The sequence below is a fragment of the Pistacia vera genome, unplaced genomic scaffold, assembly GCF_008641045.1.
Source record: "Pistacia vera cultivar Batoury unplaced genomic scaffold, PisVer_v2 Contig153, whole genome shotgun sequence".
Taxonomy (NCBI): domain Eukaryota; kingdom Viridiplantae; phylum Streptophyta; class Magnoliopsida; order Sapindales; family Anacardiaceae; genus Pistacia; species Pistacia vera.
The window spans coordinates 114,097-258,275 of NW_022195608.1; the positions used below are offsets into that span (position 1 = coordinate 114,097).

Consider the following 144,179-nt stretch of genomic DNA (forward strand, 5'->3'; position numbering starts at 1 on the left):
TATAAACTGTGATGAATTGATTGTATTTAAGTGTTGTCTAGAGATTAGAGGATCTATGATTCACATTGGACACAAATAAATAAGTAATCAAAAGTTAAAAACTGCTAAATGCAGGTTTTCTTAATTTGTTAGGGGTGTATTTGTAAACTTTTAAGGTATTTTTGTTATTTTTTAAACTAACAGGGGGATAATTGATTTTTTATAAGTACCCAGGTAAGGAACTGGAACCTGCATTTCAGGTTTTGATTCCATGAATTTAAGAACCGGAATCGATAGGTTTCGGTTCCGATTCCAGTTCCTTTTGCTGGAAACTTGCACTGTGTGGTTCCGGTTTTCCCAAAAATTGTAGGGTACCCGAAACTACTCACCCCTAGAAATGAAAGATTGGGTGTGGCAGGAATGGCTTTGATTGAGATAGATTTAAGGTTTTTGAATTTTTAGTTCTTAAACTTTTATAAATTCCTTATTATACATTTTTTAATCTTTTATTTAATTTGTCAGCTTTTACCTCATTGACAACTTTAACGGATTGTTTATCGGTTTTGACCAAACCTTGAAGGTTTTAAAGTAATTATTTCAATGAAATGTTATTCTTCAAAAATAAAAACTAATTTTTCTGTTCATATGCTATCTATTGTAAGATTGATATTAGGAAATTGATGGTTAAATATATTCTTTATGGTAAACAAATAAATTATAGGTGTCTCCGTTGACATCTGATGGAAGCAGGCAAGCGTGTGAAGATTATTTGTATGGATACTTGGATAGTATATAGTAACGAATGATTTTTCTTTTTATCTATTTAAATTTTAAATATTATTATGTCTTGTGTGCTTGTTAATTGAATGCACATAATCAATGACTGATAATATCTGTGCTATAAAATATTATAATTTGTGTAATTATTTCAACATTAATTTTCAATTGATACATATTATTAGCAATGGTCAAATTTCAAATTGAACCTTTATTCTTTGGCAAGAGATGTGCATTTATGGTGTCCATATGATAAGGGAGTAACTGTTAAGATGTGTTTGGTTTAGAGAATGTTGGATTATTGAAAATATTATATTAATAGAAAATTAGATTAACTTAAAAGATTACTAAAAATCTTTAGAGAAATATGTTTGATTAATTGAAATAAATTGGTAGAAATGTTATATTAATATATTTGGTTGGAATGAATAAATGGGTGAGTATGTTATTTAAATTATTAAATTACACTCATTTTTAAATATTGATATAATATTATTTTTATTATTAATTTTTGAATATTTTTTTTAACCCCCACCATTTCAAATTTAGCCAAAACACCTCAACTTATATAAAACTTTAATTTATAACAAAATCACCCCCACCCACCCCAAGCCACTACTGACTGCGAGCCACCACCGCTAACCGTCGCCTCCCACCACCTAGAGTAGCTAGAAGTTGTTGGAAATTGTTGGGAGTCACCGGGAATTGCTGATATGGCCGTTTCTAACCATATTATGGCCGAAAACGACCATATCGATGACTCTCAATGACTGTCGACAACTTCCAATGGCGGCTGACAGTGGTTGGCCAACTGCCAACAATGATGGCTAGGTGGCAATGGTAGTCTATAATTTATTTTAAATATAAGGGCATTATTGTCTAAAAACTTAATTAAACAATGGTAAAATATTAATGATTGATTAATGTAAATTGATTTTCAAAAAAAGGACATTATCGTCCAGAAATTTTATTAATAAAATGTAAAATTGTAATAAAAATAAGATAACCAAGTAATCTTACAATACCTAAGAAAATGGAGATAATTAGATTACCTCCAATATTACCAACAGTAACTACTATAGGTTCGTTTGGATCGGGTTAATATTAGATAATTGGGATAATATTTTTTAAATTGAGCTGATAACGATGTTTGGTTGGTTTATAAAAAAATTATTTCCGGAATATTTTATAACAAACAGTAGCATTTGGGGGGTATATTTCCTATAATTTAATACTTTTGGGGTGGGGTAGCTGGGGTGCTGCTGTTAATAAAACTTACCTTGGTATTAGAATTTTTTTTCCCATATTGCCCTAAACATTTGAGCCTTTGGTCCAAATTAACCTTATATTTGTTAATATTTACAAAACACCCAATCACTCATGCAGACACTTTTGTTCTCACTTTTTAAATTATTCGAGCGATATTGCCCTTGTTATTGTCATTAGCCATCGTCGAATGTCGTTGGAGGCTGCCAAAAGTCCATCATAATGGAGTACGACCGGCCGTATATGGCTAGCCGCTAGCCGTGCATTGGTGAGGCTTTTTCCGAACATGGATCACAGATCCATGGCCAGAAAAATCCAGATCTAGCTGTTTCACGCATTGTTTTAAAACCCGGACCGGCGGGCAACCCCTCTGCTCTCCGGTTCACGGGTTAATCGGTTGGACCTCCGATTGGACTGGTGACATCATCATCACGTAAAAAACATTTTTATTTTTTTTATTTTTAGGATTTCCAATTTTTAAATAAGACAATAACAACTTCATTACTACCCAACATGATTCAAAGTTCAAATTCAATAACAATCCCAACATAATTTAAGTATTTAACAACAATCTAAAGTCCAAATCCAAAACATGATATTGTGTTCATCCATTGCATATTAAATGAAAAAATACATAATAATTAATAACAAAACATTTGGTGCAAGTGTTTTTTCATTGATCCGTCGCCATGTTGATTGAGCTTCACACACTAGCATCAAAATTCTTCATCATCATCACCATCATCTATGTAAATTTCAGTAAAAAATAGAAGGAACACTCTCTCTATGCGATCTTGCCGCACACTGCAGCCAAGAACTAGAATACACAAACCTCAACTACTTAATCTGGAAACCATAAATCATCAAAACAAACGATATGAAAATTATCAAGGCTCGAATGAACACAAAAACCAGATCTTGATCACAAAAATCACAGCTTTCTGACCAGACCAAGCACTGATCCAAAGCAACAACGTAAACCCAGATACATAAAGCAAGATCACAAGGTAAAAGAGTGAGAACCCATCAAGAAAAACACAAGAAAACTAAAAAAAAGGGTACTTGATTTCAAGGATCAAAACTGGAAGAGCCTTGCCTTTTCAATTTATTTGTTTTTCCAGTGAAAAAGAGAGCTCTTTGACAGCTGAATTGTATATAGGTTTCATAGAGAATAAAGAAGTTTTTCATTCAGTCAATACAAAATTGACAAAATTGCTCATCTGCAAATTATATAGCTGATTCACACCACTTTTCTGCTAATTTAAAACATAATCTTTCCTAAGATATAATAGGACACGTGAATTCAAAAAAATACATGCACATACACATTGCTCCAGATAAAGTTTGCAACGAAATCATTATTGAAGCTAGATCGAGGAATGGCGTGTTTATTACCTGGATCGAGGAATGGAGCTGTCATCAACAAATGGAGCTGTTGTCGTCGATTTCCAGTAAGGAATAGAGCTGTCGTCATCGATTTTCGAAGAGGGAGGAAGACATTGTCGATTTCCGATGAGGGAGGAAGACATCGTCGTCGATTTCAGAGAGTTTAGTTGCGATTTGGTGAATGGTTGCGATTTCAGATTTAGGGAGTGGAGTTGATTGCGATTTGAGTGGATTTCAAAGAGAAATTTTCGTAGAGAAGTTGAGAAATCTGAGAAATTTTAGTAGAGAAACTAAGAAAGAGAAGAAGCTGAGAAACAGAGAAAGGAAATCAGATGGAATGGGTTGCGATAGTGCGATTGCGTAGGGTTAGGGGTTTTTGAAATCAGATCAGTTTATCTGTGTTTTAACCGGGTTAAAGTGGTTTAATGTATAATAACGGGTTTAATGTTGACTCGAACTGGACACGTGACTGGTTCCCGATCCAATTGATTGGACCGGCCAGTCCAATCCAGTTTTTAAAACAATGGTTTCACAACCAAGGATGTCGTTGTGAAATGGCAACTGATCTGGCCGTGAAACGGCCAAATCTATGGCACTATTGACGTCATAACTAGATTTATGACATTGCCAACGGTGGTGGCTGGCTACTAGTGGTGGCTTAGGGTAGATAGGGTGTTTTTGTTAAGTTTAAAACATTTTGATTGCTAGGGTGTTTTTGCTAAATCTGAAAAGTAAGAGGTTAAAAAAAAATTATTAAAAAAAATAATAATAAAAAATACTGTTATATTAATATTTAAAAAGGAAGACAATTTAATAATCCACATAACATAACTACCCATTTATCCTCACAACCAAACATATTATTCACTAACTTATTCGAACCAACCAAACATATTTTTTAAACATTCTCAGTAATCTTCAAAGTGATCTTTTATTCTATTAATGTAATATCCCCCTATAATAAAACGTTATATGATCCAAACACCTCCTATTAATATTTGAAGATTACAAAAAACTTCTATTATTTGACAAGCAAACATGATAATTAAGTAATATAAGATGACATTATCTCAATAATCCTGTATAACCCCAAACTAAACACACCTTAATGTGATAAAGAAAATGCTGCTTTATGCTCCTCAAACCGTTAGTTCCCTATTTTTAAGGATAATAATAAAAACTAAAATAACAAAATCAGCTTTACATCCATCCTAATTCAGAAACGAAGCACTTAAATGAACAATAAAACGACTATATATTGTAAGACATTTATCTGTAATCTAAACAGAAATACAAAGAATATAATATTCTTAAACTATAAACCAGGAATCAAGAATTACCTCCAACCATTGAAACAAACTCACGCAGCTGTATTTTGGCTCTTCTAAGCTCTCAAGACACTCTAATATTGATGGTGTATAATTTAGTATAACCGAGTTCTTGAGCTTAGGGACCAAAATAATATACATAGCCAAGCTTCCATCAAGCTCTTAATGGCATGCTAAATGGTTGCCATAAATCCCAAGCGTTTGAAAACTGAAGCGTTTGAAAACTGAAGCATTTGAAAATTGAACAACTAATGTGGACCATCAAGGTTTAAAACTAATGAAAATCAAAAGGTTATTTACGTTACTCATGTAACGTAATGTAACATAAGTTTTACATTCTTCCACTTGGTCCACATTTTTAACCATTTATTTCATTAAGAAACAAATACACGAATCATGGCGATAAGTCATCAAAATAAAACGAGTATTATCTTCCATGCATTACAATGCATTTGATTTCTCAAGTTTACTTTATACACNTGGCTCTTCTAAGCTCTCAAGACACTCTAATATTGATGGTGTATAATTTAGTATAACCGAGTTCTTGAGCTTAGGGACCAAAATAATATACATAGTCAAGCTTCCATCAAGCTCTTAATGGTATGCATAATGGTTGCCATAAATCCCAAACGTTTGAAAACTGAAGCGTTTGAAAACTGAAGCATTTGAAAACTGAACAACTAATGTGGACCATCAAGGTTTAAAACTGATGAAAATCAAAAGGTTATTTACGTTACTCATGTAACGTAAGTTTTACATGTATATGCCACATAATAAATTTCAGGACTCTGGATCCTGCACAACTAGCGCCCAACTGAACTCTAAAGCATAAGTGTCTTCTGATGACACATTCCAGCTGCTACAAAAGATGAACCAACAATCAAAAAGCAGAAATGAACTTCTGGAATCTAGACTCTGCTCGCTCCTTCTCCTCTGCTCCATCTAAGTCCCCAATGTTGTCATGGTATTCCTGTTTCGTAAAAACAATAAGTATACCAGTTGGAGTGAGGTTACATATGAGTTTACATTTTCATGTTAAACATGAACTAACCACCTGCCAAACACCGTGCTAAATTTCAAATCATGAATTCTTTTCTTCATACAAACAACAATTCCGTTGTTTCATCTCAACTAGAAACCTTTTTTTTTTTTTTTCAAAGGAAAAAAAAGGGAAGACTAATATGAAGAAATATAGAAGATAAGAGAAACAAAATAATAAGAGGGGGGGAACACAACTTCTCTTTATTAACTCAATATATCATACCACATTTGGCTGCACATATTTTCCGATGCATATTGCCATTTTGATAACCATTTGGTCGAAATTTTATATACAGGCCAAAAGAATTTTTATGTCAAAATCTCTTATAAATATTTTTGTATTGGCTGGTTACAACTTAAGGACAAGTTGTATTCAGCATCTCACAAAAATACATCTTTTACAAAGAGGTCATAGGTTGTTTCTAGTTTTCAATTACAGGAAAAAAAATAAAAAAAAATAAAAAAATAAAAAAGGATGTGATATGAAGGAAATGCTTGAGCAAAATGTTTAAAATAAAATGAGGATATTCTTGACATTTTCAAAACTTTAAATAAGTTAAAAAATAGTTTGTAATACCTATAAGCAGGGGCGGACCCAGGCCATTTGAGAGTAGGCCTGGGCCTACCCTCAAATGAGTAAATAAAAATTTAAAAATTTTTACTTTTAATTTTATGGGATAACCAAATAATGAGTGTGAAGACTCCAAGAACAGAGGGCATTTTTATTTTTCACTACCATATTTTATGCGACAAAAACCACCGCAACTTTAATGATGCAAAAATGCCTCTGCAATACACCATCTTTTCCTCTTAACTGAGAAGCTTTTGCAGAAACAATTTAAGTGCTCATTCCTAGCAATGATGTCCTTTGAAATTTAGTAAAAACATTCAATTTTGACAAGAATTTTCATAAGTTTTACAGATTATCATAAAGTTGTCCTAAAATTCATCAAGAGAACTTTATAATATTAATCAAAACCCACTTCTACAATTGACCTTTACCAATTTTTTGAAATAAAAAAAAAAAAAAAGGCAAAAACTTATATAGATAATTGAAAGAATGGATCATTCTTTTAAAACCAATAATTGTCAATTTTGTGCAACTATACAAGACCTAACTTTTGAACACAAACTCACGNTAATGTCAATGTGTTTACTTCGACTTCGACTTTTATTGTTCTTAGCCATAAAGACAGCAGCTGAATTATCGCAGTATATTCTCAATGGTTTAGAAATGGAATCCATAATTTTAAGTCCAGCTATGAAACTCTTTAACCATACAAAATGTGAAGTAGCCTCAAAACAAGAAACGAACTCAGCTTCCATAGTGGAAGTAGCAGTCAAGGACTGCTTTACACTTCTCCAAGATACAGCTCCACCAGCCATTATGAAATCATATCCTGATGTTGATTTGCGTGAATCAACACAACCAACAAAGTCTGAATCTGAATAACCAATTACTTCTAGATTGTTCATCCATCTATACATAAGCATGTAATTTTTGGTTCCTTGAAGGTACCTCATCACTTTCTTTGCAGCTCTCCAGTGGTCTAAACCTGGATTACTTTGATATCGTCCCAACATTCCAATAGTAAATGCAATGTCAGGCCTTGTACAGATCTGAGCATACATCAGGCTTCCGACAACAGAAGCATATGGAATGTTCTTCATTTGTTCTTTTTCAAAATCGTTCTTTGGGCATTGGTTCAAATTGAATTTATCGCCCTTCACAATGGGAGCCACACTTGGTGAACAATCTTTTATGCGAAATCTCTCTAAAACTTTATTGATATAGGTTTCTTGAGATAGACCCAAAATACCTCGAAATCTATCTCTATGGATCTTAATGCCAATGACATAAGATGCGTCACCTATATCCTTCATATCAAAATTCTTAGAGAGGAATTGTTTCACCTCATTCAGCAAACCCTTATCGTTGGTTGCAAGCAAAATATCATTTACATATAAATAAGAAAGCATATCTTACTCCCACTAACCTTCTGGTATATACATTGATCCATGGGGTTTTTAANTGAATACTATGGTTTGTTTATTTTAATTTATTAAGGTGTTTTTAGTCGGTTAGATTGATGAGAAAATGAGGTAAACTTTTATGGTTTTTTTACCTCCTTTTCGTTTAGTAATATTGCTCTAAATTCTAATTTTTTTATTTAAGTATATTTTTTGTAGTATGTTTGGCTGATGAGTAAATGAGGCAAAGTTTTGCTAAATTTTTAATCTGGATGGTTGAGTTTTGATTTTAATAGTTGGATTTGGAGTTATAAGCTTAAAGTTTGACTACTTCTCTGGTGATTTTAATTTATTTCTTTATAAACATTTATGTATTTTACTTGTGTTAGAGTTGTGATTGGACTTTAAATTTGTATGGAATATTTTTGGTAGATTGTGATTGCTATGAACTCTTTTGATTATATTGGATTTAAGTGGATTGTTAGATTCTTGTGATTTTTTGCTTTCTTCGCATTTAAGAGATTTTTACACATCAAAATTTTCTTGTGTTTCCTTGTGAGTTGGATGTGATTTTACATATTTGCTTTCAAGGTTTTGCTTCTCGTAGATTTATTTAAGTAGGAAAGTAATGTGTTATTGCATCATTTTCTTTCAGCTTCTTGATATTGTATTATTTTCTTTGCTTAAGGTTTGATGGTTTTTTTTAAGTTTTCAATAGTTGGTTAACAAACAACGGCGGAGCTGTGGAGGCCCCCCTCAACAAAAATCCTGGATCCGCCACTGCCCACAAGCTATGTTGAATTACAACCAAACAGCACATAATATCTTCAAAAGAGCTTCTAACATTCAAAACCAAATAGACATTGAGGTCATATTTACTTTTATGGAATTGGAGGAATGGGAGTGGGAATTTCCTTTCCTTTCTCATTCCATAGTTTACTTCATGCATTTAATGGCATTTCTTTCATTGTTAACAAATGAACTATGCGTACAATAGAATGGAAAACAAAAAAGGATCTCTGTTAATTCCATAAGTAAACATGACCTAAGAAGAGTTTATGTTAATAAGTTATTTTACATCATTTGCAAGAAGCTAAGTTTAGACGTTTAAATTTTAACAAGCTCTTCTTGAGCTCTTTAAGGTTTTGAAATGTCAAAGATATCCCCATGTTAGTTTCAAATTTTCCGTTATATATTTGCACGAGGCATGATCTACAACCCCTCAACTTTACACATTATTATATTGACTTCCCAAAGCAGTATCAATGGTTTAGATGTGATAATACTTTTTATATAAAAGTCGTTTTAAGCTTGGACACGGTTTTAAATAAAAAAAAAAATTTATCTCTCTCACCCAACTTTTTCCTCTGATTTTGCAAGTGAGAAAAGATTTTACAGGTGGGAAACTTTCCCGTTGCATATTTAGATAATTTATATTTGTTTTATTCCATTTGTTTTATTCTGCTCCTTCGTCTCTTTCTTTTCTTTTATTCTGTTCCATTTCTTTTATTCTGTCGTCCCTCACTCATTTCCATTTCTGTTCCATTTCTATCTCTTTGATTCTGTGAAACGTGACTCTTTAAAGTCGAAGAATTGACCTCCAGTAAAGTCCGAGTCGGGGATCCTATCTTTAAACTTCGTTCCGAAAAAGAGAGAGAATGGAAGCAGAGACGTAGAGTAGAGAAAGAAGAAGTGGGCGATGGAAAATATGGAAGAGAGGAGAAGAGGGGAAGAGATAAGATAAGATAAAGAGAGACAGAGGAGATGTGGGCCATGACGAAATGTAGAGAAAAGGCAAGACAAGGAACGAATTTTAATTTGAAAAAATAAAACACTTTTAAAACGATTTTTATATAAAAACAGAGGAAGTATAATTTAGTGGATTCCAAATGATAACATGTGAATTGATAATATTAACCATATACATCATTATTTTTAAATTAATATTAATTAACATTTCTCTCATCAACATTTTATTACTGCTATTTGAAACTATTCTCTTGTAAACAATAAAACTACGTGATATATATATCCAAAGGGACAAGCCTTGAAAATGCAATCAAGTTTCTAGAAAAATGGAACATAAAAGGTCGTTCTAACATCTAAAACAAAGCACACTACGTAAAATAAATTAGCAAGGTCTACAGTTTACCACATGCGGCGCCCATCTGGTTTCTGATAAGATGCTTCGCTCCACTTTCCACTGGCCTCTCTTAAGAGTTTGCAAACCCTGCAGAATTTGAAATGTAGGATTGTTGATCCAGAATCAATCCACCAGGTGTACTATTGAATACATATTGGATTCATAACAGACAAATGAGGTTGGATGACTTTTGTCGCAAAGACATTTTGAAATGTGGCACATTCCTTATTCATGTGCTGCCTCTTCTTTTACAGAAGAAAACACTTGGAATCTTCGTGATCCACTCTTTGGGGAGGCCATTTTACCTTTCCCTGTTCTATTAGCTATGATATTTCCATTCCATGCGTTGGAGCATGCACTTTTCCATGTTCCATCACCAGTCTCCCTTCCTCTGAAACACACATGGTCATAGTTCATTAATTGACCATTTATCCTTATGTGTGTTGTATGAGATTTTGAAGGGTCCATATTGATGCAGGAAGGGTATTCAAGATATAGGCACAAGGAAGGAATCCGACATTTCAACCGCTCAGATTTCCAATTGAGCCACAATATTCCTCATTTGCATGATGGGCTAGCGCACACCCTCACCAGTGAGCTAGGTTGAGAGCTTCATGGATCATGGCGTGTTTTGCATAGTAGCCTTGTCTGAAATGACAAATTTTGATCATCAATGGACTTTAGCAAGGTCTTTGACCTTTCACGCTGATCAACAGAACGTCACGAATACTAGCAGAGTTCTTAGTCTTAATGAACATTATGCTGAGACGCATTAGATGCTCCCAGCATCATAAAGCATGAGTCCTGAGAGTATAGTATCAGTGATGTGCTGGTGGTTGTCTTCTCAATAGCATAGTCTCTTCCTCACCACTCAAATTAAGAAAAATCTCTCCTTTAGACCTTATAGTTATCTCCCTTAAGTGTCAGGATATCAAAATGACATATAACAGAGCAGAAATTTGCAGAGCGTTGTACGAGCTGCATAAAATATAGATTAACATGCTTATATTACAAAATGAGGCCTAAACAAATATATAATTGTACAAGTAATCATGCATTAAAAAAATTGAATCTAAGTGAATAAAAATTGCCTATGGGTAAATTTCGACTTCAAGCAGATTCTTTTCTTATGATTTAAGTAAACTTATGAGAAACATCAAAATTATTACTAATATCATAATCCTGTGAGGAAACTAATGAGATATAACTTGCATTTTATCCATATCAATAATATAAAATAGAATGAAAATTCTCTGGTGGGAAAGAAAAGTTTTATAGTAAGTATAATTAATTAACAATAATGTCTAATTTCTATTAGTGTGATCCGTAATTAATCATATATATTAATTTTATTTAATTAAAGAACTCAGTGGCTAGTCTTAATAAATTAAAATTATATGGGATCACTAGACCATTAAAATCACATAAAGACTGTTGACGTAATATGATGAGATGTACATAACAAATACTAAATGATTATTATGCTATGACAAAATATTATCATAAGCAAAAAACAATATGCATAATGAAAACTTAATAGTATGCCTTTATCAATATATACTCATCAAAAATGCATGTAGAAAGATTATAATCAATCATGAAGATAAATATGAGCATAATTAACTAGGATCTGCCAATTCTAAACTATACAAAAAAATGCATGTAATTAAACCAAAATATAATAGGCATAATTTAAATGAGCAGAATAGAAATAGTATAAAATTTATTTTAGCAATCCATGACAGAAAACGTTAAGGGCTTGTTGGGCACAAGTTGCACTCCTTTACATGAGATCATGGGTTCAAAGTCCTAGAGTGCAGGAGTAAACAAAAAAAAATTTTTTTTTTTCTAATTGACAAGAAAACGACAATGATTTCACATAAAAGAAGGACATTGTCATTCTAGTAGTCTTCAACTTTGAGTGATCTGTAATGGATACCCGACCCGCGGAAAACGGACCAATAGCAAAACGGGTGGAAATCCAATATTAAACTCACAAACATAATTGATTCAATAGCTCAGAAAGTGATAACATCCAATTCCTAATTCAATTATATGTTTATTTTTGTTAACAAAAAAAATGAGCTAAAAAAAATTGTCAAACGTGCCAGGAATGAATAGAAGAGCTTCAAAAAATAATCTTTTTCAAAACATCAAGACGAGAGGTATTATATGGCTCTATACCCAACTGTAAGACAATTTCATGTAATATAACAAGCAAATACAAAGAATATAGATATTCTTAAACTATAAACCAGGGTAATCAAGAATTACTCGCCAGCCATTGAAACACCTCACGCAAACTGTATTGATCTCAAGCCTCAAACACTCGATACTAGTGAGGTGTAATATTAGTAAACCGAGTTCTTGAGCTTTAGGGACCAAAATAATATACATAGTGCAAGCTGCCAGCAAGCTCTAATGGTATGCCTAATGGTTGCCATAAATCCCAAACGGTTGAAAACTGAAGCGTTGAAAAACTGAAGCATTTTGAAAAGCTTGGAACAACTAGGATGGGACCATCAGGTTTAAAACTGATGAAAATCCAAAAGGTTAGTATTACGATCTACTACATGTAACGTAAGTTTTACATGTAGATGACAACATATAAATTTGCGGATCTGTGATCCTGCACAACTAGCGCCCATGAAACTATAAAGCAGAAAAGGATGGGTCCCTTTCTGAGAACATTCCACTGCTACAAAAGATTGAACCAACAATCAAAAAGCAGAAATGAACTCTGGAATCTAGACGTGCTCCGCTCCTTCTCCTCTGCTCCATCTAAGTCCCACTGTTGTCATGGTTTCGTGTTTCGTAAAAACAATAAGTATACCAGTGGAGTGAGGTACATATGAGTTTACATTTCATGTTAAAATGAACAACCACCTGCCAAACACCGTGCAAATTTCAAATCATGAATTCTTTTCTTCATAAAAAACACAATTCCGTTGTTTCATCTCAACTAGAACCTTTTTTTTTTTTTTTCAAGGAAAAAAAAAGGAAGACTATATGAAGAAATATAGAAGTAGAGAACAAAATATAATGAGGGGGGGAAACACAACTTCTTTATTAACTCAATGATATACCAACATTTGGCGTCACATATTTCCGATGCATATTGCCATTTTGATAACCATTTGGTCGAAATTTTAATACAGGCCAAAAGAATTTTTATGTCAAAATCTCTATAAATATTTTTGTAGGGCTGGTTAACGTAAGACTATTGTATTCAGCCATCTCACAAAAATACATCTTTTACCAAAGAGGTCATAGGTTGTCTTCTAGTTTTCAATACAGGAAAAAAAAAAAAAAAAATAAAAAAATAAAAAGGATGGGGATATTAATGAAGGAAAATGCTTGAGCAAAATGTTTAAAATAAAAGAGGATATTCTTGACATTTTCAAAACTTTAATAAGTTAAAAATAGTTTGTAATACCTATAAGCAGGGGCGCACCCAGGCCATTGAGAGTAGCCTGGCTCACCCTCAAAGGAGTACAAATAAAATTAACAATATTTTACTTTTAATTTTATGGGATCAACCAAAAGTAGGTGGAGGACTGCCACGAGAAGCGGAGGGCATGTTTATTTATCAAACTACAATTTTACATGCGACAAAAACCACCGCAACTTAATGATGCAAAAATGCCTCTGCAATACACCATCTTTTCCTCTTAATGAGAAGCTTTGCGGAGAAGAAGAAACAATCTTAATGTCATTCCTAGCATGATGTCCTTTGAAATTTTAGTAAAAACAGTTAATTCTATGACAAGAGATTTTATAAAGTTAGAGATCTTCTAAAGTTCCAGCTACAGTAAAATTGACATCAGAGAAACTTTATAAATTATCCCCCAAACCCACTTCTAATTGACCTGTACCAATTTTTGTGAAATAAAAAAAAAAAAAAAGGCAAAAACAACTTATATAGATATTGAAAAGAAGGGTCATTCTTTTTAAACAATAATTGTCAATTTGTGTGACAAACTGATATAAAGACTAACTTTTGAACCAAACTCACGCCCCCGTCGTCTTCTCTTCAATTTCAACCCTTAAATTATAGGTATTCAGCGTTTGTTCAACTGGGTTTCGTGATGTTTGGTACCGAGAAAGGAGGTTGATTTTTCCACTTTTTCTTTTATGTTGTTTTATTTATTTTTTGTTGAATTCTTAGTTTTTTCGTTTTAACTGGTTTCCTTGATGGAAAAATGCGGAACAAAGTTTTGTTATATATTTTTTTTTTTTTTATTTTCTTATCTTAGTAATCTTTCTCTTAATTCTATAGTTTTATTTTATTTTATTAAGCTATTTTTAGTATGTTAGGTTGCTGAGAAGAAAAGATGCTAAGTTTTGTCATTTTTTTGCACAGTTTTGTTTTGTATTTTGTACTGAGTGAATCCCTTAGCAACGAGTCTTGCCTTGTATCTCTCAATGTTGCCCAATGAGTCCTTCTTTGTCTTAAAGACCCATTTACATCCAATGGCTTTTACACCATTAGGCAACTCAACAAGATCCTAGACTTCGTTACTCTTTATAGAATTCATCTCTTCCTTCATGGCACTGTACCATAATTCTGATTCTTTGCAACTCATGGCTTTTGAAAAGAACTTGGGATCATTTTCAACTCCAATGTTATAGTCAGATTCTTGCAGATACACAACATAATCATTAGGAATTGCTGATCTCCTTGGTCTAGTAGATTTTCTTAATGTTGTACCATCATATTCTGAAGAAGTATGTGGTTCAACTCATTATTCAAAAGTTCTTGGCAACTCTTGAACTACCTGATATACTGAAATGTTGTCAGCAGCTTATGGAACTTCAATGATTGATTGTTCAACACCAGTTTGTACTTGAGGGGTGCTGTAAACAATAACCAATTTATCACTTGAGGTGGCAGGTTGAGATTCTGAATGATCATTCTCAGAAACTATGTTCCTGGTTTGATCGCTCCCACTGATCAAGTCATTTTCAAGGAACTTTGCATTTCTTGATTCCACAATTCTAGTGCTGTGAGATGGACAATAAAATCTGTAACCTTTAGACCTTTCAGCATATCCAAAGAAATACCCAGTAATGGTCCTTGGGTCCAGCTTCTCTCTTGTGGATTATAAATTCTCACCTCAGACGGGCATCCCCAAACACGCATATGTCACAAACTCGGTTTCCAACCTTTCTATAATTCAAATGGCGTTTTAGGAACAGCCTTGGTTGGAACTTGGTTCAATATATACACTGCCATCTTAAGTGCTTCTGCCCACAAGGATTTAGGAAGATTGGAGCTGCTAAGCATACTCCGCACCATGTCCAACAATGTTCGGTTTCTTCTTTCTACTACACCATTCTGGTCCTGTGAACCAAGCATGGTGTATTGGGCAACAATCCCATGATCTTGAAGAAACTTTGCAAATGGTCCATGTGCTTGCCCATCCTCTGTGTATCTACCATAATATTCTCCACCTCTATCTGATCTTACGATCTTAATTTGCTTACCACATTGTTTCTCTACTTCAGCCTTAAAGATTTCAAAGGCATCTAATGCTTCGTACTTGTTATGAAGCATGTAGAGATACATATATCGTGAGTAATCATCTATAAAAGAGATGAAGTATTTCTGACCATGTGAGTCCATGTTTGGACTACATATATCAGTATGTATGATCTCTAATATGCCTGAACTCCTATTGGGACCTTTCTTTGACTTGTTGGTCTGCTTTCCCTTTATACAGTCCACACAAGTCTCAAAATCAGTAAAATCCAGAGTATTAAGTACTCCTTCATTTATTAATCTTTTAATTCTATCTATGGAGATATGTCCTAATCTCCGGTGCCATAATTTAGAGAAGTCCTAATTAATAACACATATTTTAGCACCAGTGTGAACATGCATTGAATCATAAGTGGCATTGTTTTGTAAATTAATGCAGTAAAGACCATCAGATAAAGTACCATTCCCAACACAATTAGATTTATAAAATAAGTTGAAAGATGAATCTGAAAAATTAAAGGAATANAATTTTAGCCCTAACTTCCTAATTTCTTTCTGGCCTGTCATTCATTAAACATTATTTCTTTAATAGTGAGGGGGACCCTTTTTTGCCTGTTAAGTCAGAGAATAAAACAACTTAACCCAAAACAATCATATAAGTTATTAAATTATCCAATAGTCTAACCCGCGTTAAAGAATGTTAACCAGGGGCGGAGCCAAATTTTTTTTCTGAGGGAGCCAGAAGTATTAGGGTATCACTTGATGACAGAGGCAAAACCAAAGCTGTGGAATTGGTCTCAGCCGTTTGTTTTTAAATCACCTTGTTAGTTAAAGAGGCTACAGCCGTGGAATTTGTCCCAGCCGTTAGTTTCTCAATTCTCACACTAACACTTGTAAAGTTAAAACTCAAAAGCACAACTAGATAAACCCTGGAACAGGTATCAGTCAACCTTCCAAATCTAAGAGAGAAACCTATCAACACAACGCAGTGTTTAACTTAACTAACTCATCATCATGGCCGGAACTCAATTGCTCCCTGAAGAATACGGATACGTTGCTCTCGTTCTTGTCTTTTATTGTTTTCTGAATTTCTGGATGACCTTCCAGGTCGGCAAAGCCCGCAAAAAGTATGTTTCTTCTCATCTCCATTTTTCTCTTTATTTTTTCTGGGTATTTTTTATCTCCACTGATCTTTTCTGTTTGGGAAAAAAAAAAAATAAGATATAACGTTCCTTATCCGACCCTGTATGCTATAGAATCTGAAAACAAAGAGGCAAAGTTGTTTAACTGTGTTCAGGTAATTGACTTGCTGGAAATGTTACAAAAATAATCTTTGGGTGATTCTTTGTTGTAACGAAAAAATATTTGTGTATTTGGATTTGGTGGTGCAGAGAGGACATCAGAACTCTTTGGAATTTATGCCTATGTTCTTCATGCTGATGATTTTGGGAGGAATTAGTCATCCTTGTATATGTGCTGCACTTGGCTTCCTTTATATTGTTACTCGTTTTTTCTATTTCAAAGGTTATGCAACCGGTGATCCTCAAAAGCGCCTCACTATTGGGTTTGTTTCTTCTTTCTTTTACTCAATCACTTTCTCATTGTTTAATAATCTCTATAGATACACTTTTATATACGAGGATTTTTTTTTTTCTATTACTTTAATATAAAATATTCTAATCCACATACTTGTGCATAGATAAAATTTTAGTGGTCTTAAGTTTTAAAATGTAGTTTTTAGTATTGATTTTTACTACTGAAGGAAAATTAAAGCCAATATTGTGTTGGCATAATATTGTTAATCTGCTGTTTGTGGTCAATGACAATACAAGACAATGAAGGATCAGAAATGTTAAAAATAAATGAATAAATAAAAGGATTAGACAGGTCTTTTGATGTTTATTCTTGTGTAGCGTGTCAATGAAAATTGTGAAAACATTGATAGGCATACAATTTTTGAAACCATATTATCATAGTTTACAATGACGCTTGAATATTGCATATTCGTACTCCTGTGATGTTGAAAGTGGGTACTTCATATGCAAAGGGGAAAGGTATAAAAAAGTTTCAACTGGAGGTGAATTCCTATTGAATCAGGCTGACAGTATAGAGACAAGTGTGATTGAAATGTGATGAAATATTGGTCCTCAGTCAGTTCAAATTGATATGCTAAAATGTTGGTTTCTAGTTGTGTAGAGTTATGAGTCCATTTAGTCTTTTCCTTTGCTTCTGTCCTGCCTTCCTTGAACCCTTGGCTGTGGCAGTAAATGAATATCAAAATGCCGGTTCAACGTAAAGGGCTGTAAATGATGTCCTTGAAAGTCCGCAGCTTGTTAGGTAAACTATTGCAATTAGCATTTTATACGACACTTAGATATTAAGCTAATAGGTGGCAAAAGGAAGCACCTCAAAATAAACAAAAGGTCAAGTTGAAGAAACGCTGCAATGCAATAACTTGCTTCTAAAGTTGAAAACACTGTTGAGAAATGTTAAGTGAAATAACTGTAGTCCTGTAGAGATTTGTGAAGTGAAAGTTTCAGTGTTTTAAATTATGACATGGTATCTCTATACAGCTACATCAAACTTGTATTAATTGATAAAATATACAATTTAGTAAGGCAGAAATAAGCACAAGATAAGAAATGTGAAGTAAATTCCTAATGCAGATTGATACCTTCACTTGATTGCTTTTCTTTATTGATATACTATATTTCATTCTCTATAATATCCTTGGTTAAATATATCAACACAATGAACATGGCAAAACTATATACACATTAACTTACCTGCTAGTCACTATGGCTTGCTGATCATATTTTTCTTCAAAAGTATGCAATGTTAATACTTGTGGATCTCCCTTTTTATGTTCATTCCTACTTATAAAATCTATCTCCAGAGTACAATCATGAAAATCTATAATAATGAGTGCGGATGATTACGTAAATATATCCCAGAGAAAAGGGAGGCATTCATTGTAACCAAAGAAAGAAAATTGGATAGTCTAATTCCAGAGATTATAAGCCATGCATTTTCTGAAAAACAGTTTTGCACTGCTTGGTAATCTCTGATATCTGATCATTAGGTTTTTATGCATAAGAGGGGGATGGGAAGGAATGTTTGTTAAGTAGAGTGGTGATCTCTTATCAGAATTTTGGGATATAATTGAGTTTTCACTGCTGGCCCTTTGAGGATAAACCATTGCCAATATCAGTTGCTATTAGGGATATGAAGAAAGTGAAAAGTTTGATGATAACATGTTTTATGCGAGGATTATCAATTATTAGATAAACCTAGGATATTGTATGGTATAATACTAGATGTATTTGAACCATTAGATGAAGATGAACAGTTATTTAGAAAACATTTTATCCAATGATGTTAACTCCATTAGCATCATAGAATGACGCCAATTATTAGTAGACTTCGTATAAGCTTCCTTTAAAGACGATTTTAGAAAATGAAAAATCATGAAAGCTTAATTTACTATAAAAGAGTGATGAGCATTGTTAATGTTTGGGTACTCATAAAACTAGTAAAAATTCATATGAAGAAAAAAAAAATTAACATATTTGTTTAGTTGTAGTTGAAAGGTGTCGACTTGATCTTGAGCTTTTTGTAACTCTCACAACAACTATGTTGAAACCTTATGTCAAATACAAACTGGAAAGCTCTATTTACAGTACTTGAAATGCTGAGTTTGGTGATTTATTCAGTTCATTTCTTTTGTTCTTGTGCAGGAAATATGGATTTCTTGCTATAATGGGGCTTATGGTATGCACAATTTCGTTTGGGATACAGCAGCTTCGCGGATAAACCTCTGCACCTCTGCGGTTATTAATCTTTAATATCCCATGACTTGCCATCTCCATATATATCCTCTTTTTATAAATATATCTTTTGTTTTTAGGTGGCAAGGACTGCAGTTTTATGTTCTACGTTATACTAGAATTATAAATCTGAAAGATAGTTGAATGATAAGGTTTTCTATATACTGCCCTCTGTTCTGTAATGGTAAAGATTGACTAATTTTGTGAAAAATAAATATTGCCCTTGTGGATTTTGCTTGTTATTGTGAAATTGAAGAATTGTATGTTTCAATTCATTGATTTATCACTAAGGAGTTACAGTGTTTATATAGGGAGTGTACGATCTCTTGAATCTCCTAATATTACGTAATATTGGGTGGAGATTACATAATATCTAAAACATTCTGAGATCGTATACTTGACATAACTACAAGATTGCACAATATTTAGGAAATCTCAACAGTTATAATCTCTTCATAAGATATTGTCATAATGTTCAATAACTAGAAATTTGTTGATGAAAACGAGTCACGTTAGTGCTATACTAAAAAGTATCTCATCCACTACATACTTGATTTCAAAAGCAGATCAAAGTTGTGATGAATTTTTGGCTTAATTTGGACTTTCGTGTGCATACTCAAAGATGAGATGAGAATAGCCAAACAATTAATGAAACAAGATAGGAAATTAAAGGAGACTTTGGAGTGTTGAGAATTTATAATCGGCATTGCTTTATGAACCAGTAGAGAAATGATGATTTTGCTTTAAGAAAGCAAGCGAGGAAACAATTCTCAAGTTATCTTGATCAAATCTTAAATACTCAAAGTTGTTCAAAACAAACCCCCAAATGTTTGGTCTTAAAATATTAATTCGTTGCTCACCTAGCTGTGCCGATATAGATGGATGGAAAGAGGATAGTCATTCCTTTTGAGTGAGAAATGAGGGTCTTGACTTTGAATTCAAGTTGTGGCAAGGGTAAGGGGTGGCCACCAATTATCATACCCAAAAAAAAATTGTTTTATCACGAGAGAAAGTTTTATGTGTATTCTATTGCAATACAATATAAATGATAAAATAGGTTTGTATCATTGGAGTTATATATTCTCATTAGATGGTTGTATTACAACAAAACGTACAAAAGGACTTTCTCAAAGCTCACACATCAGCTGATCAGCACCTAAAAACAAAAACAAGACATGTTTCATTAACTACTTTGCCCTTGTCAAAAATGTCTTTGAAAACAACATGTACAAAATGTGATAATTTAAGAAAATTTCAAGGTCAGTGATTATTTCTCTTCAATCATGGGTGTTAGGTGTAATATCCTTAAACCTTAAGGGAGGTCATCTTCTATATCTTAATAAGTGCCCACTAAATTACTAGGTCACTCTTAGCCTCTTAGGCATTACAAGGGTGAGCACGGGTAGCGGGTAAAACCAAAACTTGCGGGTAGAACCAGAACCGAAACCTACCCGGAACTGACATTGTATGGGTAAATTTCGGTTCCATTTTTTTGGACCTGACACTGTGCGGTTCGGATTCTGGTTCCTACATGTGGAGGAATCGAAATCAGAACCTGAAAAAAAGAACCTGCAGCGGGTACCCGGCTTGGAACCTGCTTGGAACCTGTAGCGAGTACCCTGTTTTGGAACCTGGGCTAAAATGAAATATCTGTGAAGAATGGGGGTCCATTGTAGTTTTACATATAAAAAATTTAAAATAGAAAAAGTTAAAGTTTTACAATAACCTAATTAAATAATTATACTTATTACGTATAAACTACTCCATATAATAAACTTAATATATTATAATATATTAATATTAAAATTTTGATTAATTAAGTGTATAATTGGAATTAAGACCAATTAAAAGTGTTTTAATGTTATTAAAATAATTATTTTTGAATAAAATAGTATATTTTATTAAATAATAATCTAATATTTAATTATTTACTTCAATTATCAAGTTCTAAGTATAACTGTAGAAAATTAGTAATTAATTAATTATATATAATAAATTGATAAACATTAATACATTACTAGTTAAATGATTACTTAATCAATTACAACATTACATTATAGTTATGATTACTTAATTAATTATAAGTTTATAACATTATATTAGTAATTTAGTATATTACTTAATTAAATAATTAGAAATTTAATTAATTATAACATCATATTATAGATTTATAGTATAATTACTTAATTAATTATAAAATTACATTATAAACAAATGATTACTTAATTAAATGATTAGAAATTTAATTAATTATAATATTACATTAAAGATTTATAGCATGATTACTTAATTCATTATAACATTATATTATAGTATGATCACATAATTAATTATAACATTACATAATTAAATGATTACTTAATTAATTATGACATTATATTATAAACATTAATAATTTACTACATTAATACAATACCTAATTAAATGATTATAAATTTAATTAATTATAGCATTACATTATAAATTTATAGTATGATTACTTAATTAATTATAACATTACGTTATAAACAAATGATTACTTAATTAATTATAATATTCTATTATAAACATTAGCACAATACTTAATTAAATGATTAGAAACTTAATTAATTAAAACATTACATTATAATTACTTAATTACTTAATTAATTATAACATTACATTATCTTATAATAGCTTAATTAATTATAACATTACATAGTTAAATGATTATTTAATTAATTATAAATTTATAACATAACATTATAAACATTAATAATTTACTACATTAGTACATTACTTAATTAAATGATTAAAAATTTAATTAATTATAACATTACATTATAAATTTATAGTATGATTAGAAATTTAATTAATTATAATATTAAATTATAGATTTATAGTATGACTGTTTAATTAATTTAATTAATTATTTGTGTTTTGGTTTTGATTGAGGAATTTTTTGTGAATTGTGATAAATTGATTGAATTCAATTGTTGCCTAGCGATTAGAGGATTTATGAGTCACATTGGACACAGATGAATAAGTAATTAAAATTTGTTATGGGTGAATTTGTAAACTTTTAAGGTATTTTTGTCATTTTTAAACTAATAGGGGGTAATTAATTTTTTACAGGGTACCTAGGAAAGGAACCGGAACCTGCATTTGTTGGTCCAATTCCTTAAATTTAAGAACCTGCACTGTGTGGTTCTAGTTCTAATTCCTTTTTTTGAGAACCTGCATTGTGCAGTTTCGGTTTTGATTCCCCCGAAAAATACAGGGTACCCGAAACCGCTCACCCCTAATTATAATAAGGTTGTTTAATGGATTTTCTTGAAATTATAAGTGAACTATGGGATAATTTTAAACCCCCGAGATTTGGTCAAAATCAATAAAAGTCCTCAAGTACCAATAATGACGCAAAACTCCTACCGTTTGTCAATTTCGTTAGTTTCCACATAATAAGGATAAAATGACCTTAATGCCCAACTGGCAATACCCAACCCGTAACCCGAATTTTCTTCCTCTCGTTTGTCCTTCTTCCCTTTTTTTTTTTCTTCTTCTTCCTCCTCTTTTCATCTTTTTCTTCTCTCTTTTCTCCTCCTTTCTCCTACCTTTTCTTTTTTTTTCCTCTTTCCTTCTCCTTCTCCTTCTCCTTCTCTTTTTCTTCCTTTCTTTCTTTCCTCCTACTCAGTCACTCCCTCTATGTGCCGCAGTTTGGTAGCCCAATCCACCCAAGCGGTGGCCATATCGTGGCTATATCTACACAACCAACATTTTTTTTTTTTTTAGTTGTGAGTTCAATAAAATTTGATTTGTTATGAGTATTAAAGATTGGGGTTAGTTATACCTAGCAGTCTTGTCTTCGAGTCCAATTACTGGGTTTGTAATTAAAAAAAAAAAAATGGGTGCGGTGGTGAATTAAGAGCATGGGTAGCTGATAGAATCAGAACTGGAACCTACCGGGAATTGACACTATGCGGATGGGTTCTGGTTCCAAATTTTTTGAACCGACATTGTGTGGGTCCGATTCTGATTCTGATTCTGGTTTTTACATGTGGAGAAACTGAAACAAGAACTAGAACCTGGGATGAGAATCGGAAGCGGATACGTGGTTTGGAACCTACTTGGAACGAAGGGTGGGTACCCAAATTGGAACCTGTGTTGGAACCGAGGTCGGGTACTCGGTATGGAACCTGTATTGGAATATGGGACTAACAAAATATCTATAAACAATGGGGAGTCTATCGTGATTTTACATATAAAAAATTTAAAATGGGACTGACCTTTGTTTTAATGTTATATAAAAAATTAAATTTTCACAATAACCTCATTAATATATATACAATTATACATATAAACTTCACCATTTTAAAAACTTTAATATATTATAATAATCTAATCAAATATAAAGTAATATATATATTAAATAAAGTAATATATATATTAAAATTTTTACATATAAAAAACTTTAATATATTGTAATATTAAATTTTTATTAATTAGTTGATTAATTAAGTGTATAATTAGAATTAAGATCCAATTAAATGTGCTTTAATGTTATGAAAAGAACTATTTTTGAATAAAATAGTATATTTAGTTATTTACTTCAATTATCAATTTCTAAGTATATCTATAGTAAATTAGTACTTAATTAATTATATATGATAACTTGATAAACATTAGTATATTACTAGTTAAATGATTACTTAATTAATTATAATATTACATTATAGATCTATAATATGATTACTTAATTAATTATAATATTATATTATAAACAAATGATTACTTAATTAATTATAATATTACATTATAAATATTAGTAATTTACTACATTAGTACATTACTTAATTAAATGATTGCAAATTTAATTAATTATAGTATTATATTATAAATTTATAGTATGATTACTTAATTAATTACAACATTACATTATAAACTGTGATGAATTGATTGTATTCAAGTGTTGCCTATAGATTAGAGGATCTATGAGTTACATTGGACACAGATGAATAAGTAATCAAAAGTTAAAAACTACTAAATGCAGGTTTTCTTAATTTGTTAGGGGTGTATTTGTAAACTTTTAAGGTATTTTTGTTATTTTTTAAACTAACAGGGGGATAATTGATTTTTTATAAGGTACCCGGGTATAGAACTAGAACCTGCATTTCAGGTTCCAATTCCATGAATTTAAGAACCGGAACTGACAGGTTCCGGTTCATTTTACTGGGAACTTGCACTGTGTAGTTCCGGTTCTCCCAAAAATTGCAAGGTACCCAAAACTGTTCACTGCTAGAAATGAAAGATTGGATGCGGCATGAACGACTTTGATTGAGATAGATTTAAGGTTTTTGAATTTTTAGTTTTTTTTTTTAATAATTTTTTATTCTAAATTTTTAGTTTTTTAATTTTCTTAAACTTTTATAAATTCCTTATTATAAATTTTTTAATCTTTTATTTAATTTGTCAGCTTTTACCTCATTGACAACTTTAACGGATTGTTTATCAGTTTTGACCAAACCTTGAAGGTTTTAAAGTAATTATTTCAATAAAATGTTATTCTTCAAAAATAAAAACTAATTTTCCTGTTCATATGCTATCTATTGTAAGATTGATAGTAGGAAATTGATGGTAAACAAATAAATTATAGGTGTCTCCGTTGACAACAACTGATGGAAGCAGGCAAGCGTGTGAAGATTATTTGTATGGATACTTGGATAGTATATAGTAACGAGTGATTTTTCTTTTTATCTATTTAAATTTTAAATATTATTATGTCTTGTGTGCTTGTTAATTGAATGCACATAATCAATGACTGATAATATCTGTGCTATAAAATATTAAAATTTGTGTAATTATTTCAACATTAATTTTCAATTGATACATTTTATTAGCAATGGTCAAATTTTAAATTGAACCTTTATTCTTTGGCAAGAGATGTGCATTTACGGTGTCTATGTGATAAGGGAGTAACTGTTAAGATGCGTTTGGTTTAGAGAATATTGGATTATTGAAAATATTATATTAATAAAAAGTTAGATTACCTTAAAAGATTACTAAGAATCTTTAGAGAAATATGTTTGCTTAATTGAAATTAATTGGTGGAAATGTTATATTAATATATTTGGTTGGAATGAATAAATTGGTGAGTATGTTATTTAAATTATTAAATTACTCTCATTTTTAAATATTAATACAATATTATTTTTATTATTAATTTTTGGATATTTTTTTTAACCCCCAACATTTCAGATTTAGCTAAAACACCTCAACTTATATAAAACTTTAATTTATAACAAAATCACCCCCACCTACCCCAAGCCACTGCCGACCGCGAGCCACCACCGCCAGACGTCGCCTCCCACCAAGTAGAGTTACCAGAAGTCGTTGGAAATTGCTGGGAGTCGCCGGGAATTGCTGATATGATCGTTTCTAACCATATTGATGGCCGAAAACGACTATATCGATGACTCTCAATGACTCTCGACGACTTCCAATGGCGGCCGACAGTGGTTGGCCAATTGCCAACAATGGTGGTTGGATGGCGATGGTAGTCTACAATTTATTTTAAATACAAAAGCATTATTGTCTAAAAATTTAATTAAACAAGGGTAAAATTGTAATGATAGATTAATGTAAATTGATTTTAAAACAAGGACATTATTGTCTAGAAATTTTATTAATAAAAGGTAAAATTGTAATAAAAATAAGATAACTAAGTAATCTTACAATACCTAAGAAAATAGAGATAATCAAATTACCTTTAATATTACCAACAGTAACTACTATGGGTTCATTTGGATTGGGTTAATATTAGATAACTGTGATAATATTTTTTAAATTGAGCTGATAACGATGTTTGGTTGGTTTGTAAAAAAAAATTTCTGGAATATTTTATGACAAACAGTAGCATTTGGGGGGTATATTTCCGATAATTTAATACTTGGGGGGGGGGGGTGGCTGCTGTAATTAAAACTTAACTTGGTATTACAATTTTTTTCCCATATTGCCCCTAAACAGTTGAGCATTTGGTCTAAATTAACCTTATATTTATTAATATTTACAAAACACCCAATCACTCATGCAGATACTTTTGTCCTCACTTTTTAAATTTTTCGAACAACATTGCCCTTGTTATTGTCATTGGCTATCGTCAATCGCCGCTGGAGGCTGCCAAAAGTCCGCCATAATGGCGTACGATCAGTCGTATATGGCTAGTTGTGCACCAGTGAGGCTTTTTCCGACCATGGATCATAGATCCATGACATTATTTTAAAAGCCAAATCGGAGGGCAACCCGCTTTATTGCCTGGGTCACGATTCAACCGATGACATCATCACACACATTATAATGATGTCAACATATTTTAAAAAAAAAAACCTTTTTTTTTTTTAGATTTCTATTTTTTAATAAGACAATAACAACTTAGTTACTGTCCAACATGATTCAAAGTTCAAATTCAACAATAATCTCAACATAATTTAAGTATTTAACAACAATCCAAAGTCCAAATCTAAACATAATGTTGTATTTACATATTAAATGATAAAATACATAATAAGTAAGAATATAATTCTCATAGTAGACGCCACCGAACATAAAGGTAATCAAATTATAATTTGATGATGAAATTTCTGAATCAAGGTCAAAGAATATAACCAAAATATGGCAGGGACAACATTCCAAAATCAAATATACTCGTAAGGTGGGATTTACAATAGAAAGAATAATGATTTCATTCAATAAAATGTTGACAAAAATTGTTGGTTTACAACAATTAAAATACACACGGGATTGGGAAAATCATGTTGACAAAAATTATTGGTTTACAGTTTACACACTAAATTTTATCTGCACCTTTGCCGTGAAAAACTAGGGGATCTTGTTGGTTGTGCACCTCTGTAATTTTTACTAGTAGAATCCATTGCTCCGTAGGGTCTGCTTGAAGCACCCATTGAACCTCGGAAGGACGCGTATGAGGCCTTGACTGATTCTGGCAAAGAGTCCATCGGAATCGACACCACGAAGCATGCAGCCAAGAACTACAATACACAAACCTCAGCTACTTAATCTGGAAACCATAAATCATCAGAACAAATGATAGGAACATGATCAAGGCTCGAATGACCACAAAAACCAGATCTTGATCATAAAAATCACAACTTTCTGACCAGACCAAGCACTGATCCAAACCAACAAAGGAAACCTAGATACATAAAGCAAGATCACAAGGTAAAAGAGTGAGAACCCATCAAGAAAAACACAAGAAAACAAAAAAAATGGTACGCGATTTCAAGGATCAAAACTGCAAGAGCCTTACCTGGATCCATTGTTTTAAAACCCAGACCGGAGGGCAAACCGTTTTGCTGTCCGGGTCACGGGTCAACCGGTCCAACCGCTTGGACCGGCTGGTTGGACCGATGATATCAGCAATATTTTATTTTTAAAAAATTACCTATTAACCCCTTAAATTTCAATATATTACAAAAATTCCCCTAAAAAATTCAAATTGGTCCCTAAAATTTTTATTTATTCAAAAAATGCCCCAATAAAATTACCAATTAATCCCTAAACTTTTGATATATCTCCAAAATACCCCTATAAAATTACAAAGTAACCCTCATAATTTTAAAATATTTCAAAAACCCCCTGAGACCTAAACCGGACCGGAGAAGCTGCCGGTTCCCGGTCTAACCGGTCTGACCGACCGTTTTAAAACAGTGTCTAGATCGAGGAATGGAGTTGTTGTCAACGAATGGAGCTGTTGCCGTCGATTTCCAGTGAGGAACGGAGTTGTTGTCGTCGATTTCCGACGAAGGAGTTCAATTGCGACTTAGTGAATGCCGAATGATTGCGATTTCAGACTTAGGGAGTAGAGTTGATTGCAATTTGAGTGGGATTTCAGAGAGAAATTTTCAAAGAGAAACTGAAAAATCTGAGAGAAACTGAGAAAGAGAAGCTGAGAAACAAAGAAAGGAAATCGATGGAATAGACTGTGATTAAGGGTTTTTGAAATCAGACCAGTTTATCCGACAATTAGATTTATGACATTGCCAACAATAGTGGCTAACTGCTAACAATGGCTTAAGGTGGATATGGCTGTTTTCGTTAAGTTTAAAACATTTTAATTGTTAGGGTGTTTTTCCTAAATCTAAAAAATAAGCGGTTAAAAAAAATTATTAAAAAAATAATAATAAAAAATATTGTTATATTAATATTTGAAAAAAAAGACGATTTAATAATCTACATAACATACTTTTCATTTATCTTCACAACAAAACATATTATTCACTAATTTATTCGAACCAACCAAACACATTTTCTAAACATTCCCAATAATCTTTAAAGTGATCTTTTATTCCGTTAATGTAGTATTCCCCTATAATAAAACATTATATTATCCAAACACCTCTTATTAATATTTGAAGATTACTAAAAACTTATATTATTTAACAACCAAATATGATAATTAAATAATATAAGATAACATTATCTCAATAATCCTGTATAACCCCTAACTAAACACACCTTAATGTGATAAAGAAAATGCTGCTTTATGCTCCTCAAACCGCTAGTTGCCTACTTTTAAGGATAATAATAAAAACTAAAATAACAAAATCAGCTTTACATCCATCCTAATTCACAAAACGAAGCACTTAAATGAACAATAAATTTCAGGACTCTGGATCCTGCACAACTAGCGCCCAACTGAACTCTAAAGCATAAGTGTCTTCTGATGACATTCCAGCTGCTACAAAAGATGAACCAACAATCAAAAAGCAGAAATGAACTTCTGGATTCTAGACTGTGCTCGCTCCTTCTCCTCTGCTCCATCTAAGTCCCCAATGTTGTCATGGTATTCCTGTTTCGTAAAAACAATAAGTATACCAGGTGGAGTAAGGTTAATTATGAGTTTACATTTTCATGTTAAACATGAACTAACCACCTGCCAAACACCGTGCTGAATTTCAAATCATGAATTCTTTTCTTCATACAAACAACAATTCTGTTGTTTCATCTCAACTAGAAACCTTTTTTTTTTTTAAAGGAAAAAAAAAGGGAAGACTAATATGAAGAAATATAGAAGATAAGAGAAACAAAATAATAAGAGGGGGGAAACACAACTTCTCTTTATTAACTCAATATATCATACTACATTTGGCTGCACATATTTTCCGATGCATATTGCCATTTTGATAACCATTTGGTCGAAATTTTATATACAGGCCAAAAGAATTTTTATGTCAAAATCTGTTATAAATATTTTTGTATTGGCTGGTTACAACTTAAGGATAAGTTGTATTCAGCATCTCACAAAAATACATCTTTTACAAAGAGGTCATAGGTTGTTTCTAGTTTTAAATTACAGGAAAAAAAAGAAAAGAGAAAAAAGGATGTGATATGAAGGAAATGCTTCAGCAAAATGTTTAAAATAAAATGAGGATATTCTTGACATTTTCAAAACTTTAAATAAGTTTAAAAATAGTTTGTAATACCTATATGCCATGTTGAATTACAACCAAACAGCACAGAATATCTTCAAAAGAGCTTCTAACATTCAAAACAAAATAGACATTGAGGTCATATTTACTTTTATGGAATTGGAGGAATGGGAGTGGGAATTTCCTTTCCTTTCTCATTCCATAGTTTACTTCATGCATTTAATGGCATTTCTTTCATTTTTAACAAATGAACCATGCGTACAATAGAATGGAAAACAAAAAAGGATCTCCGTTAATTCCATAAGTAAACATGACCTAAGAAGAGTTTATGGTAATAAGTTATTTTACATCATTTGCAAGAAGCTAAGTTTAGACGTTTAAATTTTAACAAGCTCTTCTTGAGCTATTTAAGGATTTGAAATGTCAAAGATATCCCCATGTTATTTTCAAATTTTAACTTATATATCTGTACCAGGCATGATCTGCAAGACTACAACCCCTCAACTTTACACATTATTATATTGACTTCCCAAAGCAGTATCAATGGTTTAGATGTGATAATACTCCCTCCGTTTCTATATAAAAGAAATTTTAAGCTTGGACACGATTTTTAATAAAAAAAAATTTTGCCTCTCTCACGCAACTTTTTCACTTGATTTTACAGGTGGGAAACTTTCCCGTTGCATATTTAAATAATTTACATTTGTCTTATTCCATTTCTTTTATTCTGTCGTCCCTCACTCATTTCCATTTCTGTTCCATTTCCATCTCTTTGATTCTGTGAAACGTGGCTCCTTAAAGTCAAAGAATTGACCTCCGGTAAAGTCCGAGTTGAGGATCCTGTCTTTAAACTTTGTTCCGAAAAAGAGAGAGAAGATCGAAGCAGAGAGGCAGAGTAGAGAAATAAGAAGTGGGCGATGGAAAATATGGAAGAGAGAAGAAGAGGGGAAGAGATAAGATGAGATAAAGAGAGATAGAGGAGATGTGGGCCATAACGAAAAGTGGACAAAGGACAAAGACAAAGAGCGAGTTTTAATTTGAAAAAATAAAACACTCTTAAAACGACTTTTATATAAAAACAGAGGGAGTATAATTTAGTGGATTTCAAATGATAACGTGTGAACTGATAATACTAACTATGTACATCATTATTTTTAAATTAATATTAATTAACATTTCACTCATCAACATTTTATTACTGCTATTTGAAAATATTCTCTTGTAAACATTAAAACTACATGATATATATATCAAATTTTGACACAATTTTATATCCCTTGGATTAAAGGGAAATAGATGATGAAAATACAAGTAAAGTGGAAATTAATGTTTTCATTTATTTCTAATATTAATCTATAAAAATTTCTCTATACTATATATTATCTCTCATTATTAATTATATTATATCACTCTCTTTATTTCCCTATTTTCAAAATCCAATTCTATTCCATTAGACTATTTTTAAACCCCCTAGGTTTCTTAATTTAACTAAACACCCCTAACAAAAAAAAAAGTTTATAAATTAACAAAAACACCGCCACCCACCCACATTTGCCGGATTCCGACCACCACCGCTGGAAGGTGGTTGGAATCTAGCGTAATGGCACACTACCGGCTAGATCTGGCCGATAGTGCGCTGATCTAGCATTTTTCGGCTATATCTATTGTGGATTTGGCCGGAAAAGGTCAAATATACGGCCAAAGATCTAGTCGTTGATGGCCAGATCTTTGGCCACATCTAGTCGTCAACGACAACCATATCTTTCGCCATCGTTGATGAAAAGTTGTGGCTAGATTGGGTCATAGATCTGGCCTTTTTTGGCTAGATACATGGTGGATCTAGACGATGATCATTTGATGATATATGATTGAGGAGATTTGTATTTGGTTTCTATATATTTTGTATTCAAATCTCTGTTTTAAAAACCGGACCAGACCGGCCGGTCGGACTGGTTGGACCGAGAACCGACAGCTTCTCTGGTCCAGTTTAGGTCTCAGGGGGGTTTTTAAAATATTTTAAAATTATGAGGGTTACTTTGTAATTTTATAGGGGTATTTCGGAGATATATCAAAAATTTAGGGATTAATTGGTAATTTTAATAGGGCATTTTTGGAATAAATAAAAATTTTAGGGACCACTTTAAATTTTTTTAGGAGAATTTTTGTAATATATTGAAATTTAAGGGGTTAATATGTAATTTTTTAAAAATAAAATATTGCTGACGTCATCGGTCCAACCGGTTGGACCGGTTGACCCATGACCCGGTTAGCAAAACGGTTTGCCCTCCGGTCCGGATTTTAAAACAATAATTCAAATAAGATCAAATGGTCATATTATATCTAATAGATAAATCACCGTTATTACCACCCTATTGAACTACACTGAAAAGATTGAACAAATTTGAGATTTAAAGAATTGCCTACTGAAAATATTAAACAGTTTTGAGATTTAAAAAATTGCCTACTGAAAAGATTAAACAGATTTGAGATTTAAAGAATTGTCTACGTGAATCATCGTTTATATAGGGGACAAAATAAAAAGGCCTAAAGGACAGAGGCCGAGAAGTTTAATAAAAACAAGCAACTAGACGACACTATCAATCAAACCAAGCCCATTGATACGTACAATATTTCATAGAAATATTTCTCAATATTCATAAAATAACCCTACAACAATCTCTCAACTAATTATACAATAAGGTAATAGTCACATATTTTGTTAGCAAATAAAATTTCATCATTTAAAAAAGATCATAACATTATACTGAAAGCATCATTTTCACACAAAACACAGAAGATGCTATGGGATAATCGCAAATATCAACTATCCTAAAATTAATCATTCTAGGGCTAGAGGGAGGGATCCATGTTAATCATAAGGGGGCTAGGGGAGGAATTAATCCATGGGAGAGGCATCATCAGGGACATTATTATTCTCAGAATTCTCAGAGGTTACAATCTGATGGTTGACGTTCTGCTCCAATTGAAGATTAGAATTATGCCAATGTCTGCAAATTATGTCTTCCCAATCTTGAAAATTAGTAGAAAATGCATCGTCCATCCCCAAGCTAGANGGTTAGGGTTTCTAAACGCAAAGAGGAGCACAGGTCTCTCGACTGGCGAACTGTGAGTGACCAAGAGATGGCAATAAGGGGGTTTTGTGAAGGGGAAACCGAAGGTTGCAATGGTAGTAACCAATTGAATTTTGGTTGCCAAAATTAGGCGAAGAACAACCAAACCTTAATGCAATCAGTGTCGACTAATGGTGAGTGATCAGTTGAAGGGGGTTGAGGGGTTTAAAGAGCGGATGCCGGTGGTTGAAATGGTGGCAGCCGATTAGATTTTGCTGCCAAAAATGACCAAAATCCAATGAAGAACAACAAAAACCTAAATCGATCAGTCCCGGTGAATGGTGAATGATCAATTGAAGAGGGCTAGAGGTTTTAAAGAGTGGATGAAGATGGTTGAAATGGCGGCAACCGATTGGATTTTCACTATCGAATCTGGTAAAGAACAATGAAAAACTAAGTCAATAAGTGACAGCAAATGGTGAGTGACCAGTTGAAAGAGGTTGGGGAGTTTTAAAGAGTGGATGTCGGTGGTTAAAATGGTGGCAGCCGATTGGGCTTTTGTTGCCAAAAACGGCTGAAATCTGGCAAAGAAAAGCGAAACCTTAAGTCGATCGGTGTTAGTGAATGGTGAGTGATTAGTTGAAAGGGGTTAGGGGGTTTTAAAGAGTAGATGTCGGTGGTTAAAATGGTGGCAACATATTGGATTTTTGATGTTGAAAATGGCAGAAATCTAGCAAAGAATAGCGAAATCCTAAGTCGATCGGTGCCCACGAATGGTTAGTGCAAATGGTTGAGGAGAATAAGGGTTTTGATGAATGGAGATGGGGAAGATGATTGTTGTGAAAGGGCAGATCAATTCTGTCGGAAACAGCCTAGATCGGGCAAGTATCGAGCGACTGCGCAGTCATTAGGAGACGCCATGAATGGCCAAAAAGGGCCAAAAAAATGTATGGCCAGGCTAGGGGAAAAACTAAAGTGGAGAGGGCAATGCTTCCTGTCAATTGGATGAGAAATCTGATAGAAATAGCTCAAAACCGCTGGCAACAACGCCAACAATGGTTGTGGGTTTGCTAATGAGCCTTCATATATGAGTGATTTTGAGTTAAATGAGGGGTATTGACGTCTAAATCATTAATTTGAGGATGGCAAAGAAGTCATTTTACACCGTTGGTTTAGTCTATTATTTTTTGACAATAGGAGGGCATTTGTGTCTAGAAATTTTATTAAGTGAGGGTAATATTGTAACAAAAATCGGATTATTTGGTAATATTAAAATACCACCTCTTGAATCGGTAATCACATAACCCCCTATATAACCTCTCAAATTAACTGAGGAAGGAAAGATTACCGGAATCTTTTATTACCATATGAATTAGACAAGGTAATAATCAGATTAAAAGATAAATTATCGAAGTAATCCTCTTACACCCTTAACCAAACACAGCCTTAATATGTCTCTAAAAAAGTGTTTGTTTATTAATAAAAGTGTAAAAAAAATGTTTATTTATTGATAAAAAAAAAAAGTCTCTTGATTGATAAAGGTGTCCGTTTATTGATACAAATGAAACTTGTGTCATTCTTTATCTATGTTTTAAAATAAGTGTCCTTTAATGATAATAACCTTTTAAACATATGTAAAAAAGATATTCGGTTCAATATTTTTCATTTCTTTTAAGTGTGAAAATATAATGTGGAAAATTATAATAATATTGAAATTAGTATTTTCATTATTTAAAACTATTTTATGAAAATTTAAATGCTTAACTATATTTTTCTTTTAATACAATTGAGTTTTTAACTTTTAACAAAATATTAAGTTTTTATCTAATACACTATTTTTTTTTTTTAACCAATTACATAATGTGAAATGAAGTTAAATTTCTTTTTTAATTAAACCTGTAGATAAATTGATTGTATGACCCATCTTTATTGACTATTCATTTAATTGTAGTTAGATTATTGGATGTGTTTGGTAGTTTTCGAAAGTTTTGGGCAGAGTGTAATTCACAATGATTCCTTCCAAAACATCAAAAGAGGACAATTGAACAAAAGTAATATCAACAATTATAAAATTTTTAATATTTATCATTATGTTAAAAATTATAAATTATATCACTCTCTGAATTTCACTTGTCCTCACTTGAATTTCTAACTCCGCCACCGAGTATGGAGATCCTAATAGGTCATGTCCCTCAAAAGACATAATATCATATTTATGGGAAAAAGTTGGGATCAACATTAACTATTGCAAAGGGTGTAGAGCTAGGGAATTTGTCCTTATATATGTCATAATTCCTAAATTTTGTGAAGAGTTTTTTTCAAAGCATTGGATGCTTCTATTGAAGGGTTTGGTTCCACATCAAGAATGTTATCATGATGGATGATACAGTCGTAGAAGGAAAATACTAAGAATCGTTGTTTTGAGTGGTATGCTTGGATGGAAATAATCATATAGATCTACTTGCATTTGGTGTTGGAGATTCTAAGAGTGAAGATTTGATCATAATATAGTAGCAAGGCAAAAGCATTGAAAAAATCAGTCACAATGTATTTTATTGTGCTTTATATGGGTTTGCTATTTGACATCGAGTATGAATGTGTTCAATCGACAAAGGAAAAAAGGAAATTAAGTACTAGTAAGTTGTGAAACATTATTATTTTTTTTTTTTTTGGGTAATTAAGTTTTCATTATAAAAGAAAAAAATAATATATAAAAGACCTATAAAAGTCAATTAGCCTGCCTAAGGACAATACCTTCAAGTTTGATGGATAAGTGCAAATGTCAAATCAATATAATATGTTGGATTTTGACATATTTGTTATGTTGCTTATGCTAAATGGGCACTGTCACACTTTCCTACACGTCTATATAACATCATGATGTCTAATTTTGAAAAATCTACGAACAAGTTTATTACTGATGCGTGATTTTAACACCAATGACTCGCACGTGTAAAATGCTAAACTGTTTTTAGAAATTACACATGAACGATTATAATCAGATACAAAGACTGAATAATAAATGAGAGATATGATTTTTAAAGTGGTTCGGATGCTTAAAGCGAATCCTACGTCCAATGTTTCTTTTTATATATAAGAAACTACAAGAGGTCGCATATAGCGAACAGCAAACAGAGGTATAATAACTGAGTATTCAAAGAGAATATCAAATCAGTCTCTTTCTCGTAGGTTATTTTTGCTTTGAAAATAAAGATTACAATCAGAATGAGGGTTCAGTATCAGAATCCCGAAAATGAGAGAGGGATTCCTCTAATTATAGTAGAGGAATTCAAGATAATGATTACAAATTTACAAGTGGGTAGGTGTTGTGCAAGTCCTTCATTGCCTCCTATTGGCTGATAACTTAGGAAATATCCTCAAATTATCTGGGGCTTAGACAGGTGTGTAGTCCTCAGTCACTCATAGACAAAACCTGAATCTGCTAAGTTGGTGACAGCCATATTCTTTTTGTCATGGAGCAACGTGGCAACTCCTGGACGGCGCAAAACCCTCATGAACTCTAATTGGTGCTTGTTGACGTAAGCTAACGTCAGCCCTGATTTTTTAGGCATAATAGAAGCTCCTCAATTCTTAAGGTTCAAAGATTGAATCTTGAGAACTTCACGATTATGTCGCGACCTCACTTGTTTTGAGGAGTGTTTGCCCAAACTAGCATTTGAGAACAACCACATTGTTGCAAACAACATGAGGTTGATAGTTTGACCCGACCAGTGAACTGAGTGTAAATCATGACATGGCTCTCGAGAACTACATAAGCGACTTGATGTGATCATTCACAAAGGTCTAGAGACTTGAGCCAGATCATGATCAGTGCTATAAAAATGTGTTTCGTACTCTACCTGTCATTCACAACCTGAAAACACTTAGAACATTTTGTTGTCGACAATTGAGAATCATTTTGCTCGATGTTTGAATTTGACATGTGGAAAAAATTTCTTATTTGAACGACCTCCTCAGATGTTATCCGTTGCGTTTGACAGTTGTCTTGGATAACAAAATAAGATTTATCTGACAAACATGTCTCTGCGCAATAAGTGCCAACCATGAGCATTAAATGCAAGCTATACTAAAATGACATTCCCTTTTGAAGCATTAAATGCAGATGAGGGCACATTTAATGTGGAAGAGATATTCACGTCGACATTTGACGATTTCAGTAAAGAGAAACGCCGATTGATCTTCACAAAGCGTGAAGGTTAGTCTTCGCGTAGACCAGTGACACGTGGTCACAATAAATGGCTAGAAACGCGCTCCTGCCCAAATGTCACTTATAAAAGAAACCAAGGGTCGTCTTTCACCTTATAAAACCGAAAGCCCATTCCAAGTTTTTTCACAGAACTCAAACTTTTAGAGAGAAAAACGACGTTTTTTGCACTCAAAAGATTAGTTCATCCTCTTCACGGTTGATGCGCACTCAACGTTACAACAGATCATTCGTTCCCAGTAATCAAGAGGTAAAGATTCTTCTCTTTGTCTCTTTTTCATTCTTGTCAAAAAACTTAGTTTTTACAATAATGGTGGGTGTGAACGTCTAGTAGGCTTAGATGATGAACATTCTTGGGTAGTGTTTGAAAAGAAAAACTTTTTTAAGAGTAAAAACTTAGAGCATAGATCTTTAGAAAATCATTCTTAAGAATTTTTAGGGTTTGGGGCGTCTATGAAAGATGAACCAAGGTTATTTTACTCTTCTGAGTTGTTGTACGAGGTAACTTATGCGGAGTTTGAGTCACCTCAATATGTCGCCCCTTTACAAACTCTAAGAGCAATGGACATCCCTTAGGCGAGAACAGTCGGAGAGGGAAGCTTGCAACCACTGGGCACCTCGGCGGGTCCCGAAAGCTTGCAGCCATCGAGCACCTTGACAGGTCCTAGAAAAGTGATACAATCAACAGTTTCGAAAGAAGAAATCCAACAAGTAATAGACCAATACTCAATCAATGTAAACGTGTTCCAACACATGTCGTACACTACTTGGGAACCTCTTGAGGGATTGGTCACAATCTCGAAAGCAATCTTTAAATTTGGAGTGAGGATACCCTTTCATCCCTACATCAGGTCAATTCTCGACCACTTCCAGATCGCACCATTCCAGTTGACGCCAAATGCATATATGATAGTGGTCGTTATGTATATTGCATTTGGCGAACACAACCTCAGCGAGCCAATAGCAGAAGAACTTGGTTGCGCTTATTACTTAAAGAAGAGTAAAGATAAAGATTCGTACTACCTCTCCAAGTGATTAACAATCGAGGGAGGAATATTTGGTTATCCCAACAACGTTGGGGCTTATGAAACTAAGTATTTTTTCTTCAAGTATGATGGAGTCTATAAATTTAAGGAGCTGAGTAGGTTTTCCTTCTAATTTCCAGATCGCTTATCTTTTAACTTTAACCTTTCCTTAATATATTAGACTAACGAATCTTTTGCTTTCCTACAGGAAACAAAACAATCAGATTGTCAGTGCTAGTTGATCATAGCCGCATCGAAGCATTTGGTCGATTGCCCGACCAGAGTCACAACTCAAGGTTGCTCGTGACTACTGCCAACCTTCGAAAGTACGGGTTTTTCAGTCCCAATGCATCTTTGGATGGTTCAGCTCATAAGTATTTCTTACACAAAAAAAACTTTAGGTTTTTATTAAAAAAAGAAGACTTTTTTTTTTGTTGATGCATCTTTATGCCATGCAGCAACTATGCCATCGAAGGTCGCAAAGACGACAAAAAAGCCTGAGGGGTTCGCATTCCCCAAGATTAATCCAACTGAACCAGCTGGAGCGACCTTTAGTGATATCCCTACAAGGGGGATACAAATTGGTGCTGAAAAGCAGCAACTCGCTGAGCGACACGAAGATGCTCCCCGGCCTGTCGCTACTCACCCGCTAAGGAAGAAAACCACGGGCCAGAAGTCAAAGAAGAGAAAGACAATATCCACTGAAGAGGAAATTGAATTTGAGCCAGAAGGTTTTGGGATATTGCTAGATAGGCTACAACCCTATGAACTCTTTTCTGCGAGGAAGACCTCAAGGGACGCTCTCGGACCCTCGACTACCCCTCGGAGCTTACAAGGGAAAGAAGGAGCAACTACGGCCGCTCAAAGGGAAGCAGACGAGCAACACACAGGTGAGCAATAGGTTAAAGGGGTCTCTGCCACAACGAGACTTGACTTGTCTGTGTTGGATCTTCTAGGGTAACTACTAGACCATTTATGGTCGATGGTATACACCCTTTTAAAATGCCAACTCGCCACAACCTTTGACAGGTACGTGGCCTCTCGACCTACCTACCTGGTGGCTATTGCACTTCAGATGCAAAGTCAAGTAAAATGACTTGTTTACTTCGAGAACTTTTTCTTATGAGTCGATCTTTTAGCTTTTTAAGAAAAAACTAACTTTTTATTCCTTTCCATGCAACCTTTGCTCACCCTGAATGTGGCCCACAATAAGATGAAGATCAACTCTGCTAGCAAACTCCACGAGATAAAGGGGGAAATTGTCAAACTGAAGCAATATCTTGTGGCTTCAAATGCAGAGGCAAAGGTTGCCCACATTCATGTGAATGTGTACATGACTGAAAGGAATTCTACTCTGCGAGCAGCAGACTTCCAGAAGATTGAGCTCGAGAAGAAAGATAGTGACAATAAGGAGCTCCAATGAACAATAGTGAGGCTCACTAAAAAGTTGGTCCAAAAGAAAGGGAGCTGCAAGCGAGCTTAGAGCGCAAGAAAGTAGTAGAAAAGACTCGAGCTGAGTTATGGGAAAACTCAAAGAAAGAGAAGAGGTTGCTACAGACAAATCTTAAACGGGTTCACAAGCAAATCACTTCGTTAACCGAGCAAATGAAGCAACAGAACCTCAAAATGAAGAGGAAGGCTGCTCACTAGGCCCTGCAAGCTATTTATAGCTTGTGGCTGAATAATCCTAACATGGATATCTCTTACCTCCCCGAGGAATACCAAGTTGCTCTTGCTTCTATGGTCGAGGCTGATCAGCTAGAAGAACAATAGTCTGCCTCAAAGGATGATCAGCAAGAAGCAGAAGTCCCTAAAGATCAAGCGATCGACCTGGAGGTCGGAGATCAGCCAAACAACCCAAAGGTCGAAGTGGCTGAAGTCAAGGATCTTGGTGATCAAGACCAGTGATCATTCTCTCCTCTACTCGAACAGAGTCTTTTGTGCTTATTCTTTTTTTTTTCTGATATAGCTCTTGGTCATCCCTTGTAAATACTTTTCAAATATATGAAAAGAACTTTTGACTACTTGTGATAACACTTTTATAACTTAAGTACACAAAACAAATATAACATAACTGATCATAGAACTTGTAAAACGTTATAAATAACAAGATTATTAAAAACTTGAGATTACGACACAAGTAATTCTTTGAGAAGAATTGGAATAATCTTATTCATAGTATTTACAACAATGAAAACTTTATAAATAAAAAATGATCAAGTTGGTTAATACATGAATGGTGTGGGCATGGAAATAAGGTCACAGCTTCCTGGAAGTAATCAGCAGGGCAAACACTAATCGTTTCATCTCTGGATACCGAGTCTCGGCGTCCAGCAGTCATTTGCTCGTGTAATACATTGGCTACTAAATTTTTCCCTCTATCCGTATGAGAGCTACGCTGATCGCATCCTGAGAAACGGATAGGTAGAGAAATAAGATTTCCTTGGGAAGGGGCTTGGACAGAAGAGGTGGCTTTCTGAGATGCTTTTTTATGCTCTAGAAGACTCACTCACACTCTGGAGTCCACTCAAATCTCTTGTTGGCCCTAAATATATTGAAGAACAGCAAACAACGATATATTGCTCGTGATATGAAGCGACTAAGAGCCGCTATTCTCCCATTCAAGCTCTGAACTTGCTTTCGATTGGCGAGACTTTTCATATCTAGGAGAGCTTGGATTTTCTCGGGGTTGACTTCAATTCCCAGATGTTAACTGTAAACCCCACCGATGCATCCAAGGGTAAAATAGTCTTTCCCTTTTTATGTGTTAAGTTAACTACCATGCACATGCCTTAGGGGTAAAGTGGTAAAAGAATAATGATATTTTGTTGGCTTGACAAGATAAAGATGATGAAGGATTAAGGAGTAATTAATAGACAATTTTTTAGGGCAAAAAGGGAAATAATGTTATAGGACATTAAATGCAAAAGACAAATGTCAAATGAATAATTTTTAGCAAAAAAAAAAAAAAAAAGATATTAGGTGATAAGAGTCGGCCAACATGTCTTCTACCACTTTTCATTTCTTTTCTTCAAGTTTTCTACAAGCTTCCATATTTTCTTCACTTCTCCATTAAAGTTTCAAGTCTTTTAGTTGCAAATCTCTCAAGTGTCTTATATTTCTCCCTTTATTAAGGATATTAGGAGGTAAAGTTCAAGCATTATCTTATATAAAATTGTTGTATTCAAGTTATTGAAGTTTCCTTATAATTTATATTAGGATAAGGGTCAATTGGAGATAAGGAGGAGGAAATTTGCAAAGGAGTGTGGTTTCTGACATAAGGTAAAGGAAACCTCCCTTTAATAGGAAATAAGAATTAGGTTTCTAGGGTTAGATTAGGGAACCTTAATTTTGCACACAATAGCAATTGAGCTTAGTTGATGTATAATTGATGGATTTATATGTGAATTGTAAAAACAATGAACTTTGATGACAATCAATGGAATTAGTTGTGACATGATTTTTTTTACGTATTACAAGGGAGGTTATTAGTGATCATTTGACATTTTTCACAGGGGAGAATGGTTAGGAAAGGTTAGGGAGTAAGTGGAGGTAAATAGGTAAGGAAAAGCCCTAAAAGGCATGTTACCATGGTTGCCCTATCACAGCCGTGACCTTCTAAGTGATTTTTTGGAAATTAACGATTTGAATGGGTTGAGACCTAAACATAAAAGCTGTAGCCCTGTCTCTAAGCTTTAAACGAGACCAAGTCAATAAATCCGATGTGTGTAACTCAAGTTATGCCTTTTGAATCTGACCTGTGCAGAATGATTGATTCCAAGTATGGAAATGGCTTAAAGGATTTTGAAGTGTGTTTGAATGAGTGATCTTTATGATTATTTAATGATTGTATGAGCATATATAGTTGATGTAATGAATGACCATGGAGGTTATGTGTAATATGTTATGTATTACCAATTATGAACTGTGTATGTATAGACAAGCCTAAGTAGATATGTTCTATGAATTTGTTATGCATCCCAAAATGATCATGTTGAAATGATAGTGTCATAATGGAAAGTGTATTTTTTTTAGAATGAAACATGTCAAGCATATTATGATGAAAAAAGGGGGACTTGATCCCAAGTTTGAGCAAAATGTTTCCAAGGTACATAGACATGCATTTTTGTGAAGGAAAATGATTTGTAAATGTATGGAAAATGTGGCATGTTATGAGGAACCTGAGCTCACTCATGCACATGTCTAGACCGAAAGAAATGAACAGTCCATAGCGTGCATGACCATGGGGACTGTGTTATAAGTTAAGCTTAGCTCATTGGCCAAAGGTTCCGTAATCCATGCCTCAGCTTAGTCCGATCGGTAAAAAAGTAAAAGGTTTTCAAAGAAAAATTTATTTATCATGCATGACATTGATGTGCATTATTCATAAACATTAAAGGAAAGCATTGCGTGAATTATATTATGCATTATGATATGGATGATATGCTATGTTATATTACTTTTATGTTAAATGTTTGGTTCATGTACAAGTAAATAAGATGCTTCCTAAGTTTAAGAATGTTACATAGGGTTAAATGATCGATACGCTACTGAGTGATTAGCACATCTCCCTAGTTTCCATGTTTTGCAGGTAATGGTTAAAGCGGTAACGGCGAGTGGCGGTCAAGGAGGCGTGGGAATGCAGTTTGTTCTAGCTAGAATATAATGTTATATAAAGGATGTTGCTTTTGAATTTATGTTATAGTTTAATGTTTATAATCTAAGTTTTATGAAAAGTAAATATGTTTTGCTTATAAATGATGGGAGATATTTTATATTTGCTTCCGATTAAAACAATGATGTTTGTATTTTCTTTAAACCATATTTTCATATTATGTATGTCTGATAGGTTGATTAAGAAAGTGATATAAATGAGAGGAGAAGTTTTTATTATTTATTTTCATATAGTACATGTTATAACCAGGATTTACGTTTTAAAATACACAACCTTCCAGGCGTGAATTCTCTAATTTTTCCTAATGGAATACTAGAGGGTACCCGGCTGGAGGAGGGGGGGGGGGGGGGGGGGGGGGGGGGCGTGTTACATTAACCATGTACCCTATGAATTTTCCTAAGGATACTCCGAATGAACACTTAAGAGGATTAAGTTTCATTCTATACCTTCGAAGTATATCGAACATTTCCGCGAGGTTAGCTATGTGATCTAAAACGACATGGGACTTGACCAGCATGTCATCAACATAGACCTCCACTGATTTCCTGATCTGCTCGAAAAACATATGGTTAACCAAACGTTGGTAGGTCACCCCGACATTTTTTAGAGCATAACTTTATAGCAGTATAGTCCTCGTTCTGTAATAAACGAGGTATGCTTCTCGTCAGGCATGTATATCGGGATCTGATTATACCCCGAGTAGGCATCCATGAAGCTTAACAACTAGTGCCTAGAAGTGGCATCAACGAGCTGATCGATTCTGGGCAAAGGAAAACTGTCCTTCACACAAGCTTTGTTAAGATCCGTGAAATTAACACGAGTTTGCCATTTGTCGTTAGGTTTCTTCACCAAAACAGGATTGGCGACCCAACTCGGGTAATGAGCCTCCCAAATGAACTTGATGGAGAGGAGCTTATCCACCTCTACTAAAAGAGCAGCATAACGCTTTGGGTCCATGACTATTCTTTTCTGGTAAACTGGTTTGACCTCACTGTCGATGTTGAATGCATGACATATTACATTCGGGCTGATCCCGATCATGTCAGCATGAGTCCATGCAAAAACATCTATATTTTGTTTAAGGAAGCTCATTAGATCGGTGGCGAGCTGAGGGTTGAGATTGCTTCCGATTCTTAACACACAAGTTGGCTCATTCTGGTCGACTGATAATGGCGATCGAGGTGCTGACCAAGTTGATGTTCCCAAATATTCTCAAGATCCTTTGCAAGGAATTGGCGGTCCAATGACTAGGGCAAAGACAAAGAGGATGAAAGAGGCTTTGCAAGGCTTGATCATGAAAGTGAAATACAAAAAGGATGTAATAGAAGACTGTGAGACTAAATTCGAAGATTTCAAAGCTTCACCGAGGATGGCCTATTATCTTTTTATGCAAGGGGTAGATTCGGAAGATCAAATTGGATGCAAGGATTAATTTAGGAATTAATTTTCGTTTATTTAAACTTGGGCTTTTTTTTTATGTTTTAATTATCATTAGATTCTTTAGTCTTTTATTTATTTAAGGTTTAATTAGGCCCAATTCGCTTGTACTTAGGCCCAACCCGTTTTTCAATTAGCTAGGGTTTTCTTTTAGGGTTTGTTACTTATAAAAAGGAGCAACCATGTTATTTTTGGGGACAGATTATTATCAATTGAAGTTTATTTCAAAAAGCTATTTGCTTTGCCTTCTTGTGTTCTTGATTGAATGCTTGAATCTCGACTTATCAAAGGGAGTGATCAACTTTTGTGGCGTCTCAAGATTAGGGTTTTAAGGACTTAGTTTCCTTAGGGTTCTAATTCGATCATCCTCAACACGTTCCTAGAAAAACAACTTGTTCATATTCTATCAACTGATACTTCAGATAGAGTCTTAACAGGCCCACTATGGAAATAATCCTCTTGAACACGAGGATTTATCTGTCTTCCACTAGACTTGGCTATGGTTTGATCTTGCTGATCGTCATGGCTTGCTCAGGAATGCCCACTAGCTTCCCTTTCCCTTTGCATGCCATTTGCACTACTCTTACATAGCAGTCGCGAGATTCACGTTGAGAACCTTTAACCTCCCCGTACCCTATTGACATTCATCAGTATGGTGCCCATTGTCCCGATGATAATAACAATATTTCTTGCCGTTTCTTATTGAAAGGGGATTTTTCATGGGTTTTGGCTCTCCAAGCATATTAGCTTCTTCTAATTTATCCAGAATAGTTAATACTGATGTGTTCAATGGAGTATACTTATTCTTGTCGCTATCGTAACAAAAGACTTGGGCATAAGATTTCTTGGGCTTAAACTGTTGTTTCTTTCCCTTTCTCTGATCGTCATTAGCCCATTTGTGATCAGGCCTTCTACTACTCTCTCCCCAATTTTCCTCCCTCCGATTAAGAGCGCTAGTCGAAGGACCGGGGTCGTGACGATTCAAAGCAGCCACTGAATTTTCAATTCTGAGATATTTCTCAGTGAGATTGTAGAAGTGGGCGAGGGAAATATTGTCCTCAGATTGTAGTTTCTTCCACAGGTCGGTTTGCGGGCAAACTCCCACAATCATAAGAGTTTGAACTAAATCTTCAGGTGTATTAGTCACCTTGTTCAGCTCCTTGTGGAACCTATCGATATAGGACTAGAGGGATTCATTCCTCTCCTGTTGTATGTTGCTTAGATAGCTCAACGACATTGAGAACTTCATATTAGCTTGGAAGTGTCTCAAAAATAACGAACTCATCTACTGTCATGAGTTGATAGATCCTGGCGGAAGCGATCTAAACCAGCGTTTAGCATAGGCAGTTAGATTCATTGCTAAGCAGCGACATTTCTCCAAGTTAGAAATTTGGTGAAGCTCCATGAGGTCGTTAAACTCAAAGAGATGAACTTGCGGATTAGAATTCCCATCGATTACTCATATATCAGGCATTCTAAATCTTTATGGGAGAGGAGCAATCAAAACTTTTGGAGAAAAAGGATAAGCCTTAGCGACTTGCCCTCGCTCATTCTGCTAAGCTTTGAGCTGATCCAGAGCTTCCTGTAACTCCTTAATCTGAGGAAGTGGAGCCATTTGAGGATCACTTTCTGCAATGTGGGTTCGCTCCCCATGATTACGATTGAGGAAAGACCGCAGATCAGACTCTTCCTCGCCTCGGTTGGAGCCTCATGCATACCTTGACACATGCTGGCTAGAGCCATGTAAAGACATTGAATGGTTTGGGGAGTTATCTCGACCTCCACGATAGTCAGAACCGACTCGCGTTCGGTAGGTATTTCCCTCGCGATGATGGTCAAAACCATCATTCCGACGATAGTGGGAATCTCTATGTCATGCACTCTTGTAGGGGTGCCCATGCGATGTGGCATGAGATGGCTCATGATGTGACATACCGCCAAGTCGCAAAGCCACATGTATTCTACCTGTCTCACGATTGGTATTCATTGGCCCCTTGGAGCCTTCTGGCTTATTGTCAGGCACCTGCTTTCCTTTATTTTTACTTGCTATAGTGCACCTGGTATGAGCTTTCGCCTGTCTCCACGCCTTAGTGTAACATACATGCGTTTTTGGAGGTGGTATAGCCTTATCAGAATTGGGCGGTACGACCTGATCTAAACGATCTAACCTTCGGTTAACCATTTGGAAAGTATTGTTGAACCTCTCCAGGTAATTCATCACAGTTGGATTGAGCTAAGAGGTCGAAGGAATGTTTGTCGTTGTACCTTGGGGAATTGGAGGCACTTCAGGAGAAGCAACATCCTGTACCTGAGGAATTCCTCGTTGTTGGTGCTAGTTCGCTCGGTTTCAAGACCATAAGCCATTTGTTCACAAGTAGAATTGATTTATCAGAAATTCTGAATGAAGAGCGGATATAAAACCAACCCTCCTTCTAGTGCCAAACTGTTGATGCGAGATTTTGACACCAACGACTCGCACGTGCAAAGTGCTAAGCTGTTCTTAGAAATTACACGTGAACGATTATAATCAGATACAAAAACTGAATAATAAATTAGAGATATGATTTTTAAAGTGGTTCAGATGCTTAAAGCGAATCCTACGTCCAGTGTTTCTTTTATATATGAGAGATTACAAGAGGTCGCGTATAGCAAATAGCGAACAGAGGTACAATAACTGAGTATTCATAGAGAATATCATGTCAGTTTCTTTCCCGTAGGTTATCTTTGCTCTGAAAATAAAGATTACAATTAGAATGAGGGTTCAATATTAGAATCCTAAAAAGGAGAGGGGGAGTCCTCTAATTATAGTAGATGAATTCAAGGTAATGATTACAAATCTGCAAGTGGGTAACTTGCCTCCCATTGGTTGATAACTTAGGATATATCCTCAAATTATCTAGGGCTTAGACAAGTGTGTGGTCCTCAGTCACTCTTAGACAAAACCTGAATCTGCTAAATTGGTGACAATCATATTCTTTCTATCATGGAGCAACGTGGCAACTCTTGGACGACGCAAAACCTTCCTAAACTCTTATTGATGCTTGCTGATGTAAGCTAACGTCAATCTTGATTTTTTAGGCATAACACTTATAAAGATGACTTATTGTCTGCCAATAATCATTATAGATAAAATTTTAAGAATATCTTAACAAAATGGTTCTACAATTGAAGTATTGTGGCATTGTGTGGAACACTCACTTAACACACTAAACATACGTGAATGTGAATAAAAAAGAATATATATATTTTTTTTTTTGGACTACTTTTTTCATCGATGGAATACAATTTAGGTATGGAATAAAAAATAGGTGGTCATGTAACTTGAAAGACCACATTCACTTGTGAGAAATGATATATAGATAGGTAAATTATCATGTTATCACCTTTTGGTGGTTTGTAGACATTTAAGATTGAATGATTTTCACTAGGGGTGGGATAAATAATCCGAAAACCGAATCGAAATTAGGTTTTTTTACAAACCGGTTCGGTTTTCGGTTTGTAAAATGCAAAAAACCGAAAAACCGGTTCGGTTTGATAAATATTTCAAACTAGTTTTACCCTAAATATAAAAGCAAAAAAAATTGTAACACTCCTCTCTATTTTCTCTTCACAGTTCATCTTTCTCCGCCTCCAAATCTAAAGACTAAAATCTCCATTCTCCAAACTTCGTCACTTCCAAAGTTCCAGTTCGGCAGTTCCAGTCTTCCACAGTCCACACCGTGACGTGAGCTACTCCATCCACAGTTCCACACCGTGAGCTACTGAGCAGAGCTGACTCCAGACTCCAGTACTCCAATCCACTCTTCAATCTTCATCAGACATCAGTCACTCCACTGTCCACTGTCTAGTCACCATGAGTTATGTTCATCGTTCGCCAGCACCCAACACTCCAGCAGACTCCACTCTCCAGTCAAGCAGTCACGCCATTGTCCCACCATGAGCAAAATCTTCTCTCCAAGCTCCGATCTGATGATCTTCAGTTCTTCACAGTCCATAAATCACTCTCCAGTCACGCCACCCTGAAGAGACTCCATCGTGAGCAGACCCACCTTGAAGAGACTCCACCCTAAGCAAACTCCACTGTGAGTAGACTCTTAATTTAAATGGATTCTTTGTTTGTTTGTTTTGTCATTTACATGAGATACCCACCAGTTTTTCAGGGTTTAGTTTATGTATTCTGAGTTATTTTGTGGCTAATGGTTGATTTTTCTTGTTAATTTTGATACCCAGAAGTCCTTTTTTCGTGGGTTTCTTATTTTGCTTATTTTACTAATCTTGTTTTGCTTTCTGGGTTTGTTTTAGTGTGCTTTATTTGTTAGCATGGCTAGCTGAAGTTCATCTTTTCAATTCTCTGAATTTGTTTTGTTAATTTTTCTTTGATTAATTGTTGGGATGATTGTTGATGGCAAGCAAATAGTAACTCAAAGTTACAACATTAGACTAAAATCAAGTACACACTACTGCTTTTAATGAACATTTCATATTATATGTTTAATGCCGACACTTATGAGATTATTCACAAAGAAGATTTACTGACAACAAAAGGTTAATTCTCATGTTTAAATTCAGAGGAAACTCAAGAATTTTCAAGCAGCTGTATATCACCTCAACATATTGTTTGTAGAAAAATGTGTGAAAAGGAAGAAATTTGGTACTTAAATGAAACATTGAAGAATTTTAAGGATTAAAGATTAATTTAAAAACCGGTTAACCAGTAACCGAGCCGAATATTCGGTTCGGTTTACATTCAGTTTTTAACCAAAATCGGTTCGGTTTTGATAATCCGGTTCGGTTAACCGGATTATCCCACCCCTAATTCTCACTGCTAAAGTCACAATGTGTACATATTCAAAATAAAAGACCCTATAAGAAATCTGGTAAGACACTTATGAATTGTTGAAAGGTTATATAACATAATTTTTTATATTTCAAAGTGTGTGGTGTCTTGCAAAGGTCATTGTACCTCAGCCTAAAAGAAGTAAGCTAGGACCTAAAACAGTTAGTTTTTTTTTTTTTTTTTGGTAATAAGTGTATATTAAGAAAGAAAGAAAGGATATACAGAGCCTAAAAAAAAAAAACCAGCCAACCTACCACAGAACTAGGTTGGGGTAAAAAATAAACAATATTCTATATAAGATATACAAACTACCTCTCTTGTTACCTAAATCAATCGATTGCATGTTTATAGGGTATGCCCATAAATGTAGCATATAGATCCTTAGCTTGGAAAACTATGGATAATTTTGTGTAGCTAACTGTGAATCTAGAATGTTGATTCTTTGAGGCTATTTTTCTTAAAAAGTTAATTGTTTATCTATATTACCTAGATAAAATTTTAACAAAATCCTTCTGAAGGTTAGGTGTGGAACCGGGAGAAAAAGTAAAAGGATGAGATAAACTACTAGTTGAATAATACTATACTTACAACTGAGTTGATAATTAGACAATAAACAAATGACAGAGTAGTCGTTTTACATGAATTTTATGCAATTTTTGTCTAGTTGTATGATTCAGTTGCAAGCAAACATTATTGTACTAGTTTGAGATGATTATATTTCTTGTCGCTCACATTCTCAGTCTTATGAAGAAGCTATGACTTAATTTATCCATGTAACATAATCTATGTAAGTATAATTAATTTTTTATTCTAACTGTATTTATAATATCTATTTACATGGATTACGTTTGTTATTAATTATATAGATAAGTAAATATAAACAGTCACTGACAAGTTCAAACTTCTAAGATTATATATATATATATATTTAATAGTAAGTTTAATATTGTTTTAAAATTATAATAACATAATTGATGGTGTTTAAATGAAATATGTTACATATTTAAAATAATATATTATGATATTAGTTAAGACAGGATAAATTTTATTTTATATTTAAAATCAACTAATTATACATAATTCTATTTAAAAGAAAAAAAAAACTTAATTATCTCACAAATAATAGTATCAATGTTATTTATACTGATTTTAATAAAGATTATCATAATATTAAAATATGTAATTTATATGTGTGTATATAAAAATTAATATCTATATAATAGTTAAAAATATTATAATTAAATAATTCTATAAACCTATATTTAAAAAATAATTATATTCAAAAATAATCTAAATTTTAATCGTCAGCATTAAAAACAAATTTTAATCACACTTTCTTGTATTAAAAACTACAAATTTTATATTTAAGAGTTTATCAACCCCGATCAAGAGGGCGTTACATCTCATAAGATGTTGTACATGGCTTTATAATCGTAGGGGCAATTTAATTTTCAAAATTGTAGTTTAACTGCTATAATTTGGAGAGGTGAAACTACAAATATTATTCTCAAATTTTTTATAACACTAGTTTTGTTGTTAGAAGTCAATTTATTTGATAGGTATGTAACAAAGCAGTCAGACTGGTAGGAGCTTTAGGAATGGGAACCTGCAACTCCTGTAGTTATTGTTGCTGCTACTGTGGAAAATTCAATGAATGCACCTGCGGCTCAGGGTCAGGTTCGAGGGTGAAAACGCCAGTTTTGGCAGGTCGCTGTGTCACTGGCTGGACCATGCTGGTGAGTTTACATGTGCCAACTGATCCATAGAAGTGGCGTTCAGGCTCATTCAAACCCAGGAGTGGTTGACAGAGAGAGAGAGCACCGTGAAGATCTGGGTGACTATCTATGTCAGAACTGGATGCAGAGCCTCTAAACCTTCACAATATTGTAACAAATGATACAACTTCTCTAGATAAGAATAAAATCAGTAGAACCAACAAAGCACAATACATGATCCAGACAACTATCCCGGTCATGAAGTCAAAACGTAGATTAGGCAACTTTAAATGGTTGCACTAATAAGAGTAAATTAAACTTTATATCTCTCAGACGAATCTATGTTTACTCAGAAATTTTCAATTTCAACAATTAATTGCAATCAACAAGAGTTGTGAACCCAGATTTCTATACCTATACATAGAGAAGCAATAGTGGCCTTAAGTCTGAGATAAACCTCATTGTTTGGAAGGTTATACAAGAGACTAGCATAAATATATAGTTCAGAGTTGACTAGGTAGATGATTAACAATGTTTAGCTAAGAAACTGCTTGAATATATAAATAGAGCGTTTCTGAACGTACAGAAGATAACAGGAAGGAACACAAAAGTATGCCTGAATATCAAGTTGTATGGTCAAGTAGTAATCCTCCTTCTAAAACTTGGTGAACTTGTTCTAAAGGTCAATGATTTCAGGTATAGAAGAAAAAAGTTCATTTCTACCTGGAGATGTGATGTAGGTTTGCAGTTAAGAAAAAAAATACCTTGACTTGAGGGCCGAGGTGTACTGCACCAAAAGACAAGAACTTATTCGAGTCTATTTCTGCAAAGAAGAGCATCTGGCAGTTCAGTTGAGAACAAATTGCGATGCCTATGAGTGCCTCCAGCTTTGAAGGGCCTAACCACAGAATCTCTGATTTGCAAGACCTTAAATCAGATGCATTTGCCACACTGGATTTGCAGATGGAATGGCACCCTATTAAAAGCAACATTCAGCTGCCGTCTATCTGCACAAACCCAAACAACAGGGTCAAATGACATGCAAAGTTCAAGACAAAACCAACTTTGCCTATGTAATTCATAAATAGTTCTGGAAAAAAATTAAACTTAGAAAACTATATTGAAATAGCATATCCTTCAGTGGAAACTAGCAAAAAGACCTAAGATAATCACAAATTATTAATCCAATAAAAAAATAATACTATTGCCAGTCCAAAACTAAAAAGACCATAATGAACTATCCAATTTTAGGACAAAAAAATAACAATTAGCCAGGAACAAACAGAGAAATTGTATAGGAGAACAAAAATGAAAGAAGAAAAGCAGATACATAAATGTTCATATGAAGAGTAGATTCAATATATTCTAAATCAACTAGGGAAACAGGGAGGGGACGCTAGAGGCAGAATTAGAACCATAAAATGGAGACACCCTCCCAGAATTGAATTGGACGACTTCTGGCTGTGGCCTACGGCGTCGTGCGTTGTGATCAGAGAGACGTCTACGACAGCTTCGCTTCTTATCATCAAATTCCGACAAATATGGAACCTTTAAAAATGATGACCAAAGAATAATCCCCATAGCACTCTTTTGATAATTAGAGGGAAATTTTCATAGACACAAAATACAAACCCAACTGCAAGTAGCTGCATATAATCTTGGAAAACAAAAATAGTAACAAACCAATCTTGTAAGTCAAGGTGTTTTGAACAAAATAAATCCTACAGGAACTTGCCTGCTACATTGTTGGCAAAAATACGTTCAAACCGGCAATAAGACCTTGGGGCTTTTGGAATGGCTTTCACAGATTCTATGTCTGCGATGGTAATCTTTAGCTGACTTGAGGTCAAGGTTGCATCCTTCAACTTGGCACCGTGGAGTTTGAGCATTCTGATTAGATGACCTAGATCTTTTCGTGGTAGCGACAGAGGATGCAGAAATCATAGAAACAGAAGGGCACTTAGAGGTAGCTGCTGCACAAAACATCTTCAAAATAAGTTCGCTTGCCAAGTTTTAATCCAATTATTGGACTCCCCAGAGATGACAGAAGCATCCGAAGACGAAAAATCCAACACTGTCTACCCAGTAAACTCTTTGTTTCTACTGGAATCTTCAGGAAAACTGCCACCCATCTCATAAGTCTTCATTCCATCCTTCAATGAAGAATCACTGAAGCTGAGATGGAGCTTTTGGATGAAGAGATATGCCCCAAATTAGAGCCTGCCAAACCACGCCCCAAGATGAATATATGGCACATTATCTATTGCTCCATCTACTTCATTTATTGTTTGAAGGTTGTAACCGCTTTTTAATATTGTCTGTCACTGAATGCCGCTAAACTCTCCCACTCCCATTCTGGTGCAGTCTTTGAGTTCCAGTCCATCACAGAAACGGATACTAAAAAGAAATTTAAATGATGTTTTTGTCCGCAATATGCATATAATTGTCTACTTTGGTCACTAGACCTATACACGTGAACTTAAGAATGCTACAAAGTTGTAACTATAAGAAGAATTTCCCAAATGATGTCAAATGCAAGTAATTCTGCAGAATGGACTGGAAGAAGTGCACTCTCAGCACAAGAGATGTAGTGAATGTTTCTGTTCAACAAATAAAAGAAAACAAGTGATAGTCAATTAGAATTAGAGAAATTAAATGAAAATTTGGCATATTGAGTGCCACATAGTTGATACAAGCAGTTGATATAGACAATTCTCATGCATTCCCCTTCTAACGTAAAGCTTAAGTCAAGGTTACCTTCAAATTGCAAAGTTTTCGCAGCCTCTATCTTTGAATGGATTATGTATGGTACATGGCAACAACTAATGTTCCCTTCAAGAAAAATTTAGATCCTCTGCTTCCCAAGTATAGAAGAGACCTGCACATACTGCAAAAACAAAGTATGAAGTAGCCGAACTGGTAGCTGGCCTCCCATTAATATTGTGCTTCAGCCCATTGGGCTAGTTGAAATTTTAATCTCCTTCCCACAAACAAGTGAAAATCAATCCATTAGAGGACTCCATATTAACCTCTCTCCCTCCATTTTAGCCAAGACAAAAGTTACTTACCACATGCCACCTGAGCAGTCCTGCCTCCCTATTATCCAGAAAGTTACCATCCAAAGACTGAAACCTCCTGACCCTCCAAGTGACACATAAACAGAATACAACTGAAACATCACAAACGTTAGAAAAGTATCCATGGAAAGCTGCATCCTAGAATATATGAACTTTTACTGCAATTAATTTTCTTTTCTAGACATTTGTAAAAATAATAGAAAATCCTGCTCTAATATACCATATTGTAAACTAATTCAGTGAAAAGTAGCAATCTAATTCATCTGAAGGTACAGTAAGGCCATGATATCAAAAGCCTCTTTCACCAGGAATTCTCAAGAAAACAAGAGTCAGTCACTGAGAAAATAACCCCGTCTCTAACCAAAGTGTTGACAATAGTAATAAACTGCCTCCCTCTTATGTATACAGTATACAAAATTGATGGACAACACTATCTGAAGGTACAGTAAGTGCCATTGATATCAAAAATCTCTTCCACCAGGAATTATCAAAAAAAAGGAGTCAAAGTAACCGAGAAAATAACACTTTCTCTGACACAAAGTTGGTTGACAACATCAATACACTGTCATCATTTCATGTCACTTCACCCTTGATAGTGATGACTGACAATAAAAGAATCTAAAAGATGTTAGTTTTACTTAAGCCTCACCCTAAATTATTCCCCAGAACTACATCAGAAAAACTGAACCAAAAGACTAAAAATCAAACCATAAACATTAGTACCATTTCTTTCATTTGCTTTCAATAATATCAAACTGATGAACACAGTCAAAACCAAAACACTGTTAACCAATATTTTCTTTCACTTTTTCTCCCATCCATGAAACTAAAGGATTCATTTGCATATGTCTTTTCGAAGTATAAAAACTAATTGTATAATAATGCAATCCAAGCATCCCACAGAAACACTTAGCCCAGCTAACCCACTCTTTCTCTACCAAGTAAAAGATATTAAATGATTATTGAAGTAATTCGCCCCAAAAGGCAAATTTTAATGTGAAATGAGTAACTCTCTAAACCAAATCCATGATTAATTAATCTATAAAAAAACCCAATTAAATAAAAATAAAAATGATTTTAATCAATGTTTTCTTTCACTTGTTCTCCCATCCATTAAACTAAAGGATTGATTTTCAAAATTTTTTTGCAAGTATAAAACTTAATTGTGTAATATTGCATTTTAATCCAATGGCACTAATTTCCCACAGAAACACTTAGGCCCGGCTAACCCAACTGTTTCTCCACCAAGTCAAAGATATTAAATGATCATTGAATGACTTAACCCCAAATGCAAATTTTACTTTGAAATGACTAACTCTCCCAACAACTTAAACATGTAATTGATTTCTCATTAATGTAATTAATAATACATATAACCAAAATCCAATCTTTAACTTCATAAGCTCTAATTTTTTATTTATTTATTTCATTTTTACTTTTTTACTATTAACCTACTCTAATCAAAAGCTACAATGACAGTTTTTATTATCATAGTTAATTAATCTAAAAGAAAAATCAAATTAAATAAAGAATTCTAAACAAATGAAAAGAAAAGAAAGAATATATCTTTCAGAAGAGAACAAATTGGGGAAGAAAATGAACTTACGGGAGCAAGTGGGAGAGAAAGGAGTTGACTGAGGGAGAGTGGAGTGCGGGGAGTTGAGTGAGACAGAATGTGGAGAGAAAGAATGAAGGAGAGAAAAGAGAGCCATAGATTGGGTGCAATTTAATATAGTATTTTTTGTAATTATTAAAGTTTCCTTGAATATGGTGGGATGACACGTGTGTGTGAGTATAATTACAGAAAAGTCCTTGTCAGTGTCAGTGAGCTCTTTTATTGATGCAGGTGTAGACTTGAAGTTGGAAAAATAACCTGTCCGCCCCAACCGGCCTGGTCGTCGGGTTAGGCCCACCTCTTTGTCGAAAAGGTTGGCCCAGTCCGGCCTGCCAACCCTAACTCGATCGGTTTTGATGCGGGTCGGGCCTGGTTAGCTCATAAGTTTTTTTATTTTTTAATTTTGTGTAATTGTTTTTACTTTTTAGTTAATTTTTCAAATATTAATAATTCAATTAAATTAATTTTTTTTTTTTGTTAACATTTCAAATATTAATTCAATTTTAATACAATGAAATTGTAATATAAGAAAAATTAGATTTATTCATTCATCAAAAAATAAAATAAGAAATTACAACAATTATTGCTTCGTTAAAACCCTTACCAAGAAAAACTTAATGGAACAAAAACTTGGTAAGAAAAAAAGAGTGCAATAATTGACAATTAATTTACAATTTACAAAACAAGTAATTTGGGGGTTGACTAAGACTTCCTTATCCGTATCATCTATATTACAAAATTAAAATGATTCTATTAAAGTATCGTCGACAACATCGTATTGATCCTGATGGCGCAACCGTTCTCAATCTCGAAGACATGTGAGGACTTCAATCATTTTTTGTGAAAGTTTAGTACTCTTTTCATTTAAAATTCTTCCACTTGCATTAAATGTTTGTTCGGATGAGACGGTTGAGACAGGAACAAAGAAAACATCCAAGGCAAGTCTTGATAATACCAGAAAAATACATTTTTCTAGTTTTCCAATATTCTAAGACATCAAAGTTAGCTCTTTGTTGTGGATCTGCTGGTAACACTTCGGGGGTTCCCAAATATTGGTGAAGCTCATTACTCTGTAACTGCATGGAGGACAGTATATTCATTGTTGGTGCTTCTGAAGAGGAGGTTGTGCTTCGGGTTCGGGTCCTCTTCGGCCTATTAAGTGCACTCCCGGAGTCGAAATCTTCATTTGTTTCTTTTGATGCAACTTCCCCGGGTATTTCGCCTCTTTGCTAGTTCTCATTCCTGTTTTCATATTGCAAATATACCTCTGCAAGACACTCTCTTACCTCTCCTTGGCATATGCATCTTTTTGTAAATTTTCAGTTAATGTGTCAAAACCATTTTCTAAACCTGCTACTTTAATTCTATGATCAAATATAGCACCTAAACAATAAAGAAAACGAATGAGTTTCCAATATTTTTTAAATTTTAATTTCATTGTCTATATTGGTCCCGCTAAAATTTCATTGTTTCTGTTTTTTCTAAATAAATCTGAAATTTTTATAATTGTATATATTATCGATGGAGTAGTAGGATAATACACACTAGAAAATTGTAAAGTGGATTGGTAAAATTTTTTAAGAAAATAATGAAATTTTTTAGCTACATGTCAATCATTTTCTACCAAATAATGAGGATCTCTATTATTTGCTATAAAATAACTAATTAAATTTGCATAAGGTAAACATGAATCAAGCATTAAATAAGTACTATTTTATCTAACAGACATATCTAATGCAAAAGTTCTAGGAGACATATTTGATTTTATACAAGCATCTTGAAATTCAACATTTCTTTTATTACTACTAGTAATTCAAGCTAAAGAATCCTTAATTCTATCAATATTATTTCTAATTTTTTTTCATACCACTTTTCACAATTAAATTAATAATGTGACATGCACAACGTTGGTGAAAAAACTTCAAATTGTCATAAAAAATAAAATTAATTAAAAAAAAATCTACAACTGTACTATTAGCACTTGCATTATCTAAAGTTAAACTTATTACTTTATTAACAACATCATAATCTTCTAAAACTGCAACAATTTTATTATAAATCCGTTGACCACTATGATCTATATCCATTAATCTAAATTCCAATAAAGATTTATTTAATTTACATTCGTTATCAAAATAATGACTAGTCACACAAATATAATCTTGTTTAGCTTTATCACTCCAAATATCGGCTGTTAGAGCCACACTAACATGATAACTATGTATTTTATTTTTTAATTCTAATTTCATTTTCCCAAACAATTTTATTAAATAATTTCTAGTTGCAGCTCTATAATAACTTTTAAATCTTGAAAAAAATGATTTTTTAATAAATGTTTCAAAATATTTATCTTCAGCCATATTAATAGGTTGATCAGTTGTAGCAATATATAAAGCTAATTGTTCCCTATATACATCAAAATTATAATGCCAAGTAGTACCCATATTAGTTATTTGAGTTTGATTGGTTTCTCTATTTCCATGTTGAGTAATATGTTTATTAGCATGCCTTTTTAAAACACTAGTACCATTACTTGAATTAGCTTTATAAATATTTTCACAATACTTGCATCTTGCTTCCTTCACTTGAACTCTATTTTTTGTCTCGTAAAACTTATCGAAATGTACCCAAATGTCTTATGTGTGCCTATTGTCGGTTTCGACAGTAGTTGATGAACCCGCTTCTGCTTGAGATGAAGTTGGATGAGGACAACGATTACAATGACGACTTCTAGAACCATCGGGAGCTGTAGCAGCATGGGGAGGAATTGGGGGAATATTATGAGGTGTATCGGATTTTGAGACTAAGAAAGCGGGACTATTTGAATCTACTACATTTATGTTAGTAAATTCAAGGGGACTAGGATAGTTTCCTTCATCATCGAAATCAGTGGGATGAAAATATCTATCCATTGTAGTTAAAAAAAAAAAAATTGATATAGAAGAAATAAAAAATTAAAGAAGGAGAATTGGAATTTGGAAATATGAATTGAAAATTGCAAAAACTAATAAAAATTAAAATGAGAGCAAATTGACAACAAAGAGAATAATTGAGAGATTTCAATAGAGATTAGAGAAAATGAAAGAATGTGGGATGTGAGAAAATATGAGAGTTTAGACCCTATTTATAGAAAAAAAAATAGGAAAAGAAAATAACGAAAAAGACCCCTCCAACTGCTATAAAACGGCTATATTTCAAGGGTAAAAGGGGTATTTACAAAAAAAATAAATTATTATTTAATTTTTTTCGTCCAACCCGACGAGTTGATTGTTGGTTTGCAACGGCCAACCCGCCAGGTTGAAAACTCCCAACTCGGTGGGTTGGAGGTTTTTTTTTTTTTTAAATAAAAAAGTTAACCTACCGGGTTGACATATTAAAACCTGGCCCGCCCAACGGGGTATATGCGGGTTGGGTTCAACTCGGCTCGCCTTTTCGACGGTCCATATTAAACCAGTCTTAATGCTGGCCGGGTTAGGGTTGACTCGCCTAACCCGACTCATTTGTTCCACCTCTAGGTGTAGTTGACACTTGACAATCACAAGAGAAAAGAAAAAGGTAAAATATCAAATTGCTTGGTTTTATGTGTATTACGAGCAATAAGGTACACAACTCAATTTGGTAACCTTCAAGACTTCGACATAGTGCTTCATAATTGATCAGCTCATAAAATGAGTTTTATTTGTTTGTATATGTCTCGTTTAATTATTTATGAGCCAATTAATTATGAAGTATCACGTCGAAGATTGTAAAAAAAAATTATGGACCTAGTATTATTGTTTTATTATACTCGACACATTGCTAGATAATTCATACTTCTTTTTCAATAATATCATGTAATTTAGGTTGTCAAGATCATTAGAAGTTAAATTATTTAAAATATCCATGTAATAGAAATTATACTTTTTTTTAATATAGAATGTATTAAAATAAATAAATATTTTGTCTTTAGTAAATTTAATATGTGTCTCTTAGAGCACACGTTAGGATAACCCATAATTTTTTAATCAAATTTTCTGGTATTTTTATTTTATTTTAGGGTTATGAGACAAGACAATAATAATTTAGGAGATCTATATTTTACAAAATACCAACACTCGTGGATGAGGTGAGTTATATTAATTTTTTGGGTTAATGACATTAATCATCCTGTTTAAAAAAAAAAAAAAAAAAAAATTCTTTATATAATATTTTTGAAATAATCGAAATCCCACTATCAATAATTTTAAGATTTTAATATAAACAGCAGGATAGTAATTCAATAAATATTCATTAGTTTTAACGGCACATTAATGATAGAAGAAATTTTGTTTTATTCATTCCCCCCCTTACGTATCATAAATAACAATGTACCACCTATTATTAGTATTTTGTTAGAACTTTACTGTTTAATTTAACGGATTTAGGGTAAAATGTATTTGTCAAATGACAAAAGCACTAACTAAACCGTGATTATATCGGGTAGATCTTGTTCATGCGTGACATTAGATTATAGGGAGAACGATTTTCCCACCCAAGGTTTCACGAAATGGCACTTTCCCACCCTTCAAGTTTAAAAATGACACTTTCCACCATTCGTTAAGTTCTGTTATGTGTTCCGTTAATATGTTATTAAAAAGATGAAAATACCCTTAAAAAATTGACTTTATAAATTTTTATTTAGCTAAAAAGTAAAAAAAGAAAAAGTAGTTAGTTCCACTTAAAAAAATTAAGAATAATGCTATGGAATTGTTTAAAGTTAAATGATCTTAATATTTATTTATTTATAATGTCATCAATATCTCATCACTATTATTCAATAAACTATTAAATTTATAATTTTTTTCATAATATAATTTTTTTCATTTTTCCTAATTAATATAAAAAAATCAATATTCCTAATTAATTAAATAAACAAAGAAAAAAAAAATATCTTTACACTTGAACTAATAAATAATCGAGTAAAGATTTTGACTTAATTAAATTTTAATTTATGACAAACTAATTAAAAAATAAACTATTTAAGGGTATTTTCGTTTTTTCAGTTAAATATTAACAGAAAATACTAACAGAACCTGACGAAGGATGAAAAAGTTTCATTTTAAAACTTGACAGGTGGGAAAGTGTCATTTCGTCAAACCTTGGGTGTGAACATGTCGTTCTCCCTAGATTATATGACTAGATGTAGTAAAAATGAATCTTTTTTTTTTTTTTTTTGTATAGTTTTGTAGACATAAATAAAAGATTTATATTTTAGAGATGGATATATTTAAGAAAAAGATCTTATCACTACTTTTTCATGAATTAACATTTGCTTTTAGGAAACCTCTAAAATTTTTTATTTTAAGTTTTACGAAACATCCAAGGGGATTTTAGAAAAGATTATTAAAATTTCCATAATTTTCACAATTTTTAAAGATATTTTAAATAAATTTCAAAACTGATGTGATGTAGTCAAGCTAATCAAAATTTCACTATATATAATTTTTTTTTTTTTTTTTTTTTTTGGGTAATTGAGGTATTTGGATCAGCTTGTGCACACCTTACTACATATAATTTTTTTTAGTATATTATTGAATGACTAAACATGCCATTTAGATATTTTATGCAATTTTAGAATAAAATTAAGCAAAAATGAAAATAATTAAAAAAAAAAATCACTTAATAAAAAATATCTAAATATTTTGTTGAATATTACTATCAACTTTACCCCACCTATTACAAATTCTTCTTTCACTTTTCTTCAAACTCCCTCTTTGTTTCTCTTATAAGGTTTTCAGTTTCACATATATTTTTTGAGTTTATAATATTGTTATTGCTTGATTTTAGAGTATTAATATGTTTTTAGTTTTGGATTGAACAACTATAAAAACATTCTTTTTTTCAAGACTTAAATTTCTTGATTGGGTATTACATTTGTTAAGCTTATAAAATTAAAAAAAGTCTGGATAAATTAGTAGAATGTAACTCAACTTGCAAAAATCACCATTTATGTGCTATTAACGAGAGAGTGACTCTTGGGTTAGAGACAGTGCCACTTTCAGACTAGAGTGGATGAAAATATGCCATGACAGATTTTTAGGAACAGAAGGATTAATTTCATCGTTTAATGAAACCGTAAAAAATCTCTCATAATTTTTAAGAACTCCTTTACATGGTTTCCGGAAAATTTGGGTACAATGAAAATTAAATAATCTTGAAGGGGGTATAAAAATTAACCACATAAGTATTAAATTTATTGGGTTTATTTCGTTTGCCCTCCCAAGATAACTTAAAGTGAACCCAATTATTTCGTTATGAAAGTATTTTAAATATTTTTGAAGCGGTTTTTGATATTTTTCGAGGGATTTTTGATAATTTCAAAGAGTTTTTTTAATACTTTCTAAACCAGATAGACTAAACAATCTCACTGGAGGAAAAATGAAATAAAACCCATTTGATTATTATTAGGATTGATTTGTGGATCATGACCAGGAAACTAAAAATCATGATGTTTTTATTGTTAATCATATTAGCATAATAGATGATCCAAGTGAACAAAAAAGAATCGACATTGATGAACTCTTATTCTCAAAACTATGATATGATCTCTTCATTTTAGCAAGCTTGAGACCTTATTCCTCATGTTGCAATATTACTTACAAATCTACACAATACTCTATAAAGAGGAAGATCGAATGGAACAGTATTCTTATCCAAAGTCAGAGATATTCTGAAGAGCCTCCAAACGTACGTAAATATTCTAATCCTTGAATGGATTTACTTTATACAGATTTTGTTTATAAACATGTAAACGGTATAATCTATACTCGGATCTTGGCAAAGAAAGGTAATTGATATACCGATTGAATTTTTGTTTTTCCGCTGCGTATGGTAGATCATTACATACACAGTATAAAAGAATATGTCTTTTATTGATAAATAAACATTTATTACAGAGTCAGAAAATGAGTTTTGGAGAGATAAAAAAGAAAAACAATAGTACTATTGGTAATACATTTACCTTGTTTGGTATTATAGCTCAAATGAAGTGCAAAACTTAATTGAAAGATTCAAGTCAACTAGTGACGCTTCATTTCTTGGAAAATATTGGATACCCTTGGGGATAACCTTGGAAGAAATTTAAACAGCTGCACCATGAAAACAATCAAATAATATGAGAATTAGCTCAGGTACTAAACCGTCAAATGAGAGCTATGGTACATAAGAGAGGATGCTCACAAGCAACTAACCCGAATATAATGAAATTTCATCTAAATGTCAATCAAGGTGAAGGAGAAATTAGAAAGTTGCGAATCAAATATGAATTGTAAAGATCCAATTTGACAAATACAGCATATTGGGTTGCAACAACATAGATAAAGAAGCATATATGTATCAAAGCTGAGGTATACAAATTTTATTGTAAAGAGGTTTGCGATACAGCAATCAGACTAAATTGCTATTGGAGAAACATTTTCATGAGCTGGATAGCGAAATGCTATTTCTCTAATTGGTTAGGCAAGCAAAGGGAGGGGGCCTTTGTTGAACTCTATAAGGAGATTTGAGTTTAAGTCTGTTGTACACAAAAGTTTTTATTTGAATATGGAGATATGCGAAGGTAGACAATATGTAAGGATATCCCCATAACCCCAAAATTTAGAGAGTTTCCAGCGTCTGAGAACAGAAATAAGTGCACGTTATATTAATACAAATGCAATCAAACAAATAATTACTTTACTTTTAATAAGCTTTTTAGATGATATAATTGTTTCAGGATGAATCAATGGTAGAGAATAAAAGGGAAACTGATAGAGGGTATAACGTGAAGTCATAGTTTAAAATCATGTCATGGTAAGCAATAAGAAAAGTGAAAAATGACATGTCCAAGAGAATTGGAATGGGACATACCCAAAGCTTCACACATGCATCAATGACAACTGGAATCAGGCAGATAAAAATGGTTATGGCAGACTGATCAACTTCAAGACCATAATGCTCAACAATTATCTCCAAAAGAGTCTGCCAACCAGACTCCGAATGATATCTGCAAGTAGACAACCCGTTATGTCATTTTTCAGCAGCTGGGGATAAAATATTTCAGTTTTGTTCGCTATAACAGTAAACATGAAACTATTCCACAGGTGATACCAACTGAAGACACATCAATGTAAGCCAACTTGCAATAAATGAGTATAGTAACATAAATTAACAATAAGAACGTGCTAATAAGTAGATTTCAGAAAAAGGGAAAATTACCCTAAAAAAATGTCTGTGATAAGAATAATTAAAAATGCCTTTCCAGTATCTGAAATATTGTTTATAATTTTATAACCTGTAAATCTCAGCAAAGCCACCTGCAAAATGGGGAAAGAAAGACAAGATAAGAAGTGTTAAAGAAAGAACAATACACTTCCAGCTGAGTTCAAAGTACTAATGATTACCTACATGTGTTTATGCAAAAGCCTGATTAGATGTTCTTGTGTACTACAAGAAGTGCTTAATCAAAAGCATATGTACATGTTATCTAACACAAGAAGGCAATGTCCATTTGGCAGCTACATAACATCATTGGAAGTTCATAATGTGTAACAATAGTTCTAGTGATTTTTAGCACACAAGATGGTTAACATTTATTGTCAACAAAAATTTAAGAACACAGATATTTTGTTGCTCCAACAGACCCTTACAACCATCAGGAAATATGGCCTGGTAAGAAGCATCTGATATCAGGATACACTTAAAAGTGTTGTTTCCTTTTCTAATGCTGATAACCATGAACATGATGGTCACCCCATGATCACAGTGTTGGAGCCCATGGTGTCCATTCACCAACATCACACAAAATCCACTCCCAAAAACACAGATCCAGATATAACCCAAAATTAAAACCCAAACCAGTACGTTCTGGATATCTAGTCCATAGACTATATCATTATTTTTCTTGAATACAGTTCAGTCTCACATTTTAAAAAATAATAATAAGATCAGTTTTTACAAGAAAACATTTGTACTTCTCAAGCTTAAAGAGTATGAATTAATGGAGACATAAACTGACTTAAAAAAATTAAATTGGATTTAGGGAGGATATAAGGACATTTTGACTGGGGACTAGGAACACTGAAGTTTTATGATTTTTAGGTTCTGTTTTATTATTTATCTTGGATCTCCATAATATTAATATGGTCAAAATTATCCATACATGAATTTGCATAAACAAGAAAATCATGATATAGAAAGGAACACTGAAGTTTTATATGACTTATTTTATTTTATTTTATTACAAACAAGAAAATCAATTATATAAAAAGAATGATGATTTACAAGTTTACCATAATTTACAAATGTACAATGATTTTGAGAAAAAATGACATAAATTTATTCTGATACTATTTTAAGTAACCACTTCACCCAAATGTTCAACCTAACAGGTAAAGTTTAAGCAATAGTATTAAGCTCTCTAAAACTGTACAGTGCAAACTAGGGCAGGTGCATTCAACAATGAAGACACTAGTGACCTATGTAAAATCATGCTGGTGATGTTTCTCACAATGATGATAAAAAAAAATAAAAAAATCTGTACAAATGATAAAAGTATCAGAAAAGAGTAAATGGAACTCACTTACTCTGATTGAAGTATAAAAGAATAATAATGAGACCCAAATACCATATCCGACCATATATTGGCAAAAGCTCTACGATTCTCCACCTCCATTCATCTCGCAACTCTAAACTGTTGAAGCAGTAACCAAGAAACTCATAAGAAAAGCACTTACTAGTTTATGTGTTTACATAAGAAAAAATAGGTTAAGAATCTGTACAAATCTAGGACAGTTTGGATGTGTGCTTACAAGAGTAATAATGTATGCCATAATCAGTATTTATAGTAGCTTACGTATTTCAAGTGGATACTTGCTCTTCTTCCTTTTTTCCAGTCATATTGTGGATCCTTTCTTTTCAGAAGATATACTTAGGAGTAGAAATATATTTAAGTTTCCTTTAATCTCTTTTTTTCTTTTTTCTTTTTTTTAGCATCTAGCATGTAAGTTTTCTTATTCTTCTAATACTAACACCAAAGTTTTAAAAAAAAAAAAAAAATTGTAATCCTTTTTGTGGAACTCCGTGGATTGTTTCCTCTGTTTCCACTCTTCCACTTACAAACTTCATCAGTTACCATTTAATGGGACAAAGAAAGAAGGGAAACTTATCTATATTTCATTCATATGCAGCTTTCTGATCAAAACAGTGGGCAAATTATTTTTCTTGATAAGAAACAGAAATAAGACTTCTAATGAAAGAAATACATCTTAGTTCAAGTGAAACAAAAGGCCATGGTAAGAAAATAGAAAAAGAAAAACACTGCACAACAGTTAGAGGTACTTAATTGTGGACTATTCATATATTGGACAATTTCTAGCCAGAGCATACAAGTAACAAATTTTTCATAAAAATCGATACCTGCAACCACAATTGATCAGCCTATGGCTTAACTAGCTAGGAAAAAGGTAAATCTCTTCAATAATATATCTTTTGTTTAAGAAAAAATTATGATGTCAATCTCTAATGTAATTGACTAGTCTAGAAGGTCAAAATCCATCCAAATTTACTAATGTTACTATGACAAATCATAGAATTTATCAGTTTAAGTTTTCACATTTCAAGTGAACAAAAACATTTCACCACCCACTCTACAAAAGCTTTTAACTTTCTTTTCCTTGAGTAGTTCCTGGTAGCTAACATCAGTCTTCTTTTTGTCATAACAAATATATTTAGGAAAGGAAATGAGATTGTAAGCTACATGCTAGCGAAAAAGAGTGCAAAGGGGTATTAACTACGCTTTATGTCTTAACTCCCACCAAACTCTCGAGAAAGAGGAGGAGACTTGCCAATCTCAACCTCAAGCCGGAATCTTGCTTTCTGAACATTTAATTCCTTGACCATTTCAAGCTTTTGTATCTTTTCACACGAGCATCTGAGCTGCAAGTGGTACACTCTTCATATCTGTTACAACATAATGGTTTTAGTTGGAAAGTCAGAGCATACCATCACCATTAGCCGACACAATAAATTACCTCTAAAGTTTAAAAATCTAAAGCAACCACACCCAGAAAAGGCATCTATAGTATATTTGCACAAGAAAAGCACCTTCAATTAATTTGTTTATTATTTTATAGAATGATTAAGAAATCCACTATTTCTTTATATTGTCATGGTCTTTTAGCACTTAAACTATATCACGTTGATTGGAAATTAAAATATCTCTACTGAAATGGTGCTCAAAAGTAAAATATTTCTATATAAGAAAACTTGTGTTTAGTATTGAAGTAATGAAAAACTCCATGAGTCTTAAATTTTGGAATGCATTTCTGGTATTTGAAGGATATTTACTAGTGGTATTAATGCAAACTGAGTATTACAATAATTTTATACCAGAGCATAATATAACAACTTCTGCAAACTGCCGTTGCATATGCTAATTGTAGTCAAGTTGGAGGGTAATTTATCCAAGTCTAGTGGTTGGTAAATGTAAAATGAATGTATCCATGGCATTTAATTTGAAGTTGGTGTTGCCAGTTAAATTGGAGTCATAACGTAAATGAAGTAAGAAATAAAGAAACACTCACTTCTTCAAAAATTTTCTCAGTTATGATAGACTTAAAATGAATCAAGGATATATCCAATCTGAAGAATATCCAAATATCTATCTGCATGAAGCATGATTCTACCATTGTTTCATTCTTTACTCTTCTAGGTTCGAGTAAGCCTCAGTTTTCAAAAGAAACATTTGCTTGTAGTTGATTAGTATGCAACTTCCAAATGGGATGGGTGGTTATCCAATATGTTTATCATTTGCTTGTACAAAGAAAATCTAGTGACTATCAAAGGGAGATTGATAATATGCACTTCTCCTCGAGGAAACTAGTAACTCTGAAATTGTGACTACCAATTGAAATTCTCTAATGTAGGCTACAGCTTCAATACGAAATTTAAAGGTGGAAAAGTTTTAATTTGCTTCACACATTTACTAGTTCAGGTTCCAGCAATCTTCAACAGGCTAGGTGTCAGACCCTTGATTAAAAAGTTCTGTGACACTAGGCCTGGTTGACTATGAAAGTTCGAAATAAATATTTTCCGTAATGAAGTTGAATTGCTAACTGAACCAACATTGTGAGGTGGTCTGAACATAACAGTTTAAAAAAATATATTTCTCTTTTGTAAGTGTTTTCAATATTTGCATTTTTCAATTTCAATTTTCTATCTTTTTCAACGGTACAGCCCAACAAATATATACACACACTACAATTACATATATACCCTTGACTACATATATACATAGTTTCCAACACTCCCCCTCAAGCTGGAGCATATATATCTATTATGCTCAACTTGTTACAAATATAGGTTACTCTTTTGCCAACTAAAGACTTCGTAAAGATGTCAGCTAGTTGTTCCCCTGTTCTAACATGATTAGTAGTAATTAGCTTTTGTTCAAGTTTCTCTCGCACAAAGTGATAATCCACTTCTATATGCTTAGTCTGCTCGCGAAAGACTGAATTGTTTGCTATATCTATAACTGCTTGGTTGTCACACCACAAGTCCATAGTCCCTGGATCACCAAACCCAATTTCTTTAAAAAGATGTCTTGTCTATATAAGCTCACAAGTAACTTGTGCCATAGCTCGATACTCGGACTCTGCACTTGATCTAGCTACAACCGGTTGTTTCTTACTTTTCCAAGAGATAAGATTTCCTCCAACAAAAACACAAAACCCAGTCACAGACCATCTATCCACAGAGGATCCTGCCCAATCTACATATGAAAATCCTTCTACCTTATTATGATCGTGATCACTGTAAAGAATCTCATGTCCAGGGACTCCTTTTAGATACTTCAAAATATGAAGGACTGCATCCCAATGAGATGTCCTAAGAGATGACATAAATTGACTCACCACACTCATTGAAAAAGCAATATTTGGACAAGTTACTGTAAGGTTGTTCAACTTTCCAACTATCCGTTTGTATTTCTCTGGATCACTAAACATCTCTCCATCCTCAACATTCAATCTCATATTAGGAACCATAGGAGTGTCACAAGGCTTACCCTCAATTAGGCCCATTTCAGTCAACAAATCTAACACATACTTGCGTTGAGAGAGGAAAATCCCTTTCTTACTCCGAGAAACCTCGACTCCTAGAAAATACCTTAAAGTACCCAAATCTTTTGTGTGAAATTTGGAAGCCAAAAAGTTTTTCAAACTCTGAATGCCAACATTATCACTGCCAGGATTACAGTGTCATCAACATAAACAACCAAAAGAATGATGCTAGAACTAGATTGCTTATAAAAGATAGAATGATCATAAGCACTCCTATGTAAACCAAACTGAGTCACCACTTCGCTAAACCTCCCAAACTAAGCTCGTGGAGATTGTTTTAAGCCATATAAATATTTCCTCAGTTTGCATACCTTTCCTGACTCCCCCTGGGCAACAAACCCCGGAGGTTCCTCTATGTAAACCTATTCAAGAAGATCACCATGTAAAAAGGCATTTTTTACGTCAAGTTGGTGAAGAGGCCAACTATATGAAGCTGCAAGTGAGATGAATAGCCGGACATAGGTCATTTTAGCCACTAGGGAGAATGTTTCAGAGTAATCAATACGATACGTCTGGGCATAACCCTTAGCAACCAACCGAGCTTTCAATCGAGCCACAGACCCATCAAGATTAGCCTTCACTGTGAAAACCCATTTGCACCCAATGGCCTTTTTATTTTCAGGTAAATCCATTAAAACCCATGTATCATTATGCTCTAGAACCAACATCTCTTCTTCCATAGCCCTTCGCCACCTATCATGAGTAATTGCTTCAAACATAATGCTGGGAACAGACATAGAGTCTAAAGGGACAATAAAAGACTTGGAAGACAAAGACAAAGAGTGATAGGAAACAAATGAGGAGATAGGATAGGTACAAGAACGCTTACCTTTACAAAGAGCAATGGGAAGATCAAGGTCAGGAGTAGGAGGAACCGGATCTGAGGGCGAGGCAGTCGATAGAGGCAGTGGATCATATGTTGATACAAGTGCCTCATGGTGCTGGTGAACCCTGCGAGAGTATACCTGGGTGATAGGAGGACGAGATGGTAAAGGACTATGATGGGTAATGTTGTAAACAAGAAAATCACCAAGGGGTGCTTTAAGAGAGGTAGATGGAATGAAGGATTCAACATATGGAGTGGTTTCAAAAAAGGAAACATCAGCTGAGACAAGGTACTTACCTAGGACGAGAAAAGCAACGTAACCCTTCTGATATCGGGAATAACCCAAGAATATGCACTTGAGAGATCTAGGTTCTAATTTGGAGACATGGGGTCTAACATCTTGAACAAAGCACGTGCACCCAAACACTTTAGGAGGAAGAGAGAATAAAGGCTGAGATAGAAAAAGGATGGAGTATGGGATTTGACCACCCAAAATAGATTAAGGCATGCGATTGATCAAGTGACACGCAGTAGAGACAACATTTGCCTAAAATTCTGTAGAGACTTTCATGTGAAAGAGGAGAGTACGAACGACTTCTAATAAATGACGATTTTTGCGTTCAACAACCCCATTTTGCTGAGATGTAGATACACATGATGATTGACGAATTATACCTCTAGTAGACAAATAGAAGGAGAAAGGTGCAGAAAAGTATTCTTTAACATTATCACTTTTGAAAATTTTAATAGATGAAGTAAATTAATTTTGTATTTCAGCATAAAAGGTACAAAATATGGAGAATAATTCAAAACGATTTTTCATAAAATACAATCAAGTCACACGTGAAAAATCATCCACAAAAGTAACAAAGTATCGATATCTAAACTTAGACAACATAGGGCAAGGACCCCAAACATCAGAGTGTATAACATCAAAAGGGGCTGTGACTCTTTTGTTTATCCTAGGGTTATAGGACACTCGATGGTGTTTCCTAAACTGACACGCCTCACACTCAAGGTGTGATGTTGACCCTACACTAGAACACAACTTTTTCAAAATGGGAAGGGGAGGATGACCAAGGCAACCATGTAATATAGATAGAGATGAATCACTGGTACACGCAACAAGTTGAGGGACTGGAGTCGAGACATCATCGAGCATATACAGGCCACCTGATACACGACCCCTACCAATAATCTGCCTCGTCCCAAGATCCTGAAATATACAATGAGTAGGAAAAAAATAAACACCACAGTTGAATGCATTAGTAATTTGACTAACAGATAATAGGTTAAAGGGAAAATGAGGAAGGCACAAAACAGAAGAGAGAGACATAGATTTGGTGAGATGGGTAGTACCACATCCAATAATAGGTGCAGTAGACCCATTAGATAAGGTAAAGAAGACAAATCGGGAGAAGGTGAAAATGAGAAAAGAATACCTGTATCGCCCGTCATATGGTGAATAGCACCAAAATCAATGTTCCAGTTACTACTATAAGTGGACAAACAGGCTGTAGGATTACTTAACTAGGTTAATGTAGTGGTAGTTGATGGGATGGATGACTAGGAGCTAGAATGCTGAGTGAGGCGAGCATATTCAGCTCCAGAGTTAGTAACCTGTGATGGGGTTGGTAAGAGACCATCTTGAGTTGCAACATGAGCAAACTTCTAAGTGCCTTGCATATTCGGGGGCTTCCCATGGAGCTTCCAACAATTCTTCTTTACATGACCCTCAACACCACAGTGATAACAAATACGAGGGCCATTACCACGATTGTTCCCAGTATCACGACTTACCCCTTTGTTGCCTTTGCCATCACTAGGCTTCATGCTAGGTAGGGCTGCATGATCTACAGTAGGATCCTTAAGGATTTCTTTGTCCTTAGAAACTCTTTGATCTTCCCCCTTACTAACTCTGAGAAGTCGAGCAAAGACATACGTAAGAGAGGGAAGTGTCTCGCTGGTAAGAAGCTGTGTACAAGCTATCTCGTATTCTGGTCTCAACCTAGCTAGAAAACATTGCACTACCACTTGTTCTTCTTGTGCTTGCATCATCTTCACATCAGTAGGGACAGGAAACATAGCCCTTTTTTCTTCAAAGGCTTGTTTTATCTCTGTATAATATTCGAGCAACGTCTTCTCTTGCATATTTGCCCGGTAGATCTTCAATAACAATTTATGGGCATGAGACAAGTCTTGTTTACCAGCATACAAGAGCTCTAGATACTCCCATAACTCTTTGACGGTATCACAATGACTAGTCACATCATCCACGGACGAATCGAGAGTGTTCTAAATATGATTGAAGAGCTCATCATCTTCCATGAGCCATTTTTTTCAAGTTTTACCATCACTTTCTGTCTCCTTAGGCGGATCCTCGATTAAATGGTCTCCCATGTCAATGTTGGACACATATCGTCGGATAATCCATTTCCATTGAATATAATTCCTTTTTCCCAATAACTTCCGATCAGTGATTTTGGTGGAGGAAGTGACAATTTCAGTCACCATCTTCTTACCGTCCTCTACCATATTGTCTAGCAATTGATAGGGTCAAATAACTCCCAACTCCACAGATTCACAACAACCTCAACACCAAACAACCCAGGCAAACACAAATGCACCCCAATCTCAAATAACTAGAAAGAAACCAACCACTTTCTTGTAAAAGGAATTACTGGGAACGACAGAGAAGAGAGAAACCAGAGGAGAGATTGCTGGCCACCGGAAAGAGCAAAGAAATCACGTCGTCGAAGGAAGCAAAGGGATTGTGTCGCTGGAAAGTCGAGATGAACAGAGAGAAACCATAGAAGAAATCGCCGGAATGAGCAGAAGAAAGGGACAAGTTAACTGGAATAGAACCAGCATTCGTCGGAAAGGGGAGGCTGAGAGCAGAAGTCGTCGGCAAGGGAGAAACCAAGAACAAACGTCGCCGGAGATAACAAAGGAGGTCGAGGGTTTGTCGGACATATTCAAACGCTGTCGAAGAGTGAGAAACCATGAACAGAAGGTTCGTAGGAATCGCCGGCCGCCGGAAAACAGAAACGTAGAAACGAGTTTTAGCGTTTAGTCCCGCTCTGATATCATGTTTTCAATATTTGCATTTTTCAATTTCTATTTTCAATCTTTTTCAACAATACAGCCTAACAAATATATACACACTATAATTACATATATACCCTTGACTACATATATACATAGTTTCAAACACTAAGGTGCACTGAACATAACTCTGGAATAGCTTTTTACATTGGATTTAAAAAAAAAAAAAAAAAAAAAAAAAATACAAACAAACAAACGAACAAATAAGGCACTAAGCTGCATCGTAGCTCCAAAATTTCTACAAATTATTAACGATTAAAATTTCAAAGCATCCAGATTAATAAAAAAATAAAATAAAATAAAATAAGAAAAGGATTGGAAGACACAAAGGAGCCGAAAGAGTCACCCGAACCAAGATCTAGAAGCAAACATTCATCAAAAGTCTGGCTGAATTCACCACACTTTTTGCTACAAAATAGCAATATTGTCAACCAAGCTTTTGGGATCTATATTTACCAAGAAACATAATATATTATTTCTCTCTAATACAGTGTAATGCATCAGTTCTTCATTCATTATCGTCCTTCTAAGATGATTTTGCCATTTATATTTCTTTTGAAGCTTGAAAACTAAAGCCCATTACTAAAACTAAAATATTGATGAATCTAAAAGGGGTCAAGTCCAGTAGATAAATGAGTACACAGAAACAATGTCCAAAACACCAACAAAAACAGTGATCAAGGATGCTCTGGAACTCATTCCCTCTGTAATATTCTAGCAAAAGAATTGTACAGGTGGCTGCGAAAGTGAGATTAATCCATAGAACTAAAAGACTTAGCTTTTGTTATTTATGGCCGGGATCCTACTTAGCTGTTTCAAGTTTGGAGATATTTAGAGGGAAATCGGAAACATTGTGTGACAATTAAGGGGATAAACTTATTCATAAAATTTCTAAATTATTACTGGCATCAACAAAAAAGTACGTTGTGCAGTAAAAAGACAAATAGATAGAACCATTCAACTGTCTTATAACAGCAAAAAGAAAATTCTTATCCAAAATATTGTTCCACACAAACTAATAACACACAGAAATCAGGCAAGAGAATAGTTCTAATATTTTGTTAGAGGCATGATTACCGGCAAGTCACTTGAACTAGACTATTCTGTTCAATGATTACCTGTCTAAAAAAGGCATGAGAACATAGTCATGAACCACAAAGTCCAAGGCCCATGGAATAATTATCAGTACTGCCAAAAATTTAGCCTGAAACAGCAAGAACAAGTATGGCTTAGGTTCTTTAGTCATAATCTAGAATTAAATATTCAATACGTTATCAACAAAAGCAATATACAAATACAATAATAAAACAACTACATGGTTGTGGAGAGTATTCAAATGATTCAAAGTCGAAAACATGAAATGCAATAAACAAAAATGGAGCAATTGAAAATGTTCATAAACACTTCCAATTACTAATTATTTGCTGTATTAGAATTATCCATGCCATGATGCTAATGGTGGAATATAACTTGAATTTGCAAGATTATAACACAACTACTCATAACAACTTACTGAATTCAAGGAGGCGTATCGAAAAATGCGGTCCTCATACAAAATATCATCCTCTTCTTTCCCAAAAACCAAGTTCCTCACAGACTCAACCAACCCCCTTTCAGGAAACAACTCACTGGGATCCAAACGCGCTTCGTCCTTCCCTTGCCAAACCCCATTACCCAAATCTTGATTCCAAGATTCATCAGCACCATTTCCATGATCATCCACAATCCAATCCTCCCACCTCCTACTCTCTTCATTCCTCATATCTTCTTGAGCTTCCCTCAACTCGATTATCGCCTCCGCCCGCCTCTTCCACGCCTCAAACTTCTCACTCTCTGATAACTCCTCATCACTAGAAACATCAGCCTCCTCTTCAAACATATCATTATCTTTCAAACCAAGCCAATTTCCATCATCATCAAAAAAGAACCTTTGCCACCAACTTTTATTTCTCTTGGAATGGTTATTATTGTTTTTAGCATTTGGGATAAACCCACAAAATCTTTGTTTCTTAGCACTCCATCGAATCGAAGAACAGGAGGAATTGTGCATGTAAAGAGAGTTTCTACAGTGGTTTGAGTTAATAAAGATAAAATTTTGACATAAGACCAATGAAGTGCTCATTAAGAACATGTAAATAGCAACCCCACATTTTTCAAGCCCTCAAGAAGTAAGTTGCTGATACAGTAAGCAGAAAAACGAAACCAACATGCTTGAAGAAAAATCAGTTAAGAAATTAAGAGATGGTTCATGACAACCATAAACTTAAAGCAAGTAAGGAAACATGCAAAAGCTAAAAGAAGCAACTATAAGTGTTGGAGGAGAATAGCTGGAGTTTAGAGCTAACCTAAAGGGACGTGTTTGGACTGTAACTAAGAATTCCAGAGGGAAGTGGATAACGGGTTGGGAGCATTTTTTTTAATTTCATTTTTCTAATTTTCTCCCTATCCTTTGCTTCTATTTCAAATTTTGCCACTTCCTTCTAATATTTACCTTTTTGTTAACTTGATGACTCAAATTAATGGGACGTGGTCCCCGTTGTAGTTTCTAAACTCTAAAGTTCAACAGAGTTACCAATAATTTCTCGAGTTTTAATGGTGTTATAAAATTTGTTGCGCGAGAGTTTACCATAAGCTCGAAATCAGTGATAGTTTTGAGAAAGTGAAGCAGCGAACTAAGTTTGTTATGGTGAGTTAAATGGATAATTACCTCACAAATCATCATGTAATTTTGATTTAACGTGATTGAGTTAATCTTGTTGGATTAACTTCAAATGATTGAGCTATAATCTCTATAACCTCTCTATGAATAGTTATCAAATTTATGTATAAATACCCTAAAAAAATTCATTGCAAGAGGTTATCAATTTTAACGAATTTAAGCTTATTTTTATATTCAAAGTATCAATAAGATAACAAAAAATAGGACTTAAGTTTGAACTTGTGAAACCACTTTAAAATTGTTTATGTCATTTATTTGTTTCTCTTTGTTGATTTTAATTAATTATGCATGCATCCAATTTGATTCCATCAAAATCAATCGGTTTAGTTAGTTATTGTGTATAAAGGTAACAATAAAATTAATTTTATAAAATGAAATATTTTCATATAATTTTTGGTAATTTGAGGGGATATTTTTTTTTAAAAAAAATGCTATCCTTACAAAGATTTTATATAAAGAAGACTAAAAAGTGAAAGAAAAAACAAAGAAAAAAACGGAAAAAAAGAAAGAGAGAGAGAAAGAAATCATGAAGATCAAGGGTAGAGATTGTCTTTGTATGCCCCCTTTGTATTTGTTTTTATAAGATTAACACTTCTCATTTTTTTATTTTTATGCCGACTGTGTGTAGGACACTCCACCGACTCTCTATTTTTTAATTTTATTTCATTTTTAAAAAATTATAATTTACGTTAATAAATTATTTGTTTTTAAATATTTATCAAATACTTTTATAATAAATTTAATAATTATATTGAAAAAAAAGGTCAATTTTTGTCATTATATATACAATAACAATTTAAAAATCTTTTTTTTTTTTTTTTTTTTTACATTTAACATTATCCGTTTAGAAAATCAAAGCAATTTTGAAATTAAGTTTACAATTTTTTTTTTAAAATTGATTAAACTTAAAACTGCAGATGGAATAATCTCAATAATAATAATAATAAAGATATTGAGGGGTATTATAGTCTTACCGTGTAAAAAGGTTAAAAAAGATGACTGGGTTGGGTTTTTGTTTTGGAAAATGATAGAGCCACCAAAAGTTCGCACCGAATCTGTACATTTAATGAAGTGGTAAAATTATTGACCGTTGATTAATATTAATTAATAATAAATAAATGATTAATATTTCGTCACGTTATTAGATGCACAAATTTAGTGCGCAACCTTCGTAACGGTAGCATTACACTTTTGTTTTGACCTTTGACAGAAACTAAAGGGTTTTAGGCTACAGGGTTCCTCACACGCTTGACCCAATTGAAACACTCTCTGAAGTCTGAACCTCTTTCTTCCAACCAAAAGGAGCTGTCGTCTTCCACCACCACCAGTAATTTTCGTTTTGTTTTCTTAAACTACGTCGTTTCACCTGCTTCAGCCGTCGTCACCAGCCTCGGCTGCCGCTACCGGTAATCTCTTTTTTATAAAGTTATTCATCTATCGTTTCACGAATTCACGTTTTTTAATTGTTCCGGCAAATTTTTTTTTTTTATTTAATTAATTTGTTGACTAGATTATAGTGTGATTAGTTGTCTCTATGTTTATCAGGAAGTAGATTTTATTATTCTTTTTCTTGTTTGCAACTAAAATCCCTAATATCAACAACCATAAGATCTGACTTAGGTTTGGGAGATTTTAAGTGTTTACAAAATGAAATCCCTAGTAGCAATGACTATAAAATCTGACTTAGGTTTGGGAGATTTAAAGTGTTTACAAAATGAAGTCAGTGGTGGGAATGGTTGTTTCCAACAAGATGCAAAAGTCAGTAGTGGTGGCGGTGGACAGACTGTTTCATCACAAGAAGTATAAACGTTATGTCAAGCGGACTTCCAAGTTCATGGCTCACGATGAGCACAATCAATGCAACATTGGTGACCGAGTGAGTATTAATCTCTATCATATTTGTTATTCATTCTGTTGCTGAACTTGATTGAGTTCTACTTGGTGTTTATCATCTTGGGGTTTTGCAGGTTCAGTTGGATCCTTCTAGGCCATTGAGCAAGCGTAAGAATTGGGTTGTTGCTGAAATTCTTAAGAAAGCACGAATCTATGTACTGCCATCAGCAAATACTGCTGCTGCTTCAAGTGACAAAACTAAAGCTTCATCTTCATAAACGTAATAAGGTAATTTTATATCCTTGTTCTTTGTTTTGTATTGAGATGTGAAACAGTAGTTTGTAAAATAAATACACAAATGTTCTTGTGAAGTTGCAGTGATGAATCATTTGACTACATGGTTTTCTATTTGGTTGTGAGCCAAGTTCTGTGAAGTTTATCTGCATCTGTTATGTAATGTTCTGTCAAGTCATGTCTGAGTGATAGCAACCATGGTTTTTGTTTAAATTTTTGTGATTGCTGTTTGGAGATCATGGTCATAGAATGCCCCTGGAGTGGTGAGAAATTTTGGTCTTATGTTGTTAGCCTTAAAAGCCCCAAGTTCGAATATAAACTTCATTAATACTTATTATGTTTCTATTGAGAATTTTTGACATGGACTGTTATAATTGGAAAATTGCACTCTCAATAGGAATGCTATGTAGAGAAAGAGCATGGAATTGTGGGACAGTGTCCCTGTCTCAATTGTTACAGATACATAGGAACTCTATGTAGAGAAGAGCATGGAATTATGGGAAAATTTCTGAATATTCAATATTTGGTCCTTTAGATTTGTGTCTTCAAAAGTCTTGCTAGTCAGTTTATTATCCACCTCACCCATCTTGAAACTACCAATTATCTTATGGGTTTCATCTTCTTTTTGTACGAGGTATCATGGTATCTTCTGTCTTGTTATTTAAAAGTGTTGTAGCTGGCTCTTAGGATTATTTGACTTGAAATGGACATCCTCTATCTCCTGTTCCAGTTGCTTTTCTGTCAAAGTGCTTCATTAATTTAACTGAAAGAACAGCTCATTAGTTGTTAGTTGTTGTGTCAACATTCAATACCAATTGCATTACAGATTGGTTTACTTTGGTTTACTAGCTTCGTGAAAAAATTGCTAGGATGTTCTTTTTTGTGGTTTTTGGAAACATGTTTGTGTTTCTGCTAAAAACTGACCTGGAACATGTACGTCTTAGCTCTTTCTTTGCCTTGGCACTAAATAAGAAAAGGTATCAAGTCAATACCCTTTTACTAATAATAGTAATCATTAAGATTATAAAGAATCATTTATCAGTTTAAATCTTCCAAAATATATTTATTACTCTTTATGCCCAAAGTATGAAAAAAGCTGAAATTGTCTGTGTTACTGCGAATCTCATATGATAATGAATTTGGTAGGCATTGTTATTGGGGGACCAAACTTCTTATTGCTTGATTTGTTTTGACTAATTTGTATATATTATGAATTGATAGAATAAGACAGTTAAAAAATTGCAACTCAGAAAATTCTAGTATAGTAACTTTGAGAAATGAAGATAACAGTGTAGTATAGTGGGGATGCTGATTTGTCATGTCTATGCCATGCTAAGTGAGGAGATAACAAACTAGTTAACAGTTATGTAAATGCTTCCTGTAACAAGTGGCATAAATGTTTTTGGTGATGTAGGAATACTTCTGCTTACAAATCTGATTTCTATTTTTTTTTTTTTTTTTTTTAAATTTTTTGCTGTCAAAGCATGCAATGTAAATATAAGTTGGGACTTTTAATTGCTGTAATTGACCTGGTTCAGTTTTACTCGGCCAGTAAAAGTTAGAATTATTCCCTTGCAGTTGGAGACCTATTCAGCTTCAGTAGATGTCACCCTGATATTGTTTTGCTTTATTTCAACAATGGACCATGCTATATTCGAGACATACAGGAAGTGTGAAGACTTGGATGTCGATTGCAATTTCACGAATTGCTAGTAGCAGTAATGCATGCTGGGCTGATACTGAAAGAGTTAAGCTTCTGCTTCCATTTGTTTTGAATATGAATAATTTTTGGACAGATGAACCTTTCAGTAGCTAATGCGCTTAATAAAAATGCTGTTAATTTGTGCTGGAACTTTCTTGTTAGTTCTTTGGAAAATATCTGTGCACAGATATTGTTTTGTTTATTAAAAGTTAGTTTCAGTGACAATGAAGTTTGGTTCTTTTTTCCCGTGCAAGTGGAACATCAGCATCCATGCTGGCCAATAATTGTTCTTGGTATATGGAAATAGCACTGTTGAGGCAAGTTAACTACGAAAAAAACCTCTCTACGATAGATGTACATGCATCCAATCAACATGAGGTTCTACATCAGTGTGTCTAACATATACTCAGTCCATGATTGATTGGTTATATATACAATCGTTGTCTGAAATACTCGTTAACATAATAGACAATATGGCTGGAGCTGTCTGCAGCGGAGACTGCATCGTATAAGCCCACCCTGCCTTGTTCTTTTCCTTATTGAGTCAATCAATTTAAAGATTTGTACATTGTAGACAATATCTCGATAGCACAGAAGATTCAGGGTATCTGCCACATTGTAGCCATAACATATGTTCTGTTCATGTAATAATCCAGCAGATGAATGTTGGTTATGAAGTTTATGGTTAGTCTTAATAGACTTAAAGTTAGGATTGGGGTCTTGAGTAGGCTGTGAAAGAATTGTTTAAGCATTAAGGATGAAATCTAAATATAAAAACCCCAAATAATGTACAATTGTACATTACTAGGAATTTACATGAAAATTCAGGTTTACCTTTAATCTTCTTAAGTCTGAACTGTTTGAGGAGCTTCGAATGTAACGGGATGATAATACTGGCTTCGTTTGGTTCAAAATTGGGAATACTACTCTTAGTATTCCCAAAAAAGTTAAATAGTAAAATACCTAAAAACTCTCATTTTTTGGAATACTACTTTCAATATTATTCAATTTTTTTTAAACCCTCTAAATTTGTTAATTTAATTAAATACCCCTAAATATTATTTTAAAAATTACAAAAACACCCCAACAATCCACATTTACCAGATTCCGGCTACTACCGTCGAAAAATGGTCGGAATCTGGTAGGATGGCGCACTACCGGCTGAATCTGGCCGGTAGTGCGCCGATCTAGCCTTTTCTGGTCAGATCCACGGCCGTGGATCTGGCCGAAAAAGGCCAGGCCGTAACAGTCGGTCACGACGACCAACAAACGGTCATCATTGACCATCAATAATGACTGTTTGTTGGCCGTCGTTGAGAGCAAATACGGTCAGATCTGGCCGGAAAAGGTCATAGTGCCGCATGACCGGCAAGATCTAGCCAGTCATGCGTCGATAAGACGACTCCGGCCACCTCTGGTGGTGGTGGCCGGCTGGGGATATTTGAGGGTGGGTTAGGGGTGTTTTTGTTAACTTTTAATATTTTATTATAGGGGGTATTTTGTAAAAAAACAAACATAGGCGGCATTTTATTAATTTATAAATCCTACCTCGTAATATCCGTCCAATTCAACTTTTTTTTAACTTTTTTTCAAAAAAAATTTCCCAAAACCCCCAAATTTTGAACCAAACGAAGCCACTGTCCTTGTTTTTTTGGAGTATTTTTAATGGATCAAAATCTTCTCCTTTGAAGATCTGTAACTAAATTTGTTATCAAGTTTAAGATGGATAATCAATAAAACATAATATTGAAAAAGAAATCTTAATCTCTTTATTATTAATGATCATGTATTTTAAATCACTAAAAACTAAAGTAAGTTCAAATAATCAGGGAACTAATTCATTTTTTCACTTGGGGAAGTTTTTGAAAATAACTATTAGAAGGAAATAAGCTTTGAAGTGCTTTCTAAAATAAGAATAAATTTGATAAAGTACTTGCGTTACATATAATTTTGTAAAAGAGATTTTTTACTCAAAAGACACTTTGTTAAAATTACCCCAAAAGTTATCACTTTTTATGTCCTGCTAACTGCACCAACCAATTAAGTAATACTATATATACATCATTTTCATACAACATTTCTTATACAACATTAGGTGGCAATATATGATTGGCTAATTTAAAGTTAAAATTAAACTTTTACCTAATCACATCTTGCCACGTAATATTGTATGAGAAATATTGTATGGAAATGATGTATGTGTAGTATTATTTTTAAATTTTTATTAATCTCTTTGATCATGCTATTCAATAAATTTAGACCTGAAACCTGATTATGTTGTGAATCAGCCCCATTATCGGTTTTGTATTCTATCAATTCTTATCATTTAAAAAAATTAATGGGGTGATATCTTATTGTTCAACTGATTCAATAACAATATCAATCTGTTATCAACCATTAGATTGGTTGTATAGCGATAATTTAATTGATTTAACAGTTGATATTATGAATCATGGAGGTGGAGGCACAATATAAATATTAAGTTGCCAGCAAAATTTGGGGTGCTATGAATACTCATTGTCTTAGTCAATTCTGCTGAATCCGTAACATTTATTTAATCCCTTTACTCTCATGACACTCCTCACCTCTTCTACACCAACCCAGTTACAACATTCAGCATAAATCATACTTAACAAAGTGTAGTTGGCAGCATTCTCAGGTTCTGACTCTATAAGTTGATGTGCAAGCATTTCTGCAACAACCAATCTTCCATGAATTTTACAAGCTGATACTAAAGAGCTTAAAAGTTTTGTACTCGGTTTCATTGGCATCGTCCTCACAACCTCACAAGCATCTTTAATCTTCCCTGACTTCCCCAGAAGATCAACATAGCAAGCATAATGTTCCGAAGTTAATGATATTCTGGAATGTTTTATGATATTATTGAATATACTTGTCCCCTCCTCGTAAAGGCCACAATGGTTGCAAGCTGATAAAATGGAGAGCAGTGTAATAGCATCCGGCTCTATCCCTCTCTCTAGCATCTTGTGCAAGAGCTGCAAAGCTTCTTCACCACAACCATGAAGGCCATAACTGTTGATTAATGTGCTCCATGACACGCAATCTTTGCAAGCCATTTCATTGAAGATTAGATGCGAAGCCTCAAGACTACCGCACTTTGAATACATATTTATTAGTGCATTCCCTATAAAAACATCAGAATGTAATGCAGTTTTCAAAATATAGCAATGGATTCCAAGTCCTTGGCTCAGAGAAGATAGAATGGTGCAAGCAGAAATCATTGCCAATAAAGTAACTGAGTTTGGCTCATGTCCTTCCACTCTCATTCGCCTAAAAAGCTTCATAGCTTCATCACAATCCTCAATTCTTGAGTAGCCTGCAATAATTGAACTCCACATAACAACATCTTTAACTTCTGATCTTTCGAATATAATCCTGGCAGGAAGCAATGCCTCTGCGCATTCACAATACATATGCATAAGAGCAGACGACAAACGATGATTCCAGTCAAAGCCATGACGATAAGCATACCCATGAATGGCTTTCCCATACTCTATAAAATCCAATTCAGTACAAGTTAGTAAGGCAACAAGTAATGTTACTCTGTTAGGCTTAACCCCTTCTCTCTGCATTGCTCTAAAGCAGTCAATCCCCATACCATAGTTTTGATTATCAATACATCCAGAGATCATGGCAGTCCAAGAGACCTCATTTTTAATTTCCGCTTGATCAAACACTCGTAACGCAGTCATTAATTCACCACACTTGGAATACAAGTCTAACAAAGCAGTTGACAAAAAAACAGACTCTTCAATTAGTCCATGAATTATAACAAGAGCATGAAGCTGCCTTCCCACAGTCAAGTCTCTACTTTGTGCCCCGAGCGATAAAACGCCAGCAATGAGTTCCGGTTTTGGAACAAAACCACAAAAGTACATTTGCTTAAGCATTTTCAATGATAAAGTATAATACCCACTTTGGGTAAAACAATTTATGATGGAATTCCAAGAGATAATGTCTCTGTGAGGCATTTTATCAAACACCAAGTACGCTGATTCAATTTTCGAATACTTTGCATACATTGTGATGAGAGAATTAGAAGTAACTTGGTCAGAATCAGAGCCTGATTTGAAGGCTAAGCAATGAAGTTGCAGGCCAAAGTGGAGGTGGAAGTGAGAGTGGGAACAAGCTTTAATAACTGAAGGAAGAATGAAAGTGTTTGCATGAAGTCCTGTGAGGTGAAGCTGGTGTTTGTAGAATTGAAGTATTTGGTCATATAATTGTTTTGACTCCAAGTATTTGAATTTATTTTGAATGGCTGAAATGGGGAGTTGGGTGGGTTCTATGGTGGTTGTTAATTGTCGGATTGTACGGGCGATATGACTTTTGGCTCTCAACATTGATTACATGTTGAAAAAGTTATAGGTTGTGGAGTTTCAAAGGATCTTTTGTTTAGTTGAGGGATGTGTGAATCATTGGATTGATGGTTTGTGGGTAGTTGAAGATTCAAAGAAAGGGCTTGTTTTTGTACAAAGGTTGGATGCAACTATCTAAAACTGAAACTTGCCTCAATTTCAAGTGTTTCAAGAAAAATCAAATAATGTCTAGAGATAGGGTTCTAAAATTAAATTAATTAGACGAATGAGACATCTCAAATCTGAAATTCAATCTATATATGGTTATTTTTTGTTTTAACTTTGATGGATGAGATGTGAGAGAAGTAAATTAGTCCATAAGTTTTTGAGCAAATGCGATCGAGAACAGTTCCTCCAAATCAAACAAAAAAAATTCTGATTTGAGCTCGAGAGTGAAGACGGAGGATTTGTCACCGTTGATAAAGTGCATAGCCTGATCATAAAGGAGGCCGAGAATCGAACAGTCGATGTTGGCATGCATAGTTACGTTGAGTTTATAAATTTTGGGAATAGGAGCAAAAGAATTTGGGGAGTTAGAATTTTAACAGATGAAAGATATGATAATTTGAAAAAGAGTAGTGCAATTTGGATCAATTGATCCGGATCAAAAGCTTTTTTGGGAAGGTAAATTAAATTTACTTATTAGTAAAATAAAATTATTTTTGGCCCCTAAACCCTACTTTTTTTTTTTTTTTAAGGAAACAATTTATCCTATTGACATTACGAAAGGATGAGAGATAAGTAATTATTACTTTAATGTTTCTAAGAATAGAGGTTATAAAATAGGAATTAATTTATTGTAATAATTAAATTACTTTAAAAAAAAAAACATGTAGAAGTACCCATTTTATCTCTCAAAGTTGCAAGTGTAATCCTTTATTGCAAGTATATGCTCTTTTCTTGTATCATACCTTTATCACCCAAAGTTATAAAGGGGCGTTTGGTTGGGGGTTATATGAGATTACTGTGGTTAAGTTATCTTATATTATTTGACTACCATGTTTGGTTGTCAAGTAATATAAGATATCGGTAATCTTTAAATACCAATAGTAGTTACTATTGGTAATATTAAAGGTAATCTGATTACCTCCATTTTCTTAAGTATTGTAAGATTATTTGGGTAATCTTTTTTTTGTTACAATTCTATCATTTATTAATAAAATTTTAGGACAATAATGCTCTTATTTTTTAATTTATTTACATGAATCTTGCTTTTATCATTTCACCCAAATTAATTAACTTTTTAGACAAAATTACCCTTGAAATCAAAACAAATTTCAACTTACCCAAGCCACCACCCCCACCCACTTTCTGCCGCCAGCCAAACCACCGTCGGCCGCCATGAGAAGTTGCTGGAAGTCACCAGGAGTCGCTGTGAGCAGCCCATCGTGACTAGGAGCAAATCTGGCCGAAAATGGCCAGATCTATTCTAGCCATTTTCGACCAGATTGATGGGTTTGGCCATCCTTTTTAGCCATCAATATGGCTAAAAACAGCCATATCGGATCCTTTCGGTCACGGTTGACTGCTCACGATGACTTCTGGTGACTTCCGACGGTGGTTTGCGGTGGCGGCAGGCGACGGCAGGGTGGTTGGGGCGAGTTTGTTATAAATTAAAGTTTTATATAAGCATGGGTGTTTTAGCTAATTTTGAAATATTGGGGGTTAAAAAAAATTATTTAAAAATTAATAATAAAAATAATATTATATTAATATTTAAAAAGAGGGCAATTTAGTAATTTAAATCCTAGTTAGTAAATATGGGTACGGCAAAAAAAGGGTACGGGAATTTTACGGGTATAATACGGAAAACAATGAAAAATACGTTTATAAAAATTCGGCTATAAAATTCGGATACGAAAAAAATACGATACGGGTATATACGGGTTTAATACGGTGCATTGTCAATAATACGTTTTGAAAAATACGGCAATATCAATCTTAGTATTAATAATTTTATGGATTACCTGGCTAAAATCAATATAGTATTTCAAATGTAAAGTATTCAATTAACCAATAACACAAATATACAATATATAACTGGTATTCAAATTATAATCTCTAGACTCAAACACAATATTTAGCCATAATTCTTTACTAATTTAAAACTTGATAAGTATGATATTAAATGCAACAAATTTTAACTTCCCATTAATCCATCAAAAAATAAAATTTTGTCTCACAAATCTTATTTTATACCTATAATATATGACTTTTTTTTTTTCACAATAAATTATTATTTTAATATCATCAATCCAATCTAATTTATTAGATAGCACGAAAATAATTGAAGAATATGAAATGATTTTGTATGTGTTTTGAGTTTAAAGTGTAAAGGTGTGGGTGGGAAAATGGATGTCAGTAAGTCATTTTGAGTTTTGAATTTTTGAGAGGATTATTTTATATTTTTATTCTCCTTTTCGAATAAAACAAATGGATGTCAGTGGTTAAATCAGTGTGAAATGGGCGGGAGTGTGAAATGGGCGGGAAAAAGATGTCAATTTCAATTATTCGCGAATAATTCGCGAATAATTCGGATACTTCAAAAATTCGCGAATAATTCGGCAGCTCTTTGAGAAAGACGTGGATACGCGTTTTATACGTGAATTATACGGATGGCCGTATAATTCGCGTATAAAACGCGTATTTACTAACTAGGATTTAAATAACATACTCACCAATTTATTCCTCCTAACCAAACATATTAATATAACATACCTACCAATTCATTTCAACTAACCAAACACATTTTTTTTAAAGATTCCCAACAATCTTTAAGATAATACAAGATTCTAATAATCCAACATTCCCTAAACCAAACGCCTCCTAAGTGTAATCCCTTATTGTAAGTGTAAGAATCGTTTACAACACACTGATTTTCAACACATTTTCATACAAAGGCACAACCTTTTATCTCATTTTTGCCAACAAATGAATATACTAGTTCATATTGTAATAAAATAGCCATTGGACAAAAAATGTTTTTTGTAATTGATCAAAATGTTGTTTGGATAAAATAGATAGAACTGGATAAAAAATGTTTTATATATATTGATCTGAATGTTGTGTGGATAAAAAGAGAAAGCTGGATAATTTTTTTTTTTTTTTTTTTTAGTATATTGATCTTAATGTTGTGTTGGATAAAAAAATCATGATTATATATATCTATATATACAATATTATGTGTATAAAGTCTCGTATAGAATGAGTATGCCATATCATTATGATAAAAGTCTTTTTCTCTGTATTTGTTTAATAAAATTAGATTATATTAATTTTAAAAATGAACGAAAATATTAATATATTTATTGATCTCTATAGAGAATGTGACGCATCCTTTTGCATAGATAGTTAAAAGTTATCTAGGCAATGAATGGTGGGCTACGAGCTATGCGTTGCTCCACTACTGCATTATTTAAGTGTTCATATATTTATTGATCTCTATTTAGAGAATGTTTATAGATTTTGTACAAGAGATTTTTTTTTATCTATGCACAGCCAACTTAAAATTCGATTAAGCCAACCATTGTAATCCAAGTGTTCATATTTCATTTGATATGGTTTTGTTTATTAATAAGTGTTAATTTTCGTGTTGGAAGGAAAGCATTATTCATTATTTGATTTGGAAGGGAACTATGGAATCCAGAGAGCAAAATGTGGTATTAGAAGCAATTTTCGGCAACAATGAAGATATTGTTTGAAATTGAATTTGGCATGAGTCAAGTGTATAATAACTATCATATAATTAAATTAAAATATTGGATTTGTTCTTAGTAACAAATCAAATAACAAATCCAATGTTTTAAAAATATGTCATTGGAATTTGATTTTCAGACTTAACAGAGAGAGAATTAAATGAAATTTGAAATCATTCTCTCTCTCACTATTAAAACATTTTTTTTACTTTTAATTCAGCAAGGACAAATATGTTTTTGTATACATGAATCACCTTATGAAAAGTCAAATATATCTCTATTTTATCCCGATCAGTTGATCCAACAAGCATTTTTGTTACAATAATGCTACGGACACAGAAGTTTTACACCGAAGTTTTACACCGAAATTTTGCACCGAATGACGTGTCACCTAAGTAGACGCAACCATGCAGTACATTGACAAACATTCTGCGAATGAACGATCGTCCATCAAACATGGACGAGCGTCCATGATTATTGGACGACCGTTCAATTTAAATGAACTCCTGTCCATGCGAAAATAACAATTGACTCCCGTCCATAATTTAAATCAAAAAATTTTTAAAACAAAATTATGGACGCCTGTCCATAATATATGGACTGGCGTCCCTGTTAGTAAAAAAATTGTATGTTTACTTCCTGATTCATGTTTCATGATTGAAAAGCATAGGAAAGCCACACTGTTTCCTAAAAGTTTTAAGTAAAGGATTTTTTAGAAACTTTTGTCTTGTAATTGAAAGTAACATATGCTTTCCTATGTTTTGCAATGATTGCAAATGGTCTCTGTAAGCAGCTGTGCTTGAGAATGTTTCCGCAGTTATCTAAAGTTGATAATGTAGTTGAACCAAGCTATAGGTTGAAAGAGCCTGCTGAAGGTGCATCTGAAAATTTTGTGAAAAGGCAAAGTTCAAAGAGTGAGAATAGAGTTTATACCTTTTTAGCTCGAGGTTGTACATCATTTCCTACTAGGGATTGATTTTTGAGCCAATCTATGCTTCCAGCACTAATAATTATTCTGAGGAAAGCATTCACAATACTTTGGAACCTAGCGATAGAGTTGCAAGGAGAGCTTCATACTGGTCAAGTAAATGACATAGCAATCCTACTGTGCCTAAGACAGTGATATATAAGCTGGTTGGTGATCTGTGTGTTATTTCTAAAATCAACATACAACCTTTCCATAACATCTACACCTCAAGTTTCAGTTAGTGAAGATTCATCATTGGTAGGCAGCCATTTTGACACCGTTCCACCCCGTTTCTTTGATTTTCTCGGGGTAGAAGCCACATGAAGTTAAGAAGGAATGAAAAGCCAAAAAAGGGTCATTTCAAGGAATCATCAAAAGAAGACTTTAATATTGATGCACTTAATGATAGGTGATAAACCATTAGAGGTAAAAGAGAAAGGAATTTTGTTTTAGTTGGTGACAATGCATTAGTTTTTTTTTTTTTTTTTTTTTTTTTTTTTTTTTTTTTTTTCTAATAGGGATACCCGTCCATATATTATGGACGAGCGTCCATTATTTTTGTTTATTTTTTATTTTTTAATTTAAACTATGGACTGTAAAAGAATTGAAAAGGAGAGTATGCGAGAACTGACTCCTCTGTTTTTCATTGAGTATGGTATAAACTGTACAACTATATATAAAAGAGCATTTACAATGGATGCCTACATTTACATGAATAATTAAAATCAAAAGATTACAGCTATACAATCTTATAACAGAAACGTAGGATCGAATCTTCCTCATTTGTTAGGCTCCTGATTTGTTGTTAAGAGTTCACCAAATCTGTTGTTGTGATTTCGGTCATTACCATTTCTGCATATCTCAATATTTTGATCTTCAATATCTTTAGCTTTTAATTCCGTTACATTGACTTGATTCTTTACACGCCCCCTCAATCTGGAGGGTAGTTCACGAACATGCAGATTATGTTGTACATTTTTAAACTTTATTGGATGTAATGGCTTGGTAAGTCATCTGCTAATTGATCGCGGCTTGAAATAAAATGAACCTCCAATTGTTTATTGAGCACTTGGTCTTTGACGAAGTGAAAATCAATTTCTATGTGCTTCGTTCGTACATGAAATGCAGGATTTGATGTGAGGTAAGTAGCTCTAGTATTATCACACCAAAGAACTGGTGGTTGTTTTTGAGGAAGACCAAGTTCAAATAGAACAGATTTTATCCAAGTGATCTCGGCTGCTGTATTTGCTAGCGCTTTGTATTTAGCCTCGGTACTACTTTTAGCAACTATGGGCTGCTGCTTGCAACGCCAAGAGATTAAATTAGAGCCCATATAGACACAAAAGGCACCAACCGAGCGGCGGTCGTCTCTATCAACCGCTCAATCAGAATCTGAGAAAGCTTGCAACCTCATATCAGTAGTGTTGGTGATGTATAAACCAGTAGACACTGAGTGTTTAAGGTAGCGCAATATGCGCTTGACTGCCATCCAATGTGTATCAAGAGGTTGATGTATAAATTTACTGACTTTGTGTACCGCAAAGGCTAAATCAGGCCTTGTGAAGGATAGATACTGCAGGCTTCCTACGATGCTTTGGTAGAGACTTATATCTTCAAAGGTCTGTCCATCGTTGGAAGTAAGATGACAACTAGAGGCCATGGGACTTGTACAAGGCTTGGCTTTGTCCATGTTGCTCCGTTTTAGTAAATTAGCAATATACTTTTGTTGAGTGAGGTAAATGCCATCTGGACACCGAAGTGCCTCAACACCAAGAAAGAAATTTAGTGCACCCAAGTCTTTGACAACAAAGGTATTCTTCAAGCAATCAATCACGCGACTGATTGCATTTGAACTTGAGCCCGTTATCAAAATATCATCCACATATATAAGTACGTAAATAATAATAGCTAATTTCCGAAGAATAAATAGAGACGAATCAACTTTACTTTCATGAAAACCCAAAGACTTGAGTTTACCCGAGAGCTTTGAGAACCATGCTCTTGGGGCTTGCCGCAATCCATAAAGTGACTTGTGTAGTTTACACACATGATGTGGATATTGTGGATGAATATATCCTTGGGGTTGTAACATGAACACATCCTCTTTTAAATCGCCATGCAAGAATGCATTTTGTACATCCAATTGCTTTATAGACCAATCATAAGACACGGCAAGAGAAAACACTAACCGAATAGTGGTATGTTTGATGACTGGACTAAATCTTTTAGAAAAATGAACTCCTTCTTGTTGATCTTTTGGCGACTAGTCATGTTTTATAACGTTCAATGGTTCCATCCGCCCTTTTTTTAATTTTAAACACACAACGGCAGCCCACAACATTGGTGTTATTTGATGGAGGCACCAAAGACCAAGTACCATTTTGTAGCAGCGCAGTGAATTCTTTAATCATAGCATCTCACCAATGGATGGATTTAGAGGCCTCAGTGTAAGAGGTTGGTTCCGTTGCTAGAGGTGATGTTTCTGCTATCAAAGCTCTCGGTAAAGGGTAGCGAAAGCAGCCATCAGATTGTTGTCGAGGCTTATGGATATGATTCTTTGATTTGGTGACCATGGAATGAGTATTTGTAGGAGAAGGCTATGCATTTTCATGTGGGGCATCAGTAGAGTCGATTGCATTGGTTGCTGGCTGGGTAGATGTTCCATGACCTGTTCCTGCAGAAATTGAACATAATGGTGTAGATTCGATTCTTGTGGGAATCGGGTTAGATTGCAAATCGCTGAAACTTGTTGATGGGGAAGAATTAATAGGCAGGGGAAGCATGACAGAGTTGGAAGTTTGATGAGCGGGGCTTTGGTTTTTATTTTTGGAAGTTTAAGGAAAAAGGTTTTCATCGAAAATGACATGTCTTGAGACATAGACCTTATCAGTAGAGAGATCAAGACACTTGTACCCTTGATGACAAAGACTATAGCCAATGAAAATGCATGTTTTGGAACGGAAATTGAGCTTATGTTGACTGTAAGACCTCAAGTTAGGCCAACATGCATAGCCAAACACACACATAAAAGAGTAATCTAAAGCATGGTTATACAACATCTCAAATGGTGATTTTTGGTTTAAAACATGTGTTGGAAGCCTATAAATTACATAAGTTGTACTTTGGAAGGCATCTTCCCAATATATCATTGGGAGATTGGAACGTGCTAACATGTTTAGGCCAACTTCGACAACGTGTTGATGTTTTCTCTCAATAGAACCGTTCTGTTGATGCATATGTGGGCAAGCTAGGCGATGGTTAATGCCATTGTTTGTAAAGTATGTGTTTAATCGCCTATATTCGCCACCCCAATCGGATTAGATGGCTTTTATTTTCCTTTCAAAATGATTTTCCACATATTTTTGGAAATTAAGAAAAACTTGCTCAACATCTGATTTGAGTTTAAGAGGAAATAACCAAATAAATTTGGGATAATCATCTAGAAAACTCACATAATATTTAGCACCAATGGTGGAAGCAACGGAAGCAGGTCTCCATACATCAGTAAAAAGTAAATCTAAAGGTTTTGAAGAAACAAACGTAGATAGCTTAAAAGGAAAATTATGGCTTTTAGTCATTTGGCAATCAGGGCACACAGTGTGCAATTATTTTTCTCTACTGGAAAGTTGAAAGTGGAAAGAACTTTGTGGATGACGGGACTAGAGGCATGACCAAGTCTACGATGCCAATTATGAAATGAAACTCGAATACTGGAGTGTGCTTGAGGTAGGCTTGTTTTGGTGGTGAACGTGTAGAGGCCATCATTGAGATGTCCTTGATGAAGGACCTTCCCCAAGTAATCCTTCACAAGAAAGAAGTGAGCGTGAAATTCAAAATAGACGTTATTGTCAATGCAAAATTGTTGAACAGATATCAAATTCTTTTGAATCTCAGGAACTAAAAGGACTTGATTAAGAACAAAGGTGGATGAGGTAGTTTTGAATTTAGAAGAACCTGTTTTAGAGATATGCAAACCTTGACTATTTCCCACTTGAACAATATCTAAACCATCATATTCGTTGTTCTGTTGGTTCAGATTGGAAGCATCATTTGTGAGGTGATGGGTTGCACCCGTATCCGCATGCCATTCAGTCTCCCAATTGGTAGGATTGCCATTATTCATGGCAACCATAGCTTGCTTGGGCGTATCTTTTGGAGTGTCCTGATAAAAAAGATCAAATATGTGATAACATTTACGAGCTGAGTGTCCAGGCTTACCACAAACCTGACAAATAATAAAGAGCTGATCAGTATTTCGGTTGGCAGAGTGAAAGCCACCACGATTGCCTCGCCCCCTTCCTCAAGAGCCATCACTGCCACTCCATGCAAATGGTTGTGATTGGCATTGAGCAATGTTAGCAGAAGGTTGCTGAATTGATGGAGTGAATTGGTGTCGAGAAAGACGTGCTTCTGTAGTTAATAAGAGAGAATAAATTTCCTCGAGTGTCACACTATCTGTGTGAGCGGAAATTGAAGCCACGAAACTGTCATATTCATGGCCAAGACCTGCAAGAATATAGGTGATAGTATCATCAAGTGTCATTGGCTGCCTTGCGATTGCTAGCTCATCCGCTAGCCTCTTGATGAAGTGGAAATATTCTGTGGCAGATTTACTGCCTTTAGTTGCAGTGGCCAGTTGTGTGCGGATTTGAACAATGCGCGCACGAGATTTGAGGAGAAAGTTTCATCTAATGCACGCCAGACAACATGGGAGGTTGTATAATTAACAACCTGAGCAAGCACTCTTTCGGTAAGAGAGGACATGACAGTGCTAAAGATGGCAATGGGCCCGATATTTTCGAGTACCCGGCCCGGCCTGGCCCGAAAGGGGCCGGCTTTACCCGAGGTTGACGGGCTTGGGCTTGGGCCTGGGCTTGATTTTAAGGTCCGACCTCGGGTACGGGCCGGGCATGGGTATATCTTTAGGCCCGGCCCAGCCCGACCAATCCCCAAAAATTTTAATATTAATTTTACTAATTTATCCTTGTACTATATATTTAATTACAATATTATTCTATATATATATATATATATATCCATTTTTCCCAAACCCTAACCTCAATTTTCATCCCATATTGAAGGTTTAACATGTTAAAATTGCCTTTAAATAAGTTAGATGGGTTTGATTCAACTTATAAAAATGGATTTAACCATAACATATTATGCACAACTGAAAAGTTAGTATAATCAAATATTATGGAGTTTTAATTGCTCACTTATTGCTTAAATTATTTGCGGAAATAGCTTCAATTAATATTTAAAAACTATTTCTAAAATTAAAAATATAAAAAAAATTGAAATTTATTAATATTTAAAAATAAACATTATTAAAAAAGGCAGGCTTGGGCCAGGCTTGCGGTTATAAAAAACCTGTCGGGCTGGGCTTGGGCTTTACCTATCATACCCGTAACGGGCTTGGGCCTGTGTCATGAGGTCGGGCTTAGGCCTCGGCCAAGGGGTACCCGGTCCCGGCCTGGCCCATTGCCATCACTAGAGAGTGCTAAGGATGAGGTTGTCCTGCTTGACCCATTGAGAGTAAGCAGGATTGAGTCTCTCGGAAACAACATTGGTTTCAGGGTGGGACACGAAAATTGTTTTTGGTGGTTTTGTTGTGGTTCCGTCGAGGTAACCAAAGAGGTCCTGACCTCGAAAATATGGTACCATCTAGGCTTTCCAAAGTAGATAATTATCTTGGCTTAGTTTGATAGTAGAAATATTAGGCATGGAGACAATGGAGGGAGATTGGGTTTCAGGATTGAAGGAAGACATTTAGATGTTGGTCTTTTGATGGCTATACTGATACCATGTAAAAGAATTGAAAATGAGAGTATGCGAGAACTGATTCCTCTGTTTTTCATTGAGTATGGTATAAACTGTACAACTATATATAAAAGAGCATTTACAACGGATGCCTACATTTACGTGAATAATTAAAATTGAAAGATTACAGCTATACAATCTTATAACAGAAATGTAGGATCGAATCTTCCTCATTTGTTAGGCTCCTGATTTGTTGTTAAGAGTTCACCAAATCTGCTACTGTGATTTCAATCATTACCATTGCTGCATATCTCAATATTTTGATCTTCAATATCTTCAACCTTTAATTCCATTACATTGACTTGATTCTCTACATGGACGGGTGTCAATTTTAGGTGAACGACCGTCCATAGTAAATGGACTCCCGTCTATATGATATGGATGGAGTCTATTGTTATATTTGTATGGACGAAAGTCCATTTAAAATGAACGACTGTCCAATAATCATGGATGCTCGTCTATATTTGATGGACGGTCGTTTATTCACGGAATATTTGTTAATGTGTTACGTGATTGCGTCTACTCATGTGACACGTCATTCGATGCAAAATTTTATTGTAAAACTTCGGTGTCCGTAGTATTATTATTTTTGTTAAGTATATAAATATACAACGTATGGTATTAGTTTCATCGAATTAGCCATCAACGTTCTAGTTTCTACTTGGCTCAGGTTTATTGAACGAGCAATAAATAAGGTACAAAAGCAACACAAAATATATATAAAATTAGAGTATTCGTATGTTTTAAAATGCATGAGGATTAGTAATTAGCCTAGGGAAATTCGATGAAATTAATATCAAAATTGAAGTACCAATCAATAGAAAACAACTAATGATAGAGCAACGATCACGTATATAAAACAGTCCTCCAGCTAATTGTATAAATATTCGAAACATTCAATGAGTTTATCAAACCCACACTAGTAGTAGTTGGGGACAAAAAGAAAAGGGCATAATATTGACTTATATGCATCAACTTTACATTAAACAATTGTACCGTAGTTAAAACCATAGAACTTGTATGAACACATCTTATTCAAGGAATAATGCATCCAAAACCAAAAGTCCTTATTTAAATGTAACATTTTACTATTTTAGCGTTAATGCATCAAAACCTAGTTAACAATCCCGAACTAATGTGCCACTCCCCATTTGAAATAAACTTTTTAGTGTTTATCTAATCACAATTATGCATACATATAAAAGTTAAAAGAGTTAATGCATCGATCCCCTCAGAGGCTTTTTGTTATTTAATAAAACTTCACAAGGATTATTGTCATTTAATTCTATATATTATGTATATTAATATAGTACTTCATTCATCGTGTATCACTTATTTAATTTCTGTAAACTTCATAGTTCATACAGGCCTTTTCGCTGAATATTAACAGAAATTTGTCTATTTTAAAATTTAAACATAACATATACTTTTATTAGTTAAACCTAACATCAAGGGTCAATTACCAATTAGTAATATAGCTTATTTGTGCCACCAATGCATCTGCACGTTCAAAAATTGATTGTAAATGTTCATTTCTTGAATTCATTTAGTTAGAAATAAACTGCAGAAAGAAAACAAATACTGGAATTTAGATGGAGCTAAAATTTCTCAACACTAGACTGATTGATTGCCCAAGAAAATTCATCAGAATTCTTATCAACATTACAATTACATCAACATAACAAAAAACTTAACATTATAAATCACCTGAGACTTCACTCTTTTAGTAATTGCAGTCAGCTTATTCATCACTTGACTCTGATTGTGAAATTAAATCAGCACTCATGACTAATAAAAAATATTCCTATGCATTGTGTGCTACATGCAGGTTTACAATAAAATACAGCCCAAGATGATGGGAGGTAAATGTTGCCTAGACAAATGGTCTTCTTCTAATTGGGATGACAAGTACTGTGTATGGTTGCAATTTCAGAAGAGATTGATCTAAGCAGTTGCACTAGCCAATTCTTTTGCATGTGTTGCTGGAACAATTTCCTGGGGCTGCATGCAAATCCAAAAGATCAGAATAAATAAATTTATATTGTTTTGCATGAGGATGAGGAGTAGGAGAATATACAGTATATTCACAAAATACCGAATAAGTCAAACAAAATCCATCTTTTGTTAGTTTCAACTATAGGCACATAGAAGACTATTCCTCAGGATTCTGATAATCCTCTTGCTGGAATGACAATTGTAACAATGTACATTATTAGGATCCCACATCAGATAAAATGGTGGCTCTGGGCTAAAAAAGTGAGTAACCAACATCACTTATAGACTAGCCATTAGTTTGTTGTAGCATCCAACCATGACATATCCATTTACTAACAACCTTCTTATATATATAATTATATTGATTTCTTAGCATGAGGAAATTCATGAATTAAGGATTGAAAAAGACTGGTGAAATGATTCCATGTTTCCAAAGAAGATGCAAGAAACCTGGCAAATAAACATGTAACCTGGGGTATAGAGGTTAAGGAACATTTAGAATCAATCAGATCTGATGATCACTAAATAACAGCCACTTACTTATTTCTCTTATTCCTAAATAACATTAATTTAATATACTTGAAACAGAGAAGGTAAGGGTAGATTAGTTATCTTACCGCTTGTAACTCCTCCTCATGCTTTGGAATAAAGCAGTGTCCACTATGCCATTTTTGAAGTCCTGTGAACAACAAATACGTAATTTCGATAAAGCCAAAAACTTCAAGCCAAATCCCATGGTATCTTTCTAGAAGATTTGCATTAAACATACAGATGACACTTTCTTACCTCAACATCAAGGATAAGTTTATGGTATTCAATGTTTTGTGGAACACTGAATAAATATTGGAAAAAAGAAAGAGAAAACATAGGATACATGAGAATCTTATGGAAGAAACAAAATTTTGATGGACCAAATGTACTGGAGAACATTTTACTCTTATTGGTACAATTCATGTTACAGGAAAATAACTATAATTGTCTTCTTTTTTTTATGGGGGAGGGTTGAACAAATGGGCTCATGCAAATCTTGTTGGATATTAGCTGTAGCAACTACCCATAAGATATTATCACAAGAGTAAAGAACTGCACTTTGTCCTTAAAAATTTTTTTTTTTTTTTCCCTCTATATGCAAACCAAAGGATTCAAGTATTCACAAGGAAGCAAATATGCCCAATCATAATGTAGCCAACAACAAAGGCTAGCATGAGAGGATAGGAACCATTTAAGGTAACACCGGCTGAAACCCCTTGCTTTTGCTAGCATGACAGGCAGCATGGACAAGACTGCATTTTGTAATTGAAGCTCTCTTTTTATTGCAAAGCACATAAACTCTTAACTTTTAAAGTATACAGACTTACCTGTAATGGTGGTCATTAAGACCCTTTTCATGCCTCAATTGCCTTTTCCCTGTTGGAGCCCACACAATAAGCTACAATAAGATAAATTTGCACATTTAATAAGAAGACCCATGTCAAATCTTAAACTTCAGTTAGATAGCACTCAAAAATCTAGCATGGTAACTTCAGAGGATCAAATTAGCAGTTAGGGTGTTGAATCTAAAACAAAGTATCATTCAATAACCTAATTACAGAAATTATTAAACAAGGAGAGGCCAAACAAATTATTTAACTCAACCCACACTTATGTTAAAAATAGATGACATAAACTACTCATACATGCACCTAGCCACCAGAACAAATAAAACAAGTAGAAAGAGTATGATAAACCTTTCCAAGTAGGGAATCATAGCTTGGTGGACCACATAATCAGGATAAACATGGCTATCCATTCTGACAAATGGGCCACCAGATGGCAAGTATGCAGTTATTCTCCCTGGTGTCAAGAAAACAAGAAAATAACAATATATGAGTATAGAAGTATATAGGGAAGTGAAAAAAAGAAATACCCAACATTTTTTCTATTTACTTTTTATACTAAATCTTGATTTTCTGAAAATCTTGTTGGCGGTAGAATTAAATTGATATATTATGACAATGGTTCCAAGAGCAAAGAGCCAAAAAACGGAGAAATACTAATGGTACATAACCTATAAACAAAAAAACTGGCACATGGATTTCAATGGCACATATACTTATTAAACAGACAAAACTTGTAAAGGGATTAATTCCAAGGCCCTATCAACATAAAAGTCTTCGGCATAACTGCGTGCTAATTTGTATTAATGAAATAGATATTCATTCCATCACCTATCCCATGTTAACTAATCTATAATGAATCATCACTATAGAAAGAGAGAATGTTGGCATAAGAGGAGCCAGTTACAAGAGTTAATTTTCACATGAACGTAAACACCTACAGACAAGCTTATAATGAACATACCTGGTCCAGGTCGGAATCCTTGAAAGGATCTCTGCATTGATACGACATTCAATTGAATGTCCTCTGAGCACAATATCTTCCTGCAGGTCAGAGCCCAACAAAACATTAAACAGACTGGTTTTTAGGGTGAAGACATATGTCTAACTATCCCCTTCATGATACCTGTTTTGTAGCGGTTTTTTCTCCCATGGCTACCCGAATTGGTTCTTCAATCAAGTCAACAGAGGAAATCATTTCGGTCACAAGATGCTCAACCTGAGTTTTTCCCAAAAACAAACTTTCCATTTGTATGCCGTATTGTTACCATATGCATACAGCTTTAAATAAATCAACTTATATCATATCCTTAATCAAAGATTAACCTGGATACAGTGTTCATTTCCATGAAGTAGAAGGACCTCTTTCATCCAACAGAAACTCAACTGTTCCAACACCAATGTAACCTATGGATGCTGCTGCTGCAACAGCTGCATCACCCTGGCTTTTCGCAACTCAGGTTAATGCAGGAGAGGTTGCTTCTTCCAGCACTTTGGTTACGCCTCTGCATATGTGATTAGCACTTCAATAAGCTAGTCTTATACTAAAAACTATCACACAAGTATACCACACAGACACAAAAAAAAAAAAAAAAAAAAAAAAAAAGAAGCTCCCTAGAAACAAATAATCCTGAAGCTTTCAACTCAAATATGCACGGAGTTCACATAATTTTGTTCATGAATGTCAGACTACCTTAACAAACTCATAAGTCCAGTAACCCCTCAAAAAAATTTGTTCCACAAACTGTGAGGTTTGGGAAATTATCAGGGATGTGATTATAGACATTACCTGGATGCTGCAGTCACGTTCACCAAAGTGGACAACATTACCATATTTATCTGCAAGAACCTGTAAAGCCACCGGACACTAGCGTTACTTAAAAAGAACTGCATCATGCAATTAGAAAGAAGTACAAAAGAAAATATTACCCAATACCATATCAATCGGTATGATTTGTACATTACATGATTTATTTATTTTCCAATTTCCATTAACAAACACTTGTTCAGGTTTTCAGATCACTGCACCAATTCAACTCAAAATTTAGTAGTGCTGCACTGACCTACTTAGTGATCTTTCCCTAGGCAAAATTAAATATAATGTAGGCCACTTCTGAAGGAACTTTAACAGATTGATAACTTAATCTTACTTCATTTTGCTTCTTTCACCAATAAAAATGCTGCTCTTACGAATGTACTCGTTTGCTTAAAAGCATATTTCAGAATAAATCATAATCGTACAATCGCAGCCATAAAGAAGCTATAGACTTTGCATTTCATTTTCATTTTCATCTTCTTCCTTATTTATTATTTATTGATAGGACTACAATTTCTTTTTCTTTTTTATATGCATATTCTAAGCACCAGTAGGATCCTAATTCTTAGAGTTGGACCTTCAACCTAAAGTCCACACCACCATACTTACAGCACTTCAAGAGAGCAACTCTCGTTGGTTTCCTTCTTCAAATAAGTAGGCAGCAGGAAAAATTCCAAATTCCACCTCAAATGTCAATGCATACTGATATGCATTTCATATAAAAAGATAAAAGACCACACACGGTAATTAAACCTGGAATTCAATATGCCTTGGATTTTGGATGTACTTTTCCAAATAAACTCCATCATTTCCAAATGCTGCAGCGGCCTCACTCTTAGCTTGCTGTGAAATAAGAAAACAAACAAACTCAAGTTATAGGAAACTTCACTTAGACAATGAATAGAGTATCTATATTTTAATTTTTGGTAAAGTAAACAAAGATAATAAAATTTAAGCATATTATCTATTCAGCACTGAATGATTGAAATAAAATGTGACCGAAACAACCAATGAAACAAGATGAAGCAAGAAAAATGTTATGACATCGGAACTTTGACAAATCATATAGTGTTGAAGAAGTATATCAAGTTCCTTAGCAACATCAATTTAGAGACTACCAAATGAAAGCAAATAACGGTAGAAAAATGAATTTCAGAAAACAAAAACGCAAGAAATACTATAAAATGATGACCAGATGCAGCAAATAATGTTAAATAGATAGAGAGAGAAAGAGGCATAAAGACCAACCAAGAATTCATGTCACTTCCAAATTTGTTTGATGACTTAATTTGGTGTAACAAAGGATTATACATTGTTTCAGATCCAGAACAATGCTTCAACACTACAGAACCCTCCTAAATACTTATTTGTTTAAAAAAAATTGATATTCAATTTTCATCATTTTTAACATTTAATCTTTCTATTAGACAACCAAAACATTGAAAGATCCAGCATATTGAACAAACATGTCTTAAATTTTCAGTATAAGACTAACACAAAAGATGTTGGCCATCAGTTCTATAGACTATACAGACTAGGAAAAACATACATTTATTTGTGCAATAATATAATACTATCAGTGAATTGAGAACTTGTTCTGCAAAAAGTTTTATGAAATTCTACTGAAAAGAAACCCAGGAAAATCAAACTCAAAATTATGACAAACTGAAATTTTAAATGGATACATTCCTTGAATAACCCCATGGGAAAATTCACCTTAAGGGCCATACCTGAAGCAACTTCACAAATTCTTCAGGTTCTTTAGCAAGACGCATTCCACGTCCTCCACCACCTGCTGTTGCCTAAAAGCCATAGAAAATTTTTCAGATCAATTTAGTTTATAAAATTTCAATTCTTGTGCTTCATTTAACTGTATGTAAGTTCTAGGAACAAATTTAACAATCTCAAGTCTCAAAATACACACTTTACTCAAATCTTTCATGAGAATTTACATAAAACTATCAATATGGTTTGTTTTCTAATAGAAATAATAAACAATAATTACAAAAATAATAAATACTAAGCAAAATAGAGAATCAGTGAAGAATAAAATTTTAGAAATTTCTGAAAACCATTTTGAGGTAATAGACAGAAGGTAATTGGTATAACTTTTTCTTATAGGCAGAACAAGGCACTATAGCTCTAATTATCACAGAACAAGATACGAATGGTGCATCGTTAACCTTGATCATCACAGGAAATCCAATTTCATGGGCAAGCTTGACTGCTTCCTCCGTGCTCTGTATCAACAATTACCACAACAAATTGAACAAAACATTAGCAAAATTGCCCTTATCTCTACTTCTGTGAAGGTTTTAAGATCATAATACAGAAATTAATTGCCAAACGTGAAACCTGCAACAGTCCATCACTTCCTGGTACGGTAGGAACACCTGCATTCTTCATCGTCTCCCTTGCAGTTGATTTGTCACCCATAACTCGGATACTGTCAGGCTACCAAAATATAACCAGAATTCAACAACATATTCAGTAAAAAAAAAAAAAAGGCAAGGTCCTTTTAAGAAGGACTCATCCCATCTCCTATAGCACAACCCCCTGGTTTGAAGTAACTTACATTTGGGCCAATAAAATTGATTCCATGCTCTCTGCACATTTCAACAAACACCGCATTCTCAGCAAGAAACCCGTATCCAGGGTGCAGCATTGTGCACCCTCGACTAATTGCAGCAGAAAGCACATTCGGAATCAACAAATACCTACAGAAATACAATCCAACATATAAATTATGCCACAACCACGACCACGATCATGACCTATAAACAAGAATCCAAAAAAGGGGCAGTCAAACGTACGATTGGTTACTGGGAGCTTCGCCGATACAAACAGCTTCATCAGCCAACTTGACATGAAGTGCTTCCTTATCAATAGTAGAGTAAACGGCAACACAAGGAATCCCCATTTCATGAGCCGTCCGAATAACTCTCACAGCAATCTCTCCTCTATTAGCTATCAGAATTTTACCACCACACACAGCACTCAGAGCTCCGCCTCTTCTCTGTATTTGCCTAACTCGAAATTTAGCAGGCTGAGCTGTTTGCCTAGGAAACTTGATCCTACTACTTCCCGCCATAAAGCTGCATTGGGAGCTCCTAATTCCAGTACTCCTCCCAAACAATAACACCTTTTTTACAAAAATAAGATATGTATCAAGTTATTTAACTACATTGTGGGAAAATTAAATTAAAACCAAGTAAAGCAGAGGGAGGGAGAGTACTTACGGGAGGAGTGGTGACGGATTTGCAGAGAGTTTTGATTGAGGCATCCATTTTGAGAGTTGAAGCTGAAATCTTTAAGAAAATTAAAGCTAAAACAGAAATGTGAAGGTGGAGAAGCTGTCCTCGATGGAAACGAGGTGATGTGTGCTCGTTGAACGCTCCGCCTAATTTGTGTGAGTTTCGCACTTAATCGTTCAATCATGGGCCTAAAAGGCAGGCCCAATATGTACCTCTAAAGTCCCCAATTTCTTACTTGTGATGGTAACTCCTGTGATTTGGGGCTGTGGTCCAACTCTGTTTATATACTGAGACGCTAGTTGATGTTGCTGTTTCGTCATGAACTTTTGATGATCAAAGCAGGGATGCATTTTTGTTTACCCCTTTTTTCTCCTTCTGCTGTTAAAAAAGATAGACGTTTGTGTGAAACTTTGGAGGTCTTTAGATAAAGGGAATAAATTAACTTATTTCCATGAAAAAAAAAGAGTATAGTTTCTTACAGATTCTGTGAAGGTAATAAAATGCATCTCTATTTTCCCGTCCTTGTCCACTTACCCATCTCTGTTGTCATGTGTATATGCATTATTCAATTTATTCATTCATTTGTCTTTAAGTTGAATTATATCAGATGATGCAGACATAGGATTTGTTTAATTTTTTGGTGATTGTAAATAATAAGTAATTAAGGTTGTTCAATTTTTATTTTTATTTTTTGGGGTTGACATTAATGAAATTGTGTTGTGTTTGGGTGTGATATTGATTGGTTTTTAATTGAGATTGTCACAAGATGTTTGCTGGTTATGGAGAGAGCTGGAGGATGGAGAGAGCAGACTGGCTGTAGGCATTGTTTTTGTTCTGCTTTTGGTTGTTGTGTTTAACTATTTCCTAGCTAATTTGTTCATCATTATTGGTTGTTTGCTGAATATCAATAGAGCTCCATCTTTTTGCTTGTTTTCTTGGCTGTTGGTCGTTATTATTGCATTGGTTTGGTTGACTAATGGAAGGTTCCTATCAGTGTGATATTGATTAGTTGCTATTTCTTTTGGCTGTCTTTTTTATTTGTTGTATTGAATTAATTAGTTCTTAATTTGGCTGAAGGTTATTGTAAAATCTCGTTTCAGGTCATAGCACATCTTGGAGATCGTCAACTTTGTGCATAACAAGAAGCAGCATTATTCCAGAAAGCAGCAGTTTTACCTTCTTGGTTACCCAATACAACTCGTATTCAATGTATTTTTCTCTATGTATATATTACTAATCACATTTTGCTCTATGTATATTGAATCAAAATTCTGACAATGTCAATGATGTTTTTCCGCCAACTTTTTGTTCTACCCTTTTTTAATCGGTTGGTTTTAACTGTGCATTATTGAAGAGATTTATATGCAGAGGCGATCCAAGATTTTTGCCCAAAGGGGACCTCTGTGGCTCTGCTATTGTTTGCCAAACAACTAGTGAAAACTTTAAAAAATATCAAACCTTAAGCAAAGAAAATAATACAATATTAAGAACCTGAGAGAAAATAATGTAATAACACAATACTTTTCAACTTGAATAAATCTATGAGAAGCTAAATTTTGAGTAAATGTATTAAGTAAACATTGAGCAAAACCTTCTTTTATTTTATTTTATTTTTCATTTTTGGCTTCCAAAGATTATAATATAAGTTTTCATAACTTTGATCAGACCTAGTCTAAGCTAAAATCAACCAAAACTTAAATCAAGTCAACGTTTCATTGACTTTCAATATGAATTAATAAAAAAGATGAAATTTTCTTGGTATAAACATAGATAGTAACTCAAATTTCTTTAATAATTTTGAATAACTAAACGGTGACGTTTGAAATATAGGAAAGTGGTGAATGAAGGGTGAAGAATAACATTCTTTAAAATATAGTTAATGTTTTAATTTGGGAAAACAGGTTCATTCTTAGGCACAAAATACAAAATAAACTCAAAAGATCCGTGTCTTTTTCCCTCAAATTAGAATAAAAAATCTCCAAAAAAAAAAAAAAAAAAAGCGTGATTCAACCCTAAAATAAACTAAATTAAAATGAGCAATACATATACGTAAAACTGATAAAACAGAAAACGAAGCTAATTGTGGCACCTTGAGTAGTGAAAGCTTCAACAATTTCAATCTTCAAAAGTTTTAAGGTCGAATGGCGTGAGAAAGAGAAAAAGAGAATGAGAGAGTAAAGAATTTTGAGGATAAAATCATAAAAAGAGGGTGGAACAGTTGAGAAAAACAGTGGAGAAAGTTTTAACTTTTAATATGATGTGGGCTTAGAATATATATATTAATAGCAAGTTTTTTGTAGGTCTAAATATATATATAATAGTTCTCTTTTTTTAAAATATGAGGGTGGGTCTAGCTATATATATTAATAGTAATTTTTAATGGGTCTATATGTTAGTAATTTTTTTAAAAAATCTGAGGGTAGGCCAGGGGGCTAGATCTGTCCCTGTTTGTATGATATCCCAAATTTTGTTTGCTTTCTATTGAGTAAAATGCATTGTGATTCTGCAATCTGGATTGTTATTGGGTTAAAATCGATAGAATCAATGTAATATAATTTTAGCTTAGTTTGCAACACTTGTAGGGACAAAATGGTAATTTTACATGTCTCAAAATTTCAAATTCTCAACAGTTATTCATTACAAACATTAGGGACAACTTTGTCATCTAATTTTTACACATTGTTGGGGATATTAGAGTAGGGTAAATAGGTAATTGGCTATATTGACTTCACATATAATAATAAAAAAATTTTAAATTTAGACATTCAAGGGTATTTTTGTCTTTACAGTGAATATCACTATTTTTAACGGAATCTGTTAATGGAATTATTGCTTTGGGTACTAAAATGGTATTTTAAAAATCTGAGGGTGAGAAAATTTCATTATGTCATTTTTTGGGTGGGAAAAAGTCATTAACTCTTCCGTTAATACCCAAAATACACTTTATTTTCTCAGTCGACGTTCAACGAGTTACTAGGAGCTACGGTAAGAAGGGTTTTGTAGAGTGGAGGTCAGTGGATCGAATGGTAGTAACCGAATCATTTGAAAATAATTCAAATGTTGTAAATTATGTGTTTTTTTAGAATTAAAAATTATTTAATAATAATTGATATATTTCAATCTAATTATTTGGGAGAATTTAATTAAAAATAATTACTATATATATAGGAAGATTTTGCAACACCTATGTTTTAATACAGATTTAAACACAAATTTATGTTATTAGATTAAACCAAAATAGATGGTCAAGATAAAGAGTGAGTGAAAATAATATTTTCTAATATTCATGATATTAAGTTACATAAATATATTATCTCACCTCATTAATGGTAAAAAAGTAAAAAATAAAATAAAATAATAATCTCTCTCATTAATTATAAATCAGCTTTTTTTCTCATATTTTCTTTTCCACCGGCAATCTCTTTGTTTCACTAAATTTTTTTATTTTATTTAATATAATATAAAACAAAATCGATAGCACACCTCTTTAGTTTTACACTTATGATTAACCTCTAAATTAAGGTTAATCAATAGTCAGAATTGTATTTCATTTGCAGTTTTATTTAATGATACTTATCTTAAAAATTGTATTATGTTAGCAATCATAACCTTATTTCCTTTTATAATATTGGTTTGTATGATTTGTGAGTATATATATTATAAATATGTATATTCATATAATTCGAACCAGATGAAGCTTTGATCTTTTATCAAAGAAAAAAGAACATATAGTTCTTGTATGATTTCTAATATTTTCTTTTGGAAGAAAGTACGTATATCTTTCATGTTTCAAGAATGACTAATACATTGAAGAATGTGTAAATAGACATTTAAGGAATCGATCTATTCTATTTCTATTTGTTCCATTAGAAGAATCTAACGATCTCAAAGAATCAATCTTTTTATTACCTATTGAACCTCTTTTCAATTGATCAAAACAATACATCTTAATTCTCATCACCAATACAATTGAAATGTTCTCATGATTAACCAGAAGATCCTTGATACCATAGAAATTAATGCCTATCTGCTTTATAAACAACAATAACATGATTAAATTTATATTACAACATATTTTAAGTTGTTGAAACAGAGATGATATCTAAACAATAACAAATTGATAATTGTCAAAGATTTCATATGTACATAGAAGAACAACTCCGATAACACCATCCATCGCGATCGATCTCAATTGCGTCACAAATGTCAATTGGAAAATTTTCAATTTTATGACAAATTAACACAAAATAATTAAAATACTGTAATCAAATCAAAGAATCATACCCACAAATTGATATATTTAACATGACAACATATTAACAAAAAAAGGAAAATTTGAGCAAAGGTGTTTCCTTTTCCTTCTAAAGTCATTAATACGACACAAAACGTCCATCACTATTTCCTTTGGAAGCTGATCAATAATATCATCTATTTTATACATGAACCGAATAGTATTCAAAACAAATTTCAGGGAAATGGATGTGATAACATAGGAAAAAAGGTTGAATTCGGATTTATGTTTCTAGTTATAAAAAGTTTTTTTACTAACGAGCCACAACAATTGCACCTATCAAAGCAACTAAAAGAAATTCGAAATCAGTTCAAATGGAAGAAAATATGTCCGTTGATAAATAAATCCCAATTTATTAACTATAACTTATCAAATCTTCCTCTATAATCTGGTTGGCTTGGGTAGTCTAATACTCCAAATAATCTGATGCCACAAAGTATCTAGAATGGTAGTGATTACAAAAAAAAAAAAGGTTAACCCAGCACAAGGTATAGAAAAAAAAACAACCCTGTCTAGTGTCCATTTCAAAGAAAAGTCAATTGCTCGATAAAGATGAAGTTCCTCTTTCGCACTGCAAGAAAGCAACAAATGAAGAATCAGTGCACTTTGTCCAATAGTTTTCTTACCCCCTTAAATGAGGTCCTTCAACCTAAAGAATATACAATAGTTTGAAAAGCGCACTACATGCCAAAAGCCAAATTCCCTGTTTTCAAAAACAGAGTGGTTGAAAATCAAACTGGTAAAGCATTGAACTTCTACTCGGTTCGTAACACTTTTTTATCCTCTTTTTCAACATCAATTGACCATTCTATAAGAATTATACATTTTTATGATCATATTAGTACAGGAGACTAATGGCATACTTGACCGAGTGAGAGATGCCAATCCTCATCCAGAGCTATGTCTAGTTGCTCCCTTGTCCAATATCCCCTTGCATCGAAACCGAATTCTTGGTTTCAAAGAATAGGTAAAAAACATCTCCCTTGTTATGCCTAAAAAATCAAGGCTGATGTAGGCTTACGTCAACAAGGACCAATCAGAATTTAGGAAGACATTGTGCCATCCAAGTGCTGCCACGTCGCCCAAGGATAAAATAAGTAAGGCTGTCATCAGCTTGGCAGGTAAAGGCCTGGCGAGTGAGTGGCTGGAAGTCACCCACTTGCCCAAGCCCTACGCGATTTAAGGATATCTTATGTGCAACCGACCAATGAGAAGTAAGGTAGGAACTATACGGCACCTGTTTGCTGGCAGATCCATAATCATTATCTAGAAACCTCTTACTATAAATAGAGAGCTCCTCTCTATTTTTTGGGATTCTAATTCTGATAACAAAAACTCTCTCTCTCTTTCTCTCTGTATTTCTGTTCTCTTTAATTGCTACATGCGACCTGATTGTAACCTTTCATAAATAAAAAGACAGTGGACTTAGGATTTGCTTTGAGCATTTGAACCATTTTAAAAATCATCTCCCTTTTGTTTATTTCATTTTCCAGTTCATGCGCAATTTCTAAGTCCGTTTAGCACTTTGCACGTGCAAATAATTGGTGTCAAAATCTAGCATCAATAGTTTGGTGCTAGAAAGAAGGCCTAATTTAGTATCCGCTCTTTATCAAGAATCTCTGATCAATCGAGTCTGTTTGCTAGCAAATGGCCCGTGGTTCCAAAACCAAGCGAGCTAGCCCCAACAATGAGGAGGTCCCCCGAGTATAGGGTTCCAAAACCAAGCGAGCTAGCCCCAACAATGAGGAGGTCCCCCGAGTATAGGATGACGCTTTTATCGAGATGCCCCCGATTCAGCATAGTACTGCGGTAGACATTCTTTCGAGCTCACAGCTTGACCCAGCTGTGATGGATTACCTGGAGAGGTTCAACAACACTCTCCAAATGATTAACCGAAGGTTAGACCGTTTGGACTAGGTCGTACTACCTGAGTTCGACAAGACAGTGCTACCGCCAAAAAAGGCTTGTAGGTCACGCTAAAGTGCAAAAACGGGCAAAGGCCCATGCCGCGCGCACTACAGCACAAAAAGGCAGGGAAAAGTAGGTGGCAGATAATGGGCCGAAGGTCTCCAAGGGACCAGCGAATACCGATCATGAAACAGGTAGAATACTTGTGGCTTTGTGACTTGGCGACATGTCGCGTCATGAACCGTCCCACGCCACATCAAATGGGCACCCTCACAAGAGTGCAAGGCAAGAACACCCATAGCAACCGCTAGTCAGTTCTGCCCACTGCGGAGGTCAGGCTAACTCCCTAAACCTTTCATTGCCTTCACACAGCTCTAGTCAGCGTGTGTCAAGATATGCCGCTGCCTCCAGGCGAGGAAGAGTCCGATCTGCGGTTTTTTCTCAACTGAAATCATGAGGGTCAAACCCACATTGCGGAAAGTGATCCCCAGGTTGCTGCGCTGCCTCAGATTGAGGAGTTACAACGAGCTCTAGATTAGTTTAGACTTAGCAAAATGAGCGCGGGCAGGTCGCTAAGGTGTCTCCCTTTTCTACGACAGTGTTAGCTGCTCCTCTCTCGTCGAGGTTTAGAATGCCTGATATACGAGCATTTGATAGGAATTCTGATTTGCAGGTTCACCTCTATGAGTTTAACGACCTCATAGAGCTTCACCAAGTTTCCAACTTGGCCAAATGCTGCTGTTTGGTAGTGACCCTGACTGCCCACGCCAAGCACTGGTTTAGATCGCTTCTGCTAGGATCTATTAACTCGTGGTAGTAGATGAGCTCGTTATTCTTGAGACACTTCTAGGCGAACAGAAAGTTCTCAATGTCGTTGAGCTATCTGAGCAACATGCGGCAGGAAAAGAATGAATCCCTTTAGTCCTACATTGATAGGTTCCACAGGGAGCCGCACAAGGTTGCTAACACACCTGAAGAATCCGTTCGGACTCTCATTATTGTGGGAGTCTGCTCGCAGACTAACCTGTAAAAGAAGCTGCAATCTGAGGATAACATTTCCTTCACTCGCTTCTATGACCTTATGGAGAAGTACCTTCAAATTGAGAATTTCGTGGCCGTTCTCAATCGCCATGACCTCAGTCCTTTGACCAGTGTTCCTCACTAGGGGAGGGTAGTAGAAGAGTTGATCATAGATGGGCTAATGACGATCAACGGAAGGGAAAGAAACAGCGGTTTGAGCCCAAGAAATCTTATGCCCAAGTTCTTCATCGCGATCGCAATAGGAATCAATATACTCCTTTGAACGCGTCAGTATTGACTATTCTGGACAAATCAGAAGAGGCCGACCTACTCGAAGAGCCGACGCCCATGAACAATCCCCCTTCGACAAGAAACAACAAGAAATATTGTCGTTATCATCGGGATAATGTGCACTACACCGATGAGTGTCAAGTTCTCAAGAAAGTAATTGAAGACCTCATCAAACAGGGGCACTTTAAGGAGTATGTTAATGGTTTGACTCCCGTTTAGTAGAAGGATCAAGAGGAGTAAGAGAAGAAATGTTGTGGTTGTAAGGGTCTCTACTTCGTGGGGATCATCTTTGGAAGACTACACCTCGCAGGGAATTCTTGAGGTGCCCAAGAAAGGTATGCTCGGGAAGCTCGACATGACCCCGTGAGTGTGATGAGCACGGTGTCGTGACCCGCTAAGGTTTGCAGAAAAGAAAAGTTTACCTTCTCAGAGAAAGACGCGGTGTGACTACATCATCCCCATGAGGATGCACTCATCATCGCGCTTGAAATAAGTCAGTGTGAAGTCCACAGGATATTGGTGGACAATGGCAATGCTGTGAACATCTTATTTTAGCGAGCTTTTGAGGAGATGCAGTTGGATGAGGCAGATCTGAAGCCTGCCTTTATTATTCTCTATGGTTTTACTAGGAATCATCTGATTCCCATGGGAACAATCACACTTATCGTCACTTTGGGTGAGACCAACGAAGTGACCAAGATGATGAAATTCTTAGTGATAGACTGTCCGTCCGCTTTTAATGACATTCTAGGACGATATCTACTATGAAGTTTAAAGGTCGTCACCTCTATTTATCATCTGAAGATAAAGTTTCCCACTTCGACGGGGTGTGGGGAAATGAAAGGGTCTCAGAGCGAATCTCGCGACTGCTATGTAAGGGCAGTGCAGATGGCATGCAAAGGGAAAAGGATGTTGGTGGGCATTCCCGAGTAGGCAATGACGATTAGCAAGATCGAGCCATGGTCGGGTCCAATGAAAGATTGCATAGATCCTCGTGTTTAGGAGGAGTATTCCCACAGTGGGCCGATTGAGTCTCTATCGAAAGTATTTGTCGACTAGAATGAGTCGACGCGAGTATTGAAAATCGAGGGTAATCTTAGCCCACAGCTTGCTATAGATTTAACGAACTTCCTTAGACAGAATATCGATGTTTTTGCAACGACTTATGTTGATATGGCCGGGATCAGCCCGAATATAATATGTTAGGCACTTAACATCAACAGCACAGTCAAGCTAGTTTGCCAAAATAGAAGAGCCATGGACCCGGAGCGTTATGCTGCCCTTAAAGTTGAGGTGAATAACCTTCTCTCAAACGAGTTCATTCGGGAAGCTCATTACTCAAGTTGGGTTGCCAATCCGATTTTGGTGAAGAAACCTAATGGCAAGTGGCAAACTTGCGTTGATTTCTCTGACCTTAATAAATGCTGTTTGAAGGACATTTCCTTTTGCCTAGAATCGATCAGCTCATTGACGCCACCTCTGGGCATGAACTATTAAGCTTTATGGATGTCTACTCAGGTTGTAATCAGATCCTGATGTATGAGCCTGATGAGGAACATACTTCGTTCATCATAGATCGGGGACTGTACTGTTATAAGGTCATGCCCTTCAGTCTGAAAAATGTTAGGGCAACTTACCAGCGTTTGGTTGCTCGTATGTTTTTTGAGCAGATCGGGAATTTAATGCAAGTCTATGTCGATGACATGTTGGTTAAGTCACATGTTGCTTCAGATCACATAGCACATCTCTTTGAGATGTTCGACGTCCTTCGAAGGTATAGAATGAAGCTTAATCCTCTCAAGTGTTCATTCAGAGTATCCTCTGGGAAATTTTTGGGGTATATGGTTAACCACCGAGGGATTGAGATCAACCCCAAAAAGATCCGAGCTCTCCTAGATATGACAAGTCCCTCAAATTGAAAGCAAGTTCGGAGCTTGAATGGGAAGATAGCAGCTCTCAGTCGTTTCATATCGAGAGCAATAGATCGTTGCTTGCCATTCTTTAATATACTCAGGGCTAACAAGAAGTTTGAATGGACTTCGGAATGTGAGTGAGCCTTCCAAAGCATAAAAGATCATTTAGGAAAGCCGCCTCTTTAATCCAAGCCTCTTCCCAAGGAGATCTTATTTCTCTACCTGTCTGTCTCCCAGTATGTGGTCAGCGCAACTCTCATCTAGGAAGAGGCCAGAGTTCAGTGGCCAGTGTATTACACAAGCAAATGACTTCTGGATGCCAAGACACGGTATCTAGAGATGGAATGATTACCTTATGCCCTGTTGATCACTTCCAGAAAACTGCGACCTTATTTCTATGCCTATACCATCCATGTTCTGATCAACTACCCACTCAGAGAAGTTCTTCAGAAGCTAGAGACTTCAGGTAAGTTGCCTAAATGGGCTACAAAATTAAGCTAGATCGATCTACATTACAGACCGAAGACAACAATCAAAGGGTAGGTTGTTGCTAATTTTATTTCGGAGTTCTCTTATCAACCAGATTGAAACCCAAATAGACATCCAGGGAAGTTGTCCAGGAAACTATTCGAAACTTATCGACTTGGAGCCTCTATACTGATGGATCTTTGAACAGAAGAAGAGCCGGAGCTAGTCTTCTACTCAATCCCGAAGGGACTCAGATTCATGGAATCCTCAGGTTCGGATTCAAGGCTACGAATAATAAGGCCGAATATGAAGCGCTACTTTCTGGTCTACGACTAACAAAAGAAATGGAATAAGAAATAATCTACATCTATAGCGACTCTCAACTGGTTGTTAATCAGATCCTGGGAGAATATCAAGCCAAAGAAGAAAATATGATCAGCTATCTGAGGAAAGCTAAGGCCGCGCTTACGCCTTTCAAGTATTATATGATCAATCAAATTATGAGAGATAGTAACTTTGTCAAGGATGCTTTGGCAAAAATAGCCTCCTTGCTGGACTCTGACATCTCGGACAGCATTCCAGATTGGTACATCGAGGTTCCCAACATCAGCTCACCTGAGCAAGTCATAGCTACGACCGAATCTACTTCCTAGATGACTCTAATTATTCAGTATCTCTGGGATGGGACTCTACCTAGTGATAAAACTAAGACAAGAATCCTGCGAACTAGAGTTACTCGTTACATACTAATCGGGAATCAGCTGTACAAGCGAGGGTTTAACATTCACCTCCTCTGATGTGTAACTGATAATGAAGCAAATTACATCATGAAGGAGATACATGAAGGGATCTACGGTAATCAAATTGCCACACGATCTCTCGCCAATAAAATTATCCATCATAGATATTATTGGCCCCTACTTCATGAGGACGCCTTCAACTTTATGAAGAAGTGTGACAAGTGACAGAGGTTCACAAATGTCCCGCGAGCTCCTTCCACCAACTAACAACAATTACTAGTCCTTGGCCATTCTCTATATGGGGAATTGATCTCATCGAGCCCATACTAACCGGTAAAGGGGGCGTCAAGTATGCAGTGGTCGTAGTGGATTATTTCACTAAGTGGGTCGAAGCTGAGCCTTTGGCCGCGATCACTACCAAGAAGCTCAAAGACTTTGTCTTTAAGAATATAGCGTGCCGCTATGGAATTCCTTATACACTCTCTTTGATAATGGGAAACAATTTGACAATGAGAAATTCAAGCAGTTTTGCAACAAGTTGGGGATTCATAAAAAGTTTGCCTCAGTAGCAAGACTGTAAGCCAATGGTCAAGTTGAAGCTGTCAACAAGACTATTAAGCACACATTGAAGGCCTAGCTAGAGATGGCAATGGGCTCGATATTTTTGGGTACCCGGCCCGGCCTATCCCAAAAAGGTCGGGCTTTACCCGATGTTCGCGGGCTTGGGCTTGGGCCTGATTTTAAGGCCCGACCTCGGGTACGGGCCATGCCTGGGTATATCTTCAGGCCAGGCCCGGCCTGGCCCGACCCGACCCGACCCGATAATTTTAGTATTAATTATACTAAATTACCTTTATACTATATTTTTAATTACAAGATTATCCTACATATATGTACTTATTTTTCCCAAACCCTACATGGATGGATGGATGCACTTTGTTGAAAGTTATTTATATATTTGGTGAGTATTCAAATATAAATTAATATTTAAAAATTGTTTATAGAATTAAAAATATTAAAAAAATTGAAATTTATTAATATTTAAAAATTCACATTATAAAAATGGGCGGGCTTGGGCTGGGCCTGAGGTTACAAAAAACCCATCGGGCCGGGCTTGGGCTTTACTTGTGATACCCGTGACGGGCTCGGGCCGGGCTTGGGCAGGGCTTGGGCCTTTGTTATGAGGTCAGGCTTGTGCCTGGGCCAAGGGGTACCTGGTCCCGGCCCAGCCCATTGCCATCACTAGGCCCAGCTTGGTGCAACCAAGGGCAATTAGGCCGATGACCTCCTAGAAGTCTTATGGGCATATATGACAACTCTAAGAACCTCTAATTTAGAATCGTCCTTCTTGCTAGCATATGGCTGTGAGGTGATGATTCTAGTGGAAGTAGGAACTAGTTTATTTCGGAGGGAATTTTTTAACGAAGCCGACAATGAAACACTCTTGCGTGCAAGTCTGTACTTGGTTGAAGAACACTGCGACAAAGCTTGGGTAAAGATAGCTTTCTACCAGCAGCGAGCAAAAAGATTCTTCGACTCCAAGGTTAGGAGAAAGTGTTAGTGTATGCCCTAGGAACCAATCGTGTTGTCGGTTTCAGGACATTATATCTTGTAAATGTATTATGAATAAAAGAAAGTATTCTTATTTCACATGTTAATTTTCTACTTCATTTATATTATATTACATTTAATATTGCATGTGAAATGTCTGGATGACACGGATCTTCAGAAGATCAAATCATCAAAGAATTCCCTACGCAAGTAATGTTAATTGGGCAGTAACATTGCATAGTAGGCATGTTAAATGTCTCCATTGAATATCATGTGATGGTATTAGTGTGAGTGATTATAAGAGGTAAGTCACTAAGGCATTAGCATGGATAAACGGTTAGTGAACTGTTTATCGAATACGATCGATTACGATGAATCACATGTTAGAGTAGGTGCCCTAGAGCTAATCAATTATTGTAGAATTGACTCTTTGTAATAATGTTCATTGATCAATAAAAGACATTTTATTCTATATCGCGTAAATCGTCATTGTATGTATTGATATATGTCCTTAGAATGATAGAACCGTGACGAGGGTATCAAGTGTTTCAAATCTTGATAGTGAGAACCCTATGAGCACATATGGTGGTCACTCTAGAAACGTCCATAGCCCTAGTATTATTCTGAAGTACGGGCACAGATAATACGGTAAGACTATCATAGTGTTGAATGACCCTGTCGAAAGGCAATGACTGATCTCACTTGTCAAGGTTGTTTGGTGACAACTTGGTGCAACACATGGGTGCTTGCTATAGGCAAGTTCACTGGACTGACCCACCAGAGGATTCCATATGGATGGTAACCCTAGTGTCTATGGAACAAATCCTCAAACGAATGGTGGTGCATGTGATCCTTAGACTTGAGATCATCGGAGCGCCTTGTGCACCGATTGGTGTAGTTTGACACTAACCCGACACAGTTCTATTCAGAGCTGTCAATACGGTAGTGATTGGCTACATCAAGGAGTGTATCAAGACTATGGTGGATTGATAGAAGATTTATCACTCCCGGGTACAAGGAAAGTTATATCATGGCACAATTCAGTAAATGGCAATGACACTAAAACTGTGGCCATAGTGAGATTGAGTTGTTGCTCTATCCAGTTTATAATTCAGGTCATTGGTCCAGTAACTGAACACATAATATCGAGAGTAACTGAGGTTGACACTATTTCTATGCCCTGGTCTCGTTGAGATTACGGATGATGAAAGGATTGGATTGTACAGTAACCATATCGTTGACAGGTAGCTGCTTCGTTGAATCTGAATCTATCGGGTGGCCATGATGCCTTACTAGGGGGTAATCCTGGTCTATGTGTAGTGAGACTATTAATTGGTGTTAATCGCGATACTACAAACTGCCGGTATGATGAGGAGCCTACGAGTCACACATATAGAAGATAATTTAAGAGCCAATTTATTAGAATGGCGTTTTCGTCTTTTTAGGCAAAAGGGTATTTTGGTAATTTTACATTGCAATTAAATTTGTTGAGGTCGTAGCCTTTATTTAATTTGCTAATAAAATTAAATAAGTGAAATTATATTTAAATATGTGTTCGCATATATTTAAATAAATTATTGTTATTGTTAAATGTTAATATATGATAAATATATATTAATTGAATTTAATTGAAATAATAATAATAATAATTAAAATATTTAAATGGGGCTGTTTGGACATAAGGGTTGTTTGGGTTGGTACCCAAGCCTATTCCATGATGGAATATGGCAAAGTGTGCACTATATAAGTGCAACACTTTGTGAAATTAATTATGAATTCATTTCAATCATTTGATAAAAAACACCCCAGCCCCTTTTTCTCTCCCACGCCAGCTTTTCCTTTTTGCTTGAAACAAATTTTGCTTGATTTTGTTCTTGGTTCTTAAGGCTAACGAGGATCTAGCAAATCCTTCTTTAGTTCCTTGGGGTTATCTTCGTGTGGACTAACAGTGGTTCGATCCTACCCTTAGATCGGTAGCGAAACCCATTCGGCATTAAAGTTGGAGGAGCCTCCAAACGTGGGTATGGTTTCTTAACTTTAAATTGATTTCCTGCAGATTTGTATTTAATGTATAAATTGTTAAATTTGTACCCTGATCTTGGTTCTAAGGAACGATCCATGATGTTTATGATTTTTGTTTTTGCTGCCATACTTGGTTGTTTCTAACATCACACGGATGTGGTCAATGATGCATCATATGATCGTGCTAGTGTACCACTGATCCTTAGACCTGAGACATCATGGTTGGATTCAACATAGGATGCATATAGTTCATATGGTGTATAAGCACGAGACTAGCCATGTCTTGTGTAATAAGCCGGTTTGGTCATATGTTATTCATGTGCGAGGACAAATGATGGTCAAGATGGGATCCATTAACTCAAAATAGTCTAATCTCGAGTTCCCAAACAAATGTCAATAAACATTGGAAAAGGGAAATCTCTGGCTAGAGTATAATGAATGTCAGATGAAAAGTAGTTTCATGTTGACGAGTTCCATTGTATCGATTGACAATTCGATTAAAGATTAAGTTAAAGGTTTTGACATACCATGAACCATTCTTAATCAAGATTAGATAACGGAGGGATTTGACTACACGGTACATACGATCAGAATATGTTCATTGGAGTTTACACTTCATTGTGGTTTAGGGGTTATGGAAAATTGCTAGACGTCTACCATAATCAGTGGGAGTTTCAATTATAAAGAGTTATAACGAAACATATCAGAATCTGATATTGGGCCCACGGCTAGATCACAGTGAACCAAAATAGTCACACATAAAACTAAGTTCAAGGAGAAATAGTAATACATATCATTAATCAGATTAATGATGTTCGGACGTAAACAGTTGCATCCGAATTAATGTATTGGTGAGAAATGATTATCCATGAATAGCTAGCACTAACCAAGGGTAATAAGGATTTATTAAATATTATTATTGAATTGGATTCCATGATGGGGGCAAAAGTGCATTGGTTTTATTCTAAAGGGTTAGAATATTTAATGGAATTAAAATTTGGTCTAATTATGAATTAACCATAAAACCAAGGACTTGACATAAATGTTTATTCTCAAGTTAATTTTAAATTGTTTAAGGCCTTCCCAAAACAATTTAAAATTGCACCTTGTGCCCATGGTATATAAATTAAGTATTATACCAATTTAATGCAATTTGCAACAATTGAAAACAAAAGGCACTCTCTCATTTTCTTTCTCACTCTCTCGGCTCTCTCTCATCTTTGGCTTGGGTGGATTTCATTTTGAGTTTCTTCATTCTCTTTTGAAGAATCTAGGCTCCAAGTTTTAACATCAAGCTTTTAATAGCAAAAGGAGTTGGTAATTTCTATCATTTTCTTACATTAATAAGTTAATGTTTTAATCGTTTGTTTTCTACCTTATGTCCATCATCTTGATCATCATTTTCTCTCCATTTCCATGTCCAAAATGCATGAATCCCAACAGAAAGGACTTTCAGGTTGTTGACCTAGTTCTGAAAGAGTTTTTCTCAGTACAAGGGAACTAAGTAGGGGGGTATTGGGACTCAACTGGGAAGGTCCATACCACATCGCAAAGGTAATATGACCTGGGATGTACCACCTTAAAAGGCTCAATGGTTCGAAGTGTCGCAAGCTTGGAATTATGAACATCTTCGCCCCTATTATCAGTAATTCTGAACTCGCTTACAGCTTTGATTATTTCTTAGAACTTATAAAATTTTCCTTCTTGTAAGTATTATGAATAAGATTGTTCTGTTTCTTCTTGAAGAAAAACTTGTGTCGTGATCTCAAGTCTTTTGTTAATAATCTTGTTTTTTGTAACATTTTGCAAGTTCAATGGTCAAATAATCATATTTGTCTTGCGAAGGGCTTAAATTATAAAATTACTATCGCAAGTGACCAAGAGTTCCTTTTATATATTGAAAAAATATGTACAAGAAAGCGACAAGGAGTTACAAAAGTTAAAAAGCTAGGAGAACTACAAGGACAGAAAAAAGGGCAATCATTGATCTTTATCTCCAGGCCCTCCGGGCGTGACCTCTTGATCCTCTGGATGATCGTCAGCCTTCAGATCATTTGCCTAATCTTTGGGAATGCTAGGCTAATCATCTTCCGGAGGAGGTTTTATTCCCCCTACTGCTCAGCTTCTTCAGCTTGAAGCATGGAAACAAGGATGGACTGGTATTCGTCCGAAAGGTCAGAGATGTCCATCTTTGGGTTCCTTGGTCGTAAGCTGTAAATGGTTTGTATTGCCAAGTGAGTAGCTGGCCTCTCGAGCTCGAGGTTTTGTTGCTTCATCTACTTGGTCAACAAAGTAACTCGCCCTTGAGATGGCTCGAGGTCCGCTTCCATCGCCTTCTTCTGCTTCTCAGAGTTCTCATACAACTGAACTCGACTCTCCTCTGCCGCCTTCGCATGATTGGTGCTCACTTCAACTCTATCTCTCTCTCGCTCAACTCCTTGATGAGTATTGCCGCCGTTTGCTGAAGCTCTTTATTGTCCCCATACCTCTTCTCGAGCTTGACCTTCTAAAAGTCTGCAGCCTGAAATGTAGAGTCTCTCTCTGTTAGGTACTGATCTGCTTGGATATGAGTCGCTTTGGCCTCTGCATCCATGGTCGTGAGGTCTTGCTTTAGCTTGACATTCTCCTCCTTCAGCTCTTGGAGATTGCCGATAGAGTCTATATCGATCTTCTGCTGACCACGGTTAGGGCGAGCAGGGACTGCTTGGAAAAAGAGACAAAAGTCAGTTCTCTTTTCTCAAAATGATAAAGAGTTAAGAAAGTTCTCAAAAGGAATAGGCTGTTTTACTTGACTGTGCAATTGGAGCACGATGGCCACCAGGTCAGTAGGTTGGGAAGCCACGAACTCCTCGAAGGCTGTGGCAAGCTAGCATTCCAACAAGGTGTACATTACCAACTGTAAGGGCTCTGAAAGTTGTCTTAAGGAATCCAGCATGAACGGATCTGGCCTCGAGGGGGCAAGTATATCCTCAACTCGTTGCTTGCCCGCTTTCTTTTGAGCGGTCGTGGTCACTCCCGTTCCCTTGTGTGAGCTCTCGGGGGCCACCAAAGTCCCAGGGGAGCCCATCGGGGGCACTCTTGAGTGAGTGACAGAGTAGGGCTCAGTTCTCTTTGGCAGCACCCTGAGGCCTTTTGGCTCCGACTCCGTTTCCTCCTCGGCGGTCAGCTGCTTCCTTTTCTTGGTCTTGTGGCCTATAGCTTTATGCTTCGTGGCATGAGCAACCATAGGCCGAAGAGCTTCTGTGCGTTGCTTCATGGGTGGTTGCCTTGCAGCACCGATCTGTACCCCTCCCATGGGGGCGACATTGGGGATCACCTCGATCGGCTCAATCGGGTTGACCCGTGGGAATACAAATCCCCTAGCCTTTTTAGGTGGCTTCGAAACCCTTGGTGGCATGGTTGCTACACGCCATGAAAATGTGTTAGCAAAAAATGTCATCTTTGGTGCAAAGCTAAAACTTCTTCTGGATACGAAGATACTTACGGGCTGGAGCTTCTAAAGATGCCTTGGGGCTAAAGAATCCATACTTTCGTAGGTTGGCATTGGTCACGAGCAGTTTTGCATCGTGACTCTGATCGGATAAATGACCAAACGCCTCGATATGACTGAAATCTACTAGAGCCGACAACTTGGTCGTCTTGTTCTCTGCGAAAAAGAAAAGTTCCATTAGTCTTAACTACCAAAAGAGAAAGGAAAGCATAGTTAGTTTGGAAAACAAAAGGGAAGAACCTACTCGGCTCCCTAAATTTACAAACACCATCATACTCGAAGAAGAAATATTTGGTGTCATAAGCCCCAACGCTACTGGGGTAACCAAATATCCCTCCCTCGATCGTAGATTGCTTCAAGAGATAGAAGGAATCATTCTCCTTACTTTTCTTCAAGTAGTAAGCGCATACGAGTTCCAACGTTGTTAACTCATTGAGTTCGTGTTCGCAGCATGTAATATACATAGCAATCGCTGTAATATATGTATTGGGCATCAGGTGGAATGGCGCGACCTCGAAATGATCGAGGATCGATCTGATGAATGGGTGAAAAGGTATTGTCACCCCGCATTTGAAGATTGACTCTGAGATCGCAGCCATTCCCACTAGAGGGTCCTAAGTGGTGTGCGACCCTTGCTGGTAAATGTTTATGTTGATTGCAAATTGATCTATTGCCTTTTGAATCTCATCCGCAGTGGCTGTTGATAGCACCGCTTGTGCGGGACTTGCTGAGGTGCTTGGGGGTTGCAAGCTGGTTCCAGCAACTGCTCTTATCTCCGAAGTGTCCATTGCTCTAAAAGTCTGAAAAGGTGCGACACGAAGAGATGACTTAATCTCCGTATGCAGTGTTTCGTATGACGACTCGAAAGAGTAAGAAAAACCCTAATTTTCCTTCCTTAGCCCCTAAAAACCCTAAACATCCTTGAGAACGAGTTCGCAATGATCTGTGCCCTAGGTTTTCGATTTTTAAGAGTGTTCATTTTTTAACACTACCAAAGGATGTGCATCATAAAAAATTTACCAGTTGTTCAAATCCACCATTGCTGTGAAAAAATTGAGTTTTTAACAAGAATGAAAAGAAGAAGGGGAAAAGTATTCCTTACCTCTTGGTTGCTAGGGATGAACGTTCTATCGTAGCGGCGAGTGCACATCAACTGGGAGAAGGATGAACCGGTTTTTTTAGTGCAAAAAACTCTGTTTTTTCTCTCTGAGGAATTGAGTTATGTAAAAATCATGAAGTGGGGTTGGGTTTTTATAGGGAAGAAGGCGATGCTTGGTTTCCTTTGCAAGCGACGTTTGGGTGGGACGCGTTCCTAGCCGTTGGATGAGACCAGGTGTCGCCAATCCTCGTGAAGAGTAACCTTCACGCTTCATGAAGATCAATCGATGTTTCCCTCTATTGGAGAAACCAAACTCGGCGTGGTTATCTTCACCGCATTGAATGCGCCCTCATCCGCATTTAATGCTTTAAAAGATAAAGTCGTTTCAGCATGGCTTGTATTTAATGCTCATGACTGTCACTTATTGCCCAAAGACACGTCTGTCAAATAAATCTTACTTTATTGAAAAAGCCAGTTGTCAAGCACAACAGATAACATCTATAGAGGTCATTCGAATGAAACACTCTTCTCCATGTACTGAGCTTGAAACGAAGTGACCTTCGATTTTCGGCAAGAATTTTCTAAGTGTTTTCAGGTCGAGAGCGATGGGCAAAGTTCGAAGCATGTTGGTATAACACTGAGCAGGATCCGACCCCTGGTCACTGAACCCTTAGGGAATGATCATCTTAGGTCGCTTGTGAAGTTCACCAAGCCCACGTTGCGACCTCCACTCAATTCATTGGTCAAGTAAAATCATGAACTTCGTGTTATTTCAGCCGTCCTCCATCTGCAGCTCGAGCAAGCGATCCTCGGGATGAGCCAAATCATAGCATAATCATGAAGTTTTCAAAGTTCAAGCCTTGAACCTCAAGAATTGGGGGGCTTCTGTTATGCCTAAAAAATCAGGGCTGACGTAGGCTTACGTCAGCAAGGACCAATTAGAATTCAGGAAGGCATTATGCCGTCCAAGCACTCCCATGTCACGCAAGGACAGAAGAAGTAAGGCTATCATCGGCTTAGAAGGTAAAGGCCTGGCGAGTGAGTGGATGGGAGTCACCCACTTGCCTAAGCCCTACGCGATTTAAGGATATCTTCCGTGCAACCGGCCAATGAGAATAGGAACTGTACGGCACCTGCCCACTGGCAAACCCATAATCATTATCTAGAAACCTCTTACTATAAATAGAGAGCTCTTCTTTATTTTTCGAGATTCTAATTATGATAATAAAAACTCTCTCTCTCTCCCTCTCTGTATTTCTATTCTCTCTGATTGCTACATGCAACCTGATTGTAACCTTTCATAAATAAAAAGACAGTGGATGTAGGATTCGTTTTGAGCATCTGAACCACTTTAAAAATTGTCTCCCTTTTGTTTATTTCATTTTCCAGTTCACGTGTAATTTTGAAGTCCGCTTAAAACTTTGCACGTGCGAATAGTTGGTGTCAAAATCAACATCAACGTCCCTAAATCATAATATCAGTAGAAATTAACATGAGTATTGATTTATAATCATTAACAAAAGTTAACACAACATAAGAATTTAACATCTTTGGACAGTAAACTAGCAAGTGAATATCAGGCTTACCCCAACGACAAACACAAGCACAAGAAGAATTTTGTCTAAAATCTAATTCCATTAATAGAGTTCCTTAAAAAGTTTCCTTCAGTGTGTACAGAAATTATATTAAGAGATTTTATTCGCATGTAGAGCAAGTAATAATATTCAAAAGTAACAAGTTTTTTGTGTGATTAATACTGTTTTATTCACTCAAAACATTAGGCTAAGACATAATTTTTATTGTCTCATCACGGACTAAAAACATTGGCAAATTGAAAGCTTTAACAAGTGAAAATCCTAAATCCACACCATCTCCCCCATGAAGAACAGAACATCAAATTCCTGACATTAGTATTTTCATATATAATATCACAAAATCCATGATTTTCCACACGACTAATATCCACAAGAATCGATCTCCGATGATTAGAGCAGAAAGAAACTACGTAACAGGAATCAAGACAATAATATAGTGATATAGGTAACTTAAACAGATTAAAATATTCCTGTGGTTTCATTAACAAACAACACATGTACATTCTGTGTATATTTAAAACATATGCTGATGCTTAACAGAACCTACTTGGTTCTGGGCCTTGGACATGTAATTAGTAATATTTTTTATTTACTAGACTCCAATAAATTATTATATATATCAAATTCTGTATCCAAGAACCGGATTAGACCCTTTCTCTGTCACTCTTATGCATCACCAAACATTCAGATCAGCTTAATGTGATTTGAACTAATTTATTCAAGCGAAAAAACCAACTCAGATTAATATAAATTCCCCCATGTTAACGTAAAAGGGAATTATTACCTTATTCCCAGCAACCTTAATGGGGGCAGCTAACCCTAAAATCATCGTCTCTTGAACTATGGTCAGCCCTTGGATTCCTTGGAGTGCAATCCAAGAGCCACCTCAGCAGTAACATTGCTTAAGGGAAATATGAGATCATTAAAGGGGAAGGTTATAGGACCTTGTACCTGAAAATATTCTATTAGCACTTCCTGTTTTAGCATACTCTCGAACTAAAATTTTATAAATAAATTTGTATTTCATTCTTTTCATAAATTTAAAGATGATTCAATATATTTGTCCGATACAATTTTAATTTATTTATACATGATTTAAAGAAAAAAATAGAAGGTAAATAAATCTCATAAGCTGTGTGACAAATTAAAGTACTTCCAAGGACTTTCACATGAACTTTTAACAAAAAGCTTTTGTTTTCAGGATGTTCTTTATCAATTATGATCTATTGATTTTGCATCAGTTACAAGATTTTTTTTTTTTTTTTTTTAGAAAGAAGAAATTTGACGATGAATTTAATAAAAAATTAACTTGTAAAATTACTATGACATAGTGCACTTAAAAAATGGGGTGTTGAGAGTGAATTTGAGGTCTCTTGAGAGAGCCAATCCACTATCCTTTACCCAAGTCTTAGCCTAACTTAGTGGTGGATCCAAACCAGTGGCTTAGCCTTTAAGTTGGGACTCTTGGCGGGTGACATTGTCTTTAAGCCTTGCGATTGGCTATTGTGTTATCTTTTGTGATTGTTTGAAGTTTGTTTGTGTATGTTTTTTGTTATTTATGGTGCTGGCCAAATTTTACATTTTTGTTATTGTTTTGTGGCCGATTTGTGGAGTTATTGTGGAGTAGCATTTGAGATTTGAAGTTTGGAGGTTGTTTTTTTTTTTGTTTTTTTTATCTTGTTTTCTTCTTCTTCTCACCGGCTTGTTATTGTGCTTTGTTGGTTGTATCTTATTTTGGCCGGGTTTCATCACCTTGAAGATTTGAGGATAAATCCTCTTTAACTCAAGGAGAATGATGCGAATTCACATTCAAGGCAGCTCATTAATCTTCATATGAGCCAAGGAAAGTTAATGGGAAAAACCATTCATGATTTTAGAAGCAATTCGGCCGTAGTTGAAGTAACATTGCACGAAAATTCCAAACCCATAGTCAATTCAGCTCAAGGAGAAGGAATGAAGCAATATGAGCTCAAGTTAAGCGCTTTTTGTCCAAGCCCTTCAATTGTTGATCCAATAGGCCCAATTCATTTATTTGGGTGTAGTTTGAATAATTGGAACTAAGATTTTCAAGTTAAAGTGGAGAGAACAAAGGCTAGTCAAACATATGCACATGGAGACCTTTAATGGAATGGACAAGATTATGACATGGGTGTTCTTGAGCGTTTTTTTTTTGGTATAATCAATACTAAGTTTAGCCAAACAACAAGGTCAATCTCGTTGAAAACTTGATGACAAAACAAGCAGAAAGCTGCACAGGCGCGATACCCCATTTTACTTAATTTTTCAGCAATCGATAATGCATCTCGATTGTGGGTGAATCAAGCACTAGTTTTTGAGTGTTTTCTTTTCTATATAATCAATATTGAGTTTAGATAAAAAAACAGGGTTGATCTCGTTGAACACCTGATGACAAAACGAGCAGAAAGCCGCATATTCCCGATACCCCATTTTACTCAGTTTTTCAGCCACCGACAACGGATCTCGATTGTGGGTGAATTGAGCACCCTTTTTTTAGCGTTTTCAATTTTGTATAATCAATACTAAGTTTAGATAGAGAGCATGGTCAATCTCATTGAAAACCTAATGACAAAACGAGCAGAAAGTCGCATAGGCCTGACACTCCATTTTATTCAGCTTCGCAGCCACCGATAATGGATCTCGATTGTGGGTGAATCGAACACTAGTTTTTGAACATTTTTTTTTTTTTTTTATACTTAATACTGAGTTTGGACAAAGTGCAGGGTCGATCTTGTCAAAAATCTGATGACAAAATGAGCAGAAAGGCGCATAGGCCCGATACCTCGTTTTACTCAAATTTTCCGCCACCAATAATGGATCTCAATTGTGGGTGAATCAAGCACTAGGTTTTAGGCGACATCATTTTTTTGTAATCAATACTTATTTTAGACCAATAGCAGAGTCGATCTTGCTGAAAACCTTATTACAAAACGAGCAGAAAGCCGCATAGGCATGATACCCCATTTTACTCAATTTTTCAGCCTCTAATAATGGATCTTGATTGTGGGTGAATCGAGCACTAGTTTTTGAGCATTTTCATTTTTGTATAATCAATATTGAGTTTAGACAAACATCAGTGCCGATCTTTTTGAAAACCCGATGACAAAATGAGAAGAAAGCCGTAAAGGCCCGATATCCCGTTTTACTCAGTTTTTTAGCCGCCGACAATGGATCTCCATTTCGGGTGAATCAAGCCCTAGTTTTTGAGTGTAATCAATACTAAGTTTAGACAAACAATAGGGTCGATCTCATTGAAAACCTAATGACAAAAAGAGTAGAAAGCCGTATATGCCCGATATCCCATTTCACTTAGTTTTTCAGCCATCGATAATGGATCTCGATTGTGGGTGGATCGAGCAATAGTTTTTGAGAGTTTTCATTTTTGTATAATCAATACTGAATTTAGAAAAACAGCAGGGTTGATCTCGTTGAAAACCTGATGACAAAACGAGCAGAAAGCCACATAGGCCCTATACCCCGTTTTACTCAAATTTTCAGCCACCAATAATGGATTTCGATTGTGGGTGAATCGAGCACTATTTTTTTAGCGTTTTCATTTCTGTATAATCAATACTAAGTTTAGACAAATAGCAGGGTAGATCTTGTTGAAATCATGATGACAAAATGAGTAGAAAATTTCATAGACCCGATACCCCGTTTTACTTAGTTTTTTAGCCACCGATAATGGATCTCGATTGTGGGTTAATCGAGCACCTATTTTTAAGCGTTTTTATTTCCGTGTAATCAATACTAAGTTTAGACAAATAGCAGGGTTGATCTGGTAAAAAAGTAGATGACAAAACGAGCAGAAAACCACATAGGCCCGATACCCTGTTTTACTTAGTTTTTCAGCCGCTTATAACTGATCTCCATTTTGGGTGAATCGATCACTAGTTTTTGAGTGTTTTCTTTTCTATATAATCAATACCAAATTTAAACAAACAGCAAGGTCAATCTCATTGAAACCCTGATGACAAAACGAGCAAAAAGCTGTATAGGCCCGATACCCCGTTTTACTCAGATTTTCAACTGCCAATAATGGATCTCCATTTCGGTAAATCGACCACTAGTTTTTGAGTGTTTTCTTTTCCTATAATCAATACTGAGTTTAGACAAATAACAAGGTAGATCTTATTAAAAATCTAATAACAAAACGAGCAGAAAGCCGCATAGGCCCGATACCCCATTTTACTCAGTTTTTCAGCCGCCGAAAATGGATCTCCATTTCGGTGGAATCGAGCACTAGTTTTTGATTGTTTTCTTTTCCATATAATCAGTATTGAGTTTAGACAAATAGTAGCATCGATCTCATCGAAAACTTGATGACAAAATGAGCAGAAAGCCACATAAGCACGATACCCGGTTTTACTTAGTTTTTTAGCCACCAATAAGGGATCCCGATTGTGGGTTAATCGAGCACTAGTTTTTGAGTGTTTTCATTTTCATATAATCAATACTAATTTAGGACAAACATTAGGGATAATTTCATTGAAAACCTAATGACAAAACGAGCAGAAAGCTGCATAGACCCAATACACCGTTTTACTTAGTTTTTCAGCCACCAATATTGGATCTCGATTGTGGGTGAATCGAGCACTGGTTTTTGAGCGTTTTCATTTTCGTATAATCAATACTGAGTTTAGACAAACAATATGTAATACCCAAGATATCAAAGGTATGTTCTTAACTCAAAATAGTCCTTTAGATGTTAATTTTATGTTAAAAAGCATAAAATCTAACTAAGGGCAAAATAGTCAATTCATTTGGAACGGTATGAATCAATTATCCATAGAGAGGCTTAGGGGCAAAATGGTTATTTTGCCTATGGATAAGCATTGAAAAAAGCAAGGATGAGTAGGCTTCATTGCATTTAATGACATTAATTAAGTAATAATTATGTCTAGTGTGAAATGACCAAAATGCCCTTATATGAAGAATTAAGGACTTATGAGTTATACAATTAAAATAATTGGGCCAATTGCATAATTTTGGAAAATAAATGAAATATTTTCCTATAAATGAGATGAAATTCGTTCAAGCCAAAGGAGAGAGCCTTTCTTCAACATTTCTTCCATTTTCTCTCAAATCTTCCATGAAACAAGCTTTCTTTCTCTAGGTTTTCAAGGAGTTTTGCATAATTTTTCAAGGAGAACAAGATAGGAGCCTTGGATCTTCAATTTGAAGGGTTTAAGGTAAGGATTAAAAACTTTAGTTTTGATGTGATTTGAAGATTTGAGGTAGATGTTGAGGTATAATGTTATATATGTAGGATTAAGGTGTAAAAGAAGTCAAAGGCAAAGGATTTGTTGGAGGAAGTCTTTAAAAAGGTAAGGAAGAACCTCCCATGACTTTAGGGTTTATGCTAGGGTTTGTAGATTTTTATGAAACCTTAAATTAAGGCTTTAAGGCATAGAATTAGTTGATGGCAAGTGTAGTTGAACTCATTTATTCTACTTATTGCCTTGAATTCATTATACATGAAGTTATTGCTCTTTATGTTTTATGAGTTGTTATGTTTGATTGAAGAAAATGAAGTGTGGATACTGATTGTGGCAAAAATTGTAGTATTGGAGGCCACATGGTGTTGAATGGTTGCTATTAGAAGTGTTGATGTGTTGTTTGCATTAGCTTACAATGTTATAGCAATAATGGATGATTATGGAAATGAGATTTTACACTTCCTTTAAGATGTTAAAGACTATTAAGGGGAGGTTTATTTGATCCACAAGTTAACCTATTGGTTAATGTCAATAGGAATTGATGTGGCATAGTTAATATGAAAATTCGGATTTAGTGGGCTTAGGGGTTTTGTTAACCCTGCTTCTGTATTTCGACTATAACTTGAGTTATAAAAATCTAAATGAGATGATTCTTGAAGCATTAGAAAGCTAAGACACAGACCTATAACTTTTATGTTTATGCCAAGAGCCAATTCGTTTGAGAAAAGGATGGAAAATGGCCTGAAGCATAAACTGGTTATTAAAGTTTAAGATTTAACATAATCAATTCTTATGATTATGAATTGATTATTAATGTATTATTGTAAGTATGCCATGTACTAATGTTTACCCATTAGTTAGATGATATTTGAAAGATATACATGGTCATGATGTTAATACATGATTAATGTTATGAAATGGCATGAAGTTGCAATATAATACATGTTTTAAGATGATGTATGTGAGCAAGAGGTAATGTAAGTGGATTGATAATCCATAGATGAATTAAAAGTATTAAGCTCACCAAAATATGTATTTACATGCCATAAGATGTTAGAGATGCAAATAGACATGATAGAGATGCATATAGACATGATGGAAAACGCGTAAGCATATCCTCGTATACCGGTTGAGGAAAGATGAATATATGCTTTAGATGCTAAATAACGCGTAAGCACGCCTCCCGATGATATGAGCTCTAGATGAAATTTGAGGCTAGATGATATGAAGTGCTTAAGATGCTAAGAAAGGTCCGATCGGCTAGACGTTAAATGTTTCATATGCATTTAGTTGCATTACATGAGTTATGATGTTATTTACATCATGAGATGATTTATACTCATGTTAGATGATTTTAGATGTTATGTCATGATATGTGATGTGTGTGTACTATGTTTACATACTTATTTGTATGTGTACACATTGATGTTTATCTAGCCATGGGATAAAATGATGAAAAGCATATGAATTAGTAATAAAAGGGGAAGTATCCCTAGATGTAAAAGATAAGTGATGTGTTAATAGATATGTTTAAATAAAGATCAAATAGTACATTTAGAATGAAACGGATCATTCCTTACTGAGCGATTAGCGCTCACCCTTTCATTGTTGATTGCTTTGCAGGTAGACTAGAAGCGAGGGATGCTAGAGACAGCGGGACTACACGTGAGGGGAGATGATTTATTATCATCTCGATGTTTTTATCTTGATGTAAATATGTAAATGATAAATATTTGTGAAATACCTTTGGAAGCTTCCACCCTATAAATATGTTTTGATTGTATAATTTCTTAAAGTTTGCAAATTATAAGTTTGGATACTGCGTGACATTTTATATGCATGTTTTGGATATTATTATTATTATCCTTACACATATTTTTTCTAAATACAACTCGTTCTCCAGACATGTATCCTCGGGATTCTCATTGAGGGATATTCAGAGGATACCTGACTGGAGGGGGGTTTTACACAGTAGGATTGATCTTGTCAAAAACCTGATGACAAAATGAGCAGAAAGTTGCATAGGCCCGATACCCTGTTTTATTTAGTTTTTAAGCCACTGATAATGGATCTCGATTGTGGGTGAATTGAGCACTAGTTTTTGAGTTTTTTATTTTTTGTATAATCAATATTGAGTTTAGAAAAACAGCAGGGTCAATCTCATTAAAACCATGATGACAAAACGAGCAGAGCGCCGCATAGGTTCGATACCCTATTTTACTCAGTTTTTTAGCCACCGATAATGGATCTCGATTGTGGGTGAATCGAGCACTAGTTTTTGAGTATTTTTTTGTATAATCAATAGTGAGTTTAGGCAAATAGTAGGGCCGATCTCGTTGAAAACCTGATGACAAAACGAGCAGAAAGCCGCATACGCCTGATATCCTATTTTACTCAGTTTTTCAGCTGTTGAAAATGGGTCTCCATTTTGGGTGAATTGAGCACTAGTTTTTGAGTGTTTTTTATTTTTTATTTTTTTTATTTTTTATAATCAATACTGAGTTCAGACAAACAGTAGCATCGATCTCATTGAAAACCTGATGACAAAACGAGTAGGATGCCGTATAGGCCTGATACCCCGTTTTACTCAATTTTTCAGCCACCAATAATGGATCTTGATTGTGGGTGAATTGAGCACTAGTTTTTGAGCGTTTTTATTTCTGTATAATCAATAATAAGTTTAGACAAGCAGAAAGATTGATCTCGTTGAAAACCTGATGACAAAATGAGCAGAAAGGCGCATAGGCCCGATACCTCGCTTTACTCAAATTTTCAGCCACCGATAATGGATCTTGATTGTGGGTGAATCGAGCACTAGTTTTTGAGCATTTTCCTTTTAGCATTATCAATACTGAGTTTAGTCAAAGAGCAAGGTTGATCTCATCGAAAACCTGAAACAAAATGAGCAGAAGCCGCATAGGCCCGATACCCCATTTTACTTAATTTTTCAGTAACCGATAATTGATCTCCATTTCATTTAAATCGAGCACTAGTTTTTGTGTATTTTATTTTTCATATAATCCATACTTTGTTTAGACACATAGTGGGGTCGATCTCATTGAAAACCTGATGAAAGAACGAGCAAAAAGTCGCATAGACCTGATACCCCATTTTACTCAGTTTTTCAACCACCGATAATAGATCTCGATTGTGGGTAAATCGAGCACTAGCTTTTGAGTATTTTCATTTTTGTATAATCAATACTGAGTTTAGACAAATAGCAGGGTAGATCCTTTTGAAAACCTGATAACAAAACGAGTAGAAAGCCGCATAGGCCCGATACCCCGTTTTACTCAGTTTTTCAGCCTTTGATAATGAATCTCGATTGTGGGTGAAACGAGCACTAGTTTTTGAGTGTTCTTATTTTTGTATAGTCAATACAAAGCTTGGACAAATAAAAGGGTCAATCTCGGTGAAAACCTGGTGACAAAACAAGTAGAAAGCCGCATAGGCCCGATTCCCCATTTTACTCAGTTTTTCAGCCACCGATAACGGATCTCATTTGTGGGTGAATCGAGCACTAGTTTCCAAGATTTTCTTTTCTGTATAAATAATACATGAGTTTAGGCAAATAGTAGGGTCGATCTTGTCGAAAACCTATTGGCAAAACAAGCAGAAAATCGCATTGGCCTGGTACCCCGTTTTACTTAGTTTTTCAGTCGCTTATAATGGATCTGCATTTCGGGTGAATCGAGCATTAGTTTTTGAGTGTTTCCTTTACTGTGAAATCAATACTGAGTTTAGACAAACAACAGGGTTGATCTCATTGAAAACCTGATTAAAAAACGAGCAGAAAGCCGCATAGGCCTGATACCCCATTTTACTTAGTTTTTCAGCTTCCGATAATGAATCTCGATTGTGGGTGAATCGAGTACTAGTTTTTGAGTGTTTTCATTTCTGTATAGTCAATACAAAGCTTGGACAAATACAAAGGTCAATCTTGGTGAAAACCTGATGACAAAATGAGCAGAAAGCCGCATAGACCCGATTCCCCATTTTACTTAGTTTTTCAGCCATCGATAATGGATCTAGATTGTGAGCGAATCGAGCACTAGTTTCCAAGCATTTTCTTTTCTGTATAAACAATACATGAGTTTAGGTAAATAGTAGGGTCGATCATGTCGAAAACCCAATGGCAAAACAATCAGATAGCCGTATTGGCCTGGTACCCCGTTTTACTTAGTTTTTCAACCGATTATAATGGATCTACATTTCGGGCGAATCGAGCACTAGTTTTTGAGTGTTTCCTTTACTGTGAAATCAATACTGAGTTTAGACAAACAACAGGGTTGATCTCATTGAAAACCTGATTACAAAACGAGCAGAAAGCCGCATAGGCCCGATACCCCGTTTTACTTAGTTTTTCAGCCTCTGATAATGAATCTCGATTGTGGGTGAATCAAGTACTAGTTTTTGAGTGTTTTCATTTCTGTAAAGTCAATACAAAGCTTGGACAAATACAAGGGTCGATCTTGGTGAAAACCTGATGACAAAACGAGCAGAAAGCCGCATAGGCCCGATTCCCCATTTTACTTAGTTTTTTAGCCATCGATAATGGATTTAGATTGTGGGCGAATTGAGCACTAGTTTCCAAGAATTTTCTTTTTTGTATAAACAATACATGAGTTTAGGCAAATAGTAGGGTCGATCTTGTCGAAAACCCAATGGCAAAACAATCAGAAAGCCGTATTGGCCTGGTACCCCGTTTTACTCAAATTTTTAGTCGATTATAATGGATCTACATTTCGGGCGAATCGAGCATTAGTTTTTGAGTGTTTCCTTTACTGTGAAATCAATACAGAGTTTAGACAAACAACAGGGTCGATCTCATTGAAAACCTGATTACAAAATGAGCACAAAGCCGCATAGGCTCGATACCCCGTTTTACTTAGTTTTTCAGCCTCCAATAATGAATCTCGATTGTGGGTGAATCGAGCACTAGTTTTTGAGTATTTTCATTTCTGTATAGTCAATACAAAGCTTGGACAAACAGAAGGGTCGATCTCAGTGAGACCTGATGACAAAATGAGCAAAAAGCCTCATAGGTCCGATTCCCTATTTTACTCAGTTTTTCAACCACTGATAATAGATCTCGATTGTGGGTGAATCGAGCACTAGTTTCCAAGCGTTTTCTTTTCCGTATAAACAATACATGAGTTTAGGCAAATAGCAAGGTCGATCTTGTAGAAAACCCGATGGCAAAACAAGTAGAAAATTGCATTGGCCCAGTACCCCGTTTTCCTCAGTTTTCCAGCCACTTATAGTGGATCTACATTTCGGGCAAATCGAGCACTAGTTTTTGAGTTTTTCCTTTACTGTGAAATCAATACTGAGTTTAGACAAACAACAGGGTCGATCTCATTGAAAACCTTATTACAAAACGAGAAGAAAGTCGCAGAGGCCTGATACCCCGTTTTACTCAGTTTTTCAGCCACCGATAATGGATATCGATTGTGGGTGAATCAAGCACTAATTTTTGAGTGTTTTCATTTCGTATAATTAATACTAAGTTTAGACAAACAGTAGGGATGATTTCATTGAAAATCTGAAGACAAAAAAGGCAGAAACCTGCATAGGGCCGATACCCTGTTTTACTCAGTTTTTCAGCCATCGATAATGGATCTCGATTGTGGGTGAATCGAGCACTAGTTTTTGAGCATTTTCATTTTTGTATAATCAATATTAAGTTTAGACAAACAACAAGATCGATCTTATTGAGAACCTGATGACAAAAAGAGCAGAAAGCTGCATAGGCCCGATACCCTGTTTTACTCAGTTTTTCAGCCACTGATAATGGATCTCGACTGTGGGTGAATCGAACACTAGTTTTTGAGCATTTTTTTTTTGTTTAATTAATACTGAGGTTAGACAACAGCAGGGTTGGTCTCGTTGAAAACCTGATGACAAAATGAGCAGAAAGCCGCATAGGCCCGATACCTCATTTTACTAAGTTTTTTAACCACTGATAATGGACCTCTATTGTGGGTGAATCGAGCACTAGTTTTTGAGTATTTTTATTTTTGCAAAATCAATACTAATTTTAGTCAAAGAGTAGGGTCGATCTCGTTGAAAACATGATGATAAAACAATCAGAAAGCCGTACAAGCCCGATACCCTGTTTTACTCAGTTTTTTAGCCACTGATAATGGATCTCGATTGTGGGTAAATCGAGCACTAGTTTTTGAGTGTTTTCATTTCCGTATAATTAATACTTAGTTTAGACAAATAGAAGGGTCGATCTCGTTAAAAACCTGATGACAAAACGAGCAAAAAGTCGCATATGCTCGATACCCCGTTTTACTCAGTTTTTCAGCCTCCGATAATGGATCAAAATTGTGGGTGAATTGAGCACTAGTTTTTAAGTGTTTTCATTTCTGTATAATCAATATAGAGTTTGGAAAAACAGTAGGGTTGATCTCGTTCAAAACCTTTAGACAAAATGAGGAGGAAGCCGCATAGGCCTGATGCCTCGTTTTACTTAGTTTTTTTGCCACCGATAATGGATCTTGATTGTGGGTGAATCGAGCACTAGTTTTTGAGTGTTTTCTTTTCTATATAATCAATACTAAGTTTAGCCATACAGTAGGGTCAATCTTGTTGAAAACTAGATGAACAAAAGAGCAAAAAGCCGCGTAGGCTCGATATCCCATTTTACTTAGTTTTTCAACCACCGATAAAGGATCTCGATTGTGGGTGAATCGAGCACTAGTTTTTTAGTGTTTTCTTTTCTTTATAATCAATACTGAGTTAGACAAACAACAGGGTCAATCTCATTGAAAACCTGATGACAAAACGAGCAGAAAGCCGCATAGGCCTAATATTAGTAACTGGCTGGATTCGCGCAGTGGAAAAACATAATATTTAAAATGAATCGATCAATTACATGAACCAAGATCCGAGTACAGATTATAACGTTTTCATGCATAAACTAAAACGTAAAATAAAACTGTATAAAAACAAATCCATACAAAGATTTAGTTCATATTGACGTTTGGAGGCTCCTCCGAATATCTCTGACTTCGGACACGAACACTGTCCACCAGATACTGATCACCGGTTACTGTTAACCGATTACGGTTCACCAGATACTGTTCACCAGACTATTCACGTGATTCTTCGTTAATCGATCCAATGTAGGATCGCACTCACGGAAGTCCACACAAAGATATTCCGTAGAACCCTTAATTATTTTGCTAAAACAATCAAGGGCTTCAAGAATCAAGATTGAAGAACAAGAAAATGTTTCTTCTTCACTCAAGAGTGTAACGTGAGAGAGAGAGAGAGAGAGAGAGAGAGAGAGAGAGAGAGAGAGAGAGAGAGAGAGGCTAGGGTTTTTAATTGAATGAATATATCTCCTTGTTTTAGTTTTAAGTTGCACTTATATAGTGCAATAATTAAAATCTTATTCCACTTAGGAATAGCCACGGGCTCCAACCCTAGTTCACCCTTGCAACCAAACGCACCCTTTATGGTATTTTAATTAATTAATTATTATTATAATTAAAATCAATTAATATATAATAATATATTAACATTTAATTAATAATAATAATTCATTTAAATATATACAAAAATATATTTAAATATAATCTCACTAATTTAATTTTAATATTAAAATTAAATACAGGCAACAACCTCAGCAAATTTAATTGCATTGTGAGATTACCAAAATACCCTTTCGTCTTGAAAGACGAAAACACCCTTCTCACAAATTGATTCTTCAATTATCTTCTAAGTGTATAGCCCGTAGGCTCTTCATCTTATCGGCAGTGTGTAGTATCGCAATTAACACTAATTAATCATCTCACTACATACAGATCAAGATTGACCCCTAGCAAGGCATCATGGCCACCCGATAGATTCGGATTCAGCGAAACCGCAACCTGTCAACAATATGGTTACCGTACAATCTAATCCTTTCATCATATGTTATCTCATCGAGACTGAGGTACAGAAATAGTGTCAACCTTAGATATCCTCGACATATTTGTATTTAGTTAATGGACTAATGACCGGAAAATTAATTGGATTGAGCATTAACTCAATCCCACTGTGGCCACAGATTTAGTGTTATTGCCATTTACTGAATTACCCAGTGAAATAACTTCTCCTGTACTCAAGAGTGATGAATCCTTTGTCGATCCACCATAGTCTCGATACACTTCTCAATGTAGCGAATCACTACCATATTGATAGCTCTTAATAGAACTACGTTGGGCTAGTGTCAAATTACACTAATTGGTGCACAAGGCGCTTCGGTGATCTCAAGTCTAAGGATCACATGCACCACTATTTGTTAGAGGACTTATTCCATAGACACTAGGGTTACCATCCATATGGAATCCTCTGGTGGGTCTGTCCAGTGAACTTGCCTCTAGCAAGCACCCATGCGTTGCACCAGGTTGTCGGTAAACAACCTTGACAAGTGAGATCAGTCACTGTCTTTCGACAGGGTTATTCAAAGCTATGATATCCTTACCGTATTATCTGTGTCCTTGGTTAGAATAATATTGAGGCTATGGACGTTTCTAAAATGGCCACCATATGTGATAATAGGGTTCTCACTATCAAGATTTGAAACACATGATACCCTTGTCATGATTCTACCATCTTAAGGACTTATATAATTACATATAACTATGATTTACACGATATAGAAGAATATGCATTTTATTGATAAATAAACATTTACTACAGAGTCAATTTTACAATAATAGATTGGCTCTAGGGCACCTACTCAAACACCCAATACCCCGTTTTGCTTAGTTTTTTAACCACCGATAATGGATCCCGATTATGGGTGAATCAAGCATTAGTTTTTGAGTGTTTTCATTTCTGTATAATCAATACTGAGTTTAGAAAAATAGTAGGGTTGATCTCGTTGAAAACCTTATGACAGAACAAGCAAAAAGTCGCATATGCCCGATACCCCATTTTACTCAGTTTTTCAGCCACTGACAATGGATCTCGATTGTGGGTGAATCGAGCACTAGTTTTTGAGCGTTTTCATTTCTGTATAATCAATACTGAGTTTAGACAAACAGCAAGGTCGATCTCATTGAAAACCTGATGACAAAAAAAGCAGAAAGCCGCATAGGCCTAATACTCTGTTTTACTCAACTTTTCAGCCACCGAAAATGGATCTCGATTGTGGGTGAATCGAACACTAGCTTTTGAGAGTTTTCTTTCTCGTATACTTAATACTAATTTTAGGCAAAGTACAAGGTCGATCTCATCAAAAACCTGATGACAAAATGAGCAGACAGGCACATAGGCTCGATACCCCGTTTTACTCAAATTTTTGGCCACCAATAATGGATCTCAATTAAGTGTGAATCGAGCACTAGTTTTTGGGCATCTTCATTTCTGTATAATCAATACTTAGTTTAGATCAACAGTAGGGCCAATCTCGTTGAAAACTTTATGAAAAAACGAGCAGAAAGCTACATAGGCCCGATACCCCGTTTTACTCAGTTTTTCAGCCTCTGATAATAGATCTCGATTGTGGGTGAATCGAACACTATTTTTTGAGTGTTTTCATTTATGTATAATCAATACTAGGTTTAGGCAAGCAGCAGTGTCGATTTTTTGAAAACCTGATGACAAAATGAGCAGAAAGCCGCATAGGCCCGATACCCCATTTTACTTAGTTTTTCAGCCGTCGATAATGGATCTCCATTTCAGGTGAATCGGGCCCTAGTTTTTTAGTGTAATCAATACTGAGTTTAGACAAACAATAGGGTCGATCTCATTGAAAACCCAATGACAAAACGAGTAGAAAGCTGCATATGCCCCATACCCCATTTCACTCAGTTTTTCAGCCACCAATAATGGATCTCGACTGTGGGTGAATTGAGCACTAGTTTTTTAGCACTTTCATTTTTGTATAGTCAATACTGAGTTTAGAAAAATAGCAGGGTTGATCTCATTGAAAACCTGATGAAAAAATGAGCAGAAAGCCGCATAAGCCCGATACCCCGTTTTATTCAGTTTTTCAGTCACTGATAATGGATCTCGATTGTGGGTTAGTCGAACACTAGTTTTTGAGTGTTTTCTTTTCCGTGTACTTAATACTAAGTTTAGTCAAAGAGTAGGGTCGTTCTCATTGAAAACCTAATGACAAAACGAGTTGAAAGTCGCATAGGCTCGATACCCATTTTACTCAGTTTTTTAGCCATCGATAATGGATCTTAATTATGGGTGAATCGAGCAATAGTTTTTGAGTGTTTTATTTTCTTCATAATCAATATTGAGTTTAGGCAAAGAGCAGGGTCGATCTCATTCATAACCTAATGACAAAATGATCAGAAAGCCGCATAGGCCCGATACCCCGTTTTACTCAGTTTTTTAGCCGCCGATAATGGATATCGATTGTGGGTGAATTGAGCACTAATTTTTGAGCATTTTCGTTTATGTATAATCAATACTTAGTTTAGACAAACAGTAGGGTTGATCACATTGAAAACTTGATGACAAAATGAGCAGAAAGTCGCATAGGCCTAATACCCAGTTTTACTCAGTTTTTTAGCCACCGATATTGGATCTCGATTGTAGGTGAATCGAGCACTAGTTTTTTAGCGTTATCATTTCTGTATGATCAATACTGAGTTTAGACAAACAGCTATGTCAATCTCGTTGAAAATATGATGACAAAACGAGCAGAAAGCCGCATAGGCCCGATACCTTGTTTTACTCAGTTTTTTTAGCCACCGATAATGTATCTCGACTGTGTGTGAATCGAGCACTAGTTTTTGAGCGTTTTATTTTTTGTATAATCAATACTGAGTTTAAACAAATAGGAGGGTCAATCTCATTGAAAACTGGATGACAAAATGAGCAAGAAGCTGCACAGGCCTGATACCTCGTTTTACTTAGTTTTTCAGCCACCGATAATGGATCTCGATTGTGGGTGAATCGAGTACTAGTTTTTGAGTTTTTTCTTTTTCGTATAATCAATACTGAGTTTAGAAAAATAGCAGGGTTGATCTCGTTGAAAACCTTATGACAAAACGAGCAGAAAGCCACATATGCTCGATACCCTGTTTTACTTAGTTTTTCAGCCACTGACAATAGATCTCAATTGTGAGTGAATCGAGCACTAGTTTTTGAGCATTTTCATTTCTGTATAATCAATACTAAGTTTAGACAAACAGCAGGGTCGATCTCATTGAAAACCTAATGACAAAATGAGTAGAAAGCCGCATAGGCCCGATACTCTATTTTACTTAGTTTTTCAACTATCGATAATGGATCTCGATTGTGGGTGAATCAAACACTAGTTTTTGAGCGTTTTCTTTTTTGTATACTTATTACTAAGTTTAGGCAAAGTGTAGGGTCCATCTCATCGAAAACCTAATGACAAAACGAGCAGAAAGGCGCATAGGCTTGGTACCCCATTTTACTCAGTTTTTCAGCCACCAATAATGGATCTCAATTATGGGTGAATCGAGCACTAGTTTTTAAGCGTTTTAATTTTTGTATAATCAATACTTAGTTTAGGCAAACAGCAGGGTCGATCTCGTTGAAAACCTTATAACAAAACGAGCAGAAAGATGCATAAACCCGATATCTCGTTTTACTTAGTTTTTCAGCCTCCAATAATGGATCTCGATTGTGGGTGAATCAAGCACTAGTTTTTTAGCGTTTTCATTTTTGTATAATCAACACTAAGTTTAGGCAAATAGCAATGTCGATCTTTTTGAAAACTTGATGACAAAACTAGTAGAAAGCCGCATAGGCCTGATACCCCTTTTTACTCAGTTTTTCAGCCGCCGATAATGGATCTCCATTTCGGGTGAATCAGGCCCTAGTTTTTTAGTGTAATCAATACTGAGTTTAGATAAACAGTAGGGTCGATCTCATTGAAAACTTGATGACAAAACGAGTAGAAAGTCACATATGCTCGATATCCTGTTTCACTCAGTTTTTCAGCCACCGATAATGGATCTCAATTGTGGGTGAATCGAGCACTATTTTTTGAGCGTTTTCATTATCGTATAATCAATACTGAGTTTAGACAAACAGCAAGGTCGATCTCGTTGAAAACCTAATGACAAAATGAGCAAAAAGCCGTATATGCCCAATTCCCCGTTTTACTCATTTTTTCAGCCACCAATAATGGATCTCGATTGTGGGTGAATCGAATAATATTTTTTTACCATTGTCTTTTCCGTATACTTAATATTGAGTTTAGGCAAAGAGCAGGGTCGTTCTCGTTGAAAACCTGATGACAAAACGAGCAGAAAGCCGTATAGGCCCAATACCCCATTTTTCTCAGTTTTTTAGCCACCGATAATGGATCTCGATTGTGGGTGAATCGAGCACTAGTTTTTCAATGTTTTCATTTCCGTATAATCAATACTAAGTGTAGACAAATAGCAAGGTCGATCTCGTTGTAAAACGAGTAGAAAGCCGCATCAGCCCGATACCCCGTTTTACTGAGTTTTTCAGCCGCCTATAATGGATCTCGGTTGTGGGTGAATCGAGCACTAGTTTTTGAGTGGTTTCTTTTTCGTATAATCAATACTGAGTTTAGAGAAACAATAGGGTCAATCTCATTGAAAACCTGATAACAAAATGAGCAGAAAGTCGCATAGTCCTGATACCCCGTTTTACTCAGGTTTTCAGCCATCGATAATCGATCTCGATTGTGGGTAAATCAAGCACTAGTTTATGGGAGTCTCCCACCTGTCCAAGCTCTATGCGATTTGAGGATATCTCCTATGTAATCGGCCAATGGGAAGCACAGTAGGAATTGTACTACACCTACCCACTTGCATATTTGTAATCATTACCCTAAAATCTTCTACTATAAATAGAGGGCTCCCTCTCTCATTATTGGGATTCTGATTAAAAACATGCATTCTAATTGCAACCTTTTATTCTCAGAACATAGATAACCTACGAGAAAGAGACTGACTTGATATTCTCTTTGAATAATCAGTCATTTGTACCTCTACTCACTGTTTGCTATATGCGATCTCCTGTAACCTCATATATATAAAAGAATAGTGGACGTAAGATTCGCTTTAAGCATCCAAACCATTTTAAAAATCATCTTCCATTTACTTCATTGCATTTTTTATTCACGTGTAATTTTTAAGTTAGCTTAGTACTTTACACGTGCGAATCATTGGTGTCAAAATCAAGCATCAACAAGAAGAAAAGCAACAATCTTTGCGTTCCTTTGGTTGAATGTTTTGTGAAGAAGAAGTGAGAGATTGGTTTAATGTTTTATGAAGAGGAACCAAGAGATTGAGTGTGGTGCTTGTTATAGAAATATAATTAAGATGACAATATAATCTAGTATTGGGTTGTATTAGTTAACTCTTTCATGAGCATTGATTTAAGGGGTGCTTGCTTTATTGAAATAATAAAAAAAGCGTGTTTTTTTTTTTTTTTTTTTTTGGGGGGGGGGGGGGGGGGGTGGTTAATTTGGGGTTTTTTAGATTATAAATGTCTAAGTCAATCTTAATTGTCACGTCAAAATGTCTAGTCAGCACACCAAAATTGTCATGTTAACGATTTTTTACGAAAAAAATGTCATGTCTCAATATTTAACTCCGTAGGAAAAAATATGAAAGTTTGGTACTTTAAATAGGAAAAACTTAAAGTTCGGTACCTTCAATAGAAATAATTGATAGTTTAGTATCTTCAACAAGAAAACAAATATAATTCGGTACCTTCAATAAGAAAACAGTGATAGTTTGGTACCTTCTGATGTAATTAAGCCTTAAAATTATTATAAATAATATTTATTATTTATCACATTTATTTAAAAATATTATTTTAAGATGTAATTAAAATTAAATTTATGGCAAATAACTAAATGTATAATTTTTATTATTTATCTAATTTTCCTTTTTGTAAATAACTAAATAATAAAATCTATAATTTAATTCGAGAATGTAATAACTTTACTATTAATTTAGGCTTAATTGTAAATCTATAATTTATCTAAAGAATGTAGTAACGTTATATTAGTTTAGGCTTAATATACATGTTAGTGGGTTAAACAGAATAAAAAAATATAAAATAACGTTATATTAGTCTCTATTTCAAAACCATCACATAACTATATAAGTTTCATAAATTTCTCGTTATAATCTACCTCGTACAAGTTCTAAATCAACATAATAAAACCATATAAGTCTAAAATCAAATTAAATAGTGTGAGTACAAGAATACAACTAAATAAGTCATGAATTAATCGATTTGTGTCCACTATTTTTCCATATCTTCTATCTCTTCTAGTTCTTCACTTGTCAACNAAAACCTGATGACAAAATGAGCAGAAAGCCGCATAGGTTTATTCACCATTTTACTCAGTTTTTTTAGCCACCAGTAATGGGTCTCGATTGTGGGTGAATCGAGCACTAGTTTTGGATCTTTTCTTTTTTGGTATAATAAATACTATGTTTAGAGAGCCAACAGAGTCGATCTCATCAAAAACTTGATGACAAAACGAGCAAAAAGTCGCATAGGGCCTATCCGCCATTTTACTCAGTTTTTTTAGCCACCAGTAACGGGTCTCGATTGTGGGTGAATCGAGCACTGCTTTTGGATCTTTTCTTTTTTGGTATAATCAATACTATATTTAAAGAGCCGACAGAGTCGATCTTATCAAAAACCTGATGACAAAACGAGCAGAAAGCTGCATAGGGCCTATACGTCATTTTACTAAGTTTTTTCAGACACCAGTAATGTGTCTCGATTGTGGGTGAATCGAGCACTAGTTTTGCATCTTTTTGTTTTTCGTATAATCAATACTATGTTTAGAGAGCCAACAGAATCGATCTCGTCGAAAACCTAATGACAAAATGAGAAGAAAGCCGCATAGGGCCTATTTGCCGTTTTACTCAGTTTTTTCAGCCACCAGTAATGGGTCTCGATTGTGGCTGAATCGAGCTCTAGTTTTAGATCTTTTCTTTTTGGTATAATCAATACTATGTTTAGACAGCCAATAGAGTCGATCTCACTGAAAACCTGATGGCAAAACGAGCAGAAAGCCACATAGGGCCTATATCCCGTTTTCCTCTGTTTTTTCAGCCACCAGTAATTGGTCTCGATTGTGGCTGAATCGAGCACCAGTTTCGGATCTTTTTGTTTTTGGTATAATCAATACTATGTTTAGAGAGCCAACAGAGTCGATCTCGTTAAAAACCTGATGACAAAACGAGCAAAAAGCCACATAGGGCCTATTTACCATTTTACTTAGTTTTTTCAGCACCCAATAATGGGTGTCGATTGTGGCTGAATCGAGCACTAGTTTCGGATCTTTTTGTTTTTGGTATAATCAATACTATGTTTAGAGAGCCAACAGAGTCGATCTCGTCAAAAACCTGATGACAAAACGAGCAGAAAGCCGCATAGGGCCTATACGCCGTTTTACTCAGTTTTTTCTGCCACCAGTAATGGGTCTCGATTTTGGCTGAATCGAGCACTAGTTTTTGAGCGTTTTCTTTTTGGTATAATCAATACTATGTTTAGAGAGCCAACATAGTCGATCTTGCCAAAAACCTGATGACAAAATGACCAGAAAGCGGCATAGGGCCTATATGCGATTTTACTCAGTTTTTTCAGCCACCAGTAATGGGTCTCGATTGTGGGTGAATCAAGCACTAGTTTTGGATCTTTTTGTTTTGGTATAATCAATAGTTTGTTTAGAGAGTCAACAGAGTCTATCTCCGCGAAAACCCGATGACAAAATGAGCAGAAAACCCCATAGGGCCTATACGCCGTTTTACTTAGTTTTTTCAGATACCAGTAATGGGTCTCGGTTGTGGCTGAATCGAGCACTAGTTTTGGAGCTTTTTATTTTTGGTAAAATCAATACTATGTTTAGAGAGCGAACAGAGTCGATCTTGTCAAAAACCTGATGACAAAACAAGCAGAAAGCCCTATAGGGCCTATACGCCGTTTTACTCAGATTTTTCAGCCACCAGTAATGGGACTCGATTGTGGGTGAATCGAACACTAGTTTCGGATCTTTTTGTCTTTGGTATAATCAATACTATGTTTAGAGAGCCAACAGAGTCGATCCTGTCGAAAACCTGATGGCAAAACGAGTAGAAAGCCCCATTGGGCCTATATGCTGTTTTACTCATATTTTTCAGCCACCAGTAATGGGTCTCGATTGTGGGTGAATCGAGTACTAGTTTTTTACCGATTTATTTTTGGTATAATCAATACTATCTTTGGAGAGCCAGCAGAGTCGATCTCACCGAAAACTTGATGACAAAACGACCAGAAAGCCACATAGGGTCTATACGCCGTTTTACTCAGTTTTTTCAGCCACCAGTAATGGGTCTCGATTGTGGGTGAGTCGAGCACTATTTTTGGATCTTTTTATTTTTGGTATAATCAATACTATGTTTAGAGA

The 144,179-nt window shown here is 35.0% G+C and overlaps 3 protein-coding genes and 3 pseudogenes across 4 annotated transcripts; 2 read left to right on the forward strand and 4 right to left on the reverse strand.

Moving 5' to 3' along the window:
• Positions 1 to 16,104: 16,104 nt before the first annotated feature.
• On the forward strand, positions 16,105 to 19,442 carry LOC116124578 (microsomal glutathione S-transferase 3-like). Its single transcript, XM_031410304.1, has 4 exons — positions 16,105 to 16,500; positions 16,595 to 16,670; positions 16,765 to 16,937; positions 19,111 to 19,442. Exons 1-4 carry the CDS (start codon positions 16,388 to 16,390, stop codon positions 19,184 to 19,186), a joined length of 438 nt encoding a protein of 145 aa, XP_031266164.1. The 5' UTR covers positions 16,105 to 16,387; the 3' UTR covers positions 19,187 to 19,442.
• Positions 19,443 to 47,679: 28,237 nt separating this feature from the next.
• On the reverse strand, positions 47,680 to 52,971 carry LOC116124539 (annotated as a pseudogene).
• A 9,346-nt stretch (positions 52,972 to 62,317) lies between these two features.
• On the reverse strand, positions 62,318 to 74,747 carry LOC116124580 (annotated as a pseudogene).
• Positions 74,748 to 76,305: 1,558 nt separating this feature from the next.
• Positions 76,306 to 79,024, forward strand: LOC116124579 (30S ribosomal protein S17-like). 2 transcript variants are annotated; one of them, XM_031410306.1, is made up of 4 exons: positions 76,306 to 76,451; positions 76,722 to 76,921; positions 77,013 to 77,166; positions 78,751 to 79,024. In XM_031410306.1, the coding sequence occupies exons 2-3, from the start codon at positions 76,760 to 76,762 to the stop codon at positions 77,154 to 77,156; spliced, it is 306 nt and encodes a 101-aa protein (XP_031266166.1). In that variant the 5' UTR covers positions 76,306 to 76,451; positions 76,722 to 76,759; the 3' UTR covers positions 77,157 to 77,166; positions 78,751 to 79,024. The 2 variants fall into 2 exon arrangements, with proteins under 2 accessions (XP_031266166.1, XP_031266165.1); XM_031410305.1 differs by having other exon boundaries at positions 76,733 to 76,921.
• Positions 79,025 to 81,396: 2,372 nt separating this feature from the next.
• Positions 81,397 to 83,317, reverse strand: LOC116124595 (pentatricopeptide repeat-containing protein At4g31070, mitochondrial). Its single transcript, XM_031410327.1, has one exon. The coding sequence runs from the start codon at positions 83,233 to 83,235 to the stop codon at positions 81,397 to 81,399; it is 1,839 nt and encodes a 612-aa protein (XP_031266187.1). The 5' UTR covers positions 83,236 to 83,317.
• A 12,019-nt stretch (positions 83,318 to 95,336) lies between these two features.
• On the reverse strand, positions 95,337 to 102,206 carry LOC116124570 (annotated as a pseudogene).
• Between the last annotated feature and the right edge of the window lie 41,973 nt (positions 102,207 to 144,179).

What these genes read in the sequence shown, in the direction of transcription:
- LOC116124578 (XM_031410304.1), top strand. Translation starts at nt 16,388, where the DNA reads ATGGCCGGAACTCAATTGCTCCCTGAAGAATACGGATACGTTGCTCTC. An exon ending in GTCGGCAAAGCCCGCAAAAA is followed by an intron (nt 16,501 to 16,594) that starts GTATGTTTCTTC and finishes AAAAAAAATAAG; the next exon opens with ATATAACGTTCCTTATCCGA. An exon ending in CAAAAGCGCCTCACTATTGG is followed by an intron (nt 16,938 to 19,110) that starts GTTTGTTTCTTC and finishes GTTCTTGTGCAG; the next exon opens with GAAATATGGATTTCTTGCTA.
- LOC116124579 (XM_031410306.1), top strand. Translation starts at nt 76,760, where the DNA reads ATGAAGTCAGTGGTGGGAATGGTTGTTTCCAACAAGATGCAAAAGTCA. An exon ending in AATGCAACATTGGTGACCGA is followed by an intron (nt 76,922 to 77,012) that starts GTGAGTATTAAT and finishes GGGGTTTTGCAG; the next exon opens with GTTCAGTTGGATCCTTCTAG.
- LOC116124595 (XM_031410327.1), bottom strand. Translation starts at nt 83,235, where the DNA reads ATGTTGAGAGCCAAAAGTCATATCGCCCGTACAATCCGACAATTAACA.